This window comes from Gadus macrocephalus, chromosome 4, assembly GCF_031168955.1.
Source record: "Gadus macrocephalus chromosome 4, ASM3116895v1".
Taxonomy (NCBI): domain Eukaryota; kingdom Metazoa; phylum Chordata; class Actinopteri; order Gadiformes; family Gadidae; genus Gadus; species Gadus macrocephalus.
The window spans coordinates 24619294-24756732 of record NC_082385.1 but is presented as its reverse complement, the minus strand read 5'-3'; the positions used below and the strand labels follow the sequence as shown (position 1 = coordinate 24756732).

At 45.7% G+C, this 137439-nt stretch overlaps 3 protein-coding genes and 2 long non-coding RNA genes across 6 annotated transcripts; 3 read left to right on the top strand and 2 right to left on the bottom strand.

The window, feature by feature from the left end:
- Nucleotides 1–29073: 29073 nt before the first annotated feature.
- Nucleotides 29074–69085, bottom strand: LOC132456394 (collagen alpha-2(V) chain-like). The gene is made up of 56 exons (XM_060050745.1): nt 68730–69085; nt 68522–68624; nt 57933–58145; nt 57313–57537; nt 57169–57185; nt 57010–57042; nt 56405–56437; nt 56097–56150; nt 55817–55909; nt 55400–55474; nt 55122–55166; nt 54893–54946; nt 54389–54442; nt 53922–53975; nt 53291–53344; nt 52839–52892; nt 52506–52550; nt 51995–52048; nt 51746–51790; nt 51547–51600; nt 51031–51129; nt 50549–50593; nt 50052–50150; nt 49194–49247; nt 48697–48804; nt 47675–47728; nt 47139–47237; nt 46672–46725; nt 46282–46380; nt 46146–46199; nt 45722–45775; nt 44905–44958; nt 44617–44670; nt 44318–44362; nt 43142–43240; nt 42652–42759; nt 42491–42544; nt 41285–41338; nt 41025–41078; nt 40853–40906; nt 39135–39242; nt 38411–38464; nt 38243–38296; nt 37653–37814; nt 36412–36519; nt 35983–36090; nt 35510–35563; nt 35224–35331; nt 34448–34501; nt 34172–34279; nt 33835–33888; nt 33247–33354; nt 32397–32742; nt 31557–31747; nt 29805–30047; nt 29074–29467 (listed from the first exon to the last, which is right to left on the bottom strand). Exons 2-56 carry the CDS (start codon nt 68607–68609, stop codon nt 29321–29323), a joined length of 4746 nt encoding a protein of 1581 aa, XP_059906728.1. The 5' UTR covers nt 68610–68624; nt 68730–69085; the 3' UTR covers nt 29074–29320.
- Nucleotides 69086–74276: 5191 nt separating this feature from the next.
- On the top strand, nt 74277–79582 carry pjvk (pejvakin). The gene is made up of 6 exons (XM_060050740.1): nt 74277–74701; nt 75405–75600; nt 76622–76763; nt 77085–77202; nt 77780–77923; nt 78282–79582. Exons 1-6 carry the CDS (start codon nt 74491–74493, stop codon nt 78581–78583), a joined length of 1113 nt encoding a protein of 370 aa, XP_059906723.1. The 5' UTR covers nt 74277–74490; the 3' UTR covers nt 78584–79582.
- A 5224-nt stretch (nt 79583–84806) lies between these two features.
- On the top strand, nt 84807–92270 carry LOC132456387 (uncharacterized). Of its 2 annotated transcripts, none has more exons than XR_009525457.1 (3): nt 84807–85346; nt 86424–86556; nt 92161–92270. It is a non-coding gene; the product is annotated as an uncharacterized LOC132456387 (long non-coding RNA). The 2 variants fall into 2 exon arrangements; XR_009525456.1 differs by lacking the exon at nt 92161–92270 and adding an exon at nt 91855–92014 and having other exon boundaries at nt 84808–85346.
- LOC132456388 (uncharacterized) lies at nt 90243–91652 on the top strand. Its single transcript, XR_009525458.1, has 4 exons — nt 90243–91096; nt 91216–91258; nt 91372–91443; nt 91577–91652. It is a non-coding gene; the product is annotated as an uncharacterized LOC132456388 (long non-coding RNA).
- A 21538-nt stretch (nt 92271–113808) lies between the features above and the next one.
- Nucleotides 113809–116029, bottom strand: LOC132455538 (uncharacterized). Its single transcript, XM_060049382.1, has 5 exons — nt 115639–116029; nt 115387–115536; nt 114979–115140; nt 114801–114890; nt 113809–114482 (listed from the first exon to the last, which is right to left on the bottom strand). Exons 1-5 carry the CDS (start codon nt 116014–116016, stop codon nt 114156–114158), a joined length of 1107 nt encoding a protein of 368 aa, XP_059905365.1. The 5' UTR covers nt 116017–116029; the 3' UTR covers nt 113809–114155.
- Nucleotides 116030–137439: the final 21410 nt, after the last annotated feature.

Sequence of the window (137439 nt, the reverse complement as noted above, 5' to 3'; positions counted from 1 at the left end):
CACAACTAAGTAAAAAACCCAAGCAATAAAAACAAAACATGCGACATGCAGTGAGGCGGTAACCATGGTGATGCTGATAAAGGAATGAATGGGTTACAGCCATAAATAACCAAGAGATAATGTTAGTCGACAGAGATGTTAGGGTCAGCGCAAGGGGTTAAAATGTAGGGTTATAATAAACTTCCTGGAACAATCAAAAAACCCAAGCAATAAACAGCACACAAAGAGAAAACAAAACATGCGGCATACAGAAAACCACCACCAAATAAAAGAACTTATACTTACTATATACATACATACATACTCACAACTAAATGATTGGACCTGTCTGGGAAAAAAAATATTCTAATTAAATTTTTTGTAGCGTGACTGCTGGGCTAGACTGCTTGGGAATTTGTTGGAAGGATTTGGCGATGGGGGCAGGTGCACAGGCTGACAAATTCGCGCTAACCTCTTGAAGAGCCTTGGGTGAATCCATTTAGCTCTCCCGAAGGGCCTCGATTAATGACGTTGCATAACCTGCAGACATAATAATGGTCCAACTTTTTGTATACTTTGCTTGGATCGCTCTCCATCTGGATGACCAGCAGATCAGTGAGAGAAAACTGCCCCACAGATTTCAATGGGACCTATGAGAACACCCAGGTCGTCCTTGACTGCACAGAAATGAGATGCCAAGCCCCTACCTCCCTTCTGCTTCAAAGTGAGGTATTCTCCACCTACAAGTCGCACTGTACATTCAAAGCACTTATTGGCATGTCCCCCAATGGAGCATTGACATTTGTGTCAGCACTTTTTGAAGGCTCCATCAGTGACAAGGAGATTTTCCGTCACTCCGGCATCACCTCTCTACTAACACCCGACATGGAGGTTATGGTAGACAAGGGGTTTTTGAAAGATGAGCTAGTTTCTGGGAAAGTGCATCGCCCTGCTTTTATGTGCAAACAGGAGAAAATGTCAGAGGTAGACATCCTTAAAACCCAGTCGATTGCACGCCTGAGAGTCCACGTGGAGAGGCTCATTAGGAGGGTCAAAGAAAACAAACTTTTTGACACGGTCATCCCTCTCTCTATTTGTGGCAATATAAATCAACTGTTCACTGTTGCATGTCTCCTCTCAAATTATCAGTACGGACCCCTGGTCAAGAAATGGATGGTCTGATTTTCTGGTGGCCAGGTATCCTTATCCATGGACTCCCACACCATCCTCTCCTAGCAAAATAAACATGCTATTTAACCATACTCCATACTGTTTTGGAAGTGATTTGTTGTTACTCTTTAAATAAACTGCTTTACTTCATAAATGTAGTCTACAGCTTTGTTCTGTGTGCTTCCTATTGGCTGTGATTGATTTTGTAAAGATGCAAAGGACCATTTATCTGTACTTCAGAAAGGAAAAACACATCATATAGATTTCAAGTGAAATGTATTTGAAAGAGTAAAATTTCATTAATCGTTAGCTTGACGTGTCACTGCCTGTTACGAACCCCTGCTCGTTAAAGAGGTGCAACAAAAAGGAGGGAGACAACTGATAAAATGTTTGAATACGTTATCATTTATTGATAAATCAAGGGATAGGGGGGAATTAAATAAAGAGAGAAAGGAGATTGCCCTTCAATAAACAAAGCATTCAAATGAACATGTACAATTAACTTAATCATTAGTCACATAAGATTTAAAGGAATCATCTGCTAAAATGAAATCAACAATTCATGCCACAGCCAGGTATTTGTCCATGCATACATTGAAGAACATGTCAATCCCACGCTTCATTGTTAGCATCATGCCCTCATCCCTCTGGATTCTCTGGATGAAAACATCATCCTGGGCAGAGACAACAAAATCGCACCAACTCATACCTGTGACCAACAGTTGGCCCTGATCTTTGTCAGACACTGTGGAAAAATAACAACTTTAGCAAGTTAGTAATTAATAGGATAGCATGCAAGTTAGTTGGTAAGAACAATGACTAGCAACTCTAATAGGAAAATATTGTTGTCCATCTAAAGTTTGTTTGTTCATACACAGGCAATCGCAGTTTGCTAACTTGAAAACGAATGAACCAACGTTTGATACTTTTAGGCTACTGCCTATATAACACGCAGGAGTGTCAACAACACATAGCCTCCGAACATAACATCATAAACTAAACAAGGGCTAAGACAAACATCTAACGCACGATTTCGACTTTTATAATGCATAGAGATAACATAACATTTACCAGATAACATAACTTTAGCACGTAGCATGGATATCATGTTGTTGTGACTTACCTTCAAAATTGTGCAAATATTGCGATATATACAGTATAAACCCCTTTTCTCGTTTGCTGTGGGGTGCGGGTGAAAGAATGCTGACCAGTCGATGAACATCGTCAACTGTTATCGCCGGCATATGTCCAAGACATCTTGAGAAATTTGCTTCGGGCTACCGGATTCCAGCCGAGTCGTGTTGATACCGGAAGCTCGACACCCAATAGGAAGTACGCTACCGGAAGTAGCATATGCTAATGTGCACGTAGTGAATATGACCCACTTTTTCGTATTAAATTCCGTTTTGTGACGAACAACATTAAATACAATAGGTAACCATTAAAATGTTTATTACCAACAAGCAAATTGCGCAAATTCGAAAAAAAATAAAACCTGCACCATGGCCTTTAAACTTCAATAATTGTTCATAGTCAACTTATATATTGCATTTATTTAAGCTCTCATCAGCATAACCATACAGCTCCGCCACATCGGCGGGAAAACACAGCACACGCAAAGTACATCCATGGAATCAGCTGTTCAAAACCAGTCTGCATGAATCGTATGACAACTGGATGGCAGGGGATGTGGACAAGGATTACACCGCAGGGGAGAACATGAGAGCCCCAGCTCGCCGCATATAGTAGCCTGGGTGCTTTAAGTGTGGAACAAGCTGGATACGGAGCGGGTGAAAAACTATGTGTGTGTGTGTTTGTGTGTCACTCTGTTCGAGCCTGCATGAGAGTTCAATGTTGTCATTAGCTGTTGCGTCTTTCTGACCAATCGCAGTTCTATGTCGTATAGGCTTCGCCTTTTAAAGGCACCCAGTGCAACTTTATGTAAACATTCAATGAAAAATAAACATTCAATTTCTAGTCTTTTTTACACGTAGTAAGTTTCAATAACTCCATACCATTACATATCAACATTCAAGGAGCAAAGATGAGACGTCGTTGTGTGGTGAGAACTGATAGAAAATCGTAAACAACAACAATCGCCGGTGGGGAGAAGCCATTTTTCCATTGACTGGAAGCCTGCTTTATTTATTGTAGGTTACAAAAAATAAAGAAAATGGCGGCATTGTTGTTGTTATCGATTTTGTATCAGTTCTCACCACACAACGACGTCTCATCTTTGCTGCTTAAATGTCGGTATGTAATGGTATGGAGTTATTGAAACTTACTACGTGTAAAAAAGACTAGAAATTGAATGTTTATTTTTAAGCCTCGAAAGTTGCACTGGGTGCCTTTAAGGCTATCGCTATTGGGTTATCCCTAGGCGTGAATTTGTGAACATTTGTAATCCCCCCCACCAACAGCGTGGGCCTCAATCACGTCCGCGGGTTCTCAATCACGTCCGCAGTTCGCAGATATACGTGGGCGCCGGCGGACGTTCTGCTCCCATTTTCTTCAGGACGATCCTGTAGCATACTGAAGTAAATAAATAGATATTATGGACTCGAAGACGATCCGCATCTGCAAGACAAGTAACGCGGGTTACATCTTGCCGTATGACGGCCATGAGGTGTGCGAGGGCTGCCTTGGGCATGAACATGCCGTCTATGCGCCCTCGCCGCTCTGTCTGTGTCGGCATTGTGCGGCGCTGCCGTCAGACGACAGAGTGCAGAGGCGAGCCGACACTGCCGCCGCCATTGCTGAATGGGCCGACGACTTCACTGTTCCGCTCGACGATCCCCTCTCTCTCCTTGTGAGCTCGGAGTCGGACGACTCCCACTCCGAATGGAGAGGCCCGGGGCAGCAGCATTGCCCGTCTCTGCCGCCACCTCACTTCCAGTGGTTGGAGCTTTGGTGGCATTATCGCCAGGGCATTATTGCCAGGGCAGCCGCAAACCTTGGCCTTGCGGTGCCCATGCCTCAGGCCCCCCAACGCCCGGACCAGCTGCATGGCATCTGGGGGCTCGAGGCCGCGACAAGCCCCGCCCGTCTTGACCCGATCTGGCCGATGTTTCCCGCCATCAGACCGTACTTCAATGGGGCTGCGGTGGAGGCCGGGAAGCTCGGGGCCCCGGTGAAAACATTTATCCAGGTCTCGAAGACGGAGGGTCTGACAGACCGGGGTTACAGGGCGGTACCGCCGCTGGATCCCGCTCTGTGTGCTGTCTTTGGAGTGAAGCCGGGGCTCAGCGACCGCTGCCCCACTCCCAAAGACCAGCTAACGGCCAAGCCTAAAGAGCGCATCAGTGTATGATGCAGCAAGAGGCTGTTATGAATAACATCGCCCTGCTGGCACATAACATGGCGGCTGACCCTCGTCGTCTGGCCGAACAGGCAGTCGACGTGGCGAAAACCACCCAGGCAGCAGCGCTCCGCTCCAGGCTCCCGTCGCCGCCATAGGCCCCCGACAGCCACTGTCACGGCGCCGCCGGCAGCTCCTCCTCCTGGCCCCCAGGCTTACCAGCCCCGCCCGCCTCCATCGCAGGCTACAACGAGCGGCCAGCGAAGGACCTGGGCAGCGGGCTCATGGGGCTATGTCCCGCCCCACAAGCGCCGGCTATTACGGGGCGAGGGATAAGCGTGTGACAGCGGGAAACACCTCTTTACTAAAGACGGCTGTTTTCTCCCCACACCCCAGTTAACGCCAGAGTCTATCGGCCCGGCCATAACTGTTTCACACGCATCTCCCGCCACATATAGGCAGGCCGTCAATAAACCTTGTATTATTGATCGAGCCAGCCCTACATTACTTTCCCCTCACCACATCATGCCTGGCATGACATGTGGCGAGACGGCCGCTAAAACAAGCTCTCTGTCTACGAATGACACGCAGCTCGTTCACAGTGTCAGTAGTCTGCTGCCCAGTCACAGTGTTATTCCTCCTCGCTTCCCAACGCTCAGGAGAGAGGAAGCTACACTCTTGTCACAAGCTGAGCAGGCAGGGCATGCCTCTGCTAATGACACACACACCCAGCCCTTTCGGGCAGAGCTCCCCATGGGCTGCGAGGAGGACTCCTCCCCTCGCAGCGGCGGCAGGGGCTCAAGCGTGGCTAGTTTCCATGACAGCCGCATCAAAACAAGAGGCTGCACAGCCGTTTTCAGAGCATCACTCAGAATGGCTGAACACATGCACCCTGGCCAAATGGGTGGACGGGCTGATCAGCAAGGGTCACACCCTGCAGTTCACCTCCGTTCCGCCACGATTCAACGGGATTGTGGAAACAACGCTGTCATCCAAGGATCAACAACTGTCACTTTTGGCGGAGCTCCAGCAGCTTCTAGCAAAAAAAGGAATTTCCACAGTCCCGAAGGGAGAGGAAATGCAGGGATTCTATTCCTGTTATTTCCTGGTACCCAAGAAAACAGGAGGGCTGAGACCGATTCTCGATCTAGCCCTATTCAACAAATGCATCGCGGAGAGGCCGTTTCACATGTTAACAATCAGACGAGTGTTACAGTGTGTAAAACAGGGCGACTGGTTCACCTCAATAGATTTGAAGGACGCCTACTTCCACGTCAAAGTGATCCCCAAACACAGGAAATTCCTGCGTTTCTCTTTCCAAGGGTCACACTACCAATACAACCGCCTCCCGTTCGGCTATTCTCCAGCCCCACTAACGTTTTCCAAATGCGTGGAGACGGCTCTCCGGCCCCTGCACGCAACAGGAATGAGAGTACTGTTCTACTTGGACGATCTGCTTTTGATGGCTCGCTCGAAGGAGGAAGCAGCTCTTCAAACAAAAAAGCTGGTAATTCACCTGTCGACTTTAGGCTTCGCCATAAATTGGAAGAAAAGCTCCCCGTTCCCCTCACAGAGTGTGATGTATTTGGGGGTAGAGCTGGATTCAGCTGTAATGAGAGCACGGCTCTCACAGCAGAGGATGGAGATGCTGTGGTCTCTCCTCCGCCACTGTTCCCCGGGCAGCGTCGTGACACCCCTCTCTGTCATGAGGCTGCTGGGCATGATGTCAGCCGCTCACAGGGTGGTGCCGCTGGGGCTTCTTCACATGAGGCGGCTGCAGAGATGGTTTTCTCGCCTGCGCATCGACCCGGTCCGCCAACGGCGGCGCAAAGTGACCATTCCCCTATCAGTGGGCCACGATTTGACCCACTGGGGCGATCCCCGAACTCTCGCGAGAGGTGTGCCGTTGGGCAGAGCAATGTCACACATCTCAGTGTTCACGGATGCTTCTCTGTCGGGCTGGGGAGGAACATAGCGAGTTTCTCGTAGTGGGTGGCCGCCCCCCCTTGACCATGCACATAAACGCATTGGAGCTCCTCACTGTGTTGAAAGTGATCCAACACTTTGCCCCAATGTTGACGAATCAACACGTAATGATTCGCACGGACGACAAGGCGACAGCAGCATACAAAAATCGCCAAGGGGGCGTGCGCTCGGCACAGCTGCTGAGCATAGCGAGACAGCTGTTATGCTGGGCGCACACACACTTGCTCTCCATCAGAGCAGCGTACATCCCCCGGTGTCCTGAACAGAGGGGCCGACATAATGTCAAGGGGGGGTCCCCAACCAGGAGACTGGACTCTGCACCAGAATCTGATCAATCAGATATGGAGCGAGTTTGGGAAGGCGAAGGTCGACCTATTCGCCACGCGGGAGAACACACAGTGCGAGCTGTGGTTCTCTCTCAGCGCGAAGGACAATCCCCCACTCGGGGTGGATGTGTTCGCTCACAGACTGTGGCTGAACACACTCCTGTACGCTTTCCCACCCGTCCCTCTGATTCCCCAAGTCTTGGACCGAGTCCAAGAGGAGGGGCTGTATATGATTCTCATAGAACCGCAACGCACGAGTGCACCGTGGTTTCCCTGCCTCCAGCGTCTGCTCTCGCGGCCACCGAAGGGACTCCCTTGGCGGCGAGACGCTCTCTCACAGGCAGGGGGAGCAATCACAGAGATTGGCCAGCGCTTGTGGGCCTGGCCGCTGAACGCGAGCGCCTAGAGCAGGGGTGGGGAACCTTTTTCACATCAAGGGCCATTTCAATTTTTCCAAAGTCCTCAGAGGGCCATACCATTATTTACATGGTTTACATGTTTAAATGTGGTCGATAGTGTTTATATATGGTCGACAGGGTTTACATGTGGTCGATAGGGTTTACATGTGGTCCATAGTGTTTAAATGTGGTCCATAGTGTTTAAATGTGGGCGATAGTGTTTAAATGTGGGCGTTAGTGTTTAAATGTGGTCGATAGGGTTTACGTGTGGTCCATAGTGTTTAAATGTGGGTGATAGTGTTTAAATGTGGGCGATAGTGTTTACATGTGGTCGATAGGGTTTACATGTGGTCCATAGTGTTTAAATATGGTCGATAGTGTTTAAATGTGGTCGATAGTGTTTACATGTGGTCGATATTGTTTAAATGTGATCGATAGTGTTTAAATATGGTCGATAGTGTTTAAATGTTCTATTCCCTCACTCTCCACCTCATCCCTAACTCTCCACCTCAAGCTGGTGTGTAGTGAGCGTTCTGGCACCGATTGGCTGCCGTGCATCACCCAAGTGGGTGCTACATATTGGTGGTGGTTAGTGAGGTCCCCCCTTCACTTTCGGCGTCTTTGAGTGTTATTAATTATTATTATTCTTCATGTTTAACCTCTGTTTTCCTTTTATTCCTAGTCTGTTTTACATAGTTTTGAATGATGACTATATGCTCTGTAAGGTGACCTTGGGTTTCTTGAAAGGCGCCTCTAAATTAAATGTATTATTATTATTATTATTATTATGAACACATAACTAAAGATGAAAAAAAAGACAAAAAAAGTTACTAAGCCTCATGTTTGCTGCATTTCTAGACTCACCTAATGTGATGGCTGGAACTGTTTTTCTCTAGCAAGGCGTCTGATGTCAGCTGGCAGTGATGATGATGCTACTCGAAGCTGGTTTTCCAAGTTTGAGTCAGTCAGTCTTGAGCGGAAGCGAGTCTTTGCTAGAGTCAGTTTTGAAAAGAACTGTTCACAGCGATACGTTGTCCCAAACAGAGATGCAAACTTCAGGGCATGTCTCCTCAGGATGGGAAAATCCTCAGCACGAACATACAGTTTGTAAAAGTCCAGCAGAGAAAGGTTGTGGTACTTGGCTTTGAGCTCGTTGTTGTTTTGCAGATCAATTATTTCCATTTGGAGGTTGTCTGGCACATCAGACGGTTGCACATTAAATGGTGTCGCAAACACGTCGAGTTCCTTTTGTATATTTTTCACATCATGAAACCTCTCATCAAATGCCTGGATGAGTTTTGCACACTCACCAGCATATTCAGTCGTAACATCAGGCTTTTGTTCTTGTAGGGTGGGAAAGTGCACAGTGTTTCCCCTTTCCAGCTGTCCTTGCCAAAGCCTCAACTTCACTTCAAATGATTTCACATTTGAAAGCAGAGAGCTGATGAGCTGGTTGGGACCTTGCAGCTTGATGTTTAGCTCTGACAGGTGCTTGCTGATGTCCACCATGAAGGCCAGATCACGGAGGAACTTGCCATCACTGAGCTCCATGACAGGTTTACCCTTCATCTCCATGAAGCGTCTGACTTCTTCCCGCATTGTATAAAACCGTGCGAGCATATTTGCACGACTCAGCCATCGCACTTCACAATGATAAACCAGATCACCATACTCTGACTCAAGCTCGCTGAGTAACTCCTTGAACTGGCGGTTGTTCAGCCCTCTGCTTTTAAATAAGTTTATGGTGGACACAACTGTTTTCATCACATTGTTAAGCTTCAGGGAATGTGCACACAAACTCTCTTGATGTATGATACAGTGGCATGCAACTAAATCACTTGGATCCAGACTCAGTCGGCTCATTTCTTTTTTGACTTAAGCAGTCAATCCTTTTTGCGCGCCAACCATTGCGGGAGCTCCGTCAGTGGCGATGCCGCTCAACTTCTCAAATGGCAGTTCAAAATTGTTCATGGCCACAATAACTTGATTGAACAAATCCTCACCTTTAGTAGTGCCATGCATGGCTTGCAAAGACAGCAACTCCTCCTTTGTTTCAAACTCAGACGTAATCCCACGCAGAAAAATGGCAAGCTGCGCTGTGTGTGTGATGTCTGTTGTCTCGTCACAGGCCAGAGAAAAATACTCAAAGTCTCTTGCAGTGTTCTTGAGTGTTTTTTCAATATCTTGCGCCATATCAGTAATCCTTTCTGAAACGGTTCTCCGGGACAAACTGACGCTTTGAAATAATTTCACTTTGTCGGGCGCGAGCAGCTCCGCGGCGGCTACGAGGCACTCCTTCACGAACTCTCCTTCAGCGTGAGGTTTCAGCTTCGTGGCTATCAGTTCACTCACCACAAAACTTGCACGCGTAATATTCTCTCTGTCAGTCTGTGGCCGTGTGAAAGCTGCTTGTTGAGCACCCAAACTCCGACGAAGAGCGTTAATTTTATCCAAACGCATTTGTCCTTTCAACTCGTCGAGTTTAGCATGTTTCGAGCTGTAATGGCGCTCGACATTGGCCTTTTTCATCACCGCAAGCGCCTCGTCACAAACTAGGCACACTGGCTTGCCTTTCACTTCAACAAAGAAAAAGTCATTTGTCCATTTTTCCTGAAATACGCGGCATTCTGCGTCCACCTTCCTTTTCTTGACAGTCGCCATGATGCATCACTTGTCTGTGTCGGTACTTGTCATGTGTCAGTCACTCCGACCCAATGCAGTGGTACGTACATCACATGCTGTATTCACTGACCCTGACGTTGACTCGGACATAGGACTCTCTCTCGGAAAACTAATGACGGGCGATATATTTTTTTTCCTGATTTTTTTTTTTATTCATGTATGCGTATATGAAGATATAAAATATAAAAATTGTATTGCATTGCGGGCCAGTTGAAATGGCCTCGCAGGCCGTATACGGCCCGGAGGCCGGACGTTCCCCACCCCTGGCCTAGAGGGTCTCGGACTCTCCCAGGAGGTCGTAAGGACCATCCAGGGTGCCAGAGCTGACTCCACCAGAGCGTGTTACTCGGCTAAATGGGCGGCTTTCCTGAAATGGTGCACGGAGAGGGGTTGTGATCCCATCTCCTGCCCTTTGCCGCGTGTGCTCTTTCCTCCAGACACGGATGGAAAGAGGGCTGGCTTTTAGCACGGTTAAAACGTACACGGCTGCTGTTTCATCATGCCGCGAAGGCTTCGGGGATAGAACTGTTTTTAGTCACCCCTTAATGAAGCGCTTCCTAAAAGGTGTGAGGAGAGAGAGACCCGTGATTCGCTCTCTCACTCCACAATGGGATTTAACACTGGTGCTGCGCGCACTGGTTAAAGCGCCATTTGAGCCACTTGACCGGGTGCCCCTCAAGTTTGTGTCAGCCAAGACAGCTTTGCTGCTGGCCCTGACGTCAGCTAAGAGATTGAGCGACCTGTCTGCACTCTCTGTAGCCCCTTCTTGTCTTAGAATACAAGGAGACGGCAGTTCGGCTATAATACGCCCGAACCCGGCTTTTACACCAAAGAGTATTACTAGCTCGTTCACATCGAGAGTAATAACACTCAATGGTTTCTTTCTCCCTCCTCATCATTCTGAGGAGGCAACAGCCCATCTCTTGTGCCCCGTACGCGTGCTTGCCTGTTATGTGAAGCGCACGGAGGCTCTGCGCAAATCTCAACAGTTATTTGTGCATTACAGAGAACATTCCCAGGGCCTCCCCCTGACGATACAACGGCTATCACATTGGCTGTGTGATACTATCACACAGGCTTATGTGCAGGGGGCAGAGCCGCCTGAGACTATCAGAGCTCACTCGACCAGAGGAATATCGTCCTCTGTCGCTCTGCAAAGAGGGATGCCTATGGAGGATATCTGCATAGCAACCTCCTGGGCTTCCCCATGCTCTTTTATTAGGTTTTACCTCAGAGACATGTCGCGCCTCTCTATGACACACTCAGTTCTAGGTGCTTTGTCAGAGTGAGTGTGATTGCGTGACTATTTCCCTCGCATATTAAACAATGTGAGGTGGAGTCAAATATTCATGCTGAGAGCTCTTGTGTCTTATCAGACACATTAGAGCTGCTCGTTGATGACGTGCCGTTAGACGCATGACATATGTTATGCTACGTCTGACGCATGATACTAGCGCGTAAGTAGCTGTGTTTCTGGTACTGATCGGGACCAATGAGGCATAGACAATATCGTGCTTCGCCCTTTTAACCCAATAGCGATAGCCATAAAAGGCGAAGCCTATACGACATAGAGGTAATAGCAAACGCCATTGAAAAAAAAAAAAAATGCAGTAGGAGTATTTATAGTATTGGATGGGGTTTAAAGTTATTTGAGTAAAATGCAGCCGTTTGTGTAGTTGGGAAATTGTTCTTCATCATGTTTGAACATTGCTTGTGCATGGCGTTCCCCAGGGGTCAGTGTTGAGTCCTAAACGGTTCATCTTGTCTATAAATGATATTTATAATGTTTCCAATGCCTTGAATATTGGGATATTGCTCAATATCCCGAGATAGCGAACCAATCAAATTGCGCCATCTTAGGAGGTTTACTCTAGCATGTACTAAAATGAAAACATTACCTCTAAATATTCAAAAAATATTCAGTGCAAATTCACGCAAATTCATATAAAAAAACAAAAAACAAAGAAGCAGTAGCCTGACTGCTATGTTCAAGGCAGTATGTTTGTATGTTCATCGTTTAATTGTACTATAGGCTTTTTTTTGTATCTTCCTGTTTTGATCAGTATATGCCAATGTTGCCAATAAAAAAACATTTGCACAAGGCAAGCCGATGCACTTCTCCATGTTGATAAGAGCATTACAATTAGAACAATTAATGGGTCAAAGAAATCAAGGGATATTTAGCATAGAAAAAAGATTTGCGATTAATCGTGAGTTAACTATGACAATAATGCGATTAATTGCGATTAAATATTTTAATCGCTTGACAGCCCTTTTTGCTAAGGAATTTTATATTTTTCGATTTTTTTTGACATTTTGCGTAAAAAATAAGTCTAGTCGAAATTTAAAGACTTTACGAAAATAAATGGGTTATACTAGACGATAGTTTCAGCTAGGCCCCACAATGTCCATTGCCATTCTGCTAAACAGTAAATCTACAATGGCTAAAGGGATGAAAGGTGCCCTGTTACCCTTCTTTCCTGGTGCTATCAGCTGACACTGGGGACAATACCTGCATTACTGTATTAGCTGAACATACATGTTTGGCCAATAAAATCTCCCTGCAACCCTGTGCCATGCTTTATCCTTGCCTAGGTGACCTGCCCATGGACTAGAGTTCCTTAACTGTAGCAACATGACCCTGAGATCCCTTGGCACCACCAGCTGCTTACCGTCTTCCCCATGGCAGTACAGTATGCCTTGCCTAAACCTAAACTTTTGCTCTTCCATATAACCGACCCAATTTGGTTGTGGTGGTGCAATTCCCTGATGTTTGCTGGGATTGGGACCTGCTCACCATTCTCCAGTGAAGGTATGGGAACTGTCTCGTGCACTGGGTTACCTTGAAACCTGTCCCTCCTTCTCTGACCCCTAGTCTTTACTGGTTTAGTAGGGGGAGAAAATGGCAACTCATCCCACGTACTGTTTGTGCATTGAACTAGTCCTCTTGAGGTCTTAATCATTTATTTACACGATTATGACTCTCCATGTATACTTGCTGACTGTTTCTAACAAAACACAACTCCTCCTGAGAATACACACGTCCGTGTGTAGACAATAAAGTGACATTGACAATTTACAATTTTACAACATGTATAAACGCACTGTTTACAATTATACCAACGAGATTCTGTTATTTAAATTGAATGGATAGCGGTGGCCTTACAGAATAGTTGAATCAATGATATACTTATCATATCTCCTTTTCCCACGAGATACTGGACTTGTGTATGGATCTATTATGGATATGTATTGTAATGTTAGTGTGTGGGTGTCTGTGTGTATTATAGAACTGCACCCTTTGAGAAGACCTCCACCTCACATTAATGTCATAGTTAACTCGCAATTAATCGCGATCAATCAACTTTTTTTCTATTCTAAATATCCCTTGATTTCCTGCTGCTAGCCTTTTAGTGAGATCAGAGAGTGTTGAGAAGGACAGTAAGAGTGACCCGCAGTGAATTCAACCCAGTCCACTTGACGTCGGGTAGGTGCATGACAGTGGTAGGCCTACCTCAAAACTTGAATAGCCCCTTTTATTTGTTTGAATCACTGAACTTTCGATCAAAACTCTTGCTCAGCAAAGATGGGAAATACTATAACATTTATTATTTAAACCAGTATGAATATTCCTATCGTACTAGGCCTATACACATTACCAGGCTATTGAATAATGCCTGCACACACACACACACACACACACACACACACACACACACACACACACACACACACACACACACACACACACACACACACACACACACACACACACACACACACACACACAGTGGCGGAGTGGTAATCGGGAGAGTCGGGGGAATTCCCGGTGGGCTGTTAACGTTTCGGGGCTGTCGGGCTGATACTGCGGGATAACAATATTGCGTTTGTAAAAGTTCATCGCAACCAAGTTGATTTTGTCTGGAGGGGAGTAACTGAGCTGCCCCTCCCGAAGTGGTACAGCCCAGGCGGGCCTTGAACTGCGATTGGTCAGAAAGACGTAACAGCTAATGACAACATTGAACTCTTGTGCAGGGCCCCGTTTCCCGATATATTGATGGATCTTCGCTCGTAAGATCATTCTCTCGTTGGATCTTTCGAACCATCGATAATTTCTTTGTCGCATTTCCCGAAACTCCTCTTAACGTGAACGCGCATTCGCTGCACTCACGACGTCGTAGGATTGTAACTGTCTACTGACACGGTGCTGAAATGTATGGAAGCACATATGTAGCAAAATTCAAATGGCAATGCAATTTGGAATTACATTATGCATTTGACAATTCATTATGCAATTTTATAATGTAATTTGTAAATACGTTATTCAAAGTGTATTTTAACATGCAAAGTGACAATGCAATCCTCAATTAAATTTGCAAAAGTTATAACAATACAAATAGAATAACATTTTGTCAAATTCTTTGAGTTCCTTTACACAAATTGAAAAGCTATAGCGTCCCCGTGATTGCAATCCACTTCGCCACGCTCCGTGTGTTGCGATATTCAAATGACATTTCAATCCGCAAAACGGAATCCAAAACGGAATCCAAAACGGAATCCAAAGAGGGAATCCAAAGAGGAATCCAAAGAGGAATCCAAAAAGTCAATATGCAAAGTGGCAAACGTATCAGCCAATCAGCGTCTGGGCGGGAACTACGTCACTTGCTCGTAATTTCCTTGTTCACCTTAAAAATGTAGCAAGACTTAGAGGGCTCATGTCCACCGAAGACTTACAAAAACTTGTACATGCCTTTATCACTAGTAAGCTTGATTACTGCAATGGTCTCCTCACAGGTCTCCCAAAACAAACTCTGAGGAAGCTTCAGCTTGTTCAGAATGCTGCTGCTAGAGTTCTAACAAAGACCAAAAAATTTGATCATATTACACCAATTCTGAAATCGTTACATTGGCTTCCTGTAGGTCAGAGAATTGATTTTAAAATCATGTTGCTAACCTATAAATCCTTACATGGTTTAGGCCCAAAATATTTAACTGATATGCTTCCACTACATCAGCCTTCTACACCACTAAGATCCTCTGAGACCAATCTGTTAATTATCCCCAGAGTAAACACAAAACATGGGAAAGCAGGATTTAGTTACTATGCAACAAATAGCTGGAATAAACTCCCAGAGGATTTAAGACTTGCCCCAACTCTGAGCACCTTGAAAACAAGACTGAAGACTTTTATGTTTGCTATAGCTTTCTGCTAAAATCTTAAATACATTGCACTTTCTAAAAAGCTTTTTAACTTTGCCTCTATTTTCTATTTTAATACTAAAATGCATTTTTCTATTTTACCCATTTCTTTGCATATGTTTTTCTTTTACTTATCTATTATTTTATTTTATTGTATGACAATGTTTATATGTGAAGCACTTTGAGTCTGCCTTGTGTATGAAAAGTGCTATATAAATAAAGTTGCCTTGCCTTGCCTTGCCTTGCCTAGTTCGTATGTGTCAGGTCCATGGTCACCAATGAAGATTATTGATACGCTCCGAAGTTTGGCCGATGTTGTGGAGAACAATCGTGTTGAAGACACAGATGCAGTAGATATCTGTGTCTTGTGCGTGTTCTGTATGGAACACGCACAAGAGTGCGTGTTCTGGGAGATAGGATAGACGACTTATCCTCACTGGTACGTTTTGACGCCAGTGTGGTAAACACAAAGATTTCCCAAGTGCTACAGGCACTGGGTGCGAAACATAGGGTCGGGAGACCCACCGTCTCCACCCACTCCTCACCTACAAAGCTCTCCACAACCTAGCCCCCAGTTACCTCTGGGACCTCCTCCAAGAATACACTCCCTCCCGCTCCCTCCGCTCAACCTCTGCTGGACTACTATGTATCCCCACATCACGACTCATTACGAATGGGTGCCCGGTCATTCAGCTGCTCTGGAACTCCCTCCCCCCACACATAAAACAGTCAGACACAATAGAAAGTGACGTAGTTCCCGCCCAGACGCTGATTGGCTGATACGTTTGCCACTTTGCATATTGACTTTTTGGATTCCTCTTTGGATTCCTCTTTGGATTTCCTCTTTAGATTCCGTTTTGGATTCCGTTTTGCGGATTGAAATGTCATTTGAATATCGCAACACACGGAGCGTGGCGAAATGGATTGCAATCACGGGGACGCTATAGCTTTTCAATTTGAATAAAGGAACTCAAAGAATTTGACAAAATGTTATTGTATTTTTATTGTTATAACTTTTGCAAATTGAGGATTGCATTGTCACTTTGCATATTAAAATACACTTTGAATAACGTATTTACAAATTACATTATGAAATTGCATAATGCATTGTCAATTGCATAACGTAATTACTTATTGAATTGCAAATTGCATTGCCATTTGAATTTTGCTACATATATGCTTCCATAGAAATGGGCTCCGTAGGAGGGGGAGACGCAGGAATGTCGCAGGAAAATTGTGTTAAAAAGGGTTAAAATATCTCCCCATCAAGGACAACAGCAGAGTAGCCTACGAAAAAAATAGACTGCAATTATATGAATGCTAAAGACATTAAAACACAATTGATTAGGCTTAAGCCGACATATATCAGTCCTAATCCTGAATGCACTGTGCGTTTCACGGCATTTCCCCCCTGAAATAATTCCATGTGACAAAAAATTTAAAAGAGAGCCGACTTAATCTGATTCCGCATAAAGTTTCCTTGATTGATAATTTGATTGGCTATAAAAGACCCTCCGGAAAAAGGGTAAGGCCTCTAGAAACGCGCAGTCATACAGCGCTACAGGCTGCCGAGGGAGGCCATCAGACAGCTGCTTGGGGCGATCAGGCAAGACCTCAGACGTGCTACAAGGAGGAGCTTTGCAGCTCTTGGCCACCCTCCGATTCTACGCCACAGGGAGCTTCCTGCAGGTGGTAGGAGATGGCCAGGGCCTGTGCAAGGCGTCAGTGTGCAGATCGGTCCAGGTAGTGACATACAGCCTCCTTCGTCTCGTACCGCGACACGTCCGTTTCCACAGCAGAGACGAGATGGGTGCGTGCGACCCAAGGGAACTTTTTTCGGTCGTTCCGCATCCCACAAGTGGCCGGAGTCGTGGATGGAACTTTGATTCCAATTCTCACGCCCCACGTTGATGGCCACGTCTACATCTGTCGGAAGGGATATGCCGCTATCAACTGCCAGGTGGTGTGCGACCATCAGGGCATCATCCTGGATGTCGTAGCGAGATGGCCTGTAAGCACTCACGAGTCACGACTCCTTCGTGTTCCGCGAGTCCTCCATCGGACGGCTGGCTGCAGCCTCCAGGGGAGAGTGGCGGCTCCTCGGAGACAGTGGCTATCCGCTTAAGGTACGGCCACACCAACCGCGTTACTCGCGTAAGACGCGTATAAAATCGGCAATTTTTCCATAGGGAACCATTGGTTTACGCGCGTATGAGCTGCGTAGATGCGTTACATGCGCTAAAGCAACATTTTAGCCGCGTTAGCTGCGTATGAGCTGCGTATATACGCACCTAACGCACCTACGCGCCTACGCCCGGAGTTCAAAAAATTTAACTTTCAACGCTCCAACGCGTGACGCTTAGCCGCGATAGCCAATCAGCGTGGAGCTTGACCCGACGTCACTGGCAGAGAGTAGTGACGCTTGCACAGAAGCATACGGCCGACATCTTTCTTTATTCAGGGTGGAAATAGTAACATAGTTACGCCATTAAATGCGTTTATGTAAACATTTTTAGCGAGAAATGTGTATTTTACTTTCATAATGTTCGCTCGGTGAATGTGAAGGATGTTTGGTTTGATAGTTATGATGAAGAGGGAACGCTCCGTTCACTTGCATGGACAGAGTCTCTGGTTGCTAAGCAACCTCAACGTCTTGGCGGACTATATCTCTGCTGATCAACACTACGAATGCTGGGAACACACCAGACACACCATGTGAAGTTATTTAACCCGATTATTGTTATTTATATCTGAGATTATTTAATCTAACCCGATCCAAGCTCTATCATGCACCCAAACACGGCGGCGTTTGGGTTTCCTTCCTCGGACTCCTAAATCCAGCGCAGCCACAGGCGCGTAGCTGCGTACGTAAGACCATTTTTGACACAAAATGGTCAAGCAACATTTTAGCTGCATTACGCGCGTAAATCTTACGCGGGTTACGCGATTGGTGTGTACGTACCTTTAGGCCTCACCTGTTCAGCCCAGTGGCTAACCCCGGAGACGTCTACAAGGAACGGTACACCGAAGCCCACCGTCTGGCCTGGTGCATTGTCGAGCGCACGATCGGCAGGTGGAAGTTGCGCTTCCGATGCCTCCACAAGTCCGGCGGAGGGCTCCAGTTTGCGCCAGCCAAGTCGTGCGCTGTGATCTGCGTGACAGCAATGTTGCACAACATTGCAGCCAAGGCTGGGGTGGCGTTTGGTGAACCGGACGAGGACGAGGACGAGGAAGATCCGTTTCGGGACGGCCTCCCGGATTACACTGCTGGTGTGGAATCACGCCGAAGAGTGATCGCGTCTTTTTTCGTCGCTTAGCAACCGACAGCGCTTGGGTTGATACATATCCCGCTTATTACATTGACAAGTTACCGGACTACGTGCGGAGTGTTACCAAAGCCAAAAAGTCCTTTTGTTTACCTTGACAGCGGCCATTATTCATCCTTTGCCAATGAATTATCAAAAAATAATTCACCGCGGAACGTTGAAAAGACCTGTGTAATAAATATATATTGTAACAACCTCGCCGGTGACATAATGATGTTGAGTCATTAGTAATTGATCGTAGTTTTTAATCAACCAAAACCAGGTCACTGAAACATAACCAACGGCAGACAACCGACCCAAAACAAACCCCGGTTACCCCGGCAACCCCCAACACGGTCTCACTCACGTGCAGGCCCCCACCCTGATTAACAATAAGAACATTACAATACATGCACATAGAACAACTGGCATAACGGACAACGAAATACAATGCAACACATAACACACAAACTATTTAATTGTCCCAGGGTCGCTACATTGCCTCCCCCCTTCAAAGTTCCTCGTCCTCGAGGGAACAAACAAAGTCCCGGAAGCGACCCGGCGCTCTCCTCTCCCTATGAGGCCGCGTTGGGGCCACGGGGGGCTGGGGAGAAGCGCCTGGGGGCGAGAGGGGCCCACGAGTGTCAGGCCCGGGGGCGGGCAGGGGGAAAGGGAGGGGCGGGGCTGGGGGCCAAGTTGCTGACTGTGGTGATCGACAGGGAGGGGAGACAAGGATAGGGTTAGGTGGGGACCCAGGGCCAGAACACTGAGGTGTGCGTGTCCGGGGCCCATTCGCACCGGTGCGGGGAGCTGCAGGGCTCGCTGGAGCAGGTTGAGGGGTGGCGGTGCCTTGATAAGGGGCCAACCGGTCTCTGTGGAGAGCCACCCTCCTTCCCCGAGGTGGTAGCTGGACCCTGTACACCACGTCCCCCATCCTCTCAAGGACCCTGCATGGCCCGATCCACTCGCTATCGAGCTTTGGGCATCTTCCCTTCTTTCTTTGCGGGCTGTAGGTCAAGACCAGCTCCCCAGCCTCAAAGTGCCTGCCACGAGAACGCACATCATAGTTCCTTTTCTGCCTCACCCCTGCGCTCAGCAGCTGTCCCCTGGCGAAGGAGTGAGCCGTCTCAAGACGGTCCTGGAGTCTCCTGGCATACACTGGGCCGGGAGGAACAGGGGGAGAATCGGGCGGCCGGCCAAACGCCAGGTCAGCTGGGGTGCGAAGCTCCCTGCCCAACATCAGCAGAGCAGGTGTGCAGGACGTCGACTCCTGGACAGCTGACCTGTATGCCATGAGCACCAGAGGCAGATGATTGTCCCAATCCCGCTGATGCTCAGCCGAGACAATGGCCAGCTGCTGCTCCATACAGCAGTGAAATCGCTCCACCAAGCCGTCACTCTGTGGGTGCAGGGGGGTAGTACGGGTCTTCTGCATGTCCAGCCTGCTACATAAAGCCGCAAAGACACGGGATTCAAAATTTCTCCCCTGGTCACTGTGGATGGACTCCGCTGCCCCAAAACGGCTAATCATCCCCCCGACCAAAGCGTCCGCTAAGGTCTCCGCCCCCTGGTCAGGCAGAGCGTACGCCTCCGGCCCCTTGGTAAAATAGTCCATGGCCGTGAGGACATACTTCCCCCTCTCTGTGCAGGGTAGCGGGCCCACCACATCCACCCCAACCCTCTCCATAGGGAACCCCACAGGGAACTGCTGTAGCTGGGCATAGGACCTTTCCGTGGGGCCTTTGCGGGCTGTGCAGCCATCACAGCGGCGACAGAAGTCCTCGACGTCCCTCTTGTGCTGCCCCCAGTAGAAGCCAAGGCGGAGGCGACGCAGGGTCTTTGTCACCCCAAAGTGCCCTGAGCCCACGGCACCATGGACCGCTTGAAGCACTTCCCCACGCAGAGAGTGAGGCACCACCACCTGCCACCTCACCTCTCCGGTGGCGGGTTCCTTCCAGGCCCGCTGAAGCACGCCATCCCACAGTCGCAGGGCCTCGAACCCACAGTCCCTTGGTGACCAGGGAGAGAACGGCCACTTCTTCCCATGGGGGCCGCCGCTGTTGGTCCAACCACTGGAGCACTGGTCGAAGGTCTGCGTCCTCCTCCTGCTGCCGTCTCCATCCTGCGGTGTCGACCTCCCGGAGCTCACAGCAGACTGGAGACGCCACCTCCACCGCAGAACATCCCTACTCCTGGCTGCACAGCTCCTTCTCACGGCTCTCCCTCCTTTCACAGTTGCGGCAGCCATCCTGACTGCAGGGGCGTCGGGAGAGGGCATCTGCATTAGCATGGCTTACCCCTGCCCTGTGCACCACACTGAAGCTGTAGGACTGCAGCTCCTCGATCCACCGTGCGACCTGCCCTTCTGGCTCCTTGAAAGACATGAGCCACTGGAGCGCGGAGTGGTCGGCCCTTACAGTGAAGTGCCGGCCACAGAGGTAATATTTGAAGTGGCGTACAGCTCTAACGATGGCCAGCAGCTGGCGGCGAGTGACGCAGTAGCGGCGTTCAGCTTTGTTAAACGTCCTGCTGTAATACGCCACCACCCGCTCCCCTTCTGGCCCCTCCTGTGCCAGCACGGCACCATTGCCAACGTTACTAGCGTCCGTGTCCAGGATGAAGGGCAGGGCAGGGTCAGGAGGGGAGAGCACCGGGGCTTTGGTGAGAGCTCCCTTGAGTGTCTCGAAAGCAGACTGGCAATCCTCTGCCCACACAAACTCCCTGTCCTTCTGTAGCAGGCGGAACAGGGGAGCGGCCACACAGGAGAAGCCCCTCACAAAGCGTCTGTAGTAAGACGCCAGTCCGAGGAAGTTTTTCAGCTGTCTGGTGTCAGTGGGGGTGGGCCAGTCCTGGACAGCTTGCACTTTGTCCTCCATGGTGCTAATGCCTTCTTCCCCCACCCTGTGCCCAAGGAAAGTTACCTCTCTCCTCAGGAAATGGCACTTATCAGGATGGAGCTTCAAGCCCGCCGCAGCTACTCTCTCCAGAACCTGACGCAGCGAGGCAAGTGCTGTCTCGAAGGAGCCCCCGTGTGCCAGTATATCATCCAGGTAAACAATACACTGCTGCCGGGGGATGCCGGCGAGCACTCTGTCCATCAGCCTCTCGAAGGTCGCAGGTGCATTGCAGAGGCCGAAAGGGAGGACCCGAAACTGCCACAATCCTCTGCTAGTGCAGAATGCAGTCTTGGGTCTGGCGTCAGGGGCGAGAGGGCACTGGAAGTAGCCAGAGCGGAGATCGAGTGAGGAGAACCAGGACGACCCAGCTACGACATCTAAGGCCTCATCAATGCGTGGGATGGGGTAGGAGTCCTTCCTCGTCACTGCGTTAAGTGGCCTGTAGTCGACACAGAATCTCCACTTACCCCCCTTCTTAGGCACCATCACCACGGCTGCTGCCCAGGGACTGGGCAGCAGCCCTGAGGGCTCTATGAGGCCTGCCTGCTGCATCTCCCACAGCGCCTGGTCCGCAGCCTCCTGGCGGGCCAAGGGCAGGCGACGCGGGCGCATTCTGATGGGCCTGGCATCCCCAGTGTCGATCTCATGCTGCACCAGGTGCGTCTGACCCACATCGCTCTCGTTCAAGGCAAAGCTGTCCTTAAACTCTGCCAGTAGTAGCCACAGCTGCTCCTGCTGTTGAGGGTCTAGTCCATCACAGTGCCCCTGCCAAATTGCCCGCACAGTCGACAGCACAGTCTCCTCACCTGTCTGAGGAAGCTGGGCAGGGCAGGGGAAGGGGCCCAGCCTCATGGGGTGGGGTGCTGGGGTGGCAAGGGAGTAGTCTGTAGGAGCCGAAACATTGACACAAGGGGGTGGGAGGGAGGGGGAAGGGTTGCAGGAGGAGGACTGAGACAATGGACAGGGATCGGGAAGACAGGGTGTTTGGAAGGTCTTTGCAAGGGGGTGAAGGGGGCCGGTGACGTGTGACTGTTCCATCTGAGCTGTTGTCGGTGGGGGCCGGATGTAGGAGGTGTTTGGCGGGGCCATATAGACTGTGGGCCCTCCTTGGAAGCCAATCGCCCCCCTCTCAAGGTCCAGCTGGCAGCCAGTGCACCGCAGGAAGTCCAACCCTAGGATACAGGGGTCATGCACAGCTGCTACCCACACTGGGTGGAGGACAGTCTTTCCCCCTACGCAGATGGACAACAACCCCTCCCCTTTCATGGGAGCCCTCTCCCCCGTGACTGTGCGGAGCTGCACGGTTGTAGGTTGGAGTACCGTCCAGGTCGGCAAAATGTCTGGCCTCACCAGGGTCACAGTAGATCCCGTATCGACTAAAGCCAAACAGGCCACCCCCTCAACAGTGACAGGAACATGACAAAAGTCCCCCGCCCATGTCCGCCCCACCACGACAACAGGCTCCAGGATGTTGTCGTCTGCTTCTGGGGGGGGTGGAGCCCCGCCCCCCCGGCTGTGATGATGGGCTCCTCCAGACGACGACGGCGGGGGTAAGGGGGCAGGGCCTCGCGTCTCCCCAATTACGCGGACCCTGACCCGTTTCCCTGGGCTCTCACAGTTGTAGGACACTCTCTGACATGGTGGCCAGGCTGCCCGCAGCCCCAGCAGACCCTCTGCTCTCGACGAGACGGGGGGCGGTGATCCGCCTGCATAGAGACAGCGCGGACGAGTTCAGTGAGCTCGTCCACCCAGGCTGGCTTCTGTGAGTCCTCACTCCTCTCCCTTGCCGATCTCACCATCGGCTGAGGAGCAGGATGACCGTCGATTGCTCCAGCCCACACCAGCTCCCTCTCTATGGCCATCTCCAAGGCCTCTTGCAAAGTCTGCGGGTGGGCTAGCTGGGTCTGCATGCGTAGTTCTGTAGGGGAAAGGGCCTGGAGAAACTGATCCCGAGCGAGTCCGCTCTGCACGGCTGGCGGCATGTGGGCGTATGCTCGCCGAGACAGGCTCTCGATATCGTTGGCCAGGGCCCGCAGCGTCTCCCCAGGCTTCCTGCGCCTATTACAGAGTTCTGAGCGCATTAGCCCCGGCTTAACACATAGTCCAAAACGCCTCCTTAGTGCCCCCACTAGGGCAACATAGTCCCCCCTGTCCTCTGGGCTAAGCAGCAACAAACAAGACAATGCGTCGTCCGCCAGACACATCGCAAGCTGCAGCGCTTTGACCTTCACTGACCATCCGGCAGCATCGGCTAAAAGTTCAAATTGCGCATGGAAAGCTTCCCAGTCAGCCTTACCAGTGTATCTAGGCGTCTTGATGGACACCGGGCTTGATGTAAGAAAGGCGCCGCCATGTCTGTCGCCGTCTTGTGGTGGCCACGGGCAGTCGGCGCTGTGAACTATGCGTGAAAAATCATATTTTTCAACGGCGGCCGGTTCCCGTTGGGTTCTACCCCTCACCAGAGACTCCGAGGCTTCTCCACACGCCCCCTCGCCGTAGTCGTCCATCTCTATCTTCACCCGACAGTCCGCAGGAAGCATTATTGTTGTAGTAGAGAACAAGCCACAACAAAAACAGAGCTAACGGCGATAGCAACTTGAGCCTACTCGCCGAGCACAGCAGGACCGAGAAAAAATTAATAAAAATAAAAATAAAATAGTTTCACTTCTGACACCAATGTAACGACCTCGCCGCCGGTGGCATAATGATGTCGAGTCATTAGTAATTGATCGTAGTTTTTAATCAACCAAAACCAGGTCACTGAAACATAACCAACGGCAGACAACCGACCCAAAACAAACCCAGGTTAACCCGGCAACCCCCAACACGGTCTCACTCACGTGCAGGCCCCCACCCTGATTAACAATAAGAACATTACAATACATGCACATAGAACCACTGGCATAACGGACAACAAAATACAATGCAACACATAACACACAAACTATTTAATTGTCCCAGGGTCGCTACAATATAATATATAATATATATATATATATATCCAATATATAAATTTTACCAAAATATTGATTCTGTAAACCGTACCTTATCTTGTCTGTGGTGAAAATTTGTGCAGCCGTGCGTTGTATGAAAATATAAAATTGCAATAAAGGGAAAGTAATATCAGTTTAATGAAGAGATTTCAGATTTTGGCAAAAAACACAAAGTAATGGTTTAGAATTTAGACAAATCAATCAAATGGTTTCAAAAGGTATTGAGCTTTTTTGTGTGGATGACATGACCTGAATATACAGCGTCTACTATAGTATGTCTGAAACCTTTATGATGGTTCCAAAGGTCTCCGTCAGGGTGGGGTCTCCAACAGAACACAGAGCCATCACAGATTAAGGGATAAGACAGTGCAAAGGTTTGAGGAAGTCCACATCAAGCTATAAAACCAGCAGGTCACAGTGATGACACTCTGTGCAGGAAATGTGCATTAGGTACTTTCTTATTGTCAGTGGAGAAATCATGTGACCTCCGACGTATCAAAATTACCACCGGAAGAAAAGCAAAAACTTTTATTTTGATGACTTTTCCTCGGAAAAGACATCAATGACCAAAATAACAAAACAACAAACCAACAAAAGCTGACATAGTGATGTCAGCTTTTAAAGAATATCCACACTTTCAGAAACTGCCCAGATCAAACCAGGACACAGAACTGGAACTGAGACATAGTCATTAAAATAATCAATTATTACTGTTTCTTGATTACCATTCAGCGTCCGACTCCAGAACCCCCCTCAGACTGTCCACCAAGCTCTGGGCCCTTGGATTAAACAGCTTCCTGTGTGACCGGCTCCTGGTCTTCCTAACTGACAGACGCCCGGTGGTGGATATTGGTAACTGCATCTCCACACCCCTCATCCTCAACACCGGGACCCCCCCCCCGAAGGATGTGTCCTCCTGAGCCCCCTGCTGTACCCCCTTTGCCCTCAGGACTGTGAGGCCCCCAGCAGTTCCAACACCCTGAGGAGGTACGCTGATGGCTCAATAATAACAACGAGTTGGCCCACCTGGACCAGCTGGCACGCCAGGCAAACCGCCTGGTCCTGAATATGGACAAGACCAAGGAGCTGGCGTTGGACTTCAGGAGGAGGTCCCAGCTGAGTGTCACCCCTGATGTAAATTCATGTCCTCTATTACCTCATGAGGCCAAACATTGTTAAAGCTCACATTATTCACTCATTGGTTAGTGCCAACACCAACACATTCATAGTGCCAACACCAGTTTTGACTAGGTTCTGCTGCTGCACATAGAGTGTTCAAGACAACGCCATATAAGGTTTTATGGGTCTGGGATAAATCAGGTCGTAGAACGCCATCCTTCACTTATTTTCTCACCATTTTTTCTCTTACTCCACTTCAGGTTCAGCCAGTACTGTGGTAACGCCTCATTCTGCCAGTAGTCTATTATTTTACATTCATAACATACATGTGTGTTACACATGTAACACACACCTCACGGCAGGTGTGGCAGGGGGTCCAACACATCACAAACTACAAGTCCAGCAACCTCACAGTAACCAACGGTGATGCCTCGCTATCTGAGGAACTAAACTGCTTCTTTGCTCGCTTCGAGGCTGAGACATTGGAGGTGGCTCCATCACATCCACCAGCCCCCAGCAACAACATCTTCACAGTGAAGGCACATGAGGTGAGGCACACACTACGGGCAGTGAATCCTAGGAAAGCTGCTGGACCGGATGGTGTGACGGGGAGAGTGCTGAGAGACTGCGCTGACCAACTGGCTGATGTCTTCACTGATATATTCAACCAGTCCCTGTCCCAGTGCAAGATCCCACCCTGCCTGAAGTCCTCCACATTCATTCCTCTACCAAAAAAGACTACTGTCAGCAGCCTCAACGACTACCGGCCGGTGGCCCTTACGCCAGTCATCATGAAGTGTTTCGAGAAAATAGTCCGGTGCCACATCACAACAAGCCTGCCAACCACTTCTGACCCCCACCAGTTCGCATACAGAGCAAACAGGTCTACAGAGGACGCCATAGCCACCGCGCTCCACACCACGCTGCAACACGTGGAACATCAGGGGAGCTACGCCAGGCTGCTCTTCATAGACTTCAGCTCTGCTTTCAATACCATCATACCAAACAGACTTCTCACCAAACTAATGGACTTGGGTCTTTCACAACCAATCTGTTATTGGATTAAAGACTTTCTGACAGAGCACTCCCAGAGAGTTAGAGTAGGTGCCCATCTTTCCTCTGCACTTAGCATCAGCACCGGCTCCCCACAGGGTGCGTGCTGAGCCCCCTAATCTACACTCTCAACACCAATGACTGCATCCCCAGCCACCCCAGCAATACCATCATTAAGTTTGCGGATGATACAACAGTGGTGGGGCTCATCTCAGGTGGGGATGAGACTGTATATAGAGAGGAGGTCCAAAGACTGTCTACATGGTGTGCGGAGAACAACCTCATCCTCAACATCTCAAAGACCAAAGAGCTGATCATTGATTATAGGAGGAATAAGCCGGACATTCAGCCCATCTATATGAACGGGGAGAGCGTGGAGAGAGTCTCGAACTTCAGGTTCCTGGGCATACACATTCAGCAGGACCTGACCTGGACAATAAACACCAAGGGGCTTATGAAAAAGGCCCAACAGAGACTGTATTTCCTAAGGATCCTCAGGAAGAACAATCTTCAGGAGAAAATGCTGATGACCTTTTATCGCTACACCATTGAGACTGTCCTAAGCTACGGCATCTCGCTGTGGTTTGCCAGTTGCACTGCAGCTGAGAGGAAAGCGCTCCAGAGGGTCATAAAAACGGCACAAAAAGTCATTGGATGTCCTCTTCTCTCTCTTGAGGATGTCTACAATAGACACTGCCTCAGGAGCTCATAGCATCCTAAGAGACTCATCCCACCCAGGCCATAACCTGTTTGAACTGTTGCCCTCTGGGAGGCGCTACAGGGCAATCAGAACAAAAACAAATAGGCTAAAAAACAGTTTCTACCCCAGAGCTGTTATTTCTATAAATAATGCAGAATTATAAATTATTGCATTATCATACCAATCTGACCTTTAAAATTTGCTGACATTTTAAAATATATGTATTAGTTTGAGTTCTTTAACATTCTATATATATTTTTAAAAAATAACCCTTTTCTCATTTAGTTTTTGTTTTAAAAAGCACTTATTTTGAGAGCCTCTACCCCAATTTCGTTGCACTTTGTGCAATGATAATAAAGAGATTCAGATTCTGATACATAATATATAGCAGAGACTGCTGCAGACCTGTGCTGTTATGGTTTTTTTCAAGTGGGGGAACTTGTTTCTTCATGTAATTGCCGGCAATTGGACAATACATTTTGTGCACATCTAGACAGCATATGATTCATTTCTACATCTCCATTGTGTACTTGTTTCCCATGCTCAGACAGGATGAGCTGGGGGTGAGATGTATCAGGATCCAGAGTCACGTCTACGTCATACTGCTGGATCCTCTTCAGTTCCTTCACCTCCATGCTCAGTGTCTCCTCCAGCTGATCCAGGGATATCCCCATGGTTCCTACGTTTAGCAGTACTTTTACAGGTTATTTCATATTTAATGATACTGGTGTTACACAAGACTAGGTTATAAAAGTCTTATCTCTCGGACATAAACCACTTAAACCAGCCCATGTAGCAGCAGACCTACCACCGATATATTAACTGAAGTTTGTCATACAAATACATAGGCGTAATTTGTTTTATAATAGGGAATTTTTAGTTTAAGGTTGGTTACAAAAAAAGTGTCGTAAAAATAAATAAAGCATCCAAAAAAGCTTCCTGCAATCACAGCCAGGGACCGAGATATAAATTTTTTTCAAAACGGCAGAAGAAATTCATTAATTTCTAAGAGAATGATGTCAGTGCGTTGTTCTGCTTTTCAAGTAGTGCATGCAATAGATCATTTTCACTTGATAAAATTCCCTTTCCACATTTCCCTCCGTAATTTTGTGGCCAGCGAAGCATAGCAAATGAAAGTGACGCAAGAGAAGTGACACAATCAGAAATGTGATAGGCTACAGCGTGTGTGCATGTGTGCAAATGGAATAGATAGTCAGCCTCAAGTAAGACACGCGTTTGTTTTATTAATATCAATAGACAGAAACAGCAATTAACATAAAACCACAATGTACAATGTAAATTCCGGAAAAAACAAATAAAGACATTTGTTTAATTTACTAAAGATTTGTTAATAATTTAGGTAGCTAGCCGTTCCAACTCATTGGCTTAAAAATGTACATGAAACATTTAGTATTACACTGTCATATAAACTCTGTTACAACTGATTCACACAAACGCTTTTACTGTGAAACATCCCGCATTCAGAATAGAAAAGCCTGATGCCTGAATGGGCAGGAAGCTCTCCCATGTAAATAAAATTGTGAAAGGTTGAAACTCATCCCTCATCGATCTCTCCAATATCCTGTTTCACTGGGGAACAGGCCGAATCATGGAAGCTCTGCAGTTTGCTCGGCATGTGTCCATAATAGGGCCATTGGCATTAGCCTGTTAGCTGTCAAGTCTCGATTAACCCCTGCCTCAAGATTTACCCCTGATTTACCCCTGCCTCAAGCATTTCAGAATTTACAGACCGAGCGGAGCTTCACATCAGACTGATAGAGAAGAGCACCTTCACCATTCAAAGGCATTATAAATTGTATATATTTTTCTGATACAAGACTTAGAGAAATACAATTAATACAAACTGGAATGGACATTGCAGCATTAATTATAATTAATGCTTTTACTTTCATCCACATCCATGTTGTGAGAGTAGTGTTGTGTTACGATCAGTAAATCCAATTATGGGCCGTCAAACAGAGCTAGAACCATCCGGATTCATCCCCATCCGAGGAGAGTTCATGCTCAACACAAAAGGAAAAAGAAGGCTGTCCTCCTTCCTTCCAGACCACACCAAATGCCTTTTGAACAAAGGTGGTTTCAGAGTCCTTAAGTAAACATCTGGCTTTGTTCCTCAAACCGAGCTACTTCTAATCCTTTGATGAATCGTTGATTTTCAGGGACGGTGATGGTGGGGGAGGGGGGGGGGGTCGCTCTATGAGAAGCACACAGGTCCTATTTCTAAACCGAACTGCTGATCGTCCCTGCCAATGTCCATTGGGGCCACATCCACGATGGGCAGCCTGGCGTTGGTCTGGGTCCGGTACTCAAACACAGTTCTGCCCCACTCACCGTTGGGCGTCTGCAGAGGCAAGGAGAAACAACCATGGGTCAGCACAGTCAGGCTCTCTCTGTCCTAGTTACAAGGCAACGTTAAGATTCAATCATTGGGCGACCAAGACCGGATTTTACACCTGCTTTGTCTGCATTGCACTATTATGTTTATGTTTAGAAACATTGACGAAATAGCTAAACTCACAATGCTTAAGATCATAAAAAACATAGCAACATGTTAAAAATTAATTAAATAAAACACGATTACATTGTACGCTGTTTGCTTGCTTTTTAATATATTTTCAGTAGGCCTATTTGAACAGCCCGGTACGCGGCATGCTCCCTGTCCGGCAGCCGGCTCTTACCGAGCAGCCGTCCTCCAGGACGCTGTAGCGGAGGCGAGCGCTGCCCTGCGCCCGCAGATCCTGTCCGTTGGATCCCCGGAGGAGCAGGGCCTTCTTCAGCCCGCCGGCCGCCGCCTCCCTGTAGGCCACGCTGTTGCGGCAGTGGTAGGTGACGTTCTGGTGGGAGTCCTTGGACAGCAGCCGCAGGAGCTTCATCTGCACCGCCACCGCGTTCGACGGCTCCCCCGCGTTTCCGTATCCAAACTGATATCACCGGAGGTAAAATAGTGGGACGTTTGTTCGGTTTTTGTTTAAAGGACACATATTATATCGTAGGGTGACCAGATTTGAGTTTGTAAAAAATAGGGGGAGGGGGGGGGGGGGGGGGGGGGGGTAGTGGATAGCATGCCGCACCATGACCATGTGAATGCATACAAATGTCACAAATGAAATGACAATATGAACATCTATTTATTGAACTTTAACAAAATTGCAAAGTGCAAATGTAAAACAAATCTTTTTTGTGGCATTTAAATGTGTCAATAATGATAACAAATAAAACATTCTAAATAATAAAATCTTTATATGGCCACATTAAAATAAGAAAATTAGAAACTTTTCAGTCCTCCTCATATATTAAAGCAATAATGATAACAAATACAATATTCTAAATAATAAATTACTTTTTTTTTTTTCTTTAGTTCGTCCGTGAACTTACATTTACGTTTAGGCATGGCTGCAGATGTAATGTGCTGTTGTAAACAGAGTGGAAGCGGCAAGGTGCTCAATGTTGCCAGATTGGAAATGGCAAAGTAACGTACCAAAGGCCCAAAATGGTCGTATTTGGAGGATAATTATCGTGGCTCTGGCAACCCTGAGATCGGTCGCCCAATGACAGACTCTCTCTACAGTCAGCTCGCGCAAGAAGGTGGAACGTAAGGGAGATACCATTTCCAGAACTTGGAAGGCCGTAATAACCATAGACATATACAATGGTAATAACTAGTAGGTTATGTGAAAGACCCAGAAACACAAATATGCGACGAGGGAAAAAAATAAATAACAATAATATTTTTTTTTTTTTTTGCGACGAGGCAAAATACCGGACGTTTTTGGAATCCCTGCCGGACGCATTTTTTAGGTCTCGAAAAGAGGACATGTCCGGGAAAAAGAGGACGTCTGGTCACCCTATATCGCCAAGTGTGAGTGATTAGCCATTATTTTTGGCAAAACGTCTTGTAATGGCTAATCACGCTCACACCTGGTGGTATAATATGGGACCTTTAAAGACTTGTGCCTGAGTCTCCAAGATATCATAGGCTATTCTTCTCTAAGCATTTAACGACGGAAGAATAAATACATTTTACAGTTGAACCACAGATTTTCCAGGGAGGGGAAGACGAAAACTTGTCGGGGGAGGAGCTTGTGGAGTACAAAAAGGGCGATGGGAGGTACTCTAAATGTGAAGACATTTAGCTCTTTTCTTCTTTTAACAATATCTGCTATGTAATCGTGGCGAGTTCTTGATACATCAAAAGTGTAGAGAGCAATTCAGAACTAATTTTAAGTTTAGGATCCTACCTAAGGAGCCAGGTAGGAGGGTAGGAGCCACATCAGACATCTGTCATAAGGTGCAGATAATGCTCACTAGACAACGCTCTAGATACCACAAGATCTGCCCCTCACTGGAAAATCGTGGTTTGTACCGAAGTCTTGGTCATTTCGTCAAAAGTGAACCAAGTGGTTTTCTTGAAACGCATTGAGGTCACTCACCAGTGTGCCACTGCTAATGTCCGCTCCGTACCACACTGGTTTGGTGGCACTGGAAGTGGATTTGGTCCACCAGGTCTTGCGGGGGACACTGGGGGGGTTGGCTGAGATGCAGGTCTCGCCCGTTTCCATGTTGCAGAACACTTGAATGGCATCTCTGCTGTTCCCTTGGTTTGGATCGATCCAGTAGTTTCCTGAATCAAACAAAAAAAATCACTCGGTTGATCCCAACCATTGCACCACATCCACGGATCAGGGAATCAATAGTTGAAGGATTAACAATTTTGATTTCAGATTTCAGACTTACGTCTGTCTGTTTTTAGTAGTACTTTTTTCTTTGTTGTGTTATTATTTCTTTATGTGTCGTTATTTTAGACTGAATGAAAAGAGTTTGAACGGCTCTCTACATGGGTTAACGTTTCCCTTCTATAGCTGAGTTGATTCCCTGTTTGCGACTCATTATGAAGGAATTAAAGTGCAGAAACTAGCGCTGGACGCTAGCTTGGGGATTGTAAATGACATATGTACTGAGATGCTGACATTTCGTTGTACTTCCACATTTGGATGATGAAATGATAATAGCACAAATTTGCTGTGGTTACATCCCAGGGAGGAATCACCAAGCACGATGCCAGAAGCAAGGTAGCATCCCTGGCTAGCAGTACATATACATTTAGGAAATGTCTTGCTCAGGGACACCTTGAGCAGGGAATCGAACTAGCAACCTTCCGGTTACGAGTCAACCCGCTCCAGTTCCTGAGCTAAACATTCCCACCATCGTTAACATTGCCCTCTCTTACGGATCGCTAAAGATCAACAGATACGAACAGAATGGAGGCTCACCGCTCGCTTTCATGGGGTAGCACTGCTTGATGTCCTGGCAGGTTTTGGCCGGGTTGGCCTTGCTGCCGTCGGGACGGCGCAGGTCCTGCAACCTTCCGTCGAGGGTCTTGAGCGTGGCGTGGACCCCCGTGTCGGCGCGCAGCACGTCGGATGCGTTGCTGGCCAGCGCCTCGTCCCTGTTGAACTCTGGGAGGGACTGAGCAGCGGCCTCGCCTTCCGCAAAATCGTCGAGGGAACCGACGTTGGAGTCATAGTCGAAGAGGCTGGACAGGAGGTCCTCCACACCGGCCGTGGAGGGTCCCGGGGGCCCTGGTGGTCCTGTGGGGCCCGCGTCGCCGGGCGGACCCTAACACACAAGGTACAAAGATTTCACTGTCCCGAAAGGTGACACTAGAAACAATCAGAAATATTTACAAAATTTCGACCCAATCAATTGAGTGGCCCTTATTCAAAGGGATCTATAAGTGAGGCTTAATGTAATCAAAGCAAGGAATCGAAATTGGATAGGAACTACAATGTTAAAGTGCTGCGGGACCAGTACAATAGTAATAAAATAGCAAAGTCAAACGTTACCTTGACCCGTTTTATGAGTGGTAGTGATAGATATAATAATAATAATTTGTCCTTGTATCCTTATCCTTATAGCGTTACCTCTCAACCCTCATCCCTTTTTATGTTTACACTTAACCCTCAACCTTAACCATGAGGAATAAAGAACAAAATCCAAGTAAGTAATACAACATCTGATATCATCTTCGAAAGAGGAGTGAAGGAACATTAACGCAATTCAAGACCTCAAATCTGTTTAGTCAAGTGTTTCTCCTTGGGGAGTATCTAGCTGGGGCCTCACCTCCGCCCCGATGTCACCACTGGTGCCGCGGGAACCTGGGGCTCCCATGGGTCCCTGCTGCCCGATGTTTCCCTCCTTTCCTTGGGGTCCCACCACTCCAGGGGGGCCCTGGACATCCAGGGAGGAATCGTGTCAGATTGACTGTACAACACATGCGCCGTCACGCAACAAGACAACAATCCGAGATAACTCTGTGGGTTGTTTTTGTCCTTGACAGAGTCCTCCCAAAGACACCATGCCATGAGCGTTGTTGGATTGTTTTGGATGTGGATGATTTAGACTCTTAAAGGGTCCCTATTTAGATATGATAAGATAAGCCTTTATTGTCTCCCGTAGGAGAAATTTGTCTTGTGAATTTGAAAAAAACACAAGACATTTATTAAATATATGATGTCATTGGCCAGATGTATGATGATTGGATCCACGTCCCGGTCCCCTCCCTGCTGGACTGTTCCAACGGGTTGGGGGAGGGTTGGATCGATCCAGCATACATCTGAGTGGACACTCCCACTTGTGATATCAACAGGGGAAATATGCTGCAATGGCTTGTGACGACCAATCAGCCTCTCTAAAGGTTTTATCTCTTACTCTTTGTCCAGTGGGTCCAACAATTCCCGGAGCTCCGTCGTCTCCAGTGGCTCCCTAAAACAAAACAAAGAAACAGCTTGATTAACAATTTGTGATGTCACAAGTTGATTCCACCTATCGCGGTCCAACAGGGAAAAGTAAAACAAACTGCCAGCTTTAGCTTAAGGTTATAGCACTTAAGGCACATTTACATATTTAACGTTTCTTCTATAAGCTAAATTAAATAGTAAATTGAATGAATACTAGTTCATATTGTTATGTTACCATTATTCAGGTGTCTATTCTGAAAACCGTAAATAATGGTGTTTAAGAGTATGCGTAAAACAGGGTAGCTTACACTGATTCCTGGGGCGCCGCTCAGTCCGGTGAACCCTCTGTGACCCTTCTGACCTCTCTCTCCGGTCTCTCCCAGCAGGCCCTTCTCTCCCAGGGGCCCTTGAGGTCCCTAGAAATGTATTTGAACTGCTTAACCGCTTTTATCGAGAAGAGGGAAGGACACCTTTTGCCCTAGGACACCTTTTGCCCTAGCACGAGACTAGCATGGAACACAAAACACAATATATGATGTAAATTAAATGTTCATACAATGAGGTTTTTCATTTTGTCTACTCACCACTTTCCCTCGAATACCGTCTGAGCCGAGGGGTCCCATTGGGCCTCTCGCCCCCTAAACATCCCATAATAGAGTGAACACATTTAAAAAAAAACGAATCAAACTTAGAACATAAAATTATGTTTAATCGAACCACAGGTGTAGTTGAAAACACAAACCAACACAGGTACTGACTCTGTTTGGCTGAAATCTGAGCCGTAACTGCGATGGCGCCAGTTCCGTGGCTTAATTGCAATATTTAGTTGCTCATTAAATGGGGCAACATCTACTTTGGTTGGTTGGTATGTGGTGTTTCTACCTCAATGTCTTTTTTATTTTCTAATCGTATTCTAGCTCTTTATTTCACTTTTTTGGAGGTTTTGTCGAAAAAAAAAAAGGCCTTTGCTGGCTTTTGAGTCAACGGTGTTAATTTGCTGATCAGCAAAAGGAGGAAAAGATAGCGCCCAAAGAAAAGGCCACCTCAAGCGAGCATAGAGTAGAGACCTGCTAGTCATAGTGTTTATGCGTACAGTAAGATTGCGCTGCACTTTATTTGCCAACCAGGGGTCAGTATGAACACATATGGAGTTAGATTAGCTGCACTCCACAAGGACCGAGGTTTAACAACAATGTCTTTCATGTAATTTCAACACCGCTAGGATTAATGCTCAAAAGGTCCAAAAAGAACATAGTTATGCTGTTTGATTTCACCAGTCTCTCTCTCTCTCTCTCTCTCTCTCTCTCTCTCTCTCTCTCTCTCTCTCTCTCTCTCTCTCTCTCCTCTGTGTGGTTCTCACATCTAGTCCCCGGGGCCCGGGCCCTCCAGTAGTCCCGACGGACCCCTCAGGGCCTGGGGACCCAGCTGCTGCGGCCACACCTTCAGGACCAGCACTACCTCTGTCACCCTGGAAACACATGCACACAATTAAATACCGTCAATACAGACACACACATTACAGGCACAGATACACGCACAACCTTGACAATTGAGAATATCAAGGCACACAAAATAAAACACAAACACAGGTCAAATCTATATTGGTACACACACACACACACACACACACACACACACAGTCTTACCCGGGACCCTACAAGGCCATCCCTTCCAGGTGGCCCCTCGGCTCCGACAATACCCTGAAACCAAAACAAACCGTCAACATCCCCGGGTTGCCATGACAACGCCTTTGACCTTTGTCAATCAAGTCGGATAGTTTTTTGTGTAAATGAAACACGTTCACATTCGAGTCAAGTTTCTACAGTTTCCGGGGGAACGTTCTTTAAATAAGAATCATAAGTAATTGATGTGTCTGTTTGTCCAAAAGTATGTACAATTCTTCTTATGTTAGGACAGCCAACATATAACTAGGGCAATATTCTCCTATTATTATAAATAATCACAGACTTATTCTTTATATTCAACGTCTCGAATTCACATGACATTCAGTAATTTTGTTGTCACGTTTATTTTAGGCGACTAACAAGCGTGGCTGAGAGCCACGGAAAATAACGGGGACGTCTAAAACTATCGTATGAATCAGGTTGTTTGGCCATACCAGCGGTCCGGCGTCTCCTCGGGGCCCAGTGGCCCCTGGTAAACCAGCAACTCCACCGGGTCCTTTACTGCCCTGGGTTCCTTGGCTCCCCGCTTTCCCCGGAGTACCCTGGAAAAATCATACAGACATGCAAGGAAACAAACTAAATAGATTTACTTCTGTATAACAGTGGAGACCAGATTTATACTGGTTGACATGAACCTCTACTGATAACTATTTATGAAGATTAAGTTGAAGTTCTTCTAAGTGACTTTTTCCCCTTTCACCTCTCAATTAATAGGAAATTACGTTTTGGCTGATCGTTCACCAAGCAAGATCAGTTGGGATTCACATTTCGACCAATAGGACCGCAGTCTGGGTATGCTCGTCCACCGGTAGTCTCCATTTAGAAAATAATTTAAAAAACTAAAACCAACTGAACCAACGCACAGCGGGACCAGGTAATCCCAGCATGCCTCTCTCCCCGCGGACACCAGAAGTTCCCACAATCCCCCTCTGCCCAGAGATGCCTGAGGGACCTGGGGGGCCGTCCGGACCCTGGCGATGAAAACACAAAACACACATTGAGACGTTTGTTTGGAGTCGGGGTTAGATATACTTTGAGGTTGAATCCTAGCCATAGCCTTCCAAACCACACTATAACAGTCTGTGATTCTCAGAATGTTATTGTAATGTGTTAGAATGTTATTACCGTGTGTCAGAATGTTATGGGTTTGTGTCACAATGTTATGATTTTTATGATTGTGTTTCAGAATGATATGGTTGTGTATCAGAATGTTATTGTTTTCACACAATCATAACCTCACACTAAGGTTTAGGAATGGTTTTAAGATGATCAGTGTTTCCCCTAGCACTGTATGGTTAAGGCGGCCACCTAAACAACAATAAGGCCCCGCCTTGACTACCAATGTATAAAAAATATATATATCTATATAGATATAGATATATATTTTTAAATAAATGTTTTTTAATTATTATGCATTAACACAGTCCAAAAGTCTCGTAGGGAAAGAAGACATACTTCCATCAGGTACAAAAAATAAAGAAAAATAATGCATCAGTGATACTGTTCAAAACAATAGCTGTGTGAACTGAAACCGCAAACTGGAACCCTTAAGCCGGTTTCACACCGCTGCGAGGCAACTCGCCTCCTCCATTCATTTCAATGAGGGAAGGGCGGCAGAGGGGAGGCGGTTACAAAAGCGGCTGATGACCAGGAAGCGGTTGCCGCCCACGTGAATGTGCACAGATTTGCCCTACCGCTCAGCTTTCCCCGTGTTGAAACTTTCGGCGGTGGCAGAAGCCGCTTTTGAAAACGCCTGGCCCTTCACACCGCCCCGCTGAACCCTCCGGCAGCTATGCGGTTATAAGAGCGGTTGCCGCGCGGCAACCGCTCTTATTACCTAGTATTGACATCCCCTTTAACGAAGACCACAGGGCCAAGAGACAACCCCCCCCGGGGAAAACACATGATATAAGAAGGGGATGTCAATACTAGGTCATATGAAAGGAATGAGATCTATATTAAGACTAGGTTTAATAAAGGGGATGTGAGCTATAGGAATATTAGGTCAATGGAGGGATGCAAGCTATATGAAGGGATGTGAGCTATATAAAGGGATGGGAGCTATATAAAGGGATGTGGGCTATATCTTGAGGGTTTTCTGTACCAGGGGTCCGTCTTCACCAGAGTCTCCCTTCTCCCCGGCGGTCCCTGGGGTGCCAGATGGGCCCTCTTCTCCCTGAAGACCAGGGGCCCCGTTATCCCCGCCGATGCCCCCAGGACCCTTCTTCCCTGGAGGGCCGGGGGGCCCGGCTGGCCCCAAAGCTCCCTGGTAGACAAGAGAAGGAAAGGTTTATCGGACATGAAAATTAATAGCGACCTTAGTCTGATTTAATATCAGGGAATTAAGTTACATACACACACGTATATATATGTGTATACACACGGATACATAGATACATATGTGTAAATACACACACACACATGTACTGTATCTGTATATATACACACAGGCTTATATACACACAAACACACATTTACCTACACACACACACACATACACATAAAATACACACACGCACAAACGTTTACACACAAACCCACATAATACAAACCCACTCATCCATACACACACACTCACACAAACACACACACACACAAACCCACACATCTAGTATAAGAAGTTCAACACACAAACAAACACAATAACACATACCTTAACACACACACACACAGCTATTCTTATGAATACGTTACATTTGATCCAAGTGTCCCGATTCCGCCTGCTAACCCGGGGAATCCAGCAGAGCCCTGGTGGGGAACGAGAAGAGAGGATTAAAGAAATGTGTGAGGTCATGAACGTCATGACGATGACCTCATGATGACGTCATGAGGTGTGTGATGTGGAGGAGGAGGATGACTCACTGCTGCCCCCTGTGTTCCCCTGGCGCCTTTCAACCCAGTCACACCAACGGGCCCCTACACATACATAGACACACAGAGGAGCACACACACACACACACACACACACACACACACACACACACACACACACACAGAAACACTCACACACAAACATAGACATACAGAGAAGCACACACACACACACATAAGCAATTTCCATATAATTAAAACATTGTTTATTCAACATAGTAGTAATACTATACTATACTAGTAACAGCATAGTAAATACATCAGATAGTAGTACTGCTACAGTAAATACATCCAATAGTAGTAATGCCATAGTAAATACATCAGATAGAAGTACTGCCATAGTAAATACAACAGATAGTAATACTGCTGTAGTAAATACATCGGATAGAAGTAATGCTACACCAGACTTGCTATGAAGACCACCAAAAGACCACCAATGCTATACTAGGCTTGTGGCAGTATCACGGTATTGCGGTATACCAGGTAAGTCAAGGTAAAATACAATGTGGCCAGTGGAGCTATGGTGTGGGTGATACGCACATAGACCATATAAAACAGGTTAAACTTTAGTTAATAGTACTAGTAGGACTGCTACACCACAGTAAATACTATTATCACTTCTATGCAATAGTAAATACAACTGTTAGTACTGGTACGCTATGGTAAATACTACTAGCAGTACTTCTGCACCACGGTACGGGGTCTGGGGGTGTACCTGTCCGCCTGTTTTCCCAGCAGTCCCTTGGGGTCCTGGGGCTCCGCCCTCTCCTTTCAGACCCCCCTCACCTGGCTCACCTTTGACCCCCGGTTGACCATCAGGACCCTGGGGATAAAAAAAAAAGAAAACGAAAAGAAAATGTTAGAGAAGTTCACAATTGTTCTTCTTTATGTGTACATCATACATGGTTTTGATGGATGCATGTGAACGTGTAGGGTGTATATGTGTTTGTGTTATCTAGAGCTGCTGTAATTGGAGGATAGTGTTCTAGAGCTGCTGTGATTGGGGGATCATGTTCTAAAGCTGCTGTGATTGGATGACACTGTTCTAGTACTGCTGTGATGGGAGGATAGTGTTCTAGAGCTGCTGTGATGGGAGGATAGTATTCTAGAGCTGATGTGATGGGAGGATAGTATTCTAGAGCTGATGTGATGGGAGGATAGTATTCTAGAGCTGATGTGATGGGAGGAGAGTATTCTAGAGCTGATGTGATGGGAGGATAGTGTTCTAGAGCTGCTGTGATGGGAGGATAGTGTTCTAGAGCTGCTGTGATGGGAGGATAGTATTCTAGAGCTGATGTGATGGGAGGATAGTATTCTAGTACTGCTGTGATGGGAGGATAGTATTCTAGTACTGCTGTGATGGGAGGATAGTGTTCTAGTACTGCTGTGATGGGAGGATAGTATTCTAGTACTGCTGTGATGGGAGGATAGTTTTCGAGATCTGCTATGATTGGATGATAATGTTCTAGAGCTGCTGTGATCGGATGATAATGCTCTAGAGCTGCTCTTATTGGAGGATAATGACCAAGAGCTGCATTGTGCAATTTTGACTTCTTGAGATATCCTGTTTCAAGGACTGCTGGGAACAGACTGAGTACATTTAGGCCCAATCCCATTTCTACCCCTTACCCCTTCCCCTTACCCCTCCCTCTTGTTTTGAAGGGGTAAGGGGAAGGGGTAAGGGGAAGGCGTAAGGGGTAGAAATGGGATTGGGCCTAAGGCCCAATCCCATTTCTACATTGTTGTTGTCGTGTTAGAACAAAATATCATTGTCGGTTGTTCTTGTGTTGTCCACATCCAGCATATGGTCAAACCACACACCCCGGCCTGTCCGCTGGACGCCATGACTACCGAACGACTTGTTCCTCCCTCACTTCGTGAGAACCCCAGGAGCCGCTCAACAAAATGTAGATGCAAAATGTTTGCAGTCCTGGCTCCATAACAAAGGCACAAGCTCACAATGATATCAGGACAGCTGAAACCCTGCCCATCGCCCGCTGCAGGCTGAACACCCATCTGCTCAGACTGCATCTTGCTGAATCATTTCTATATTGTAGCCCTTATTGCTAAATCTTAAATACATTGCACTTTCTACAATGCATTTTTTTTTTACTTTGCCTTTGTTTTCATTTACTTATCTATTTTATTTTATTATTTCATTTTATCGTGGGGCGATGTTTCTAAGGGAAGCACTTTGAGTCTGCCTTGTGAATGAATGGTGCAAGATAAATAAAGGTGCCTTGCCTTAAAAGCAGTTGCTTTGCTTAGTTTATTTTATGAATTTTATGGATTCTTGGACTTTTTGGGTTATATCTTGACCCAAATCCAGTGGAAGATCTTGAATGCACATACTTTTAGTCCCTTTAGACAAAAGGGTCTGCTAACTAGATAATGTAGTGTGATGTGACTGGAGGATAACGTGGCTGAACTTACTGAAGTTCCAGGGAACCCGACGGCCCCGGTCGGTCCAGGCTCACCTGGAGACCCCTGTGGCAGATGAGATGAAGGAAATATTTATTAGTAGTAGTGTTATTTATACACAGTACATACTAGTTCTGGATCATAGCACTGACAATTACACATTTTCAAAATAAAAGTTACTGACCGCCATCGCTCTGGATCCTCTCCTCCCAGGGGGGCCGGCAGGGCCAGTCTCACCCTGAAACAACAAGTGTGTGTGGGTGTGTGTGTGAGAGAGAATGTGCTTGTTAATATCATCCTAGCATTTTATTCTGAAAGCAGGATAAAGCAAATTTGAAATTAAATTGTAATTCGAACTGAGGTCAATGCATAGTATCCTAGTGATGTGTGTTTGAAGGCTGATCAAGGTTATAAAAGAGGAAAGACAAAGTGTGTTGACCTTACCTTCTCACCATGATTACCTGCTGGGCCAACTGGTCCAACACCACCCACTAATCCCTTTAAATGCCAAACAAAATATCAGTAAACATATATATGAATACACTCCATCTGCCATCTAGTATAGTGAGTAACAATGGGCTTGTTCACGCACAATCTAAACTTAAAGGTTGGGTATGGAATTCTCTTTTTTGGCCATTTTTGCAAAATTACTTGAAATCCTTATCATAACCCACTTACAGCCACTGAGTTAGAAGTACTGACATGAAAATTAAACAAGTCAATCATCTGTGGAACGGGCAGGGCTCGAAAAACTCCAGCCAATGATTTCCAGACCCACCGAGTGGCATTGGACAGTAAGTACGTCAATCAAACGGTCGTACTGCACTCCCCCGCTCCCCGCGCGACCCCTTCGTGCACGTACTCAAAGCTCGTGACCCAGAGCAACCTTCTGTTGTTATCCTGCAGTAGCTACTGGAGCTAGCTAACTAGCTAATGGCTCGCTCTCGCGCATCTGTGTTCGCTCGTGCATGATTGCGCGTCCATGACTTGGAATGGAAGGAGTCAGAGTCAGCGTTGAAGGAGAAGGGGTAGGACCATTTGAGTTGTGTATTTTCTAAATCTGCTGGCGTTTCGCAAATCCCATACCCCACCTTTAACTTTACCATAAACTATCTTTTTTCTCCCAAAGTCCTCACAAGAAAAGAGTACTTACCATTGTCTAGCATCTTATCCTAGCTATCTTTGTTATATACAGGGAATAGGTTAACTTGGCGATTGTAAGTCCTTGGCACTTACGATATATTGTTGTTTCTCTTACTTCTGACAAACGTACTTATTGTAAGTCGCTTTGGATTAAAGCATTTCCCCATAATATTTATGTAAATAAATAAAACAGATAGCTGTTCCATTCATTCCATTCCATTATCAATGGAATTTTCCTTCCATATGCCCTGAAACCTTTTTAAATAACAAATCAAATCTTATAAGTGTACAACTCAATAGAGCAGTTACATAAAGGTACCTATGTTTCCACATTGCGCTCTTTCCATATCGGTGAAACTAAATATATAGCTTTTACATATTAAAATCCAAATCCTCTGGGAACTGTACTACAGCATACGATGCGACCAGAAGGGTGCGACCAGAAGGGTGTGTCTGAGTGCGGTTCCCCTAGGGTGAGGGTTAGAACCAAGCGGGCCTGGGACTCACCCTCGCTCCATCAGATCCAGCTTTGCCCTCCAGACCTTTTTCTCCGACCGAACCCTGGAATACAAGTTTAGACTTAAGACTTGAGTTTTCTAAATCGTACTTTCTTCAGCTCTTTTCTGCTCTTTAACCCTCAGATCATACCACCTTTAAGTCTTACTTACTGTGTCTCCCTTGGGGCCAGAGGGGCCCGGTACGCCCCTCTCTCCAGGCATCCCCTGCAGGCCCGGGGGCCCCCCTTCACCAACGCTGCCGGAAGGACCCAAGGCCCCCTGAACAGGTCAAAATATAAAGTTGTAATATGATGTTTAAAGAAAGGTCTGTGTTCATATACAATCAGCATAAAATGCATATGTTAACGATACGCTTATTAATCCCAGTCATACTCCAACTCCTGATGACCAAAAGGCCAAGAAATGCGGGCAATCCATCAAGACATTAATACTGTCAGCCTGCATGATTATTAAATAGATAATTATTCTTAAAAAAATGCTTTTACAACCAAAACACACCAACAGGTGAGACTACTGGGTTTTAGGTAAAACTGCTTGCAAGCGCGGCGTGACGGAAAACCGTCCGGTGTTCGTTTCAACTGTGATTGCCGTTTCAGCCGTGGGTGAGAATACGAGGATGGCTGGTTTGGAGCTGGCCTACCTTGGGCCCATCCAGACCGGGGGATCCTGGGCTTCCCTTAGGTCCTCCGAGGCCATTAGAGCCCATATCTCCTCTCTCCCCTGGGGTGCCTCGCTCGCCCTACAGGGGAATGGAGGAAGAAACACTTCAGCAACCGGAATGAAAGGAGGATCCCACAAATCACAAATTCTGACGTGGAGGGACAAGATCAAGGTTGTTGGTGTGAATTGATTGATTTCATCATTATGATGTAATTTTAATTCTAATTTGTTATCATTGATTGATTTCCCCATTAGAAGGTTATTTTAATTTATATTTATTGATTGATTTCATCATTATTATGTTATATATATTTGTATTTGTATTTAAAGGGGAACTATTATGCTTTTTCGACTTTTATGACCTGTAAACGTTGTTATAATGATTGATAGTCATGTTTAACCATACTAAAGTGTCAAATAATGACGTACATGCATTTCGACGTATTCCCTGCTGACAGTCTGGGGTGGCTGTGCATAGCGCTAAACACTCGGGACAACGTTTGCGATTCACTTGTTCACATTTCCGGGAAATCATCTACGTAGAGGCACTCCTGCCGCGCCCCCATATGCCTGGGCAAATCTGCCCGCGCGCGCGCTTCAAGGAAGGTAACCAATCACAACGGAGTTGGGTTGGCAGGAGGGGGGCGAGGGGGCGGAGAAGGACGAAACCGAGCGTTGACAGAGAAGGCTGAAAGCGAGTTTCCCGGAAATCTACATAGTTTTTTGTGTATGGTTAAACATGACTATAAATCATTATAACAACGTTTATAGGTCATAAAAGTCTAAAAGCATAATAGGTCCCCTTTAATGATTGATTTCATCATTATAATGATATTTCAATATTAATTAGTATTTAATGATTGATTTCATAATTCTAATGTTATTTCAATTTTATTTTGTATTCATTGATTGATTTCATCATTATAATGTTATTTATATATTTACATGTATTAATTGGTTGAATTTATTGATTTTATTTCTATTGAATGAAGGATTTCATTATAATGAATTTATTGATATCGGGGCATCAATGGGTTGAATTGGCTGATTTCTTTCGCATGAATTAGTGATTTTCATTGATTTAATTTGCAGGGAATGTTGGAATTCCTTCATTTGTATTAGTAAACGAGGGATGAACCGTTTGATGTGAACTTACTCTGAGACCTGTTGGGCCATTGGCTCCTCCCTCCCCAGCAAGGCCCTACCGAGAAAAATACACCTAGAGTCAAATGCACTGCAACGCATACACGTTCAGGTCAAGTTACTAAATGGTAGATAGTACAAGACCAATAAAAAACGAATCAATATCCTATTATAATGTGATACAATTATAAATAGAATGAATAATGATATAATGGACGATGTTAATTGTACATGTTACTTCTTCATTATATTTGATTGACCAATTTAAATTATTTGTTAATGTGTTTATATGTGAATGTTGACATTGTTTACCTCTTCTCCTGGTTTCCCTGACTCTCCGGGTGGGCCTGTGAGCCCTGGTAGACCCTGGAAAACAGAGCAACTCGTTTTGCTCTGACGGTTCCGCTGCAAATTTCTCCCAGTATTTCCCAGTACTCCCTAAGCTAACATCAGCATACATTTACCAGTGCTTCCTCTGCTGCTATAAGCTTAACATTTCATAGTGGTCCCCATGCTATATCTGCTGGTGTTCCACAGTGGTTCCTCTACTAACTACTAGTACTTCCTCTGCTAGCGTTTCAAAGAAGATCTGTTTTGTACCTGAAATCCGTGTGGTCCCTGAGATCCTTGTTCTCCTCTCTTTCCAGCAATTCCCTGGAATTCAGACGGACGGAGCAGATATGAAAACACAGGGAAGGAGTAGTATGTCTAGCTGGACTAATCAATATCTACTTGTGCATTGAGTGACTTAGTCAAATTTTGAATTGTTGAGCCGTCTTGAAGTCTGGGTCGACTTAAAGTAAGGGTGGGCTATGTTGAAGTCTGAGTCCACTATGTTGAAGTCAGAGTTGACGTGGAAGTTAAGTCGACTATGATTAAGTCTGGGTTCACTATGTTGAAGTCTGAGTGGACTATGTTGAGGTCTGAGTGGACTATGTTGAAGTCTGAGTGGACTACGTAGAAGTCGAGTGGACTACTGAAGTTTGAGTGGACTGTTGAAGTCTGAGTGGACTGTGTGGAAATCTGAGTGGACTATGCAGAAGTTGAGTGGACTGTTGTAGTCTGAGTGGACTGTTTAAGTCTGAGTGGACTATGTGGGAGTCTGAGTGGACTATGTGGGAGTCTGAGTGGACTATGTTGAAGACGCAGTCCACTATGTTGAAGTCTAAGCTGAATTTAAGTCAGAGTTTACTGTGGAAGTCTAACTCGACTATGATTGAGTCTGCGTGGACTATGTGGAAGTCGAGTGGACTGTTGAAGTCGAGTGGACTGTTGAAGTCTGAGTGGACTGTTGAAGTCTGAGTGGACTATGTGGGAGTCTGAGTGGACTATGTGGGAGTCTGAGTGGATTCTGTAGAAGTCAGAGTGAACTATGTGGGGGTCTGAGTGGACTATATGGGGGCCTGAGTGGACTCACGGCGGGACCGGCTGGGCCAGCGGCGCCCTCCTCTCCATCTTTTCCATTGACTCCCTGAAAAGTACAAATTAGAGGTCATCTGGACAGCAACACATTGACAACAACACTATAACACAACGATAACAAACACAACAACATGACACATCATCACCACAACAACACCATAATGACAACAACAACATAGCACATTATCAACACAACAACACCATACCACAACAACAACATGACGCATCACCACAACAACCTCATAACGACAATAACAACATAACACATCATCAATACAACAACACCATAACACAACGACAACAACAACACAATAACACATCACCACAACAACAACAAAACGACAACAACAACAACGACAACATAACACATTATATCACAACACCATAACACAAAGACAACAACAACAACGACCACATACCCTATGACCTGCAGAGCCCGCGCTTCCCGCCTCTCCGCCCTTACCAGCATCGCCCTGAAAAACCAACAGGAAGTGAGACACGGCGGACAGGTAACAGCTGCCAAGATGTGAGTATCACCGTGCGAGTGTCACTGACAACAAAGCCTTTAGGTCCCAGACCCCCCATGGGTCCGGCTGCTCCCCTGGTGCCGACAGGACCTGCTGGACCCGGCTTCCCATCCTCTCCTGGACCCCCCTGGGGGAGAGCGGGAGGAGGAGGGGGGGGAGAGAGAGAGGGAAGGTAGCAAGAGGGGGGATGGGGGAGAGAGAGAGAGACAGAGAATTTAACTTAAAACACACTGACGAAATTTAGGAATTTATGTGCAAACTAAAATTCAAAAGTTGTAAGTGAAATGACATAAAATGAAATACAATAAAATACAACTAAATTACTCAATTATATTTCAATTGTTTAAGCAATTGCACGTTACATTTAAACAATTTAAAGCAAACAAAGGACCCCAAGTAGCAGCAGGAGACTGGTTACCATGGGTCCTGGCTTCCCTTCAGATCCCTGCATGCCAGCCTCTCCGGTCAGACCCTGCAGGAAGACAACAGGTAAACGTCCTGGGCACTGACCCGCCTCACTTCCTGTGCCACAGGAAGTAAAAGCAGATTCCAATCCAGTCCTTCCACTAGCTCGTTAACAGGGTGCTGGTGTGGACTTTTTCATAGGAAATGTGTGTATAAATGCAGGACTTTTAAACAGTGAAACTAGGTTACTGCAGGATCCTTACTTCATGGACCTGAATCACTTTAACTTTTTTGAACCTTGATTACAGGAATGAGTGGTGACGAGGACTTTTACGTTGTAGAGCAGCAGTAGTGGTTTGCATGTGACCTCTTGGTGTACTCTCGTAAATAAAAGCACAGCATTATGAGGGTGTTGTAGCAGCAATATCCCATAATGATCTGAAAATATAAGAACAATGCATGGTGGGAGGGGGTACTGACCCTAGCGCCAGGTATACCAGGCTCTCCGGCCCGTCCCTCGTCTCCATCTGAGCCTTTGGTCCCGGTGGAGCCAGGGCCTCCTCTCTCTCCCACGGCACCCTGCGTCCAGCCACACATCCAAACTGTTAACGGTCGCATAGTCACGGCAACCTCGGTGGTACGACAATCGGACTATCGCGGCAGATATGGTGACGTTGGTGATATTGAAACATTCTACGGTCATGGTAGTCATGATGACAGCGGTAACGCAAAACCGTTGTGGTAGTCATGACGACAAAAGTGGTAACATTCTAATGTTTAGACATCGTGGTAGTCATGGGGATGATGGTAACATTGATACGGTCTAGGTGGTCATGATGATGACATTGTGAACATTTCAACTGCCCCGGTAGTCAATGGGAGGACGGCGATACTGTCTTGATACGCTGTACATTAAATACAATACAATGCAGTACAAGAACTGATTTATTTTTATATATATAAAAATATCATGATCCAGATTCAACATTGATTCAGGAGGTCATGAATCACCCTACCTTTTGTCCAGGTAAACCGTCTACACCTGGGAATCCTCGGTTTCCTGGAGCTCCCTGTGCAACACCAAACATAACATTTCAAACATACAAAAGACATACAACAACAAATTTAAACCCCAAACATCACTCAGTCACATATTAGATCACAGAAAGATATCTAATTAACGTATTCAATATCCAGTTTGCTAAAATATGTTGAATAGAAAATAAAACATACAAATAGTTTATATGTATACACCGAAGGTGTATACACCGAAGGTGGAGAGAAAAGGCTCAATGTTCTGCAAGCCAAGGGTGTATTTCCATTCCAGCCGCTAGGGGATGCTGAACACATGCAAGCACCCACTGGTCACCAAACCACCAGCTCATTGGGGGCAGGGAGGGGTGTAGGCAAGGTGTGGACAATCAAGGGGAATCGCACTTGGACCCAGGCTTGGCTATTTACTAATATAAGACATACCTGTTGTGAACCAAATTGCATTGGGCATAACATTGAAATCCCAAAACACTTGGACCATGGACGTCATTGGTCCAAGATTGACATTCTCCATCGGTATGAATCAGAGAAATATACATTTTCTCTGATTTTTTTCATGACAATATGTGTATGAAGCAGTACTCATAGATACACAGAAAATAAATATATGAAACACTAGCAGGGTGGGATGGTTCCCATTTAAGGTTCAGGCGAACAGAAAATGGAACCAGCAACCTTGCAGCTACTCCTGCTGTCCTAAAGGGCAGCCTTTCTCACATGTATGAAAGAGCCAGGAGCCTGGGAACTTTAATTGCTAAATGAACATTACTGTCAGAACAAAGTGGGTGTGTAACGTGATTCAACATGTGAAATGTTAACCGCAAATTCTGTGGTGTGAGCAGATATCACGTATCAACAAACATGCAGAATGGTTTTAAAGGGTCCATGATCTGCTATAACTAGGGTCAGGGCTCCTGTCTCTGGGCCCTGACACATGGTTCGAGAAGTGCTGTTTTAGGTGGTAATGTGGCCCTGTGAGACCCACCGCCTCTCCTTGAGGTCCAGACGCGCCCTGCGAGCCACCGTCACCCCGGGGTCCTCTCTTTCCCTCCTCACCCATCGGCCCCAGACCCCCATGGGCCCCTGTATCACCCTGTGGGGACATCACAACACAATCGATGTATTAATGAACACTCAACTCATCAGTTAACACATCGACACAGAAACCATAGACGTCTTGCTAACCCTGTTAGATGCTTGTTAATGACTGAGTATGAGGAATCTTAGTTTCAACTATTAGGGAAGGCAAGGCAAGGCAACTTTATTTGTATAGCCCTTTTCAAACACGAGGCAGACTCGTGAAGTACTTCACATCGCCATATAGTAAAATGAAGTAATAAAATAGATAAGTCAAAGAAAACAAAGGCAAAGTTAAAAAATGCATTATAGAAAGTGCGATGTATTTGAGATTTAGCATAAGCATGAAGCTGCATGGCTAAGGTTGACCCATGACCATCTGGATTCAGATCCTTAATATCTCACCAGTTCCCCCTTCAGTCCAGGTTCCCCTTTGAACCCTGCAAGTCCGCCATCACCCTGTGAGGAAGGAAGGGGAGATCACATGACCGTTACCTTCTTCATTATCAGCATCATCATCATCTTTATCACCATCAAGTCAACAATATTATTTTGTAAACATAAAGACATACTGTGTGGAGTGTGTGTGTATTATGGCTGGTTTAGGCAGCCTCACCTGGTCCGAGTCTGATTGGACTTTGAGGCTGGGTGAGGTTCTTTAAACCAGACCACACAAGCTCCCACGCGTACCTTACTGTGTATCAAAGGAAAAATCGTTTCCTCTATGTTTTAAACCTGGACTAACCAGGATTTGATTATACTTGATGGTCATTATGGAATAATTGACAGTGATCAATGATCAAATACATTGATTTACTTTGGAATCAGGGGGTCGCAATGTTGGGTTTGATTCCCAATGCCCGCAGCCTCACCTTTAATCATCCCATAGAGCTAGATGCCTCCTAACCCTCCCTGCTGCCTAATCACATGTATATGAATGCAGTGTGATTGGCTATGGAAAAACATGGAATGCATACATAGCATCACCATTGGTTATCATTATGACTCGACTTGATAGTTTTTTGCTCTCTTATATTTTATTGTGTATTTTTAGATTTGTAAATGTCTTTATCGGTTGTGCACTTTATCTTTATCTGTTGTGCCGGTGCACTTTATCTCTTTCACCGTGGGATAGGGAGAAACATTGTTTCGATTTCTTTGTATGTTTGATGTGAAGAAATTTATAATACAGCTGAATTAAACTTTGACTTTTATTGTTTACTGCTATGGTGGGCAGTGTTCGGCGTAAATCAGGAACAGTACCAGCTGGCCATTGGGTCCAGGTACTCCTGTGGTCCCTTGGGGGCCGGGGGGCCCCACAGGTCCTGGCAGACCAACGGGCCCCTGAATGCCAGCAAGACCCTAGGAAGGAAGACCACATGTTCTTAGTATCAACAACAACAACATAACATTAGTGGATGTGTAAAAATGCTAATCAATTAAATGTATTTTAGAGTCTCAAAGAGCTTAACAGCAGACAATTTTATGATAAAAATGCCTCATGAGATGATGAGAATTATCCAGCGACACGCTTACTTATATCTACTCTGCACTCTGTCCAGTTTGTAGTTTCTAGACTAGGTTGTGCAGGAGTTTAAACATTTTTTAACGCTATGATAGTTCTAAGCAATTGCTTAACATAAACATCTGCTCAGCAACCAAATATAAGCATTCTATTATGAAATGTATTCTATTGTAATCTTGAATATGTTGTAACATAAATAATGTAGATTGTCATTGCGCTGAGAGAATGTACTTACTGTGCTGCCTCTGGAGCCGGGAGCTCCATCTTGGCCTGCGGCTCCCTGAGAACAAACAAACAAATAAGATTGCTGTCAGGTCCTGGATTCCCTACGGTCTTTACTAATGATCGGGATTGTGATTATTGTAATGATGAACGCGATAGCATGATGATTATGATCCTGATCGGAATGATCTTAAAAATTATCGGGATCTTAATAATGATCGTGATCGTAATAATCGCAATAATGAGTGTGATCGTAATAATGATGGTAATAATGATTGTGGTCCTTATGATTTAAAAAATTATAATTATTGTTATAAATAACGTGGTCTTAACAATCGTGATAATAATCATGATCGTAATGATCGTAAAAATGATCGTGTTCGTCATGATCTACATAATACTGGTGATCGTAATGAACCATAAAAGACTATTGTGATAGTAATGATTGTAATATTACTATAATGTGTTAACTATGATAGAGCGCAAACAACCCACTTGATTCCCACTCAGACCGGGTGGCCCAGCGCGACCCCCGTCTCCCCGCGGCCCCTGGGGGCCCTCACTGCCTCTTGAGCCGGTCGGCCCTTGTTGACCCTGCACCACAGGGGAGGAAGCAGACAGCAGACACAATTTAGGATCCGTTTATAAATCCTGGATAGTTTGCCAATAGTTAACGCTGAAGAACTCTATGTCTTATTGTTAAAATAATTATAGTATATAGTTCTTATAATACTAACATTATTAGTATAGTATAAGTATAGTATATTAGTATAATACTATATTATAGTGTAATATAGTATTCACAAACTGTAAAGATTGATTGGTTCCAGCACTGTTTGTACAATTGAAATTTGGAAATATTCCACAAAATGTAGTTAGTTTTACGAAGAGAGGTAAAAGTTAAGTCAAACCACTTCATAAAATTGAGACACGTTGACTGTATCTGGTGAATATATCCATGGATGCTTTGTGTGTACGCGTTGTGAGATGAGTTAGATGATATGACGTCACCTTCATTCCAGGGTTGCCGGGGAAACCTGGCATGCCAGTGATTCCAATAGGACCCTGTAGAAATGAATATATAGCGTTTTTAGAATATATTACATAATATACACAACTTTAAACATCAGATAACCATATAGAATATATGCAATGTAATGGACACATTACATTATTTTACTGAATGTGATTAGTTGTTTTTATTTCTTACCAGGGGACCTGGTTTACCAAGTTCACCGGATGGGCCACGTTTCCCCTAGAGAGCGAGAGAGAGAGAGAGAGAGAGAGAGAGAGAGAGAGAGAGAGAGAGAGAGAGAGAGAGAGAGAGAGAGAGAGAGAGTAATACAGATTTTATTAGATATTGTTGTTATGGATAAGTCAGTAGTACATGTTTTATTAGATATAAAAATACAGGTTTTATTAGACATTATAATATATACATTAAGTGAGTAATCCTTACCACAGGTCCTGTTGGTCCAATCCTGCCTCTCTCTCCTTGAAGGCCTGCGGCACCCTGGAAGTGACATTAATTTGCTTTGTAATCAATCGATAAATGGACTGAGACCATTATTAATCCAGGTTCAGGAAGGTGTTGATTGGTTAGGACATGTATTAATTTGTTCAGGTCACTATTGATTGGCTAGGACAGATATTAATTGGTTCAGTTCACTATTGATTGGCTAGGACAGGTATTAATTGGTTCAGGTCACTATTGATTGGCTAGGACAGGTATTCATTTCTTCAGGTCAATATTGATTGGTTAGGACAGGTATTAATTGGTTCAGGAAGGTATTAATTGGTTAGAACAGGTATTAATTGGTCCAGGCAGGGGTTGATTGGTTAAGACAGGTAATAATTAATATAGGAAGGTGTGAACTGGTTCGGAGGGGTATTAATTATTTCAGCTGGGTAATAATTGGTTCAAGCAGGTATTAAGAATTTAAATTGGTAAAGTTGATAATTGCACCTACCGGAGGACCTTGAGGACCCATTCCTCCAGCTGCGCCAGACGATCCCTGTATCACACACACACACACACACACACACACACACACACACACACACACACACACACACACACACACACACACACACACACACACACACACACACACACACACACACAAAAGGTTGGATTCTTGATGCGATTATCAATATAAAAGAAATTGAACAACAATTTGAACTCAATTTAGCGAACAAATTAATCTAATACGAATAGTATCTAACAACTATATCTCCATTCAGCCATCTTTCTAGCTCTCTCTCTCTATCGATCCATTATTGCTAGCGAGACTTGTTCTGACCTTTGACCCCAAGGATCCAAGTTCTCCTCTCGGGCCCACGAGACCAGCGCCACCCTGTGGAGAGGTGACGTGTACAGGTCATGTGCACAGCAATACACACACTCACGTACACACACACAAACACACACACACACACACACTTAAAGGCAGTTCACATATGTACACACAAACATGATTACACACACAAGCATACACACATACAAACACACACACCCACATAAACACTAATTTGCACACAAACCAACACACACAAACACATACACACACACTCTCACACACACACACACAAATACAGACACAAACACACACGCTCCATGTCCCCCACATACGCACGCACACAAAGACACACACACACTCCACCCCCCCTCCCCCCCCCCCCCCCACAAACACACACACACCCACATACACCCTAACACACACACAAACACACGCACACACACACACACGCATACCTTGTGGCCTTTCAAACCAGGGTGCCCAGGGAGTCCGGGGAATCCTCTTGCGCCCTAATGAGACACACAAACATTTGTCACTTCTTCCCGCCAAAACACCTTGAGGCTCATCTTGTGTAAATGTGTCTGAGCTTTCAGGGCCTTTATGCAAAAAGGCTGTGAACACACACAGGACAGAAGTATGACACAGTTGTACAGCACACCTGATTGGAATCCTGGGTCAATACAAGGTATATTAGGGCATTTAGCAGACGCTTTTATCCAAAGCGACTTACATCGGTTAATACACACATTGACACACCGACGGCAGAGTCAACCATGCAAGGCGACAGCCAGCTCGTCAGGAGCAGTTAGGGTTAGGGTAAGTGTCGTACTCAAGGACCCATCAACACTCAGCTGTGGACCGAACTAGCAACCTTTTGGACACAAGACTACTGCTCTACTTCCTGAGTTAAACCGACCCAACATTATTTCCCCCATAATTCCCTTATTCATGGGGCCTGGTGGTGGGGTCCCTGACCCACAGGTTGGGAAACACTGCTGGGACCCATTGCAGCCAACTGACTTATTCCCACATCAGGGACATGGGTGGAAGTGTTTCAGCTAACATTAGTAACATAGTTCATGTTACCATAGAGCCAGGGTTTCCCGCTAATCCCGTCATCCCAGCCGGACCAGACTCTCCCTGTAGGGAAGGAAAATATAAGGAATGTTCATCTTTAGAGGAAAGGGAATTATTTCAATCGAATCATAATCGCAATCAGCTTCATTGGCAGAGTACGCTTTACAATTGACTTGGAAGTAGTTTGAATCTGGTTAAAGATGGCTTTAGACTTGCAAGTGACCGGTTTCAAGCAGGTTTTACATTTGCGAGGAGGCAGACTCCAGTTTCAAGGTGGCTAAATACTCCAGTTCAAAGCAGGCTTGACACTTGTAAGCAGTCTGACTCTGGTTTACAGGCACGCTGAATGCCCAGACAAGCATTTTTCTGTTTGAGTGAGTCCAAAATAACGTATTGTTTAATTAACCGTCACAGTAATGGACCTTAGATGTGTATATGTGCGTTTGTGTGTAGGGGTGGGTGCCTATTGGACTTACATCTGCTCCAGGTTTCCCTTGGGGTCCATCGGGTCCTCTATGTCCACTGAGACCCTGCAGGGGGATACGGTTCACTGTCAGTTGCTAGCAAGTCCCGGGTAACGAAGTCCCTTCATTCAGTCATCAGTTGCCCGTCCTGGATCTTAGCTAGGTTTATACACTTGTGTTTGCTTGTTCCTTTGGATTGTTTGGTTTAATGGAGCTTGTTTAAATTAATATGAGGACCAAATAAGCATTTAGTTTGTTTGTTGTCTTGGATGGAGCTGTATGATGGACGTGAGCATGTTAAGCGAGTTTGTCTGGATTTTAACTGCTTTATCGATTTGAGCATTTTAGCTCGGTAGTTTGGATGATGTTAAATGGATATTAGCAGCTAACTGTGAATTCATTCTTTTTCTCTTTTTTTTTTAGAATACAAAGCAAGTCGAGGTCAAGGGGGTAGAGTTGGATTCAATATTGTGTGATTTAAAATGTGTTTAGTGCTATATTCAGATGTCGGTTTACCATGGAGCCTGGTTCTCCAGCCTCTCCTGGAATACCCTGCGCTCCGCTGGGGCCCTGGACATCAATACACCAAAAGACAATGTTCAATATGCTCAAGTATATGCTCAAGAATATAATACAATTCATTCGTCATTTATTTATGCCAAGGCCTTCCTAAAATTGTAAAAATTAAATAAAGAAGCTAAATATATGTGAGTTTCTTTTTCCTTAGAAAGACCTCAGAACCCACCTGTGGCCCAGGCGTCCCGGGAGGTCCCCTTGATCCTGGCTCACCCTGTATAAAAGATTTAAAAATAATGTGGCGGTGAACTGTGGTAGAAAGCGCTAGAAATGTAATTAATTCTGTAAAGAAACATACTATATATATATATATATATATATATATATATATATATATATATATATATGACAATGGATGATTGTGACAAAGACTATAAATCGATATTATTATATAATAGATAATAAACATTACAGATCATAAGAATTATGTTAATGTCAATCTCCTACCCTTGTTGCGGTTACCATGCCAGCCAGACTGGACTTCTCATTGAAACCTGCAGCCATCTGGGAAACCAACTGGCCCTTTAGAGAAAGATTTTAGATACAATAAGGGGATGAAAATAGTTTACCTCTTGATGCTTGCTATAATACTGAAGTACAGCATTATCTTTTTTTCTTAAACCAGAAAATAATGAGATTGAAATTATGAGAAATGTACGGATCAGAAAAATCGCACATTTCTCCCTAAGCAAAAACCTCCACCACCACATCACATCGCCATCTGGATCAGTTCTAGCGGCCCTTTTCTAATTAAAATATGTGGCTCTAGTGGTTTAATATTAATGACTTCTGATCCTGTGGTTGCAGGTTCGAGCTGCGTAGGAGGAGGTGCCAAGGACTGTTGAACCCATGTGTATGACTTACGCCGGGGTGAGTAGGCTGGCCAGGGGGTCCTGCTTGTCCAGGGTTCCCCGGGACACCTGGCTCTCCATCGAAACCTTGAGGTCCCTCTGTGCCCTGTCACACAATGAAACAAAGAACAAAACATAAGAAGTTTACACGCACACCAATAAACTGATCTTAACCGGGTTTATGGTCATCATTCAAATAATAAGGGCATGTGAAAATCTTGGTTTGTTTAAGCAATTTTTGCCCATGGATATACTATAAGAATATAAAGGTTTTCGTGTGAAATCAAACATACCCGTCTGCCCTTGAAGCCGCTGCGACCTTTGAGCCCTTGTGCTCCTTGTGGGCCCTGAATCACAAAACACAAAAGAGATCAAATCAAATGTATGTGCTTACCAACTTCTTCCGGGGTCTTAATCACAAACTTATAACTAGTTAATTTCCAGCAGTGGAAATGTTGGTTGGTTACCATCTTAAAAAATGCTATGGTTTCATGCTATGAGGCTACACTATGGTATGTTCCACACATTCATCTGATCCGTTAGCAAAGAATGGATCAAGCTAGCAATTTGCTTTTTGTTGCAGAGAGTTTTTGAGGTCTACCATGGGTCCAGGACGCCCGGGCATCCCCACCACCTGTAGATATTAACAGAGATGAGACAAGGCAAACCAAACCCACTTGGACATTAACAAACACCGAGCACACCACATTTATATCCCCACATCATCGGGGAAAATCAGCCATGGTAGGCAGTCTGATGTTTAGTGGTGTTCCTCTGCCAACCAAAAGATATATTTGGAGAAAGGCATCTACTAAATGACAACTCTGATATGGTCTAATCATTAAAGGCCCTCTATTCAACCACCAACTGTGATGTCGATAAGCCATTGAAATCCACTCTATAATGAAGTCACACGTGATGTATGAGGTCTCATACCCAGATGTATGATGGGTTAGATCAGCCAACCAGTTGGTACGGTCCACTGGGTAGGCAGGATGCATGAATTATCACATCACACATATGTGGGTGGATACCCCCACATGTGATGTCACTAAGGGGGAGATTTTGAACGGGAATGTTCTTTCTACACAATGTCACACCTGGCGGTAAAGTAGTGGACCTTTAATAACTAAATGGAAAGGGAAGGGTCTTTTATAGATTGTTCTAAAAGGTTTGCTGAATGTTTTCAAGAGTAACTTTACTTACGTAGGGGATGTCTCCTGGCTCGCCCTTCTGTCCCTGAAATCAAATTCAATAGTTATTCATCAAATAAGAAATTTTGTAACACATTTTTAAGCTTCACACAGAAACAAATAACAATAAAGGAAATTCTCATCGCCTTGAATTATTTTTATTTTATCTTACCTTGACGGTCATCATTTCTAAAATGAAGAAAAACAAGAAAGATTATTTTTGTATCACGGCAAAAAATGTATATTATGAAATACATTCCAATATTACTCTCGTCTATTCGTTGTCATTGTCAACAATAACAGCGACCCCCATTACCAACGGTGCGACGCGCGCTGGCGAAGCCTTCGCACACCGGACAGCACTCTCCGTCGGGGGTGACCACCTTGGGGCAGTGGCCCACCGGCTCGCATTGCAAGTCTTCGCACAGAGCCACGCCGCTCTCGCACACGCACACCCGGCAGGGCTCGGGCTTCCAGACGTCGTGGTGGCTGTGGACCGCGCCGTCCACCGTGCAGTTTGCAGCCAGGCTCCCCGTGTCGACTGTCGCCGGGGGAGGGAGGTGTCAACAGCTTTAATCCGCCATTTTGTTTTGTGATTTTTTGTTTTTTTGTTTTATTTTATTTTGGCTTATTAACAAAGTTATTGTTTCTTTCCTCTATGTTTATTACTAACCCCATAAAAGTAAAAAACTCACAACAATCTTTTTTTTAAGAAACAAAACATTACATTAGCTCTAAAAATATTACAAAATAATCAGTATGATAGAAGTCTATTGATTCTTCCGCAGAATTATTGTGGCATGGACGGATAAATATTTTTCTACCATAATCATGATTCATATCATAATAAGAAATATGCATTATACAATTCAATCTTAATTTCACTGCAGAATAAAAGAAAAGGCATTCAACATGATGAGGAGGAATCATGCTCACCTGTATTGTCCTCTGCACTTGGGGTTGTTGCTGCGTCTGAACACACAGGGCAGCACTGCCCCACCGGGATCTCGACAGACCTGCATTGGCTTGTGTCCTCACAGAGCACGTCCTCACAAAACACGCTCCCCGTCTCACACACACACGTCCGGCAAGGCTCCGGGTTCCACCTTTCATTGTTGGCATACAACTTGCCATTTTCCGTACACGTATCTTTGAGATACAGAATGAAAATAAACCAGGGTTAACCTCAGAAATTGTTTAGATCCAAACTTCTTTACATCCTAAACCGAATGGTTATTTATAAAGTACCCTACACATTCATAAAATACAAAAAATGAAGATTTCCATGCGTATTGTCTGTTAAGTCACTATCTATCGTTGAATGAAACAAAGGTGATTGAGCCTATAGCACGCTGAAGAAGCCCTTCCATTGCAGTATTGTGAAAGTTAGGAACTGGGTTTTTGACACTGTATTGTATTGTATATCTGGGGTTTGATTCTTTAAAATGAAACTATTGCACACTTTAGGCCAAATTTCAATGAATCATTAAATCAATCACAGTTGCAAGAAACCGCAACAGTAGCTAATGATAATATGAAGCTAAAACAGATCTTGGTAACATTCTAACACATTGACGTACAACAATAGGTTGATTGACAGGTTAGAATCAATAGGAAATGATTCTAACACACACACACCCACACACACATTAATTATCATCTCTCCCAGTTGCATCTTCGGCAACTCATATCAGCGAAAGAGATGAGTTTGTCTGAGCGATCATCCATTATTGACGGCCAAAGTTGTGGGATATCTGGTGTCTACACCACAACATGCTACAGGGCCCTGGCAACATGCCATACATAGATAAAACATCTAGAGCAGTGTCCAAAAGAGAATACCTGCCACCTGTCATTGGCGAACTGCCCCTCTCGCAGGAAAGTTTATGAAAAAATTAATTCAACACTTATATGAAAACATTAATTAACCCTGTCAAATAAAGTATACCCTTATGCTACAATGATGGTTATTCCTGTATCAACTAATGTAAATTAATTAAACAGTTGTGGTGCTGTGTGTTCTCCCCCTGTGTCGGCCACATCCCCTGTTTGTATCTGTGCTTTGCCTGCCACTCTCAACTGCTCACACCTGGCCTGCATCAGCTCATCAACTCCCCTTCAAATATACCTGGTTTCCCTGCAGTGGTCGCCAGGGGTCTCATTTATAACCGTTGCGTACGCACAAAACGGGGCTGAAATTGGCGTACGTGACTTTCCACGCCAAGGTTGTGATCTATAAAAAACCAACTTGACGGGAAAATGTGCGCAGCCCTAAGCAAACTCTGACCCATGTGTACGCATAGTTTAGAGGAAAAGGAGAATTGGCGACACAGATGGTGTGGTGGTGAACTGAAGTCAGACCAAAGAATTGTAGAGTGAGAAGAACGATTATGTTTCATCATCGCCCTTCATTAATTTAATTTCAACCCGTATCATGCGTTATATCTATGTAATCAGAATAATTTAAGTCAACTGCGTTATTTCTCAGTTATAACTCCAGAAACATCTCCTTAATTCAAAAATTCTCTATATTTAATCCCGTCACTCCATACTGTCCACTGACGGCGCGACTGTATGGAATAAAGCATCTGAGTGTCCAACATGTGTCAATAACATAATATTTTTATGTGACACTGTAAACACGTAATCAAATGTCAATTAAATCCCAAGTGTGGAAAACCAAGCCACACTCCTCATCACAATCGTTGTCCGTTACTCTTGATGCTTTTCATGACAAATCAGGCATTAAAAAGGGGTTATGTTCAAGAACATTTTTCGTGGGTGATTACAAACTGATTATCCAAGGTGTTCTCGGTCAGTCTTATTACCGTAACCCTATAAATACAGAGGTGAGCGCCGTGGTAATGCTGCACCATATGGCACTTCTGGCGGACCATGCAAATGGCAGGATTCGGAGGGAGAGGGTCTTTAGGGACCATAACGATTTGTTGGTAGGCTACATAAAAATATGTAACTTCATGTCAGACCACTTCTTTTTTAATTCTGGGACTGTGCGCTCCGTGCTACTGACAGAGTTCACTGCTGCAGCAACATGTTGCCACTCACTCTGCTTTTTGTTGTTGGCGATCCCAATCCCGTGACCGCCGAACAAAACTACTTTTCGGGCCTCCATCTCACCCACAAGTGTCTCCACTTCAACCTCCTTGAAATTTCGCTTTTTTGCTTTTCTCAGTAGGCCTACTTCTGCCGTTGTTTCCGACAAGACATAATACTTGCATCTGAGTCTGTTTTATATGCAGATCGAATTCATGAGGTCATTTGCATTGACCATTTATGGTTAAAAAGGGGCGTGTACAGGGCGGAACGTGAAGCTGATTCAGCTGCGCACACTTGTAGGCAGTCTGTGATTTATAAAGAAAAGAATGCGTACGGTGTGCGTACGCAGGGTTTTATAAATCTGAATATTTTTTGGCGCACGCAAAACTTGGCTTTTGGGCGTACGTAGGCCTACACTTTTAGTTTTAGTAGCGATCCCACGCACAGTTTTATAAATGTGACCCCAGATCATACTCGGATACATCGTGGTAGTTATTCGTACCTTGCTCCAGTATATACAATTTCCAGTAGTTCTCCTGTTGAAATCTTTGTTCTCTTTGCTTATAGTTTGTGGATCTACACCTCCAGCCTGCCTGCTTCACTCCCTCCAGCCAGATGCGCCCCACTCTCCTACCTGCCTCCTGCCTCACTCCTGGTTACACCAAATAAACCTGTTCACCTTCACTCCAACTCCTGTACTGTCTCTGTGTTCTGCTCTTCGGTCCAGCAGCTATCGCTCCCCTAACAGTTAATTAATGAAACCTTTTTCTGTTTTTGTCTTATTGTACCTTTAGTGTTTACAAATACATTTTTTACCCTAATCTAGTATCTAATGGAAATGTTCCCAAACCAGATGGCATAGATGAACACAAATTTAAACACACAAAAACGATTTTGTGTTCACCCCACCATTAAGCATTTCAACTTCTGGAGTAAATGTATCAATTTCTCCTGCCCCACAAAAAAAATGTACTCTTTAATATCCTACACTATGGTCTGTTCAGCCACAAATCACTTCTACCTGAATAACCACAGACAGACAGTTAGCTTAGGCAGCGCCCTGGGGGGAGCCTAAAGTGCCCCAATGTGCCCCAAGATACAAATGTGTACCAGAGATAATCACATTCAGATCATGCAAGTTGATGATGTGTAGTTGAGCGTATGTGGAGAGCAAGAAAATGCAAAGCCAAAAGCCTTATATAGAGCAGATAACATATGATATGCAAGATATGCATATGATATGCAACAGTCATTCGTGTGATTATGGTTCTCATGAAATTGGAATTTCAAACAACATTTGAATCGTTTTGGTGTAGTGTAGCGATATTTAGCAAGTGTCATATAAGGTTAGCATTAGCTCAGCTCAGCTAGTAATGCTACTTTACCACTACCTCACACTAACCCTTTCAGAAGGTAGGTGGATCAGGGGACGCTTGCCTACGGCCCTAAATGTGCTAAATCAAGATTAGCCGTGAGCAACTAAGAGTACTTCTCATTACCACCTCTTATTCGCAATTCCCTCCATGGGGGGCCCATTCATGGACAGTAAATATAAGTGTTATCCGACTGTATTTATGAAAATAACCTCATTAATACTGCACCACGTACTGCACTACAGACAGCTTGGGTCATCCCCTTTTGTTCGGCATGCCTTTGGTTTCACCCTAAAAAATTTGCATGTATGAGCAACTTTCTGTGAAGCAGTCGTGAAGCGTTGAATTGTTCAGATTGCTCTTAAGGGATTGAATGCTTCAGACTGATTTAGGGGTCTTAATTCAAATTCCCCCTGAGTGGCTTGTGGATTTTAATGGCTAAGGGAATATAAAGTGCCATGTCAACAACCATCTGTTGTTGAGGGAGTCCATTCGGCTTGAGTCATGCTAAGCAAGCTTGTATTAGTGCAGCAGGGCTTATAATAATAAAATGTGTTTATTGCCAGGCATGATCTGCAGAACCCACAATAATATGTTGGTGGTATCTGATGCAGACATGGTATTCACCTGTTATTTCTGTGTGTCCTTCATGCTTGGTTTTCAGATATCTTTGCGCTGTTTACTATTTTGTTCTAGTTGTATATCTACAACCTGGGTTCAACCTTTGTCCACCCATGACACTAGATTAACTCTTCACAAAAAAAGGAGGAAATAATTAAATGAATGAATATGCTGTGAAAATATGTGTGGTGTTTGTTTGAGTGCGTGATTGAGTGAGTGAGTCAGCGAGTCAGTGTGTCAGTGAGTCAAGGGCTGACATGGGTGTGAACCTGTTTCGGTTCTGCGTAGGGTTTTAGTGAGCTGACCAATAATAACAATAACAATAATCAGCCATTTAGTGTGGGCGATAAACATAACATAAAGTTCTAAAGACTTACTGAAGCATTGCCGTGAGATTAAACAATCTCTGTACATCTTAACTATACCTTTTTATCTTATTACTTAAATATGTGTGGGTTGCTCAGGCATGCATTTAACACCCTGCTACGTTTATTTCACAGCACCTGAACCTAAACTATACTTTACACGCCAGACTAATTCACATGGGCAGGCGTCTTACCCTAAGAACTCAAATATACACCTCGGCTGTCTTTATACTGCTTACTGTCATGTTATTATAGATGGTTTTCTATAATTTACTTTATATAGCATGTGTCTATAGGAACCCCCCCCTGTCTGAGATCAAATCCATCGTAATGGCCCAATTAAAACGTGAGGGGGGCTGTATGGTAAAGGTTTAAGTAGGTTAAAGGTTAACGTGACTACATAAATCCAAATGCATTGAAATTAGTTTATGTAAATTCCTGTATGAACAGTAAACAATCATATCCGTTTACATATACATTGATGAAACTGATGTTTCTCTTCAATTTAATCAAAACAATGAAGTCAGACAGAATAAAAAGAAGAGAGAGAAATATGAGAAATGTCCAGACAGACAGACAGACAGACAGACAGACAGACAGACAGACAGACAGACAGACAGACAGACAGAACAAGAAGAGAGGGAGAGAGACAGACAGACAGACATGAAGACAGACAGAGAGACTGGAGGGTGGACAGACACCAAGGGGGCAAGAAAGAAAGACAGACAGACAGGCCGACCGTCGGAGAAAGACAGACACAACAATAAAGACAAAAAAAGGGAAAGCAAAGAGGGCGACCGACCGACATGTGCCCACCTGCTGTGAGGCATTCAGACGGGGGTTAAATGTGTGTCGTTTCTCTAGGTACTCATCATGTGGCGAGGGCCTCTCCCCGGGGCCTGGATCACAGCCCTGTGAGTTATTTCAGGGGAACCACAAGCACTGGATTATAGCTGGGGAGTCTCCTAGTGCCTGTGGCTTCCTCGGCCTTCATGGCAGTGAGCACAGGAAAGCCACACCCAGCCGCCACACAAACGCAGGCACACGTAGACGCACGCGGACATGCACGCGAGCACACTCTTTCTCTCTTTCATGCACACACATTCTATGTATTTATTTTTTATATATCTTTCTCTTTCTCTCTTGCACGCACACACTGACACATAAACACACAGCTGGGTGGCTGGGTGTATATCAATACTATACCATGCTATACTATTATGGTATGGTACACTTCTGGGTGTATATCTATACTATGCTATACTATTATGTATGGTACACCCCTGGGTGTATATCCATACTACACTATGCTATACTATTATGGTATGGTACACACCTTGGTGAATATCTATACTATGTTATACTATTATGGTATGGTACACTCCTGGGTGTATATCTATACTATTCTAGAATATAGTATGGTAAACTCCTGGGTGTATATCTATAGTATGCCATACTATTAGGGTATGGTACACTCCTGGGTGTATATCTATACTATCCTATAATATAGTATGGTACACTCCAGGGTGGGTGATATGCTATACTTTACTATACTATTATCGTATAGTCCCGTATTGTCCCGGTGCGCTCATGGTACTTTCCAACCTAGTCGACCATTTCGTTACCATCATAGCCTAAATGCCCGAGTCCTTTTTTGGCAAAAACATTGGCTATTTCCTATTCCAATCAGAGTGCTTCCATAATCCCTGTCTGCCTAAGTCATCTATCAGTTTTTTTGCCTAAATACAAGTTGAACCGTAAAATATGACTAAGAGGGCGTTCATGCCGCGCCATTCCTCAATTCGCGCCGCAGGTTTTTCTGGCGACAAATTCGCCTACAAACGCGTCTTTGCATTGACTTTGTATGGAGTCGCGCCACCCCCTCTATTTTGGTGTGAACATACTGTAAGGCATCTATGCTAGGAGGCTAATAATTTGTTCTATGCTTTACTCCTGGTTCTAGGCTGTGGCTACGGCACACTTCCAGGTGTATGCTATATGCTGCTCCTGTTGACATGCTAAGGTGCACTTGTGGTTCTATGCTTTATGCTACACTATGGTACACTAGGCTCCTAGCGGATGCTGGGCTCCATGTTCCAGGGGGGCTGTGTGATACTGTCTGAGACTAAGTATCACCCATTACAATCATTACTAGTCTAAAGTCTATAGTATATAGACTATAATGGGATACATTGCAAGACTACACATATATACCAATCTCACTGTCTAATTTTTTATTTTTATGATTTTATTGCTTTCAGGTTTAGGAATGTTTTGGGAACGTTTACAAGCTAATGTCAAAAAGAAAGACTGATATAAAGAAGTGATCACAGGGTGACTTATCCATAACAACAATTGGATAAGTTATGGATGGTGACTTATCCATAACAACAAGACTTATCCATAACAACAATATCTAATAAAATCTGTATTACTCTCTCTCTCTCTCTCTCTCTCTCTCTCTCTCTCTCTCTCTCTCTCTCTCTCTCTCTCTCTCTCTCTCTCTCTCTCTCTCTCTCTCTCTCTCTCTCTCTCTCTCTCTCTCTCTCTCTCTCTCTCTCTCTCTCTCTCTCTCTCTCAGGGGTTAATACTAACTTTTTTCACCACCGTCCCAGAAACGTCCCGAAAAACATTTTGAACCGTCACGAATCGTCCCGAATTTTCCCAAGAATCTTTATTACATTTTGAGTTTTTAGGCTACTTACTGATAATATAATAAAAACACAATACATTATGTTGGTAAATTGCCTGCTTGAGCTAGCACCCCAATTTACCCTCCCGGAGCTTACACACATTGGCAGTTTATTGGGTTTCATTCTGATGTAAATGTGATGGCTCCGCGGTTCCGGGGGGGGGGGGGGGGGGCATGCAGGTGTCTTCATTCATAAAAAAATAAAAACAAATTATTCTAAAGAGGTCTAGACTAGAGATGCGCGGTTGGCGGCCATACCCGCGGACACCGTGGATAATCCACGCCACGGGTTGGGTAGATTGCGTACAAAAAGTAATAGCCTACTTGGAGTAATTGCGGGCGGGTAAATAAATAAATATTAAGTGGGTTAACATATTAACTAGACAAATGGCAAACTGACATATATATATGAAATATATCTTTTTTTATAATCTCCTTGCGTCTGAAATGTGCAAACCTCTCCGCCCAGCGCTCGTCCGCTGGTTTTCCATAAGCATTCCACCGGGCGATCATCCCTGCTGCGTATAACCTCACACACATTGTTGAAATATGCTGGATGCTTTATTCTTTCTATGTGGCTTTTAGTTAATGATCGGGCTATAATAAGACCACGTTGGCTATGTAATCGCTGACAAAAGGGGACATTGGGACGCGGAACACGCAACTCAACAGTGGGACGTCTGGTCACCCGATGATCGGGCGGTAGGGGCATCAATTGTTGAAAAAACATTGCTTCAGCTGGATATTGATATTAGGCAGCGGGTACGGATGACAATACAGCTCATCCGCGCGTCTCTAGTCTAGACTCCGTGCACAGCCCCAATTTATCTAGTGAACCAAGAAAGCCCGCGCCATGACGAACACGGGATTTTAGAGTTCGCAGAAAGTGTTGAAAACTTAAACCGAAAAATGAAGTCAGTGCCCACAAAATTCTCGTCCCGAGGTAGAATATTGATCCTCCCGATGACAATTAATTACATCCCCGGGACGACGTCATGTCGTTAATTTTAATCCCTGTTCTCTCTCTCTCTCTCTCTCTCTCTCTCTCTCTCTCTCTCTCTCTCTCTCTCTCTCTCTCTCTCTCATTAAGCGTTCATGCAAAACCGCTTACAGAATGTAAATTGAAGCACTGTTTACAGGTTAACCGGCAGCCCTGCCCCATATGAAGAATACTTGAAAGAACCCGCCTTTATATATCAAGTGCAGGAAGGAAACCACAAACATGGGTGTGGATGGTGGTTGGTCTAAGCAGCCTCACCTGGCCTGAGTCTGACTGATGGGACTCTGGGGCTTGGTAAGGCTGCACACCTGCACCAGCACAGGTTAAACCAGCCATAATCACACCCATTAAGAGAGATCTCCTGCATTGCTATATGTAGCACCAGGTCATGTATCATGGTCTACAAACGTTTACAATAAGCCGGTTTTCCAAGATCACCATTCTGTGTCCTTGTCTGGAAAGGCTGCACATTCGGCGCCAGTGCAACAAGACAATGTTACAATGCACCTAGGTGGCGTGTAACAGGGTGGTGGTGGTGTTAAAATCTGGTTTATTGTACAGCTGCGGATAATTATACGTGATGCTGATGTTGCAGGAGACCTCGCTGAGTGTGTGTGGTGATGGCTGGTTGAACCTGTGCAAACTGATAACTCAATGTGCAACAGGTGTGCAGCCTCACCAAGCACCAAGGTCAAATTAGACTCAGCCAGGTAAGGCTGCTTAGATTGGCTTATTTCATCCACACAGACCAGCTGACAACAATTAACAAGAGAGGAACCCTCACTTCTCTTCTCCACGGGACTCTATTGATAACCCATTCTTCCAAGACTTTCTGTACCAACACATGTAACGGACATGGAGAAATACAAACTAGTTATCCATAGAGTCACTGTCCTGCTCAATGACACATGGACCAGGATGAGATGAGGATGGAACCCGCAACCCGACTCAACCGCCTGAGCTTCTGTAGCGATTGTTTTTTGATTAAGTGGATACAAAACAGCTTTTAGACAAGGATAAAGGCTTTTAACTACATGTTCTGCCACACTGCTCAGCAGAAGGAAATCAGGTATAGCCAATGGAGTATAGATGGATACAATAGTTTGTCACTTTAGCAGTGCTCCACTGTAAGTCCAAATTGACATACAGTGGATTCATTAGTCAATTACAAGCTGGTATAGTTACAGGGGGTATCTAGCTCAAGGATGCCTACAGGTGGACAAGATATCGACCCTAGTACCTTTCCGCATACTAGTGGCCTTTCAGTAGTGGTTAAGGTGTACGACTCCCTGGCAATGGTACCGGGACTGGGGGGGGGGGGGGCTAGACATCTCACTCAAGGAGGCCTACATGTAGATTGCAGACGTTGGGGATCAAACCCAGTGCCTTTTAGCTGGGAGTTGGCACACCACTACTCTGCCCCTCAACACATCCATATATACTGAGTATACCTCTATATATGTTATCCAGGGGAATCTGGCTAGGGCGTGCCCGTTCTGCCGCTGGCCTGCAAGCTGACCAAAATTACAGGGTTGTTTTTAGCCTCTGCTCTCCTCTGTGCACCCACATCATTACAGCTCTGGCCTTCAGAAACCGGTGCTGAAATACACCAGCTGGCCGCGAGTGCATGCCCACGCATATACAACACGCTGGCACAGCGTTGGCGATGGCGATGGGGAGGTGGGAGAACATTGTGGGCCGTGGCTTTTGGGTTGGTTCCCCCCCTACGAGGGAACTGCAGAGTTTTAGTGACATCATTCACTTCTGAATGTTCCTATTAGTTACTATTCAAAGGTAATATATTCTCTATTCTAAGGTGCTACATTGACCTTTAACTAGTGAAATAAATAATCCTTCTATTATAATATTAATGCTGACAATATAAATGGACTCAGGCGCCCCACCTTTACAGACAAGATAAGATTCTTGTCAACCCGAGTCTTTGGAATCAAAGCGTCCCCGGAGTGCAGAGGGTTTCCAAACCACATGACCAAAAATCCTCCATTGTTGGGTAGCTGACCAGCGGAGCGTAACTTATGAACTGCCAGAAAATAACATGGGTAGGCATGGCAGGAAGGAAACGATGGATGAACATAACAGCAACAGTGGGCTCCGACCAACCAGCCAATCATCATCATCTTCTGAAGGGGCTCGTGCCTCTGAACATGTTTAAAGCATTGGTCAAATCCCACATTGATGAGGAGGTTTTTCGCTGCATAGTTCTCACCTGTTTTAAACCCAGTTCATTGTAAATGTCATTGTACTATGTGTATGTGTATGCCTGTATTGTTCTTATTGTTTTGCGTTGTTTATAAATGTGTGAGGCTGTAATCAAGTCTTGGAAAGAAGTGCTTATCCTCCTCACTGAGACAGACCTGTGTGTGGCTCAAATAAAGTACAAATGACCACTCTCCTACCTGTCTTGGTGTCTTGGCCGGTGACCACCTGGGCAAAGGTGAGCGCCACCAGATAACAGGTAATCCTAGCGCACGGAGGGGGCCCCATGTCCGACTCGGGGGGCTGACAGCAGAATGTAGAGAGGAGAGAGAGATGATGGACCAAGTCACAGCATCCGGATCTAAAACAGTTTCCCACAGAGGAACGGACGTCTGGGCGATTGATTACCAGACACAGTGCAGCAGGTCCTGTCTCTCTCCCTCGCTCCGGACTCTCTGTGGTCTCTTCCCCTTCAGCTTCCTTCACTCTCACCTCTCTCTCTTTTTCTCCCTCCCTCTCTCTCGCTCAAGTCGCCCTTCACTCTCCCACTCTTCTCTCTCTCTCTCTCTCTCTCGCTGGCCTATGCTTTACCAACTCTCTCTTGCTCTCCCTACGCTCTCTCTCCCCTTGATCTTTCACCCCAGACTCTCCCACTTTTCTCTCTCTCTCTCTCTTGCGCTGGCCTTTGCTTTACCACCTCTCTCTCTTTCTCTCTCTCTGTCTCCTCTCCCTCTCTCGTCCACACACCCTCAACTCTCACTCTTTTCCTTACTCTATTTCTCATTTTTTTCACTGTCTCCTCTCTCATCATGTCAGTTGTTTTTAGACCTTCCTGCTCCTCCTCCTCCTTCTCCTCCTCTTTGGGCCCACTGCTGCCTAGAGAGACGTTTCTAATTACAGGCCGAGGAGAGAACATTAGCAAATGGGCCCAAAGTTTCATCTTCAAAACCGTCACATGGCATTTATGGCCTTAAAATGATTATGTCCTTCAACGTCGTAAAAGTCTAAAAGTGTGTTCCAGCAGTAGAATTTAGTACAGCTCTCATTCAACCTCACTAAATGTAACCATTGCATGCAATAAAGTGCCTTATCACACCACAAAACATAAAGATGTCATGTCGTTAATTTTAATCCCTGTTCTCTCTCTCTCTCTCTCTCTCTCTCTCTCTCTCTCTCTCTCTCTCTCTCTCTCTCTCTCTCTCTCTCTCATTAAGCGTTCATGCAACACCGCTTACAGAATGTGAATTGAAGCACTGTTTACAGGTTAACCGGCAGCCCTGCCCCATATGAAGAATACTTGAAAGACCCCGCCTTTATATATCAAGTGCAGGAAGGAAACCACAAACATGGGTGTTGATGGTGGTTGGTCTAAGCAGCCTCACCTGGCCTGAGTCTGACTGATGGGACTCTGGGGCTTGGTAAGGCTGCACACCTGCACCAGCACAGGTTAAACCAGCCATAATCACACACATTAAGAGAGATCTCCTGCATTGCAACATGTAGCACCAGGTAATGTATCATGGTCTACAAACGTTTACAATAAGCCGGTTTTCCAAGATCACCATTCTGTGTCCTTGTCTGGAAAGGCTGCACATTCGGCGCCAGTGCAACAAGACAATGTTACAATACACCTAATTGGCGAGTAACAGGGTGGTGGTGGTGTTAAAATCTGGTTTATTGTACAGCTGTGGATAATTATATGTGATGCTGATGTTGCAGGAGACCTCGCTGAGTGTGTGTGGTGATGGCTTGTTGAACCTGTGCAAACTGATAACTCAATGTGCAACAGGTGTGCAGCCTCACCAAGCACCAAGGGCCAATTAGACTCAGCCAGGTAAGGCTGCTTAGATTGGCTTATTTCATCCACATAAAGGCTTTTAACTACATGTTCTGCCACACTGCTCAGCAGAAGGAAAACAAAAACATAAAGATAAGCGATGGGATCGGCTTAATTGACCTGAAAGAAAAATAATTGTATGGCAGGCTAGAAATAGATAAATCCATCCAAAACAAACACACATCTGCCATTTGTCACCCCCGCAATGTCAAGAGTTACCTCATCGAAAATTCTTTCTTCAGATTTTGACGAAGTCAAAAGAAGAACCATATATCTTCTTTCTTTCCTCTCATTATATATTACAGACTTGATGAGCAGGAGAGCGACATAAGACAGGATGAAAGCGTTGAGAAGGAGAGTGGGAGAAGGACATTTAGCACAGGAGTACAGGTGGGAATCAAACCTGCGGTTGCTAACTGGGTTGAAATATCGCCAAACACAACACTTTGTGTTTGGCTTACAGTCACTAGAAAGTGACTGTAACCAGTCATCTTGGCCAGCCAAATTTTTCCTCCTTCCGCCTGCAGGTCAGAGAAGATGCTGAGGTGATCGCTAATCGACAGCACCTCCCGCTAACTCACCTGTCTTCTAATAGGGTCCCGAGATCCACGCCCCCTACAGACATAGCCACGCCCCCTCCTATCTCTCCACGCACACATCAGCACACTCCCTCATATCCTTCCTACACACAGAGCCACGCCCCCTATATACATAGCCACGCCCCCTCCTATATCTCCCTACAGACATAGCCACATCCATCTATATAGCTCCTACATACAGAGCCAGGAAGACATAGCCACTCCCCCTTTATCTCTCCTATAAACATGACCACGCCACCTACAGGCATAACCACGCCCCCTAGAATTTCTCACACCTCCACATAGCCTCGCCCCTGGCATTGTTGTCTGAGGACGGAATGGCTGCAGCAAGATGGTTCCAGGGGTGGATGCGTGCTGCCGAGACAGGGCGGGACTTCCGGTCTACATCATCCTGGTCTTGCAGTAAACTCAGGAAACCACGGTTAACTTCAGGAATGGGGAAAGCAACTGCAGGGGCAACTTCGGTGTATTAAATATCATGGACTTCACAGGTTCACGATATTGTTTGGGTGTAGTTTCCATACTTCTACTTGGAGTCACATCAGTTCGTCTTGCTCTGGGGAGCAGGGAAATAAGGTAGAACGGATGCATTGGATAGAATCCTTCTCAGCCTACCTCCATACTCTGATTGGTTTACAGCCTGCGTGTAACAAGGAGCTCAGATGATGAATGGTTTTGCAGAACCAACAGTACCTTAAAACATTTCCATGAGGAAGGCAACTTTACCTTCTAACACGACAATGCAAAGAGACTTTACTTAGGGTCCATGTCGTATTCAATGAAGATCCAAGTTTAGACATACATGTATGGAGTTTGTTTTCCTTGTGTGTGTGTCAGTATATGCATGTATGAGTGTACATGAATACATGTGTGCTTACATGTGCTTGCGTGTGTGTATGTGTGTGTGTGTGTGTGTGTGTGTGTGTGTGTGTGTGTGTGCTTGCTCAAGTGTGTGTGTGTGTGTGTGCGTGCCTGGGCGTGTGTGTTTGTGTGTGTGCTTGCATGTGTGCTTGCGTGTTTGTGTGTGCGTGCTTGCGTGCATATGTTTGTGTGCTTGCAAGTGTGTTTGCTTGCGAGCGTGTGTGTGTGTGTGCTTGCTTGTGTGTGTGCGTGTGTGTGTGTGCTTCCGCGTGTGTGTGTGTGTGTGTGTTTGCTTGCTCATGTTCATGTGGTGTGTGTGTGTGTGTGGGTGCTGGTGTGTGTGTGTGTGTGTGTGTGTGTGTGTGTGTGTGTGTGTGTGTGTGTGTGTGTGTGTGTGTGTGTGTGTGTGTGTGTGTGTGCGCGCGTGTGTGTGTGTTCCTCTGTGCCAAATAGGACAACAGAAGGGTTTCTCGTTGATCCATCAGAGAACGTACAGCCTTTCCCAGGAGACCCCAGAGTTCCTGTAGCAGTGGAGGGCTACAACTGCCTTCAGAAACACATAAACATACAGAAATGTGCTTGAATGAAACACACTTTTGGGGCCAGTAATAAACCTTGTTTTTGGTGTGCTTGCATTGAATAACAATCTCTCTCGGATATCCGTGGATAATCGTGGTTTGAACAGCAACAAGATTGTCAGGGGGATACTGACAGGGAGCCCCTGGTGATAGAAAAGTAATGAATGGATATGCAGGGGCCAATGTCAGGGTCCCTAGATTTTACATCTACATTTACGGTACATTTAGCGCATTTAGCAGACCTTGTATCAAAAACGACCCACAATAAATACATTTGTCAGAAAAAGGAGAAACAATACATCGCAGTAGGTACAGTAAGGATGTTCATAGAACCAAGTGCCAAGCACGAACAATCGCTAGGTTAACCTATTCCCCGTATACAACAAAGATAGCTAGGATAAGATGTTACACAACTAAGTACTTTTTTACTTTCTAGTACCTTTTAATTATTATTATATATTCGATAAGAAGATATATATATATACTTATCGAAAAAGAAATTAAGATGGATGCCTGTGGTCAAAACACATGTGTTAATAAAATAAAAGGCTTTGAAATTGAATGATCAAAACATAAACCACAGTCCCCCTAAAGGCCGATTTAGGGTCGTTTTAGACGCAGAGACGTAAGCACGTAATTTACACAAGGGACTTGTTTTAGACAAGTTTTGATTTACGGTTCCTTTAAGGTTCCTTAAGGATTGCGCGTGTTGCAAGGGGATTCTCCGCCAGAACAGTAGGGGGAGCAACGAACGAATCTGTGGGCGTGGAAGTGGAAATCGTGAGACTCCTGAAAGGATGTGGTTAGCTGGCCAATCACAGTCTTTGCGAGCTGCGTAGGGCCGTAGTGTTTTAGTCGCATAGTCAGGAATTTTGGGCGACGCACGTAAGGGGGGATATTTTACCGCACAAGGGGGGGTTATGTATCTTACGTGCTTACGCGTTACGTCTAAAACAGAGCATATATCGGCCTTAAGTGGCAACTGGAGCCCTCAACGCAGTCGGTGTCTATCTGAATTCGCAAACAACATGGCCGCCAGCACGTGAAGGCCTCAGAGACCAAGAAAATGGATGTGGAGGTATTTCAAAAATGTAACTGCATGGAATGTTATATAATGTAATATGTAATGTAAAGACTCGAAAAGTTTTGCCTTAATTCTCAGCAATGTATAAAACAGTGATATATGATTTATAATAAGATTTATGAGATTTATAATGAATGAATGCCTGTACACAATAATGTGTGGTACAATTACAAATGAAAATACCATTTTATATTTATACACTGTAGGCCTACATTTTCAACCATGCTGCAAATAGCTACACAGCAATTTCCAAGGACTAAAGCAGAACGGACCGGGCCTGGAATCCATGGAAACATAAGATGTGGTTTCATTCCAGCGGGGCGACACACAGCAGTGATTACAGAGCGAGGAGGCCGCTATACTGGTCGGCCAGTCCCTTTTATTTGTACTTTCTCTTTTGCTGCTGCTACGCCGAGCCGGACATTAACCAAAACTAAAATAAACGCAGAGATCTAAATGCAAAAGCACAGTATGGACTAAAACCAAAAGGGTGTTCTTTAAAAAGAGACGTTCCTCTGAAATGTGTAGAGGAACCGTGTATTACCTCTTGATTATGGGGGATTTGAGTAAGGCTGTTCCACTCCCCGCCAAAAGGGGCTGTGTTCGATCCCCGGTGTCCACCGTCTAACCTGTAGGCAACCTATTGAGCAAGATACCCCCTAACTAACCCCTACCTGTACCCTAATCACATGCACTGTAAGTCTCTTTCAATCAGAGTGACTTCGTAAGAAACACACACACACACACCCACACACACACACACACACACACACACACACACACACACACACACACACACACACACACACACACACACACACAGCGTCATAAGCTTTTCTTTTGCATAGCTAATTAATTCTAGGCCTATATTATATTTAGGTTATAATAATAAGTGTGAATTATGTTTACATTGGCTTATACCAAATGGTTTTGGGGACATCAGTCAAGATGCTGGGTTCAAACTCTGTGTGTCACGTGATTGCAAGGCCCGGGACATATCAGGTTCACTCGTGCCAAGTTTTCCTGTATTACCTTACAGAGTACCTGCATAATTGAACGTGTTTAAGTCCTAAAAGCCCAACTAGAGGTGAGGTAGGAAGCCACCGGTCGCCGTGCGCCTCGTCTCGAGGCTCAGCGTATCGACGGGGGGACTGCCGCTCTCGCATGACGGCCCACTCCACACGGTGACAGCTCTCCGTCCGCGCTGAACATGTTCGCCGCGGCCACCAAGAACTTTGTGAAGCAGGTGGGGGACACCGGGAGGCTGATCCCGGTGCCCAGCCTTAGCGAGGCGGACCGCTACCAGCCGCTCGGCCTTGTCGCCAAGCGGAAGAAAAGACACTTCTGGAAGAAGACCAAGTTCGCCTCCACGGCGTTCTCCCTGAAGGACATCCTGGTCGGGGAGAAGGAGATCACGGCAGGTAGCGAGCAGGGTGCTCCTGTGATTCCCTTAATCCCTACCGTCTGAATTAAGAATCAGTGAACTCATTTAAAAGCAGACTAAAAAACCTATTTGTTTGCCTCAGCTTTGTTACATGTAAGGCCTTTCCAAATTGGTGTGTTGGCTTTTTTCTAACTAACTATCATTTTAACTTCAACGCATACATTCTTTCAATTGTATTGACTCTTAATGTCTATTTAACCACCCTAAGGTTGTTCGTGCTTTTCTATGTTTCTCCTTAAAGTGCATCAAGTCTGTGTATACCATATGAAATGTGCTATATAAACTTGACTTGACTCCTGCAAATACCGGAAGTCTCCGTTTTGGAACCCCTATCTATGTAGTTATTTTTTGGAATTATGTTTGGTTTGGTCGGTAGTTTTGACTTCATTTTGACAGAATGGCAGATCATATCATCTTTAATTGACTGGAGTGATAGCCTTTATTTTATTCAACAGGAGGTTGCCTATGTTATATGCATTTATTTATTTGTATATGTATTAATTTAGGACAATTTATGTTTTCGTTTAGCCTATTGATTTACGTTTTCAAACCTATACCACGTTACTCTTATACTGCAGCTTTAAAACATAACAACTTTCCCAAGATACAAATGTGCCCGTCCCCTGAGGCAACCCACCTAGGGACATCCTGCCCTTTAAATCATCCATCTCCCTCCGCAGGTGTCTCGTCTTACCAGCTACTCAACTACGAGGACAAGTCGGACGTGGCTCTGACCGGCAAGCTAGGGAACCACCTGATCAACGACGTGGGTTTCAACATCCGCGGCTCCGACTCAGTGGCGGTCAAGGCGTCCTTCGGGATCGTGACCAAACACGAGGTGGAGGTGCCCACACTACTGCGGGAGCTCAACTCCAGGTAGCTAAACATCCCAACTGAGGCCTGCGAGACCTTCCCTATTCACTTAGCAGGTCTGCTGCATATTATCGCACCGTATTTATCTTATTTGACTAGTTAAGTTCCGTCTTTGATGGTGCTTACACATCATGTTAAATGCTGTACTTTTAATTTTTTTACCTTAGTAATTAATTTGAATGGGGTTTTGATTCCGGATTGGTCCAAATCCAACTTGATTTAGCCCTAAATAGGGCCGTTATTTGACCAGACCGTAATTTGGACATTGATTGTGCTGACACACTAAAACATGGGATTTGCGATGGGATCACAAACACAAGGATTGTGTTTGTGTTTTCTATGGTAATTTGTGAACCGTAACGCTCAACAATTTTCCAGCATAAGAGAGCACTGCTTTGTACCTCTCTTTCCGGGAAAAATCCAGAAAACATTTGTAATAGTTGAACTGCTGAGTGCATTGGTCCAACCTTTTTCATGAAAATGTAGTGGCCAATTGGGATAGGAATATACAAAAATGTATTGGACATTGTAAAACTAAAACTTCTGGTGAATTTCCATTATTGTTATTGTCATGAATCGAGATAATCGTGAATATCTTCACATGGTGGATGACTTTTAACAGCTGCTCGTTACCTTACAGTCTTCTGAGGCACTGATTGACTCAGTAAAGGATTCTTCGTAAAAAAATTCAAGGCTAATTGCTTTTATAATATGTCAAGTGCCCTTTTAATAGTTTTAACCAAATGTTGATGATTTCATGATTTCTGGGAATCCCAGTTGGACAGTATGAAAGTCACCTGAAATGTTTTCATCATGCCATGATACATATTGGGCATTTAGCAGACGCTTTTAGCCAAAGCGACTTACAATGAGTACATTTGTCAGAAGAAGATGAAACAGCAATTCGTCAGTTCAGGACGTACACCATACGATAAGTAGAGGGGTGGGGTGGATCCCATGAGTGGTGGCTACGTTGAGTTGCCAAGCAGCCTTAGCAGGTGAGCTGACTTGCTGTTGGTTCCAGGAAGGTGGACCTGGACCACTGTCTGGTCCGCCAGTCCAGGGACAGTGGGCGCAGCGTGCTTTGTGTCGTCATGGAGAGCATCCGCACCACGCGCCAGTGCTCCCTGACTGTCCACGCTGGGATGCGAGGGACCACCATGAGGGTACACACACACACACACACACACACACACACACACACACACACACACACACACACACACACACACACACACACACACACACACACACACACCAAGGGACACACACACACACACACACACACACACACACACACACACACACACACACACACACACACACACACACCAAGGAGGGGACACACAGACAGTCATTTCTCTCTCTCTCTCTCTCTCTCTGTCTCTCTCTCTGTCTCTCTCTCTCTCTCTCTCTCTCTCTCTCTCTCCCCCCCTCCCTCCATAATGCCCATGTCTCTTGGCCTGGTCTGCCATTGTTCGGTCCAGTTCCAGATTGACGACGGTCGTAACCCAAAGGGTCGGGACAAGGCAATCGTCATCCCCGCCCACACCACCATCGCCTTCAGCATTTGCGAGCTCTACGTCCGACTGGACGGACGCCTCGGTACGGACTGGAATTACTGATTGAATAATTCAAAACACTAATATCAATGGACTCTTGCAATCTGAACCCAGAAACAATTGTGCTGCTATGATCCGTCATTACTTCTACCAGAGCGGTGTCAATTTCTGAGCTGGTTTAAAAACAGGCGACCAATAGGAAAGGCCTACAGATCACCAAGTGACCCTGCTGTAGCTGACATAGCTGATGAGATCATTATTTGGCTCTACTATACTTGCTTTGACGTTCTTTCTGATCAGCTGGAAAGTGGGTATAAGCAGGTTGCTTAGGTCTTGTGATTTTGTAAAGCCAGGTATTTATGTCAGTGTTTAGACCGGACACCAATAGCCGGGGACTTTTAACCCTGCGCTTTTGTCCTGTACTGCGTATGAGTCAGATCAGAGGGTATCCGATCCCATTTATCGCTCTGAATAAATCCAATCTGGTGTGCAGAGACCTTAACCCTTCACCAACGAGTTCCCTTTTTGACTTTCTACTTCTTTGTTCGGTGGATCAGTGGATCCCTCTTCAAAGAACAGGACACTACACTACGGCCCTTTACATAGTCCAGTGTTTACAGATATCTGCGTGGCGACGGAGTCTCCGGGGGGCTTTGAGCGCGAGCAGATGCGAGAGCAGCTCGGGGGATTCCTGGGTCGCTTCTCCATGGGCCGCCTGCGCCGCTTTCTGTCCGGCATCGTCTACGGAAACCCCTTCAGGGCAGGTGAGCAACCAATAGCAAACGGTGGAGGACCCCTCGAAACCAATCGACTCGCTTAGGATCTATTTTAACACATTTGTTTGCTAACAGTTGCTGTGGAGACGTGCATCTGCCGCCTGACCGTAAGATGTGACTTAAATGCATTTCTCGGTGGTACAGGCAAAGTTGATGGAGTGTCCTCCCCCCACCCACCCCACATTATCAACTCCAGGCAATTATCAGCTCAACTCGTGAACCTCATTAACTTTGTACCACGTTAACCTTGCACCTTGTTAACTTTGCACCTCGTTCGCCTTGAACCTTGTTAACCCTGCACATCGTTAACCCCCCCTCGTGCCGTCTTTTCGCACGTGTGGGTCAGACGACAGGGCGTTCGAGGGGCTGACATACCCGGAGCCGTACATGGACGACGGGGCGCCCGTCGACTATGAAAAGGCCGCCAGCATGACGGACCTCTCCTCTGCGTACCTGCGCGAGGGCTCGCACACGCGCATCAACCTCCTCAACCACAACATCGCCAAGGGGCCCTGCTCCCTGTGTGGCATGGGCAGCCAGCGGCGGGAGACGGTGTACGGTTGCCTGGAGTGCTCCTCAGGCGGGCAGAAGTACGTACGGCTCCACGTGGTTCCCTGCTTTGACCTCTGGCACAAGACGCTGCGCTAGCAGGAGGTCAAAGGTCGTGGGTGGGCCGAGCCGGGCGGAGCACCGCCAGGGCCCCGAGGGATCGGGTTCAGGAGCCGCTGGCCGAAGCGAACCACGTCTCCTTTTCTGGGAAGCTACTTTGGAAAGTAGTTTCTCTCTGAAACGGGGGAATATGGCCTATGTGTTCTGCTTAACACAGTGCCTGCATTTTTTAACAGGTTTGAGTCCAAACAGGAAGTGCACCAGGAATTGGGTCACCTGCGCTGTGGGGGCGGTCTCCTTGGTTGCCATGGGAGCCGCGGGGGGACATCGCTGCTAATTCAGACCCTGCCACAATGAATGAAATACTTGATATTCACTTGTCTATGATGTTATTGTAATTATGTGTTGCAGAGGAAACGGCGCACTACAAAGTTTGTACACTACTATGAGTCTGCATCCATAGGTGTATAGCTATCTCATTGTTTTTAACAGTTTCTCCTTGTTTGGTGTACTTATTGATTTGAGTGGAGTGAGGTGAACTGTGAAGCTTTATGGCATTAAATCAGACAGGCCGTGAATCATTGTCATATGTCAGTCGAACAACGCTTCTCCACCTATCTATTTCTTTCCTATTCTGTCCTTGTCTTACCAAATCACTGAACCTTGTAACAGAGGATAATGAATCCTTTACCAAAGTAAAAGTATACATTCCTTCCGAGCCCTTTTAGAAAACAGTGCTATGATTTAAGTAGAAAGTAAAAGTGAACTTTGCACTCAAGTGAAGGTGTTCCTTCATAATAAAGGCATCCATCGTTTAATGACCACTAAATACTAATGCTACTAAAGTAAATTAAACAATACGAGTCAACGACCACATCAACATTATATTCTTTATTCAAAAATCTTTTAATAAGTAAATAAACACAACGTGTCTTAAGTATTTTGTGTGTAATCCTTAATTTGGGTCGGTATAGTTGCTCTTTTTGCACATGCTTAGTCTGGCCAACTGCCAAGGGTGCACAAGCATGATCATGGAAGTTCCTGAATAATTTAGCAGGACTATTAAATATGTATAAGAGGTGTCATGTGTTCAGGGCACAGATGAAGACCACTTTGTTCTGGTGCTTTCCAACTGTGTCACAAAATTAAAGGAAAAATTTGTGTTTGTGCGTGCACGTGATCAAACACGCATTTTATGATTTTATGAAACTATATTAAATTATATCAATCAAATTTCCACACATTTTCATATGACTTACATATAAGTGATGGTAACAACTACTACCATCGTCCACCTTTTTCACCGAAAAGAGAGATTTGATGTCTCCCCAGGACCCAAACTTACAAAAATGTGTCATGAATTGCGATGACATCGACATTTAGCTAAGACGTTATGTTTTTAAACATAATGGCTCCGCCATCGAGACACATACAGGTAACAACACACACGCACGTGCACACACCGCAGCGACACTCGCCCAGGTGACATTATGTTTTAAACTGTGGCAACCCGGTTCCTATAGGGACTGTTCGTCACAGCAGGTACCACACTCGGAATGCTGGTCTAAGCCGTAGTCTGCGTTTATTCTGAATAATAGGCAAAAGCACACGGTATATATCACTGGGCTAGGGTCTCCGAGAGCCTCGTAGCCGGGGTCGTGTCGATGGCCTCCTCCTCATAGGTCTGACTGTCTCTGCCCTGGAATGAGTCCTCGGCTCCCCTTTAAGATGTCCGCCCGCTCCTTTCCCTCCTCCTGCCAGGTGTTCCCTATCTGGCTGATGAGGGTGAGGAATGAAGTGCTCTCTGCCTCCGGCTAGTGGATGACGGCGGTACATGCCCACCACTCGCCCCCGGATCCCCCTGGTGGGGAGTGGGTTGTCACACTCCTTCACCGCTTGATGAAGCCTCTGGTCGCCTGGGTTCCAACCCAGGCACGCATCCCGGCGTGACAGGGCATCGGCGTTGGCGTGCTCCTTTCCCGGTCGGTGGTCCACCTTGAAGTGGAAGTCCTGGAGGGCCAGGAACCACCTCGTCACCCGGGCATTGGTGTCCTTGGCGCCTGCCATCCACTTCAGTGGAGCATGGTCGGTGACCAGGGTAAACTCCCAAACTATAAGATAGTACGTAGTTTATCAAAGGTCCATTTGATGGCCAGGGCCTCCTCCACTGTGGAGTAGTTTCTCTCGTTAGGCAGGAGTTTTCGGCTAATGTAAGTGATTGGGTGCTACTCTCCAGCCTGGATCTGGGACGGTACCCCTCCCAGCCCCACTTCCGAGGCGTCTGTGTGGACTATGAGGGGAGAAACAAAGTCAGGGGTTACGAGCACCGGTTCTGAGCATAAGGCTCCCCGCAGCGACCCGAAGGCCTTCTCGGCTGCCTCGGACTACCTGATCCGATCAGGCAGGGCCTTCCGGGTCAGGTCATTAAGAGGGCTGGCCAGCGTGGCAAAGCCGGGTATAAATCGCTGATAGTACCCACCCACCCGAGGAACGATTTCACCTGTTTCTTGGATGTGGGGCGGGGCTAGTCTCGGATGGCAGCCACCTTGCTCTCCTGCGGCCGGATGTTCCCCCGTCCTACCTGGTACTCCAGGTAGGCCGTCTCCTCCAGGCCGAGGCGGGGTTGGCGGTGAGGCCCGCCTTCCGTAACTCCCCCAGTACGGCCCGCAGCTGTGGATGATGATGTCATGGATATAGGCCGCGGCGTAGGCCTGGTGAGGCCGTAGGAGCTGGGCCATCATCCTCTGGAAGGTGGCCGGGGCTCCATGGACGCCGAAGGGAAGGACGGTGTACTGGTACAGGCCCCCCGGTGTCGCGCACGCCGTCTTCTCCCGGGCGGTCCGGGTCAATGGCACCTGCCAATACCCCTTGGTCAGGTCCAGGGTGGTGAGGTACCGGGCTGCTCCGAGTCGCTCAATCAACTCGTCGACCTTGGGCATGGGGTAGGCGTCGAACTCGGACACCTCGTTCAGCCTCCGGAAGTCATTGCAAAACCTGAACGTCCCGTCAGGTTTGGGCACGAGGATGACCGGGGTGGACCAGGCGCTGCGTGATTCCTCGATGACCCGGAGCCTGAGCATTCGGCCTACCTCCTCCTTGATGGCGTTCCGCCGAGCTTCCGGTACCCTGTATGGGGGGACTCTCACCGTTACCCCTGGCGCCGTCCGGATATCATGGTGGGCGGCCGACGTTCGCCCGGGGTACTCCAAGAATACGTCCCGGTGTTGCATCACGATGTCGTCGAGATCCTGCTTCTGGGCCGGGCTGAGGTCCTCCCCCACCAGGACCACGGGGATTCCGCTTCGGGCCGCCAACGCCAGGGGTGCCGGGTCCGGAGGGTCCCCCCGTCTTGCTTTTGGGTTATGTGAAATGGCTACAACCTCTCAAAGTCATAGTTTAATTTGTATTATTTTCTTAATGTACTGTATTGCCTTTTCTATCTCTCTAACGTCATGGCCTGTGGGCATGTGTTTATGTCTGTTCCTACCCTGGGTGTTGACCTAATTGGACCATTTAAAGCCTCAAAGAAGGGGAACCGCTTCTGTCTGACAGCAACTGACTTCTTCACCAAGTGGGTGGAGGCCAGGACCATCAAGGACAAGACTGCAACTGCCACATCACAGGTGTGTAAATCATAGCAACATTTGCAGTGTAGCCACATATTGTGAAAGCAGAATGTTGTTGCATTTTTTTGGGGGGGGGGGGATGGAGAATGATTTCAGCTTCTTCTGATGTTCCACAGGCTATGATGGACATTTTCTACACCCATGGTGCTCCTGAGGTCATCTTGACAGACTAGGGTCGTGAATTCTGGAACAAAGTGAAGTATTTACACATATAGATGTGTCCAATCAATCGGAGTCAGCAGACTCAGAGTTGGAGGAGGACCCACTAGAGGTAAATATTTCAGTCAGTCTTAATTTCACTTAATAAATACTTTGGTTGCTCTATTACATGCTCACATTGTTGCTAAATGAGTGAAATGTTAGTTTTTTTGGTTTCAGGACTGTGATGTTGTCATCACTAGTGTCCAGCCAGGCCAGGCTTATCCAGCTTCACTGAGCAAAAGGGTGGAGGACTTCAGGGCCATGCTCAGCAACCCAAGTACTTTGTTGGATGACCATGCTATGGACCATGCTCAGGCCCTGCTTAAGGCTAAGTACCCCAACGTCAACGGGCTCTACGCCACCACCTCCCTAGCCTTGCTGTCCACTTTGACAGAGCCAGCACAAGGGTTTGTACAGATACTCAATGTTTCTGCAAATCACTGGGTTACGGTAAGTGACATTGGCTGCCAGGGAGGTTCAGTACAGTAAACGTTTTTGACTCCCTAGGACACACCAGGACAGAGGTCTTCATTGAACAGGTCACAGGTCTGCTTGCTTTTCCAGGGAAGAGTGTCCGACTGCAGTGGCCTGACATACAGCAGCAGGCAGGTGGATCAGATTGTGGACTGTTTGCTATTGCCAACAGTTTTGCTCTCTGCAGCGGTGAGGGTCCCACCACAGTCCAATACTATCAAGGACAAATGCGCAGTCACCTCTTTTCCTGTTTTCAGGCTGGAGAAGTGCAACTCTTCCCTAGAGCCATGAGGTCCCCCACTGCCGAGCCATTCGCCATTGATGTGGATGTGCACTGCCTCTGCAGATGGACCATCGGGCAGGGAAAAGCACCTCTGCACTGTAAAAACGAAAACTTAAAATTGTTGTTCTCATTATGATTTCTGAGTAAAATGAATATGAAACATTTAGTATTCATGTCAACTGTGCAATGCAATTTAGTCCAACCAACAATGTTGAGTTTTGGGTCAAGAGTTGGCTTCACTGTAGTATCTTTGTTAGCAAGACACACGAGTTTAAGTCAGACTTTGTCTGAGGCTGGGCCAACTACGGTGCACATGCGCATTTCGACATTTTGGAAAATACAGGGTTTGCTAACGGAATTTTCAGGGGTTTCACCTACATTCCTGCACGTCGTTGGTCTTCGCTACGTATCACAAGTTCAACACAGTTCCATTTTGGAACTGTGTTGTGAGCCACACAGGTGCTTTTACAGGTTATGTGTATTTTTATTTGACACGGCCACTTCAGATATGTCAGCAATGTTGTTGCTGCTGTTACAATTGTTATGCACTGCACAATGACATGTTTACAAGATGGTAAATATTGTGGCGACTCCTACCCCCCGGGGAGTCGGGGTATTCGTGATGCCGGTTGGGAAAAAGGGGTATATTGCCTTTTGTAAATTTGTTTCTGTTAGGTTAAGTGGGGTTAACGGGTTTAGGGTCTTTATTGTTTGTGTGTTGTTTATTGTGTGTAGTGTTGCCGCCACCATTACCTAGACTTGCATGACCGTTGGTTGGGTGTGCGGTGCGCTGTGTGTTGTGGGTGTGTGTTAAATAAAGGCAGCTCTCGGGTTCGTGCGGTGTATGAGGCACGAGAGTTGCGTCACCGTTTAACCTGGGCTCCCGTCTCGTGCAGAACAAGTTTGACCATCATGTCAAACTTGTTCTGCACTTTGGTTTGCTGCATTTAGACAGCGATTTTCTGCTGCAGAACTAGCTACATGTTGCTTGTTCTATTTCTGTCTGGTATTCAGAAATGTAAAATGGAAGTTTCCAATTATTACTTTTATTAAAGTGAACTTAAAACTTGTTTTGCATTCTTTGAAATGTTTTTTTTTTTAAATGTTATTAACCTTAATTTGAAATATTAAGTTAACAACCCTGACTTACTTTTTTGAGTTTTGTAAAATATAAAAATCTTAGTTGGTATAACTCTAACTTTCAAGTTTGTCTGAAAAAAAAAAATGTAATTATAATTATTATGTAATCACTCAGCCACTAGGTCCCTTAGATCCTCTAATAAGACATCCCACACATCCCCGATCCAGACTGAAACAAAAAGGTGACCGGGCCTTCCCTGTAACTGCTCCGCGCTTGTGGAACCAACTGCCACCCGACATACGTGATGCCCCCTCCATTTATGCCTTTAAATCAAGGCTCCTACACACCGAGTGGCAGGGCTGGACTGGCAATCTGGCATACCGGGCATTTTCCCGGTGGGCCGAGTTCCCTCGAGGGCCGATGGCCTCCCCCGTTTTTTTTTTTTTTTTTTTCACAAAAAATAAAAAAAATAAAATAACTGACCGGCGGCCCACGATGTCATGTTGACGGCCCTCGGCCCATGCATGTGGGGGGGGGGGCGACGGTTCCGTCATCGAATCAGATCGCGTATGCAAATGTAAGCACTGTGACGCGACTTGGGCTCTGACGATACTGGAAAGCGGGAAAGCGGGTCATCTTGCCTCGCAACAAGCAGGAAGAAGCGGGAAGAACCCGGCGAACCGATTTGATTGGCTGACGCCTTCCCACGTCCGTTGACTTACGGTGCAGTGGGCACGAGGCGTGAGGCAGCCGCAGAACCAATTATTACGGCCCACCTCTTCCCTGTATTTAGCTATGAAAAACGTAAGTTTGCGAGAGTGGAAGACGGCAATGGACAAACCAAAGCGTAAACTTAAAGGTGGAGCTGAAAAGCTCAGGGCCAAAAGGCTCAAAAATCTAGCCGCAGACGCCGGAAAATGTGCTAAAATAACTGACATGTTCAGTGGAGGTGCTTCGGGAGCCCCCTCCACCTCAGGTGAATCAAGCACCACCAGCACCAGTGGACAGGGCGAGGGGGCTAGCTGTAGCGATCCACCCATGGAGACAGCACAGATGGTGGAAGATGAACAGGGAGGAGGAGATGATGAGTCCGAACCCGAGGGTCATGGACTGAGTGAGCCGCTGCCGGTGCACCAGGTAAGCAGCTATTAACATAAGGATAATACGTTTAGATGATGGATTTGAATTTAGCCAGCCGCAGCGATATGAAAATGATGCGTAGTTGTGACAAACGGCTATGCTAATATGCTAATGAAAATGCTAGATGAATAGTCATGCTACACGCTATCATGCCTGACGGATAAGCAAGCACACAGCATAGCCCCACGATACACGCCGTTCACAGGTGGAATGCTGTAATAATAGTCGTTGGAACGTTTTTATTACCACGTAGTATTACACTACTATGGCATTACACAGTGTATTTAGCGATGCAACTTGGGCCATTATGGTAATAGCCGAGCCAATTTATTACAGGGGGTTGGTGGTTATTATTGAAGTGGTTGTCGTCGTCTTTTTTCCCAAACGAGGCTCTTATTTGTTTGCGCAGCTTAAACCTTTTATTTTCGTTGAAATGTGTCTCGATGACAAACGATTAGTGTTCTATGGTGGGACGGGTTATAATGAAACTGAGAAAGTGGGGAATTCTGGCCAACGTTCGGTTCTTCTGTGTTGAAAATAAGCCGCTTCCCCCCCCCAAGACCCTGCCAGCTAACTGGGGTAGTTTGTCTGATGCTCTCGGCTAACGTACTCTCACACTCCAAATATAATCTGTCAATATAAAGTTCTAATGATTCGAGTCTAAATGTTCAAGCCGACATGGTTGCCGTTGTCTTTTTCCAAACGAGGCTCTTGTTTGCACAGCTGGAAAGCCTTTTCTTTTTCGTTGATATGTGTCTCGAGGAGATGTGTCACGAAAGAAGCACAGAAAATAAAAGCGAGAGCAACAAAAAAGCAAAATGGGGAGTAGTCTATAAAATTGCATTTTTAAAACTTGGCATATTTTGGAGATATCCTACAGTGTTCTTAATATGGGTAATTTAAAGATATTAAAATGACTTAATGGAGATGAATACAGTATAACTTATTTGGATATTTCCAAATAAAATATAACATTTAAGCATTAATGTTACTACAAATAAATATACATTTGGATATTTAGTTTAAGTATTGTATTATTTGTAATTAATAATTGATCCCTCTGTTCTTTTCTAGTCAAGCCAGACTGTTGAGGCAGATGTTGACTACTTTTGCCGTCCAGACCGTGCTACACTGCAAACTTTTTTGAACCACCATCCAAAGCAAGATGCTCCAAACCCAATAGGAAAGGTCTTCACAAACAAAGAAGGTACAAGCAGGAAGTGGCTGACATACTGTGATCAACGTCCTGCTTTATTTTGTTTTGTATGCTTGGCCTTTAGCAAGCCCTCTGATAACAGTGTATTCATGACTGGAATGTCTGACGGGAGACATGCTCACCAGAGAGCAGAAGAGCATGAAAAAAGCATGGCACATAGAGCTTGTGCTGAAGCTTATTTTTTAAACTGCTCAAAATCTGACATAAACAGCCTGCTTAGAGGAAGACAGCTAACTGCTCATAGAGAGCAGATCAAGAAGAGACGGCAGGTGTTAGACCGTGTGGTGGAAGTGGTCAGAGTGATTGGAAAGAGGGGCCTAAGCTACAGGCACGAAGACAATGAGGCTGCTTATACTCTAGAGGACAGCAGCCTTGATCATGGCAACTTTTTGGAGATGATACTTTTGCTGGGGAAATATGATGTGGCATTGAAAGAACATCTCAGTGACATAATTCATAAAAGCAAAAAGCTCCATGAATCTGCATCAGGCTCAAGAGGCAGGGGTTCCCTTGTCACTCTGCTGTCTAAATCGACTGTCAACTCAGTGATTGACACAATCCTTAAGATGATCAAAGACAACATCGGCACGGAAATTCAAAAAGCCGGCATGTTTACTGTACAACTGGACACAACACAGGATATCACAGCACAAGACCAGTGCTCAGTTGTGCTTCGGTACGTCACTGATACTGTACACGAGAGGCTTGTTGCTGTGGTAAGGTGCAGTTCATCCACAGGAGAGGCCTCTGTTCAGTTGTTGAGTGATGTGCTTGATGGTCTGAACTTAGACAAAAGCCTCTGCATTGGAAATGCCACAGATGGAGCTGCCAACATGCAGGGAAGATACAGAGGCTTCTCTTCACTCTTGTCATCACAATCTCCTCACCATGTCCATGTGTGGTGCTACTCTCATGTGCTCATTCTCGTTCTTTCTGACACCACTGAAATTGTGATAGAGAGCAGATCTCTTTTTCATCTCCTGAATGACATCGCTGTGTTCATCCGAGAATCTCATCAGAGAATGAACGTATGGGAGAAGGAAAGCCACAGCAGCAGGCACAAGCGCATAGGACCCATTGGAGAGACACGCTGGTGGGCAAAGCATGATGCCTTAAAGAAAGTGTTTGGCTCATTTGGGAAACCGCAGGACTGTCTCTACATTGATGTTCTGTGCACCCTTTCAGCCATTCAAGACCAGACGACAGTGAAGTCAAATGTAAGATCCAAAGCAAGGGGATACAAAGATGGCCTTCTCAGACACGAGACCATCCTGACCACGCAATTATTCTTGCGGATATTTGAGAAGACCACCCCACTATCCAAATACCTCCAAACAGGCGGGATGGACATCCTCTCTGCCCACAGGATGGTGATGTCCACACACGAGGCCCTTAAAGTGTAATTCCGGCGCAAATTGAACCCAGGATCTTTGTTTTGGCATTAAAACCCATCAAATAAGCCTCCCAGATACCTTTTTCATTGAAAATCGAGTATTATAGTTTGCCGGGCGCAATGTTTGGCGTCCATGTTGTTGACTTGGGGCATAGTGTTTCGCTTCTAAATCCGCATTTTTGAACCACTAAATAGCACCAAACCTCTGCAGTAGCATGACTAGGGTCCCTACACATAAAACGAAGCACTAACAACTTAGTTTGCAAACCCGGAGTTTATTTAAAAAGACAGTTTAACAAGCATTACCGGGAGGTCCGTGTTTACAGGAAGTCCACACAAGTCGATTGCCGAATGCGCCGGAGTTCAGTTCAAGGAGGAAAGTTTTGGAATTTATAATTTATATAATATATATTTATAAATAATATATAGCAAGTGTTGACACGTAAATTAAAGGAATTGCATATGTAAGTTACAGTTACAAAATAATTGTTCGCTACAATCAAGCATGGCACGTTGTTGACGGAAGACGCACTGCACACGTGATTGACGCATAGAGTGAAGGACAGCTCAAGCACCGGAGAAGACGACCCATCCACAGCTTGAAGTCAAGAGAGAGATGGTTCGTGTTTGCGTCAAGAAACAAAGTTATAAGCCCTTACTTCATTCGAGGAAGTGAAAGATGATCTTGTGAGTTGTCCAGGTAGGTTAACCTCGATTTATTGTGTATAAGGATTTGTGGTGGGAATTTACGGACCACGTCAATCGTTTTCTGCGTCAACCGGGTAGAATAAAGTCATCAGAACGTTTAACAATTGCGGTCATATTTGTGTAAAAACGGTACAAGACCATACAACAAACAATAAAACAAACGTTGCAAGGAGAAGTCCATTATCAGCTTCCACTGATAGATTACCATTTTATTAACCAAATGGTAAGGTAGTATTGGGGGGCAATGCTGTCTTGGCAATGTGCATTCCTGGCTTTAGCCAATGCAATGGAGTTCTCCTTGCAACGTTTGTTTAATTGTTTGTTGTATGGTCTTGTACCTTTTTTACACAAATATGACCGCAATTGTTAAACGTTCTGATGACTTTATTCTACCCGGTTGACGCAGAAAACGATTGACGTGGTCCGTAAATTCCCACCACAAATCCTTATACACAATAAATCGAGGTTAACCTACCTGGACAACTCACAAGATCATCTTTCACTCCCTCGAATGAAGTTAGGGCTTATAACTTTGTTTCTTGACGCAAACACGAACCATCTCTCTCTTGACTTCAAGCTGTGGATGGGTCGTCTTCTCCGGTGCTTGAGCTGTCCTTCACTCTATGCGTTACGCCCCGTGCCCACTACCTCCGTCAGTTGTCCGTTGCCCATTGACTTTGAATGGGGACGGACGCGCAATGCATTGTGGATCCGTCCGTTCGTTTGGAGCGTTCGCCACCGTCAGAAAGTTGAAAAATGTTCAACTTTTTCGGCAGCGACGGTTCCGTCATCCAATCAGATCGCGTATGCAAATTTAAGCACTGTGACGCGACTCGGGCTCTGACGATACTGGAAAGCGGGAAAGCGGGTCATCTTGCCTCGCAACAAGCAGGAAGAAGCGGGAAGAACCCGGCGAAGCGATTTGATTGGCTGACGGATGCCTCTGCAAAGACTACTCCCCCATCCGTCAGCCACGCCTTCCCACGTCCGTTGACTGACGGTGCAGTGGGCACGAGGCGTCAATCACGTGTGCAGTGCGTCTTCCGTCAACAACGTGCCATGCTTGATTGTAGCGAACAATTATTTTGTAACTGTAACTTACATATGCAATTCCTTTAATTTACGTGTCAACACTTGCTATATATTATTTATACATATATATTATATAAATTATAAATTCCAAAACTTTCCTCCTTGAACTGAACTCCGGCGCATTCGGCAATCGACTTGTGTGGACTTCCTGTAAACACGGACCTCCCGGTAATGCTTGTTAAACTGTCTTTTTAAATAAACTCCGGGTTTGCAAACTAAGTTGTTTGTGCTTCGTTTTATGTGTAGGGACCCTAGTCATGCTACTGCAGAGGTTTGGTGCTATTTAGTGGTTCAAAAATGCGGATTTAGAAGCGAAACACTATGCCCCAAGTCAACAACATGGACGCCAAACATTGCGCCCGGCAAACTATAATACTCGATTTTCAATGAAAAAGGTATCTGGGAGGCTTATTTGATGGGTTTTAATGCCAAAACAAAGATCCTGGGTTCAATTTGCGCCGGAATTACACTTTAAGGAGATGGGAAGAGATTTCCAGACAGTCAAGGATGCAACAGAGAGTTTTGTGAAGTGGGCAAATGACAAGCTGGAGGAGCAGGATGAGGAGATGGGCATGGAGGTGGAGGTTTCACTACCGCAGAGGAGGCCAAAGAAGAAGAAGTCCATGCCAGGAGAGATGGCCTAGGATGAAACTTCCAATGACCCAAGCAAGACGTATGAGGTTAAAGTCCATAACCAAATTATGGACACCGTTATTGAGGCCATGCAAAGACGATTCCTCGATAACAGCAATCTGTATGCGGACCTCTCAATTCTTGACCCCCGAAACTTCCCAGATATCAAAACCAGTGGTCTTCCTGAGTCTGCACTAAAAGACCTAAGCAGAAGTCTCATCAAATTTAACAATTCGGCAACCATATCAAATTTACAATCTGAACTTGAAAGCTTGGCAAGCCAGTGGGACATGCTGAAGCGTCCACCACTAGATGAGTACACATCCCGTACTGTGGAGGAAGGACCTGGTGGAGACCCAGAGATGGAAATTGTCAGCAAAGCCTGTGCCTCATGTAAAAACTGCCCCCTGTGTTGCTACCAGATTCTCCTCAGATTCAACCTGCTCACAGACGCATACCCTCTTCTTTCTCTGTCCTACAAATATCTGCTGACACTCTCAGTGACACAGGTAGCCTGCGAAAGATCATTTTCAACTTTGAAATTCATCAAGAGCAGGCTGAGGAGCAGCTTATCTGCTGGTAAATTGGAGGCCTTCATGCTGATGTCCACAGAAAAGGACATCCTCATGGGATTGGACACAGACAGTGTCATAGACAGAGTGGCCGAAAAAAGTGAACTTCTTCGGAAGCTCCTACTCTACTAAAGTAAGACAATATTTTTAATATTAGTTTAGTTTTGTTTCTCTTCAAAATTACCTAAACTTGATAGTAAGGAATAAAAGACATAACACTTTCATTGTTGATTGTCTTCTTTTTCCTTTTAGGAAGCCTCTGTCTCAGGTTGTGGCGACGACTTGCTTTCACAAAGTAAGTATTATAGTTATGGAAATGAATGTAATTGTTTGGCTTGAAATTAAAACTTTTTCCCTTTCCCCCCTTTAACATGCATTACATCCTTTTCTGTTATTTACTGTTTTTAGGGTTCCATTTCAGGATTGTGAGATTGGATTGTGAGGATTGTTTTTGGAGATAGACAGACGTTTGGTTTCTGGGTAAGTGAGAAGAAATCAATCTGATTCAAACACAAACGCACACAAGCACACACACACACACACACACACACATGTAATGTATTCAAGTCTCACTTCTCTGTGCCTTCCTCTTTATGAAATCCTGTCCCTCTAGGGCTTCACATGTACATAGTTCTTACTGGATTGACGGGGTTTGTGAGCGTTGGTTCCGGTGAAGTCAGCTATTCACCAACTGAGTAAACATTTACACCTCACCAGAACATAATAAACGTGTTGCAAACCAGATTTTTTATGAGCTTGTATGTGCTTAACATCAAAGTGTGCATGCAACCCCCTCCTCTTCTCTATCTGTGTGTGTGTGTGTGTGTGTGTGTGTGTGTGTGTGTGTGTGTGTGTGTGTGTGTGTGTGTGTGTGTGTGTGTGTATCTGTAGGTTTCATGAGTGTTTGATGGACTGTAGTCGGTGTAGACAGACAAGGCTATGCACCAAGTGAGTAAACATATAAACATATACACATTACCACAACATAAAAGTGTTACAAATCTGATGTTGTATGTGCCTAACATCAGAGTGGGTATGTGCCCCCCCCCCCCCCCCCTCTGTGTGTGTGTGTGTGTGTGTGTGTGTGTGTGTGTGTGTGTGTGTGTGTGTGTGTGTGTGTGTGTGTGTGTGTGTGTGTGTGTGTGTGTGTGTGTGTGTGTGGCTATCTGTAGGTTTCATGAGTGTTTGATTGACTAGTGTGTGTGCCCAAAGAGCTGATTGGAACTGAAGAGCGCAGACAAGGCTATGCACCAAGTGAGTAAACATATCCATATTACCACGACATAAAAGCGTTAAAAATCTGATGTTGTATGTGCCTAACATCAGAGTGGGTATGTGCCCCCCCCCTCTCTCTCTGTCCAAGGAGCTGATTGGACTGAAGAGAGCAGATAACACCAGTTCATCGGCAGCTGCCAGGGGCTCTCTTCTCTCAACGTCCAGGTTTTCTGCCAGCTATCATGACAAATTTATAGATTAATTTTAAATAAACAATTGAGTGTGAAGTCACTGCACATTTCCTGGTGTTTTTTTGGTACCTGAAAGAGAGTTTTTTTAGTTATATTGTGCACCTTTTCCACTAGGCCAGAACGTTTGTACATTTAGAAGACATAAGTTACGTCAATTTAATGGCAGATGTGCTCCGCTAATTATGTGGGCCGGTCTGAGCCAAAAAATGCCCGGGCCGTTTTGTTCTCCCAGTCCAGCCCTGCCGAGTGGGATGTTTTTAAACACCAGGACCTGGCTGTCCACACAGAATCTGTACTTTCCTACATCAAGTACTGGGTTGGAAACGTCACAGTGGACAAACGCATTTGTGTGTTTCCCAACCAGAAGCCCTGGATGACCAGCCAGGTCCGGACGCTCCTCAAGGTCCGCAACGCCGCCTTCAGGTCTGGAGACAGAGAGCAGTACAGCGCTGCAAGAGCCGACCTGAGGAGGGGAATTAAGAAGGCAAAGGCGGACTACAGGAGGAAAATAGAAGATCACCTCTCTGAAAACAACCCACGGCAGGTGTGGCAAGGCATCCAACAGTTAACAAACTACAGGGGACGCAACACCACAACTGTGAACTCGAGTATCTTGCTAGCAGAAGAACTGAACAGCTTCTTTGCCCGCTTCGAGACATCAAGGACATCACAGACCTCAGCTTCATCACCACCCCAGCCCCCACCAGCTCACAGCACCCACTCACTGACTGTACAGGTGCAGGATGTGAGACGTGTGCTTAGTGGAGTCAACCCCAGGAAAGCTGCCGGACCAGACGGACTTCCTGGGAAGGTACTCAAGGCCTGTGCTGACCAGCTCTCACAGGTCTTCACAACAATTTTCAACCTCTCCCTGACACAGGCCATCATCCCAGCCTGTCTGAAGTCCTCCACCATCATCCCCGTACCCAAGAAATCAGCACCGGACACTCTGAATGATTACCGCCCAGTAGCACTCACACCCATCATCATGAAGTGCTTCGAGCGGCTGGTCCTACACCACATAAAAGCCTACGTCCCCCCCACCTTAGATCCTCACCAGTTCGCTTACAGAGCGAACAGATCCACCGAGGACGCCATTGACATAGCCCTTCATGCTGCGAGTCACCTGGAACACCGGGAGAGCTACGTCAGGATGCTCTTCATTGACTACAGCTCAGCCTTCAACACCATCATCCCGGCTATCCTGGTCTGCAAACTGTCTGCCCTGTGTCTCGACCCGCTCACCTGTTCCTGGATTAGTGACTTCCTCACAAATCGACCCCAGAAGGTGAAACTCGGTCCCCACTTCTCCTCCATCCGCACCCTCAGCACAGGCTCTCCACAGGGGTGTGTGCTGAGCCCACTCCTCTACTCTCTGTACACCTTCGACTGCAATCCCACCCACCCCAGCAACACCTAGTGAAGTTTGCGGACGACACAACGGTGTTGGGACTGATCTCAGAGGGAGACGAGTCTGCCTACAGGGATGAGATCCTGAAGTTAACATCGTGGTGTTCAGACAACAACCTGGCATTGAACATCACAAAAACTAAGGAGATCATACTGGACTTCAGGAAAAGCAGAGCAGACCCGGCTTCCCTCTACATCGACGGTGACTGTGTAGAGAGAGTCCACACCTCCCACTTCCTGGGCACCATGATCTCTGCTGGCCTCTCCTGGACTGCCAACATGGCGGCGGTCGTCAAGAAGGCTCAGCAGCGGCTTCACACACCTCAGGGTGCTCAGGAGGAACAACGTGGGAGAGAAGCTGCTGGTGACCTTCTACCGCTCCACCATCGAGAGTGTTCTGACGTTCTGTATCTCAGTGTGGTTTTCACAGTGCACTGAGGCAGAGCGGAAGAAACTCCAGGGAGTGATAAACACCGCACAGATGATCACTGGCTACCCCCTCCCCTCCCTGAAGGACATATACATCTCCCGCTGCCTAAGCAGAGCGGAGAGAATCACAAAGGACAGCTCACACCTTGGCTTTCACCTGTTCGACCTGATGCCCTCTGGCAGGCGCTATAGGTCCATCAGAACCAGGTCTTCACGGTTCAGAGACAGCTTCTTCCCAAAAGCTGTATCCACCCTGAACACACACATGCACTGACCCCCGACTGACTGACCCCCCCCTAACCTCCCACTTCTGTATTGTACTTTACTTTATTTTACTTTATTATTTATTTTACATTATTTACATTTCTATTTGGTATACTGTTGTTCTTGTTCTATTTATATATTTATTTATTTTCTCGAATGCACCAATTGGGAAAGCTTACTAAAAATGTCGTTGTACTTGACTCGTGCAATGACAAAAAAAGGCTTTCTATTCTATTCTATTTCTAACTATAGATCATATCTATGTATTTATCTATGTATCTGTATAATCTGCTGAACACTCTCTTGTCTCTACTCTCAAGGGTCTCAAAGCGGCTTTGGTCCGTGTCTCAACAACGTGACGTCATGCAATGCATTCAGAATCAGAACCAGAATGGATTTAATTGCTAAGAAGGGTTTTACACCAACCAGGAATTTGGCTTGGTGAATAAGGTGCATACATTAAGACAATAACAATGAACAAACAGTGATACATATATAACACAATATAAACAAGCAGGGACATAAGTGATCAATTAAAAATAGGATAAAATAGAATAAAATATGATAAATTAAAAACTAAAGTAAAAGATACTTAAAAATGTACAAGAATTTACAAATTGGTGATGGGTATGAGTGCCAGAGTTAGTGCCAGTTAGTGGGGGTGGTGGTCCTGGGACCTGTAAAGGAACCCAACTGAAGAGGGGAAGAAACTGTTCAAGTGGCGGGAGGTTTTGGTCCTGATGGACCGCAGCCTCCTGCCAGATGCGAGAGTTCCAAATAGACTATGACCAGGATGGGAGGGGTCGGCCATAATCCTGCCTGCCCGCCTCAGAGCCCTAGAGCTGTGCAGGTCCTGGAGGAATGGAAGGTTGCAGCCAATCACCTGCTCCGCAGAGCGTATGATACGCTGCAGTCTGCTCTTGTCCTTAGCCGTAGCAACAGTGTACCAGACAGTGATGGATGAGGTGAGGATAGACTCAATGATGGCAGTGTAGAAGTGCACCAACATAATCTTTGGCAGGTTGAACTTCTTCAGCTGGCGCACAAAGAACATCCTCTGCTGGCCTTTTTTGGTGAGGGACCTGATGTTGAGCTCCCATTTTAGGTCCTGGGTGATGATGGTGCCCAGGAAGCGGCAGGACTCCACAGAGTCGACTGGGGAGCCACACAGGATGATGGGGGTGGATGGGGCTGGGTTCTTCCTGTAATCCACAATGATCTCCACTGTTTTTAAAGCGTGAAGCTCCAGGTTGATCTGGCTGCACCAGGTCACCAGATGGTCAATCTCCCACCTGTAGGCCAGAGATGAGCCCGATGAGCGTGTTGTCGTCTGCGAACTTCAGGAGCTTGACAGACTTGTGACTGGAGGTGCAGCTGTTTGTGTACAGGGAGAAGAGCAGAGGGGAAAGAACACAGCCTTGGGGGGATCCGGTGCTGATGGTCTGGGATTCAGATAAATGTTTCCCCAGCTTCACACGGGGGCATCCGTGGCATACTGGTGAAGGAGTTGGACTGGTAACTGGAGGGTGGCCAGTTCGAATCCTGAAAAAATCCACGGATGAGGTGCCCTTGAGCAAGGCATCTGAAACCCCCACCTGCTCCCCGGGCGCTGCACCGCGGCAGCCCACTGCTCCGGTAGTGCCGGTGTGCCCCCATGTGTGTGGACCTCTGTGTGTGTATGTGTTCACCGTCAAAAGCAGAGAAAGAATTTCCCCCTAAAAAGGGATGAATAAAGGACTTAACTTAACTTAACACGCTGCTTCCTGTCAGACAGGAAGTCTGTGATCCACCTGCAGGTGGAATCGGGCACGTGGAGCTGGGAGAGCCTGTCCTGAAGCAGAGCTGGGAGGATAGTATTAAAGGCAGAGCTGAAGTCCACAAACAGGATTCTGGCATATGTTCCTGGGGAGTCGAGATGCTGGAGGGTGTAGTGCAGAGCCATGTTTACTGCATCGTCTACAGACCTGTTGGCTCTGTAGACGAACTGCAGGGGGTCCAGGAGTGGGACGGTTATGGCTTTCAGGTGGGGCAGCACAAGGCGCTCAAATGACATCATGACCACAGAGGTCAGGGCGATGGGTCCGTAGTCATTGAGTCCTGTGGTCCTTGGTTTTTTGGGGACAGGGATGATGGTGGAGGCTTTGAAGCAGGCTGGCACGTGACATGTCCTTGAACACTTGAGACAGCTGGTCGGCGCAGGGCTTCAGGGTGGATGGAGAGACAGAGTCTGGGCAGGCTGCTTTGCAGGGGTTCTGACTCTTAAAGAGCCTGTGGACGTCCCCCTCCTGCAGGCAGAGAGTCGTCACTGTGGTGGGGACACAGAGGTATGAAGGTGTGGAGGTCCTATAGAGCTGGTGGTGGGGGAGTCAGTGGGATGAGGCTGGAAGGTGTCGTGGGGGATGGTGTCAGGTCTGTCCCGTTGTCTATCAAAGCGACAGTAGAACACATTAAGCCTATTTGCAAGGCGCAGGTTGTTGAAGAAGCGAGGGGGGGTTGGTTTGTAGTTGGTGATCTGCTTGAGCCCCTTCCAAACAGATCTCGAGTCTTTGGTTGAGAACTGATGTTGGAGCTTCTCAGAGTACTGACGTTTAGCTTCACGCACCGCCTTGCTAAACGTGTACCTCAACTCTATAAACCTTTCTCTGTCCCCCTCCTAAAGCCTCCTCCTTTTGCAGCCGTAGCTTCCTGAGTTTGGCTGTGAACCAGGGTTTGTCGTTGTTATAACTCACCCTGGTGCGTGATGGAATACAACAATCTTCACAGAAGCTGATGTATGACGTCACAGCCTGTGTGTACTCGTCCAGACAGTTGGTGGCAGACCTGAACACATCCCAGTCGGTGCAGTCCAAACACGCCTGAAGGTTCTCCACCGCTTCACTGGTCCACTGCTTGGATGTCCTCACAACAGTTTTACAAAGCTTGAGTTTCTGCCTGTATGTGGGGATCAGGTGGACCATGACGTGGTCAGAGAGGCCCAGTGCAGCGCGGGGGACGGCGTGATATGCACTGCTTATTGTGGTGTAGCAGTGATCCAGAATATTCTCCTCTCTGGTCGGGCATTTAATAAACTGTTTATATTTGGGGAGTTTGTGGCTGAGGTTGCCTTTGTTAAAGTCCCCAAGAACATTAACTAAGGAGTCCGGGTTTGTCTGCTCCACACTCAGGATCTGGTCGGCTAACAGGCACTGTGCCTCCTGCACGTTTACCTGCGGTGGGATGTAAACACCGACCAGAATGAATGAAGCAAACTCACGGGGCGAGTAGAAGGGTTTGCAGTTTATGATAAAAGTTTCCAGATGAGGAGAACAGTGCTGCAGAATCACTGTCACGTCATTGCACCAGCCACTAGCTGCGTTTCCATCTTAAAGGTGATGCGAATCTTCGCGAAAGTTCGCAAAAAAATAATTCGAATTATGTGCGTTTCCATCAAGTGGTTGGAGCGGGTAACTACCCTAGTTCTGCCTGGAGGTGGCGCTGTAGGCAAAAAATGTATGCCGATACGTGGCTGTCATAATGTAGTAGAAGTAGAAAAGTAGAAAAGCTGTATCGTTGTTTGAGAGCTTTCCACTTACTCCTCAACACATTCCAGGGCTTGTCGTATCCTTTTAGTAACATCATCTCTCTTAGGACCTGATAAATAGTGGAATTACGTTGTTGTTTTCCATCTAAAATAGCTGTTAGGTTATTTTCTTGGATGAGAGCAAGGAATAGTTTAATCTCTTCGTCAGTCCACGCGTGTCTAGTATTTACATTGGCCATGATCCATCTGTACGTAATTAAAGGATATATTTAAAGGATATACAAACGGTTAAAAATAGATACGTAGTTTCTCGAACACGTATCGTTGTTTGAGAGCACAATAGGGTGATGTTCTTACACGTTGATGTCGGCAGGGTTGCTATGGCCGGTCGTTATGCGGAAATCGGAAAACCTGTCAGTCCTGTGTGCACAAAGTTTGCTACGTCACAGCTGTTTCGAAAAGTGTGTTTCCATCTCCCATTTTGCAAATTTGCTCCCTTTCGCATTTCTCAAAAACCACCTCAAGCGTGCGGATAAACTTTTTTGAGAATTTTTGTGTATCCATCACCGTTTACTGATTCGATACTTCAAAGTTTGCATAAAATCAGGGGGATGGAAACGCACCTAGTGTTAGTGAAGAAACAGATACCTCCACCCTTTGATTTGCCGGAAAGTTGTGCGTCTCGGTCCGCTCTCAGCAGATGGAATCCTGCCAGCTGCAGCGCAGAGTCCGGTATCGATCCACACAGACACGTCTCCGTGAAACACAAAACAGAAGATGAAGAAAAGTCTCTGTTTTTCTCCATCAGTAGCTGCAGTTCATCCACACAGTGGATGAACACAGTGTGCGCACGTTGGAAAGAAATAATCCGGGTAACGGCGTACGATGTCCGCGCTGACAGAGACGCACTAGCGCTCCAGCTCGTTTCCCTCTCCTCCTGCGCTTCACTGCGTGGACAAGAATGTCCAATAATCCAATGTAAGGGAGCAGAAAAGTTGGGAATAAGTCATCTGGAGTTGTTCCTCTAATGTCCAAAAGCACTTGACTGGTGTAAGAGCACCGGGTGTTAAGAGCCGTCCGTGGCGCCATGGTTACCGTAACCGTTAACCGTTAAGCAAGTGCTGCGGACAAGAATGACCAATAATCCAACGTAAGCATAGGCGTCGATTACACCGGGGACGCTGGGGACACGTCCCAACCAGATTTCGTCAAGATTCATTTTGTACCCACCACTTGTAAAAAATAAATAATAATAATAATAATCGAGTTGAATAATTATGGATTATTACAGACGGGTCTTCTCAATGCCGTGGAACGCTCCGTTCACTTGCATGGGCTCTTCACAACTTCCGGCGGTGAATCCGTGGCCAAGTATAATTGACCTCTGTCAAGGAAAACAAAGGACTTTTTGCCTCTAATGACGTCTTTGGTATCACTCCTCAAGTAGTCCGGTAACTTTTCAACCCGAGCGTCTTTGATTGCTAAGCGACGTCTTTGGCAGACTATTTCTCTGCTGATCAGCAATGCGAATGTTGGATAACAAATAAATTGTAAAAAGACACACTATGTGAAGTTATTTTTTCGTTTTGACAGTTTCAGAGTTAACTCAATTTAATTCAATGGTTATCTTATTTTTAAATAAGAGTTCCTTTATATCATTATCAACAAGATTTTCTTTAAATCCTATATGTAATTAGTTGGGATGGGCGTGAGGAATCGATTACTCGAGAACTATTTTTTTGCCTAATTTCTTAATCAGTGAGGCCAACCCGGTATCACGCAATTTTGTGCACTGCGTGAACCACTGCTCATCAGGCTGTGATCCATGTCGAGGAACCTAGCCAGCACTTCAAGGTGGAACAAAGTTGAAGGTTGAGCAAGTTATCTGCTGTAACTTTTAACTGACGACAAAATGCCACCGAAGAAAACGGCAAGCCAGCCTGACGAGGCGGAGGAGATTAGAAGATCGCTTGATTTCTTGTCAGCTGAGGTGGCAAAAATCTCTGCGCAACAAACAAAAATCATGGATCTGATGGGTGAAATCCACACACTGAAGATAAAAAACATGGAAAAGGACACAAAAATCATGCTACTGGAAAACCGAGTGGACGATCTCGAGCAATACTCCCGCATGAATGATTTAATCATCAGCGGTCTGAGGACCAAACACCGGAGCTATGCCAGGGCTGCTGCGGCCTCCGAAGACACCGCCGCCGGGAGGCAAGGGACCGACGCTTCTGAGGACGACCGCGAGTCGCTGGAGCAACAGGTCCTTTGCTTTTTGGAAAGCAAGGGCATCTCTGTTGACAGCGGAGACATCGAGGCCTGTCACACCCTGCATAGTAAAAACAAAACTATCGCGCCTGCAATAATAATCCGGTTTACCAACAGAAAGAACAAACAAGCAATCATCAGACAAGGAAGGAAATTAAAAGGAACCGACGTCTACATCAACGAAAACCTCACAAAGAAGAACGCGGACATCGCAAGGAAAGCACGCATCCTAAGAAAACAAAACAAGATTCAAGCAACATGGACTTCAAACTGCAAAGTATTTATTAAACTGAATGGAACCACTCCTGAGTCAGCGAAAGTGCTCCTCGTCAGAGACGTTACCGACCTGGATAAATTCGAGGTATGAAAGAAAAAACACAAGGTAACTGAATACACACTGAAGTGAACACACCTAGAACACCCATGACAAGTTCGGACTATAATCTATCAACAGAATATGAAAAACTGGATTTGAAATGTTTTGAATACACAGAACATAAACTGCAAGACATTGAAAATTATATAGATCCTGAAAATTTTTTTTATAATAACACACACAGCCATTGTGAATATTATACAGAAGAACAATTCAGAAAAAGTGTAATAATGGACGGGTCAATATCCATCATACATTTTAATAGCAGGAGCCTTAATTCAAACTTATCAAAAATCAAACATTGTTTAAGGCAACTGGACAAAAAATTCACTATAATTGCAATAACTGAAACATGGCTTAGTGAAGAGACAAGTAACATGGTGGATATTGAGGGATATGAAATGTTTTTTCTTAACAGGACTCAATCGAAGGGTGGTGGTGTTGCACTATATATTGATACCAGCTGCAAAAGTAAATATGCCAGTAAAATGACATTTGCATTGGACAACATCATGGAATGCATTACTGTTGAAATTGAGATGGAAAAATCTAAAAATATTCTGATAAGCTGTGTGTACAGAAAACCTGGTTCTTGTGTTGACACATTTAAGGAAAAGTTAGCTGAACTATATCACAACATAAATAACAAGAAAATTGTGTTTGTCTGTGGAGACTTTAACATTGATTTATTAAACCCGCAAGAACACAATTCAACAGCAGAATTTATTGATTAAATGTATAGCAACAGCTTATATCCAACAATCACACATCCAACCAGAATTACAACACACAGTGCTACACTAATTGACAACATATTCACAAATGTCTGGGATAGGAAAGTTCACAGTGGTTTAGTAATAAATGACACAAGCGATCACCTGTCTTCGCAACCATACAGAGCTGTACGAGGATAAAAAAAGACACCACAACGGTCAAAATAACCAGACATAAAACACAAAACGCTATTAATTCCTTTAAAGAAGACCTACTGAGACAAGACTGGAACAAGGTATACGTTAAAGGTGCAAATGAAGCCTATGAATCATTTCTGGAAATTGTAGCAGAACTGTATGAAAAAAATTGTCCTCTAGTAAAGAAAATAGTGAAACCAAAATATGCTGAGAAACCATGGATAACTAAAGGAATATCAAAAGCATGTAAGAAGAAAAATTCATTATATAAAGAATTTTTAAGGAAAAGAACAACAGAAGCAGAACAAAAATATAAGACATATAAGAATAAACTAACGAAAATTATGAGACACAGCAAAATGGATCACTATAGCAATTTACTGGAGGACAACAAAAACAATATTAAAAATACATGGAATGTATTAAATGCCATTATCAAAAAAAGAAGTGGAAAGGCAGAATATCCAAACTCTTTCATGTCTCCAAATAACAAAACAATCACTGATATGGCTCCAGCTGCAGAGGAATTTAATACATTCTTTGTCGGGTTGGTCCTGGTTTGGCCGGGGAAATTCCAAATACTGGTATTAGTGATGGTGTAGAAAGTACAGACATATATGTTGATGAAACAATGTTTCTAAGAGGGACTGAGGAAAAAGAAATTATTGACACTGTTAAAAAACTTAAGAGCAAAAAGTCCACAGACTGTCATGATATTGATATGTGCACTGTCAAAAATTTAATTGAATGTATAGCAAGGCCTCTAACCCACATTTGCAATCAGTCTCTTCAAACCGGTGTATTTCCAAACAATGAAAACAGCTAAAGTCATACCAATACATAAAAATGGAGACAAACATGTACTCTCAAACTACAGACCAATTTCATTGCTTCCCCAGTTCTCCAAAATACTGGAAAAAATGTTCTATACAAGAATTAATGAATTCATTACCAAACATAACATACTGTATGAACAACAATTTGGTTTTAGAGCAAAGAGAACTACTTCATTTGCAATCATAGAATTTGTAGACAAAATCACTAAGGCAATAGAAAATAAAGAATATGCAGTGGAATATGCATAAAACTGTCAACACTGTTCTTTTTGCTGATGACACAAATTTACTCTGCTTTGGAGATAACTTGGAAAAGCTTCTGGATACTGTGGAAAAGGAATTGAACAGAATGAAGATCTGGTTTGATGAAAATAAACTCACATTGAATCTAAGTAAAACTAAATGTATAATTTTTGGGAATAGACCAACCAACACAGAAAAGAAACTCATGATAAATGGCATAGAACTAGAAAGAGTATCTGAAATAAAGTTTCTGGGAGTATTAATTGACAACAAATTAAGTTGGAAACCTCACATAAATTATATTAAAGCTAAAATATCGAAATCAATAGCAATACTCAATAAAACCAAATGCCTACTGAATAAAACCTCCCTGTATACATTGTACTGCTCCTTCATACTTCCTTACATGACCTACTGTGTGGAGATATGGGGGAACACATACAAAACAAATATACACCCGATCTTTATCCTTCAAAAAAGAGCTATACGAATTATACATAAAACCGCTTACAGAGAACCAACTAATCCATTATTTGTTCAACTAAAAACACTTAAATTTCTAGATTTGATTGACTATAAAACTATTCAAATAATGTTTAAAGCAAATAATCACCAATTGCCTCATGGCATCCAGGAGTTGTTCCAACTGAGAGAGAGCAAATACAATTTAAGAGGAACATGTATATTCAACAAACCATCTATAAGAACCAATACAAAACTGCACTGTATAACGACAAAGGCTGTAAGTCTGTGGAACAACTGCAATGATGAGCTGAAAAAATGCACAACTATATCAAAATTAAAAAAACTCTTCAGAAGAAAAACATTGAATTGTTATGAGCTGGAGCAGTGAATTTCTGTTATGCTGTTTTCAATTTGATGGTTTTCGTTCATCTGTTCCATTATTTTATTTTGATATTGTCTTGCCGAAAAGTTTTGATTTGTTTAACCCACGAGCTAAACATCATAGACACTGACTGATTCATATTGAAGATTTATTTTTTGGAAAATAATTATAAAAAATAAGAGGGGGTAGGACCAGAAAAGTTTTTTTTTAACTTCTTCCTATCCCTTTTGAACATGAACTATGTTATTTGAGCTATGTAATTGTTGCTTAGGATCCTGAGGATCCCATTTGTTTGTTTTTAATTTATTTATTTCCTTTTTTACCGCTCAATTGTTTGTATTATTTTATTGATTTATTTTAACCATGTTCAATAAAAGACTTAAAAAAAAAAAAAAAAAAAAAAAAAAACTCGGTTGGTGGACAGGCAAACTCGAGTTTGCATATACAAACACAAACAAAGTTTTCTGAAGCAAATGTATCAATTTTCTGTGCGGCGCCACTAACGCATGCCGTGGGCACAAAGCAAATGAAATTTCTGTGTGGCGCATGCCGTGCCGTGTGCAGGCACAGCAGAATTCAAAAAGTTAAGAGATGGCGGTTAAAGCAAAGCGCAGCGAAGAATTGAAATACTTTAAAGAAATAGGAGATCATAAGGTGAAATGTAAAATATGCCAAGCGAAATCGAGCTACCAGAGTACTACAAGTACTATGCGGCAACATATGCTCCTGAAACACAACGGTTAGTTCGGGAAAGCAGACCCGCAGCAACCAAGTGTGTCGGTATTTTCACCGCCGCAAGACGCAGCTGTCATCCCGGCCGTGTAGAGAAGATCACAACGCTGAGTATTTCCATAGTCCATTTGCTGCCGTTTTACTTGCAGCTTTAAATTATTTGCAATGGTTAGGCTACTTGTTTTGTTTTTGTTTTTTTTAAACCGTTACAGGCCTTGGTTCGACGTGATTTAAATTGTGAGACGCATATTTATTTTTGTAAGGAAAATGTGTTTTGAACGTTTTCAAAAATAAATAATGAATACTCTGATAACTCTGACTGTTTTGATGGAGAATAAGCATTACATGTTTGGTTGTTAATATTGCCGTTCATCATTAGGCCTATTCCTGCTGCAGATGCGTTGCATTCTAAAAATAGATTTGATTAAACGAGTACTCGATTGATCCTCGAGGAATTCCTTCCATCACTCGAGTTTGGAATTTACTACTCGTGCCCATCCCAAGTAATTAAAAGCATTAAATGTATTTTTAATTCCTATGTCAATATCATTATGCTCTAATTTGTAATTAATTAGTTTCAATAATTTCAATGGGTCCGGTTTCAATAGCTGCAATAGCTGCAATAGGCCTATTTAGAATCAAGTAATCAGATATTTGGTTTTCTAGTTATATGCTAACGGAACCAGTGAGCTTCGGTTTAGTTATATCATATAATTAGCTGCAATCACATTACCAGTAAACATAACAATGAAACAAAAATAAGAAAGATAACGTTCACGGATAATGTTCACAGTTCAACAATTCAATAAAACATGCAACCGTAGTAAGCATTCAAGCTTGACATTACACTGCCGTCCGTGCAATCAATGGATGCTAACAAAACTGACCACGATGTGTAGTCCGTGTGTGGGGTGAATGAGTCCACCCTTACCGCGTGCGCGTTGTTAATGTCGCAAAAATATAATCCACTCACAGGCGTCGATTTCGCCGGGGACGCGCCCCCACCAGATTTCGTCAAGATTCATTTTGTACCCACCACTTTTTAAAACAATAAAAAAATACATAAATAAAATCAAGTTGAATTATGTAAGGAATAATCACGAGAGGCAGGGCAATAAACAGTTTGATATGCCCGGCTCGTGGACGGTAACCTTCCACCTGCCCTGCCTTGAGGTGATTATTCCGTTTTTTCTACTTCGCGCCGGCTAACATAATAACACAATTCAAATACATTAATAATTAGCCTTTTCCTTATTCGTATTGCATGCTTATTAAATGTATAATCTGTTTAAATTCATCTCCCTCGAAAAGTAGTTTCCTTTAGAACTACGGTGAATAACGTTAGCTCAGCTGTAGGTAACTCGTTTCTATAGCAACCACACAAGGCTGCATCTGATCACTAGTTTGATAGTCTCGCAAAGCCAGACCAAACTACAGCAAGTAGAATGGTCTGGAGCCACGCTACCTCGAGCCGTCTATCCGTGGGGAAACTGGGCGGGCCTGTTTTTTAATTCTTTAAACCAATCACAATCGTCTAGGGCGGGGCTAAGCCCGGGAAGCAGCAGCGGTGTCCATGCAAAATAGAACATCTTTCTTCCTCAGCAAATGCTGTAAGCAAATCTTTTGCAGTTCTTTGCAATTTTCGACGGAAAGAGCCAAACATGCCAACTTTACAGCGCCGTCAAAGTCCTCTTCAAAACTCGCCATACTGCCTAGTTTCCGAGTTTGAGGGGGAGCACAATACGGGAACGCCAGCAACCGGAAGGGGAGGAGTCGCGGCCAAATCCGACGCTAGGCAATAGACGCTGTCCACTTCCGTTCAGCCAGACTACTAGTTTGATAACGTAGTTGCTACATTCGTATCAAGTCAGCTTTAATGACGATCGATCAAACACGCACTCCTTGGTTTATTTTTACAACGGACCTCATGTTTGAAATGTATGTGATAGAAAACGATACAAGCGGCGTATTGATCTACTGTGCTCAGTCAGCAGCAAGTAGAACCGACAAGTCAGCGGGCAATATGCCTGATTAATGCACCCCTCCCAGCCTATCAGAATCGAGCATTCTTAAATAAAATAGAATAATATGGATTATTACACGGGTCTTCTCAATGCCGTGGAACGCTCCGTTCACTTGCATGGGCTCCTCACAACTTCCGGCGGTAAATGCTAGCTACTGTATAAATTGACCGCTGTCAAGGAAAACAAAGGTCCTTTTGCCTATAATGACGTATTTGGTATCACTCCTCAAGTAGTCCGGTAACTTTTCAACCCCAGCGTCTTCGGTTGCTAAGTGACGTCAACGTCTTTGGAGGACTATTTCTCTGCTGATCAACACTACGAATGCTGGGAACAAATAAATTGTAACAAGCCAAACCATGTGAAGTCATTTTTCGTTTTGGCACATAGCCGTGTAATAAGCGGGATAATGTATAGAACGTCGCCGGTCAAAATTAAGCCCCTTCAGTGGGAAGTAAGACACCCTCGCTGCGCGTCGGTGTCCTGTTCGCCCTGTCTGGGCTTATTTTCCCGATAATGACCTGCAATCTATACATTATCCCTTACTTATTACACGGCTCTTCTCAATGCTGTAGACTACATTTGTATTCGGTTGCTAAGCGACGTCAACGACTTTGGCAAATTATTTCTCTTCTGATCAACGCTACGAATGATAACAAATACATTGGAAAAATACCCACTGTGTGAAGTTATTTTTTCGATTTGGCAAGTAGACATTACTAATAATACCAATACTCTTTGGCTGGGATGATGAGGCATCAGACAATCAAGTCATTTTTAGCCTGAATACATAGGTAAGAAGCACCAGAGCAGGTTGCTAGTACCACGGACAAGTATCAGAACGATAACCTGTTGAACTAAATGGATGTGGTAGGCTACACCACGGGATGCATCTGCAGACCACTGCCACATAAATAAAGGTAAGACGCGATATTTATTGCTTAAGATTTGCTGGTGCTGTGGCGAGGTCTTTTGTGTTTTTTGCACTCAAGTGGTTGGCTGTTTTAACTTGCAATTGATAGTTGGTGGAGTCAGTCTCTTGTTGACACAAAGTAGGGTTGCCACCTTTCAGAAAAGAAAAAATAACAGACACCCACCACGGGCCCGACTCCTGTGGGGCGGGGCGCTGTCACACTAAATTTGTACCGGCTGCCAAATTTGTACCGGGCGCGTCATCAATACGTAATCCATTCCAAACCTGCCCGGCAACAGATGATCGCGTCTGCGTCGAATGACGTGAAAGGTTCACGAACATTCGCGAACCTTCTATCTAGCGATCCGTTATCTGCAGTGCCGCTGCTAGCTATTTTGGGGCCCTAAGCATAACTCCTTTATGCCGAATTGGTTTCTGCCAGTTTAGCATTTTATTAAAACGCAAAAGTTAAATCTACTTTGTAAACACAGTTCACAGAACAGCCAAAACATACATTGTGGTGACCCGGTCCTCGGTTGGACCGGGTTCCACGGACAGAACTTGCTTGGCTGTGGGGTTTTAGCCATTTCAGGCATTTATTCAACATCAACGTAACAACAACGAAACAATCAAACGAAAGAAGGAGTCGCGGTCTCTAGGGCCTCCGTGGGCCTCTAGGCTCTCTCCTTGCCACGAGCCCTTCCTTCCTGCTCCCGACCCGTGCTGTGCCGTGCTGTGCCTCCTTTTAAAATGGCTCCTCCGCTTTCGGCCAGGTGTCCCCCAATCACCCTGATTGGGGAGCCGAAAGGGCTGCTCTTCGTCGCCGGCTGGTGGGTGGGGGTGGTACACCCCGTCCTCCACGGTACCCCGGGCCCGTCCAGGCCGAGGACCACGTGGCGGGATGCCACACTCCTCCACCCTTTGTCCAAGCCCCAGGTAGCCGAGGGACCCGCCCAGGATGGTGTCTCGCCGGGGCCGGGTGTCTCCTGCGGCGCCGGCTGCGTCGTCTCCGGCCGCGTCGTCTCCGGCCGCGTCGTCTCCGGCAGCTTCGTCTCCGGCAGCTTCGTCTCCGGCAGCGTCGTCTCCGGCCGCCTCGTCTCCCGCCGCCTCGTCTCCCGCCGCCTCGTCTCCCGCCGCCTCGTCTCCCGCCGCCTCGTCTCCCGCCGCCTCGTCTCCCGCCGCTTCGTCTCCCGCCGCTTTGTCTCCCGTTGCGCCGGCGGCAGCTGCTTCTCCTGCCGCGGCGGCGACCGCATCTCTCCTGCCCCGGGACTCTAGTACCGGGTCCCACCACCGGCGGAAAGTCGGACAGTCCCTCCCGATTACCACGGGGACCGGTAGGTGGGGGACAATCCCCGCCCGGATCGTAAACACACCGTGTGTGGTGCGGACAACCACGTGACACGTGGGGTAGGTCCGGGTGTCCCCGTGGACGCAGGCCACCTCCATCGGCTCCCCTGCCTTCCCACCCGCCAGGTCGGGGCGAAGGAGGGTAACCGCACTGCCGGTGTCCAGGAGGGCCTGCGTGTCCTGGTTCATCACCCGCACCGGGATGGTCGGACTACCCGATGTTCCCTGCGCCCAGCAGGTCGCCAGCATACAGGGCCGTCCCGTCCCCACGTCCGCGCCGGCCGGCGGCGCAGCCCCGTCCCGGCCTCGCGCTGCGGCCTTCTCTCCCGCTGCGGCGGCGGCGTCCCTTGCGGCGGCGGCGGCGTCCCTTGCGGCGGCGGCGACGTCCCTTGCGGCGGCGGCGACGTCCCTTGCGGCGGCGGCGACGTCCCTTGCGGCGGCGGCGACGTCCCTTGCGGCGGCGGCGGCGTCCCTTGCGGCGGCGGCGGCGTCTCTTGCTGCGGCAGCAGCGTCTCTTGCGGCGGCAGCAGCGTCTCTTGCGGGGGGTCGTAGTGGGATCTTCGTGCCTGCATTCTCCACCAAGTGTGGTGACCCGGTCCTCGGTTGGACCGGGTTCCACGGACAGAACTTGCTTGGCTGTGGGGTTTTAGCCATTTCAGGCATTTATTCAACATCAACGTAACAACAACGAAACAATCAAACGAAAGAAGGAGTCGCGGTCTCTAGGGCCTCCGTGGGCCTCTAGGCTCTCTCCTTGCCACGAGCCCTTCCTTCCTGCTCCCGACCCGTGCTGTGCCGTGCTGTGCCTCCTTTTAAAATGGCTCCTCCGCTTTCGGCCAGGTGTCCCCCAATCACCCTGATTGGGGAGCCGAAAGGGCTGCTCTTCGTCGCCGGCTGGTGGGTGGGGGTGGTACACCCCGTCCTCCACGGTACCCCGGGCCCGTCCAGGCCGAGGACCACGTGGCGGGATGCCACAACATACAGTACACCCAAGTATTGGAATGTCCAAAATCTTTTAAATTAAATAGTTATCCATAAATACAAACTTAAAACCAGAAGTATACAAGTAAGAATTTTTATTTTATTTTTATTGGGGGCCCCCTCAGGACTTGAGGCCCTACGCGCAGCGCGTAGTGCGCGTTATGGGAGCGGCGGCACTGGTTATCTGTATTGTGCTATTTCGTCCTTGACCTGCTTTAAACACTCAGTTTACTTGCTAAATTTGATTAAACAATGAAATACAATACAAATATAAAGTAAAAACAAGTGTTATCTAGCGATACGTTAACTGTATTATGTTATTTCGTCTTTGGCAACATTGGCGCAAATGTTTTTTGAAACCTGCCCGGCAACGGACGACGCGATCATCTGTTGCAGGCAGGTTTGGTATGGAGGTAGATTTGTGTCTTTATTATGCAATCAAAAATAATAGGTTTGAGAGCAAAACATTCCACACTGCAATCAAAAAATAGGTTTGAGAGCAAAACTTTCCACACTGCAATCAAAAAATAGATTTGAGAGCAAAACTATCGACACTGCAATCAAAAAATGTTTTATTGCAAGATTAATTAATGTGATAAAAAAAATATTAATGGGAATCCAAAAGTTTGCAAACCCAAAAGTTTTGTTTGCAAATCCAAAAGTTTTGTTTGCAAATCCAAAAGTTTTGTTTGCGAATCAAAAAGCTTTGTTTGCGAATCCTAAAGTTTTGCTTGCGAATCCAAAAGCTTTGCTTGCTGTTGAGCTGAATCTCGTGGGCGGGACCTACGCCGAAAGATGTAAGACACGTCTCTATTGGCCAGTCTCGATCGGAGTGACAGCTTGGCAACATCCGAAAAGCCGCTGCCCCCCGACCGCCTCCAGAAGCAGATTGTCAGCCTGACGGACAGGGTGTTCGTTTGTGCCTCTCAATCCGCAGCGGCGGTCAACAACATCGCCCTGCTCTCCTCTGCCATGGTCTCCTTGTCGGCTGACAGGGAGGCCTACGGAATTTTCATGGCGCGCAAGCGCGCGCACGGGACAAGCCCATAAGGCGAAGCCTAGACGGCGTAGCCTACATGAAATAGAACTCCCTCTCTCGTTACTAACTGTGGAGGTTGCCAAGCTGTCACTCCGATCGAGACTGGCCAAAAATCCATTTCCAAAAATCCATTTGTTGGCCATTCTGGAGAAGATCCTTTCCACATATCCAGTGGATGCTGGGATGCTCAGGATGTGGCTGATGATACAGCATGTTAGGCAGGTCAGCTACTTGAAAGAGGGCCACCCACCTGGCAGCCACACCTTTGGACTTCCATTCATCTTCAGCATCTTCTTTGAGCCTCTTCAGAATGGGTTTTGCTGTGGAGCATTCATCATAAAGTTCATCCATGTTGACTTTATGGATGAGGTTGAGCTTGGTGGTCACCCTCTCAATGTCACTAAAGGTCATGGTGCAGAGAGAGAGGTTGCAGTGAGAACAACCAGTTGTCTGCGGAAAAGTGGAACCATTTCTCAACTTATGAGTGCTGTGTTGAGAATGCAGAGATGCAGTAAAATCTGCCCTTGCCATGTCTGCATCATGTGGACGGAGACGCTGCAGCTTCAATTTAGTTAAGTAGCCATAGAATTGGTCATTTCGTCTCTGTGTGAGCTTTTGCTTGAAGTTATCCATGATGGAATATAACTCAACACAGGTGGTTTCATCACTCTCCAGCTTCTTTACAACTTCCTCAAAGAGAGAGAGGATATTATTGCAGAAAAGAAGGTAAACCTCCACAATGTCTCCATGCTCCTCAGTTGAGTCCTCACCGAGCTTTAACAATGCTCGAAGTTGTTTGAGACAATCCTCCCCCAGGCTGATGAAGTACGATTTCAGTGTAATCCAGGTTTGCATTTGCCGGGTGATGGCTGGATTAAGGGAGAGCCACCTGGTTGTGACATGTCGCAGAATTTCCTGGAACTCAACATCAGAAAACCTACAAAACTCTTTGAGTGATTCTCTTCGTTTGGCAGATGTGGAAAAGAAGGCATAGACCTTCAGCACAACATTTTCCACATCTACAGTGAGCTGGTCAAGAGCATGCTTCACTGTGTGGTGCACAATATGGAGATGGCAGTTTCCTTGCAGCAGATCTTTTTGTTTCTTCTTGAAGTTGGTGAAGACAGAGTTGTGAATTCAATAATTCACATTTGTATTGTCTGCACTAAATGCTGTCACTTGATCAAACGATAAGCCACATTTGTCAAGCGACTGCTCTATGAGAGCTACAATCCCAGCAGCGGACTCATCTGCATTTTCAATGAAATCCAGCATTTGGTTTTGTGACCCCGCATTCTGGACTGAAGTATTGAAGGAAGCAAGGGGGAATATCTTCCTGTTGCCTTTATTTGATGCATCCGTCTGAATGGAAATTGGGAGGGGTTTATCTGATGTTAGGGCCTTGAGAACATCAGCCACTGCCTTTGGAGCAAGGACACCTTAAAGGACAATTCCGGTATTTTGAACATTGAGCCCCCTTTCTGGTTTGTTTAGGATGAAATAGAGTGGGTGACACCGAAATTTGAACTATTAGTCCTTTCTCGGGTATTTGGCTCATTTTGAATCGCTCCTGCCTGCTTCACAATGGTTGTCTGTGTGCATACACAAACCTGTCAACCCAGCAACCCTAAACGTTCGTTTTCAAAAATGTGCAAGTAACCGAGTGGTTAGTGGCATTCGTGAAGTTTAAAAAAAAAATATCGGCGCAATATATGTTTTCCATCCGTGTTAGTTGCTCAATTGAACTATTTTTTCAGATACCTCACAACCGCATATAAACTTCCGCACAAGGTCCCACTCCGTGCAGCACCTACTTTCGACTTCCGTCGGCATCTGCCTGCACTTCCCACAGGCACACCACCCGCCCGTGATCCTGGGGGGACCGCTTCAGCCGGAACTTCAGGCTCCTCCGTAGCCCTAGCCTCCATCTCACGTAGCTCCTCTTGGGTGAATTCTGGTTCAAAACTATATCCTCTGCCGTCAAAATCGAGTGCGTCCTCCAGAAGCCACCTTTCATAATCCATTTTCAGTGATTTTCTATGTGATTTTCCCTAATCCGAAGTGCTCACGGTACAAGACTTCAAACCAACGTAAACAGCCCACCTTTCCGGTTCGGCGGAGTAATATCATCGTGCAGTAATGAGTCTTCCAACTGAAATCAACTGGCGATAAATGTGCAATAAAACACGACAGAAACCATATATTGCGCCGATATTTTTTTTTTAAACTTCACGAATGCCACTAACCACTCGGTTACTTGCAAATTTTTGAAAACGAACGTTTAGGGTTGCTGGGTTGACAGGTTTGTGTATGCACACAGACAACCATTGTGAAGCAGGCAGGAGCGATTCAAAATGAGCCAAATACCCGAGAAAGGACTAATAGTTCAAATTTCGGTGTCACCCACTCTATTTCATCCTAAACAAACCAGAAAGGGGGCTCAATGTTCAAAATACCGGAATTGTCCTTTAATCACTGCCTCTGCCTTTGTTCTCCCTATAGTCATTATTTTTAAAAATGTTGAATCCGGGAGAATCTTTTGATTCAGTTTATGTGCACAGTCAGCACTGTTGTAGCTGAGGTTGTGTCTGACTTTGTGGTACACCTGTGTCACCTCAGCTGCGGTAACCTAGAGGGGAGGAGTGGTGGGATGACATATTGTTGATTAAATTGAACATTTGTCTGCTGCCTGTCTTATGACTTGAAAAGAAGTCAGGTCATCCAAACAGTTAAACCACACTAATAATATAATTGATGTAATGATCACTGAACACTGCATTCCTTAAAAATATAAACATTTTGACACAGAATACACAGAAAGGTCTACACTGTAAAAAATATCTACTTGGTTCTACTTAAAATTATAAGTTTCCCAGCTGCCTTAAAATTTCAAGTAAAAACAACTCATTATTTTGAGTCTAGTTAAGCTTTGAATTACCTTCTGTGAGTCAACATGACTGAACAGTTATTGTTGTTTCAACTTTGCTATGCAAGTTCAAAATAAAGTGAACTAACTTATGTGTATTCTGTTTACTTAATCCCATTAGTGGCTTCAACTTGTAATTTAAATTTAAGAATGTGTTTTATCCATCAATATGCATTCCATACACTTATCCTATTTAGTGGGTTCAACCTTGTAATTTCAATTGAGTAATTTCTTTGAATCAGCATATCAAGTTAAGATTATCTAAAATAATGTCTTGTTTTCACTTAACAATTAGCTACAAAAACACAAATTTGAGTACAAAAACTTTTTTTTTTATTGAAACCAATGTTAAGCCAATAAAAGCTACACAAGCTTGTGAATGTACAGTACAACAGTAGTTTCCCACTCTGGGCATTTGCGTGCATGAACGTACACTACAACAGTAGTTTCCCACTCTGGGTGTTGGCGTGCATGAACGTACACTATAACAGTAGTTTCCCACTCTGGGTGTTGGCGTGCATGAATGTACAGTACAACAGTAGTTTCCCACTCTGGGTGTTGGCGTGCATGAACGTACACTACAACAGTAAAACAACAAAAACACAAAATCACGTCATTTTTTTTGCATTATCATTCCATTCCCGAGTGAGGCATGCTTTACAGTTTATACCTCAGGAGCTTGTTTCGGACACCGTGGACTCTGGCAGAGGCCTCATCTGGTTTGATCTTCATCAGTACCCTCTGCAGGAACTCAAAGGAATACTTCATGGCTCGTGGATACTCAAGGTTAACGCAGTAGATGATCCCCAGAAGCATGGTGAAGCTGGATGGCACATCCTTGAAGTTGTGTAGCACAATGTTTTCTTCAACCACAACTGCCACATCGAAGACCTCTGGAAAGGCATCCTGGTTGTCACCTTCATAGCCTATCAGTAGGCCAAGTTGCATCCCCTTCATGGCTGCAGCCAGACTCTCACCATGGGCCTTGAAAAACAGAAAAAAATTGTGGTAATGTTTGGGTCTAGAAGTCTGTTATCATAAACCTTGACATGCTTTCGGACTAATAAGAGTCTCCTTGGGATTTCCGTTGTGAGTGTGCAAGTGCATTCTATGTGCAATGCTGAGAGGTTACTGATAATCACCACTATTCTACCCATCCCTCCTCCTCCCCCTCACTCTTCCCCACATCACCACTATTCGGCTGCCACAGGACTTTATCACCCCACATGAGTGGATCTAATACAATCTGTGTTAAAGATTGTGTGTATGTGTGCTATTATGCATGACAGAAAAAGATCTTACATCACACATCCTAATGATGTCGGATGGGTCTTCGGATAGGTAGTGTGGCAGACCCAGTAGAGCAGCAGTCCTTCTCCTTTCGTTTGTGTTCTAGAAGACAAATATAAGCAGTGATGAGATTTTATTGCAAACATAACACCTGGTGCCCAATTTTAGAATTCTCAGCTCGTCTACTCACATCTTTCTTCACACAGTCTAAAATGGCTTTCAGTGCAGGCTTCTTCCCCGACTTGGTCACAGCTTCGTACACTTCAAGCAGTCTTGGTACCAGGTCATCAAGTCCGTTGAGGAATGACTCAAGAAGGTCTGTGTTTACGATTCTTTTGAACTCCGCCCGAACCTGAGGAGACAAAAAAAAGACAAAAAGGTTAAGAGCTTCGAGAACAGATATACAAAGCATAGAATCACCATTTGGTAAGCTAAGGTTGTCTTGTCAAAGGCTTTCATCCACTCAGTTATACTAACTGCAAGACTCAATGCAAAAATGTAATCCAGCTCTTCCTGGAGGGAAGCTCACACATTGATTTCCGGTCAAACATATTTGGATTAAGTGACTAATCTCAGGCTGAGTTGTTTATTGTGATACCTGTCTCTCACAGAACATGGCCGGCCATCTGGTCATGACATCCCCGATGAGAGGTTGATCCCCTACGATTTCCTTTCTGCGCTTGGAGAATGTGGCAGACATCAGCTCCTCTATCCGTTGATGATCCAGGTCCTTTTTCAGCATTTCCACCTGGATTTGATTGCACAAGCACACATACTAAGACAAAATAGTAGGCTTCACAAACACAAAACCAAAGGGTAGGTATGATGTGTATGCGTGTATATGATGTACCTCAATCATCCTCCGCTTCCCTTCCATGTCTTCAGCACTCAGTCCTTCAGGGGGATCTGGACAGTAGTGGACCTCGCCCTTCTTTGACTTCTTCACACGTGATCCCTTGGCATCTTCTCCTATTCTTTTGTTGACTCTCACCTCTGGGCATCCAGCTGCACTTAACTTCTGCCGATAGTTTCCGAGCTTAAACTTCAGGCTGTGGAACCAGCCGTACCAACCCTTTCCAGAACCTGGCTCTTTGAGACTGGGATGCTTCTCCACAAGCGCTTTTGCAACATTCTCGTAGTGTTGCCTCTCAGGATAAGGACTAATCTTTGACATGCTGTCTGCAAGTGTGTCCAGGATATCGGTTTTCATACCTTTAGGAATCACCATCACAGATCCATCTTTTGCATACTTTTTATTTGCTTCTTGCAGCGTGAGTTCAACGTCATGTGAGAACTGTGGAATCGGGAAGGGCTCAGGCCATTGCTGGGAGTCAGATTCCCCACTACTGAGAGATGGAAGGCTGGCTGTATCCAATGTGGAAACTGAGAGAGCTGTATCAGCTGTGAACAACACTTTCAATGTTGCTCGTTCCTCAGGAAGGTCTCGGATGTCGGTCAGGTTGGTCAGCTGATCCTTGAACGCAGGGTCCTCAAATTGTAAAATAAATCCACCTCTCAGGTAAAGGTTTGCACGCAACACCTCGCACAGTTCCTCAACACTCTGGGGGGTGTTTTCGATGGAAAGGCGTCTGATATCCGTTTCACAGAGGACAACTCGCAGCAGCATCGTGGATCACTTCAACCTGAAATTGGAGAAGGAAAAAGGTTTCATCCCCTGTATACATACAAAAATAATGGTTACTCCTAGAAAGATTTGTAAAACACAAGAGGGTTAATTATTTTGGATCAGGCTGTTAGATGTTATTTTGCAGGACATCCAACACCTGGATTGCTGCTAGAGAGATTTGGAAACATTGCAAGAGGGTTAATTATGCAGGATAACAGTGACGACTTGTCGGACAACAGATACAACTGACTTTAACTGACTTCTGTGTAGGCTGAGAGTCAGGTTCAGTCACTGAAACATCTGGTGACTCTAAATCAAAGTTATCCTCTTCATCATTGACAGAATCTTGACTGAGACAATGAAGAATAAGTTCAGGTTTGAAATGATTGAATGTAGAAGCCTGATGATGCCGGCTTCTGTGAGCAGTAAAAGTTGAGGCTACTCTAGATTTAAAAGAGCACCCCACAAACGGGCAATTCACAGTCTCTCTATTTATCAAATGTCTCTTTAAATGAAGAAAATAATGTTTGATGTTGCTTGGCGCTGAAAAACGACAAAGTTCACATCGAAGTTTAGCAATGGGACTCGTTCCTTGTTTGTGGCACTTCAAATGTTGTACAAGTTCCACATGGGATTGAAAGACAGTAAAACAATTAGGGTAAATACAACTAAAACCAGTTATTCCACGTCCGTGCTTGTCCTTGTAATGATTTACTATAGCCTTTTGCTTGTATGAGGCAAAATTGCAAAACTTACAAGTCCACTTCATCTAACGTGTAGCTAAGCCTGGTAATTCACAAAGCACCTGAAACACACAAAACAGAAGAAACACTTTATGTGATGTGAATTGCAAAAGTGAACAAGAGCACATTTCTAGTTAAGTCTAACTAACAAATTGGATTTATGAATTGCTTCACTTCATTATTTTGAATAATTAAGCTTTGGATTGTTCTTTGTAATGTAGTGTCACCATGACATGATTCATTGCTATGCAAGTTAAAAATACAGTGAACTTATTAACATGTGTTCTGTTCACTAGTGCTGCCGCGATTAGTTGACAGCAATTTTTTTGTCAACGAGTCGTTTTTACTATTGACCGCCTATTTATTTTTGTTCTCCCGTCTCAAACGGCTCACTGTAATTCACCTCCACACAAATATGTGCCTCTGCGCACCCTTCTGGTTAATCGGCTATCCTCTTTCTTCCCCCTCCCCCCGCCTTCACTGCTTTGATATGACGCACGTGCGTGTGTGGCGAGCGTATGCGATTTCAAAGTAACAAACCAACTCAAAGCCGATGCATGCATCCAAAACTATTCGTTCAAAACCAAATGAACAAATTAAAAACCGCATCGCTTATTCGCTTAAAATACTTATTTTCAAAACTTGGGAATTAATACGGCACGGTACCGAGCGGTTGAAAACAATGTTGGCGTCTCATGTGGCTGCCTTGCGCACCTGCGTTATATTACGTATTACAAAATATACTATATATACGTATATATACACTATAATTAGGCGTTTAGATTAGTCGATAGTGGCCGCAGTACTATTCACCAGTCCTTGTTAGTGGTTTCTTTCATCAAAGAATGTCTTTAAAGTAGTTTATCTTGTTTAGACAATCTAAAATATTTCAGTTCTCATTTAATTCATTCATTTTAAAACAATCACACACGACAAGTGGGTCTATCTGGCTATCCGTGTAATTAATGCGATCGATGTTCAGTAAAACCTAGCGGCCACGCCGCCAGCTAACGTTAGCTAGCGGCCACGCCGCCATGATCGACAGGCAGCTAACATTACTCAGGGCCGAAGGGCAAGTGCATAGACAGTAGAAGGGCAAGTGCACATGTCTGCCTTGCTAGCGTTAGCTATGTTCGCTAACAAGGTAACGTTAGCCAGCCAACTCGGAATGTGCCTCGCTAAAATGATATCACAAGTATTGCACATATCGAACGATAGCTAACGTTAATCAAGTTATTTGCTTCATCGACGCACATTCTAAATATCAAAAAAAAAAACACGAACACTTACCAAAAGCCGTCTCGACTGCTTGCAGGTGGCTGGCGCCAACCTCAAATTCAATCTCAACGTCTCAAGGCTGGACTCGCACATGCGCAAAGAGCTGTCCTACGCACACGCCAGTTGCACGCACCCCACTCAATTTAAAATGGCAAGTTCATTCAAGCACCAGGAATTTGTGATTCATTGAAGTAACTTATGAACCTAAATTGGAAGATTGAAAACTCATACATTTGAATTGAAATGTCATAAAACATTATTTTAAGTTAGAGTTGTTGAAATAAATAAGTTATCATAACTTATTGATCAGATCATTTTTTACAGTGTACTAACATTTTTAATCTAGAAAATGTATATATATTATTAAAGAATAAACGTTTTCTTTTAACAAATGTATTTATTTATTTATCAACTGTTAATCCATTAGTATGATTTGTTCTTGAAATGGCCATATGTAATATTTATATTGGCTAATACTACTGTATATTAAATAAATGGTCGTTCATTCAACTTTTAAAACTCAACATCTTAAACAATCAATCAAACCACAACAGTTTACTAAAATAGGCTCTGGCATGCATTGCGATGTTCTGGCAAAAGCAAAACCAGATAGGAAATCAATCACAACATAATAACCCATACCGTATCAATCTCAGGAGATGATTGGGGTATGAAGAACTGTGACACTGATGCTTGATCTTTCGTGCCTGCAGTGTTGCCCTTCTGTTGCATGCTGTCTGATGTCAGACAGCCCACCGTGCACCACTGAAAACACTCGCCGACATATTTTACAATTTGCCTTGTAAACATCTCCAGCCAAGGATGTGCCTCTTCCCACTCACGTCTGTATTTCTGCAAGCGTTTATGCTTTTGAGGACGTGGTGGAGTATCGGGTGTAGTGGACATTTTTAAAAGGCGCGGGTTTTGTGAGCAGCGTCGGTGTGTGGTGTCTGTCGCTAGGCAACCGTGACCACCACACGCATGCGCAGACACACAGAGGACCGGTGAGGGTCCTGCGTAGATCCCGCCGCGAACATTTTGCTGGTATTTTGGTATTCCCTGTGTTTTGTTTTGATCATTATTGTTCGATTTAGTATTTGTGTGTGTGACAGACATGTGTATTGGAAATTTATGGAAATACGGAACAAATCGAGTCCCGTATTGGTTCAATACAGGACGCAACATTTAATTGCCAAATAAGGGACGATTCCGTATTTTACGGGACGGGTGGCAACCGGGTCTGTCTGCGTCCTGCAAGACGGAGGCGTAAAGGCCGATTTAGGGTCGTTTTAGACGCAGAGACGTAAGCACGTAATTTACACAAGGGACTTGTTTTAGACAAGTTTTGATTTACGGTTCCTTTAAGGTTCCTGAAGGATTGTGCGTGTTGCAAGGGGATTCCCCGCCAGAACAGTAGGGGGAGCAACGAACGAATCTGTGGGCGTGGAAGTGGAAATCGCTGGCTTGTTTATATTTATGCACTTCCAGTATTTTCGAGGAGAGTAGCAGTAGCTAAGTTTAGGTTAGCGGTCTTTTTCCACACTCTGAACGATGTTAAGGTTGAGTCGAAGACAGTTGAGGGAGCTGGAGCTGATAAGCATTGAAAGGATGTGGTTAGCTGGCCAATCACAGTCTTTGCGAGCTGCGTAGGGCCGTAGTGTTTTAGTCGCATAGTCAGGAATTTTGGGCGACGCACTTAAGCACGTAAGGGGGGATATTTTACCGCGCAAGGGGGGGTTATGTATCTTACGTGCTTACGCGTTACGTCTAAAACAGAGCATATATCGGCCTTAACTTGTAGTAGGAGGCGTAACTTGTAGTCGGAGGAGGCGTAACTTGCACTAGGAGGCGTAACATGTAGTCGGAGGCGTAACTTGTAGTCGGAGGCGTGTCTAGTACTTTTCTAAATCGCGGAAGTGATCTGTATGTAGCAGTGGTACATAAATGACCGCAACTCGGACCTCAAATATTAGGCCTTATATAAAAATAATGCACCCGAACCGCTCATTTAAAAATATGCTCTTGATTAGTATGCTCTTGATTAGATTAATCATAGCCTTACGTGAAACTGACATCCCTGAGTCATATGCATTTAAGAAAAGAAGCCTATTACAATTTTACAATGACATATAATGCATATAGCAGTTTAACGTGGGGAACCTGCTTAAGTTTAGCCTACTTTATCCCTTTATACCTTTAACAAAAAGACAGCAGATAAATAATTAAAGAATTAAAGACAGCAGTTTAATAATTCAAATAATTGTATTGAATACATATTGAAATTGATCGCTTGCTGCATGTTTTCAAGGTCCTGCATGAGATAGAAAACAATGAATTAAACTAAATATTACTGATAGAAACAAGACAAGAACAATGCCACTAACAGGAGGATAGTTATGAGAAAGCCTTCATATTATAGCGTTCACATTACAAGCCTTCATTTTATATATATTTGCCGGTCTTCAATACATGGATTTCTCAGGTACGTCATCACTGTTGCACTGTGCAAACTCGGGGCAGAAAGAAGCAAGCAACATCTACTAGCCTGAGTATTAAGTGCTGTTCAGTGTGCATCTCAAACGTGTGCATCTCCAATGTGGCAGTTCGTAAAGTAATGTAAGCATAGCTAGCACCTTAGAAAGCAGCTTTCATCTTAAAGTCAAATAATTAGATAGACAAAGCCTCAAATATCTAAAAGGTATGTTTGGGAATATGTTGAGGGTGTGTCTGCAAGCCTTCCTGGCTATAGGGTATTAGTAGGCTAACCACAACTAATAAACAATACATTTAAACTGGGCTTTCTGATTCTATAATGGTAGATGACTTTCTGCCCCGGATTGGCGTGCCCAGGCGCAAAACCTGCTCAAAGCCTGAAACAGACAACACAAACTTGTTTGCATTTTCAGAATCTTTTGGACTAGAAACCTTATTTGATGATAACAAAGAAAACTGACCTTGGGGTCTGGCTCTTCCACGCTCATGGCCTGATACAATACAAAGGCATAGTTACAAAGGCAGAGTTACAACAGATATGTTCATGTTTAAGACCCGACTTCAATGAAGATCTTGTGTGAACCGTGATTTACAACGCTTTTTGTTTACCGCGAAAAGAGAAAGATCTCGCGTGGACCGCGATTTAGAAAAGAACAAGTTACGCCACCTAGTACAAGTTACGCCTCCTACTACAAGTTACGCCTCCGTCTTGCAGGACGCAGACAGATACTATTGACCCTAACCCTACATGCCCACTGCACCGTCAGTCAACGGACGTGGGAAGCAGTGGCGTAGCTTAGTTGTGCTAGGCCTCGGGGCAAGATCGTGCTGGCCCCCCCCCCCAACCCCCGACCCCCCCCCCCCCCCCACACACACACACACACACACACACACACACACACACACACACACACGCGAATGCATCCACTCCCCCATAGGGCCTAAGCCAACAGCCGCCACAACGAGAGAACGCAAAATCATCATCAGAACCATGGACAGAGACTTAGCATCCCTAGATCACACGTCAAAATCACGGAAACATTATTAGGACCACGTACACTGTATTTGCAACACACTGCCTACTATCAAAAACAAAACATAAATACTCCATTCAGCTGACCACACAACTACATTTCCCAAACAGCACAACTATGGCCTAATCAAAATGGCCAATGGTAACATACTCCTACATGGCACAGCGGCCATAACCAATAATAAAATAACAACTGCTCTTACCCGTTCAGAAGTTAACTCTGCGTGCCTTCTGTTCAGCAAACTTGTTGATAATAGAGGTGAAATCCAATTTCCTTGCTCTTTCATTCTCGATTGAGAGTATGGCCAATACACTCAATCGCTACTGTGCCATGGCGCTCCTTATCAATTTGAGCTTGGAAAATGACCGCTCTGCCGTGGCTACTGTCACTGGTATGGTGAGGTACAGGAAAAACGCTGTGCAAACATTTCGAATTGCACGGCAGGTCTTTCTTCTCTTTACGTTTTTTAGTACCACTTTTTAGCTTGCAAAACATTGCAATGGTATGGCTTAGCTTTTAACAATATGTTAGAGTTGGAGATACTAGCTGTGTTCGAAGTCGTTCACAATACACTCACTCACTATTCCCTATATAGTGTTCATGATATAGTGCACTATATAGGGAACGAACAAACGAGGATTCGGACACTACGCTGAACATTTGTAAACGTCATGTGCGTCAGTAAATGCGCCGGGTATTTGTGTGACGCAGACAGATGGGCCCACATCATGTAAACAATGCGGGCACTCACGAGGAAAGCTGGAGGTTGGATTGATGTTGAATGTTACATTTCCTTGTTCAAGTTTTTTTTAATTAATTTTGAATGTTACATTTTCTATGTTAGATTCCAAATAAATTGTTGACGTTTCTAAACGAAGACAGAGACTCCATCATTAAATGTATTAGTTTTCGCGATTAATCAGCTTCTTTTTCTCGACCGCATTGCATTGTGGTATACGGGAGTATCATGTAGGGACGTCGTATGTACACTCAAAACGACCGCGACCGTCGGGTGGCCGCGCGGGGGCCCGACGGGCGCTAGGCGGGGCCCACGCGGCCGGGCCCCGGGGCCCCGCCCCGGAAGCCCCGACCCAAGCTACGCCCCTGGTGGGAAGGCGTGGCTGACGGATGGGGGAGTAGTCTTTGCAGAGGCATCCGTCAGCCAATCAAATCACTTCGCCGGGTTCTTCCCGCTACTTCCTGCTTGTTGCGATGCAAGATGACCCGCTTTCCCGCTTTCCAGTATCGTCAGAGCCCGAGTCGCGTCACAGTGCTTCAATTTGCATACGCGATCTGATTGGATGACGGATCCGTCGCTGCCGAAAAAGTTGAAAAATTTTCAACTTTTTGACGGAGCCGAAGGCTCCAACGGAACGGACGGATCCACAATGCATTGCACGTCCGTCCCCATTCAAAGTCAATGGGGATCAGTTAACGGACGGAGGTAGTGGGCACGGGGCCTAATGGTACGGCCACACCACCGCGTTAAGGCCCATTCACACCCTACGGTAAATACGGATACGGGCCGTTTCGTCCGGTCCCGGAGGTGTTTCGTCCCTAAATGGGTCCGTCGCCTCTGAGCTTACGAATCCGGAGTGCTCCGGGAGAACCGGAGCAATACCACCGGAAATCGAGGCGGCAGTATAGAGTCAAAAGTCAGACCATTCGCGAAAACAGATAGAGTAGTATAATATCTGATATGTATATATTGTATTTAACGTTTTATGAGTTGTAACTGGTCATTAAACAACATTTTGAGGAGATAATCTGCGGGTTGGTGAGGGGTGTCACATGCCACCACACACTTTTTGCACTTTTTTTTGCCGATTTCGGATGACGCAAAGCAAAATCATCTCTACAGATGTCATGTTTGCGATTGTCGATGCCGTTAATTTGTGAAACGACAGTCACTGCCCTCTAGAGGATTTGTTGCGTGACATCCATAACAACGCTGAAACCAGACGGCGGTATGAAGGGTAGTTCCGGGGGCAACGTCTGGGGCAACGGACTATTTTCGTCCGGATCCGGAGGTATGGATCGGCCTTTACTCGCGTTGGATAACGCGAGTAACGCCCCTAACCTGACCCTACATGCCCACTGCACCGTCAGTCAGAGGACGTGGGAAGGCGTTGCTGACTGATGGGGGAGTAGTCTTTGCAGAGGCATCCGTCAACAAATCACACGCGGGGAAAAACACATGATCATTAGCATGAGTATCGACAAACTGAGGATTTTACCCATGAGGGCGGGGCGTCAATCCGCAACCGTACAGCGATCTGATTGGATGACGGATCCGTCGCTGCCGAAAAGTTGAACATTTTTCAACTTTCTGACGGAGCCGAAGGCTCCAATGGAACGGACGGATCCACAATGCATTGCGCGTCCGTCCCCATTCAAAGTCAATGGGGATCAGTCAACGGACGGAGGTAGTGGGCACGGGGCCTTACGCCCCCAACGCAACGCTTCAACGCTTCAACGCTTCAACGCTTGTAACGCGCCTAGACCAATGGTTCCCTATGCAAAAATGACGATTTTCAACGCCCCTGACCCTACATGCCCACTGCATCGTCAGTCAACGGACGTGGGAAGGCGTGGCTGACGGATGGGGGAGTAGTCTTTGCAGAGGCATCCGTCAGCCAATCAAATCGCTTCTCCGGGTTCTTCCCGCTTCTTCCTGCTTGTTGCGATGCAAGATGACCCGCTTTCCCGCTTTCCAGTATCGTCAGAGCCCGAGTCGCGTCACAGTGCTTAAATTTGCATACGCGATTGTTACGTCCCCCGCTAGGGGAAGGGGTAGCAACATAAAACCAGATGTCTTTGGTTAACTGGAAGTTGTTTATTTAGCCCAGAGCATGAGATAATCAATTTAACACAAACAGAGGAGGCAAAACTACAAAAGGAAAAGGACCATTGGGTGCTGTCCAAACCATAGAAATGAATATAACCAAGAAGAAGCTCCCAAAATACATGAGTGGAACAGCACCCCTGCGTCTAGTGTTTTTAACAAAAGTATAGCTGCGAGTCGGTGTTTGATAACCTCTAACAAAACTCTGGCCCAGTTCCCGTGTAGCAATTAACAAGAACCTCGATCAACCAACAAATAACCATTCGAAGACCCAATATGGCAAGCTGCATATCCAAGGCCAGCTGCCGTGGATGTTGAGCTCGCCCGTGCTTTATCCTCCCGGATCCTCGGCCCTCCGATGCAGCAGCCAATCACGTCCGGGGACAGGCACATCAAAATTAACATAATGGTCAACAAATCACACGCGGGGAAAAACACATGATCATTAGCATGAGTATCGACAAACTGAGGATTTTACCCATGAGGGCGCGGCGTCAATCCGCAACCGTACAGCGATCTGATTGGATGACGGATCCGTCGCTGCCGAAAAGTTGAACATTTTTCAACTTTCTGATGGAGCCGAAGGCTCCAACGGAACGGACGGATCCACAATGCATTGCGCGTCCGTCCCCATTCAAAGTCAATGGGGATCAGTCAACGGACGGAGGTAGTGGGCACGGGGCCTAACGCGAGTAACGCGGTTGGTGTGGCCGTACCTTTACGCAATGCTTCAACGCTTCAACGCTTCAACGCGTGTAACGCGGCTAGACCAATGGTTCCCTATGCAAAAATGACGATTTTCGACGCCCCTAACGCGAGTAACGCGGTTGGTGTGGCCGTACCTTAACACAAAGTGACTTTGGTCATTCTTGCTTTGCTTGAATTCTGGAATAATTGTGGGTTCATGAGTTTTGGTCAGAATGCCTGATGTAGGCTATTTTTGATGGAATGCTTGTTGTGAATTGAGAACAGACAGCGTTCAGCTGAGTGTAACCAATACCTGGTGTCAATGCGCCAGATCGTCAGAAGATTCTAGTGTTCGTAAGGAGAGATATGGTACTGTCTGCACAAGAATGACACACGGAAGCAATGGATATATTTCAAATATATATATATATATATATATATATATTTGGTTTATTGTTTATGGCCACTTTGCAATCGAGGAAGCCTCTAATTATTCAGGAAAAATAAAGAAAAAGACTCTGGAAAAGAGTCTTCCCTTACAAAACAAAAACAAAACAAAACAAAGACACAAAACAACAGGATTTAAAACACCTCTGACCAAATTAAAACATCCCTGAATCACACGTCTCAACAACAGTACACAGCAAAACTGAGAACAGCTTACTCCAAAGATCTAGCTTCACTCAGTCCATGTGGAAAACCACTCCGGTTTGGTCCGTGCGATTAAAAAATAAAAAAATAAATAAAAGTCTCTTGCCCCTACCACACTGCAGAAACAACAACACCTGCTCCTTCCGTTCAGGGTTCAAAAGGATCGCTCCGATGGGGGGTAGCTCGCCAGTCTGTACACCGCTGCAGACCTCCAGGGAGGTCTGCATTAGATTCAATAATTTAAATGCATTCATTTGCAATATTTTCCCAATATATATCTTTATCTCATTCTGTGGCACTATTTAGAACGACAATACACAAGCCATGTATTTTTTACTGATTAGTAACAAACTTTTAAAAGGGGTTGTGATTTAAATCGAATTAAATGAAACGGTGCACATGTAACCTGGGTTACATGTGCAACAAATATTTTTTTCTTTTTCAATCTTGACGACTTTTGTAGTGCTGTGTGTAGCCACACCTTTGGCCCTGAACTTAAACACGCAGTTAAATTCCTTTCCTAGCTCCTCTTGTTTATGGTGTTAGCTTAGCCATATCATGTCACGTTGTCAACATTGGATACATGGAGCAGAACATAGTTTCCTTTTTGGAAACGTTTTCTTCATAAAACGTGTCAGACAGATGACATTTTATTCCTTAGTAATTAGCTACATGGGTATGCCGTCTTTCAGAACCTTTCATTACCGGCACTCAAGAGAGAAAAAAAGAGAGCGTCCTCATTGTACCCAGCACTTCTGAAAATGCACTTCCGAATGCGTCTCTGTCCCCAGCACATTTCAAACCAGACGCCCGGGAGCAGAAAAGTTGGAAATAAATCCGTTTTGTGATACCTAAGAACCTTAAATACAATAAATAACAGTTTTAATCTTAAATACCAACAAGCAAATTGCACAAATTCATTGGAAAATAAACCCTGCAACACGGCCTTTAAGGCAATACATCCCTTATGTCAGCTGGACTGGGGCTCAAGAACACAGAAAGACAGAAGTGAAATCACAGCAGTAATCGAATTGCTAGCACATGCTAGAAGGTGCGATATATTGCAGCAACATACCAGTTTAAAATGGTATCAAAAATGCCTTATCATTATAATTTTTGCAATAACGATGGCCAGCCATGAACATCCCAACATCAAAACTGAAAGTGAAATGTATAGCAGCACAGCGCTATACATTATGCTGCATTTCTTTGCAATTCATAGTTATTTTGAAAGTGGGTAGGCCTATGCTCCGCAGACTGCATCTGGGCTGATCAGAAAAAGCAAAACTTTTAATCGGGAAAATTAATTCACAAGAAAGGGATACTTTACCGGTAGAGATATGGAGGTTATATGAAGTAAATAATTCTATCTATTATAAATGTTCAAATTATTTTTAAATCGGTTCATCCTGGCCTGAAAAAAGGCTAAAAAGTAAGAAATCCTCCAACTACCACAGTGCATTGCGCTTGCACCGCCCGCCTGTTTCCGTTTGGAGGAGGAGAATGGGCACTCGCTGGTTAGTTCCGGTTTTCTGAACTGGTTGCAGTAATAATCTCTGTCCACGCGGGGCGCTACCAGGCGAGTCCAGAATGAATGGGAGCCTATGGGGTTTTACCCTCAGAATCCACTTTTCTCACGATGTAATTTTTTGTCAAGTAATTTGAAAGTTGCGTTCAAAAGGTGGGGCTAAGATAATAAACTCAGCTGAATATCGCATTTCTTAAGGTCACGAATCTGTTCTAAAAAGGCGTTAAAAAATGTGATGACGTCACACATTGTCATACTGTCAGAGGTACAGCTTTACGGCAGTTTCTGAATCACTTAGGCACTTGCGCATCATTCCCTTTTCTCACGATAACACCAGCTGTTGGAGGTAAGGCTTTTTTTTGCTTAATACACGAGTTACAGAGAGTATTAGAAAAAGTATTAGAAAAAAAAAAAATACGCGAATGTTTTACATATGTATGTTACTTACAGAGAGTGTTTTTTTTTTTAATCCTCATTAGCGCCGATGATAAAGCTTTTTTTTTTAGTAACGACATTGCTATTGATTTCTATCTAGTGCTAGCTGCTATCAGCTAGCTGGCTGTCGGCTGATTATCTATCTTTCTCCTGAAATAGAAACCTGGATTTGAATCATAATTGTAAGACTGCATAAACTTAGTTTACATCAGTAAACAATCTCCTAGAGAGCACAGTGTTCTGTTGTACTCCTCCTCATGCCTCTTCCTTTCTTGATCTCTAGTTGGACCTTGATGCTGTGACAACGGACAAGTCTTCTTCCTGTCTTTTTTCCCTGCCTCTGTTCAGTATGTTCAGTGTTGTTAAATAATTTCTCATTTTTTTGTTTATTTACTATTAGTTACTGTTCTTATTGTGTTCTTGTTAGTGTGATGTTTTAATAAACTTGCCTGTTGCTATGTTGGTATAATGTTTGTATAATTACTGTTTCAATGTGACCTAGACCATATTTCTCATTTAACAAACATGTGTTAACTAGACTGTGTTGCAGGGCAGAGACATTTATTTTCGAAAAATAGACAATGACAGATGAAATGATATTGAGTGGGACATTGACTGTATTATTTAAGGTTGTCATATCGTACCGTAACACATTGAACATTGAACACAAGAAATGAAGAAATTCCATTTATACCCATGCCATGTACTTTCTTTCACCATACATAACTATAAAAAAAAAAGTGCCTGCAGGAAAATATAAATACAGTACGCAAAATTAACTTCGACGGAAAGTCCTCCGATTGTGCTTCAGCTTCAGATGCCATCAAGAGGGGTCTCTGGCAGGGACGCTGGAAGTAATTCACAGTTGGGGGGGCTGAGAAACGTTCCGATGACGGGGGGGGGTGGGGGGTGGGAAATAGACCAATTTCCAAATTGGTCTATTTGCAGCCGGAGCCACTTGCCAAACACGCCCATTGCTCTGCCAGACACGCCCATTACTTTGCCAAACACGCCCATTGCTCTGCCAGAAACGCCCGTTGCTCTGCCAAACAGGTCTATTTTCGGAAATGTAGGGGGATATATGAGTGGCCCCACGTTGAATGGCATGACCCAAGATACGTCAGACAGAGAAAGCGCGCAAGTTCGAGCAAAATATGTTTGACAGTGGAAGGATTTACATGGTTGCTTGGGTTATAGACTTCAAGACCCCCCCCCCCCCCCCTATTTCTCCTTTAAGTTTGGCGCTGAACAACTCGGCCCATACCAAGTGTGACGGGATATTGTTGGTCAATGAAATGATTGAATAAATGTTCAACATGCATGCATGTAGCCTACTACTTTGACTTTCTAATGTTCTGGCGAAATTACCCAGTTTAAGTGTAAATATTAAGCATATATAAAGCACATGTGCCTTTTTTTTCATAAATATTGTCGAGTGCACCGCACTCGCGGTGATTTATGGGAACGATCGCGTACGACACACACACACCGCTCCGCAGGGGTGTGTTTTGTGTTTCGTGTGTGTGAGTCTGGGTGTCGCACGCACGCTCCCCGGGACCAACCTAGGTCGAGCCCGCTTGTTTCCGTGAATCGTCGGTTTCACGGAGGCGCTCGGTCCGGCTCGGCTCAGTCTTTATCCGGTCCGACCCAGGTCACTCTGTTAAGTCCCTGCACAACAGTTACTCTAATACGAATTCAGACCCGTCCGTTTAGCGGGACCAAAGTCTCTCGAAATAATAATAGTTAATACGAAATGATGATGTATCTTTTTGCCTTGTCACCCCCCTATACACGTCAGTCACAATCAACCATTGCCTGTACAATGCGCCACTCACCGTGAGGGGATCAGCTGGGAGAGCGCGTCGTTCGGCTTTGCCTGTGTCGAGGAGTCGACAGGGAAAAGGACTCGAACGATTGAGTTTACCTACTACAAATGTAGTCAGGTAGATTTATTCTTAGGTCCAATAAACACAATCACTTTTACAACTGAGTATAGATTTGAAAAGAAAAGACAGTAAAAGAAGAAGAATATAGATGAAAAATGGCCTATTAAAAGTAGGTAGGCCTACCAACGTTTCTCTTGGGTGGAGCCAAGGTTGGGTTTCTAAGTCTAGGTACCAACGTTTATCTCGGGTGGAGCCAAGGTTGGGTTTCTAGAACTAAGGTTTTTAACAACGTTTCCCAAGTGGAGCCCAGGTTTTAACGTTGACACAACTCTCGTGCCCCAGTACACCGCACGACCCCGAGAGTTGCCTTTGTTGAGTTAATCACGCTTGAGACTAAGCTAGTGCTAAAGAGGATTCCTATCAAAAGTACCAACGTTCTCTCAAGAGGCTCTTGAGGCTGGAGTTCTAAGTACCTACGTCCTCTCGGGTGGAGCCCAAGGCTGGATTTCTAAAACTGAGTTACCAACGTACTCTCAGGTGAAGTCCGAGGTGGGATTTCTAAATCTAAACTAAAAAGAAAATAGAGTCTGAACCGAGCGCTACGGTGTCAGAGTCCCTAAGATGAAAATCTATTGCTATGAAGGCCACAGTTTTTTGGAAGCAGAAGAGCAGGGCAGAGCAGAGGCCTATTTCAGGTAGCTGGTTTTTGCAGAGTTTACCTCCGGCCACTAGGGGATAGTGTTGTATTGCAGACTGCTGACCGGCTGAGTTGGCGGTCTACCTTGTTGTGTTCGCTAGCATTGCAGACGTTCCCGTTGCATAGCATGTTGAGCTGCTGGCATGATTCATGTGAGTCTTTCCTGATTAATACAATTGTTATTGTTAGATACTTGAGATGCTTATGTGTGTATGCATTTATGTGCATGTAGGAATTACTGTTGTTATTACGTTTGTAGCTTACATTGTTATTGTGTGTGATTGCTGCAGGACTTCTTCATCTTTGTCATTAAATCCAAACTCTGACATCGAGGAGTGTATTTCTTCATGAAGAAGTCATGGTTGTCGTTGGATGTACTGTTCCTGGCTGCGCTTTCGAGACCGGAGATGTGTCTGAAGCACTCGCCATTGCGCTGTTGACGAATCACGGACTTGTCCATCGGAACCCGCCGGCCCAGATCCCGACTACGCATGGTCCGAAGCTTGATCGGCCTAAGGTCGATGTTGGCGTGACGATAGAGGAATGGAACGTTTTCATCCGTCGCTGGGACGTCTTTCGCACCGGTTCAGGCGTCGGGGCTGCCCACGCCCCATTCCAGTTATTTCAGTGCGCTGGGCCTGAACTTGGAGATAGCATGTTGAAGGCCAATCCCAACATCACCTCCGGACCCCTGGTGGATCTGATCGCTGCCATGCGTTCACTAGCCGTCATTCCGGTTGCCACATGTGTCCTGCGCACCGAGCTGCTTCAGTTGCACCAGGAGCGTGATGAAGCATTCCGTGCCTTCGCCGCCAGGGTGCGAGGGAAGGCGGAGACATGCGCCTACGTTGCGGTATGCGAGTGTGGCAAGGATGTGGACTATACCGACCACATCATCCGTGATGTTCTGATCAACGGGATTTACGACTCAGACATACGCCGCGAGACACTGGGGATACCTGACATTCTGACAAAACCAGTGAACGATGTAATTGCAGTCGTTGAAAACAAGGAAATGGCCCGCAATGCTCTCCCGTCGTCCACTCTATCAGCCATGTCGTCATTCCAGCGCCTACAGAGAGATCAACAGACGGGCCCCGTCCCGACCCCAGCCCCAACAGACAGGGCTAGGCAAGCCTCGTGCCTGGGCTGTAAAAGCACCTTTAAGGTCTTCACGGAGGGACCTCGCGGTTGGAATACCAAGCCTCACCAGATTTGTGTCGGTTGCTATAGGGCCCGCCGACAGAAGAGGCGTCAACAGCCATCAAACGACGGTCAGCAGGCTGCCATGGAATCGGTGCCGATCTCCCAGATTTCATCGGTTCAACTCAAAGCACGCCCTGGCCGACGCTGCGGGGGCCGTCGCCGCACTCGGATGACACACAGCACTATCGGTGGTCCCACACCCATCAGGCTCGGGCACCACATTTTCTCCAGGGGGGAATGGAGGCGGGCCAAGCTAAGAGAACACCCCCGAGTCTTAATCACCATCTCGGTCGACAGGTCAGTCGGGCCGCGGGGCAGCATCAACCACCGAGGCTCGGACAATGAGGTGAGCATATCCGCGATCGCAGACACTGGCGCACAATCTGATCTGTGGTCTCTTGAGGAGTTCCTCGCCTGCGGATTCTCGCGTGATGACCTGCGTCCTGTTAATCTTAGCCTGTCAGCTGCCAACCGCTCCCCCATAGCCATTGAGGGAGCATTCTTCGCTAGGCTCTCAACAGACCCCAGCGACAGTGGTGTTACGTCCTGCCGCTCGATGGTGTACGTGAGCAGCTCAGTTCGAGCGATGTACCTCTCCTACGAGTCACTGCTTAACCTCGGCCTCTTCCCTGCGGACTTCCCATCAGGTAGCAGTGGAGGACCCAGAGACGAGCATGGCCCTGGCGCACGTGACATACCAATCAAGCCCTTGTTTGTGAATGCTACGAGGTCTGCCGACAGTGGCTGCACAGACCAGGGTAATCCCCAGGACGCTCAGTGCTCATGCCCCAAGCGTACAGCCCCTCCACCACGGCCTCAGGCGTTACCGTTCCCCTGCTCACCGGAGAGCAATGGTCGGATGAAAGATTGGCTACTAGAGAGATACGCCTCATCCACATTCAACACTTGCCCTCATCAGGCTTTGCCTTGCATGGAGGGGCCCCCTATCGAAATGCACGTGGACCCAGCAGCCACGCCGAAGGCCTGCCACACCGCGGCTAATGTGCCTTTGCACTGGCAGCAGAAAGTCTACGACGACCTCCTTCGGGACGAAGCCCTTGGAGTCATTGAACGTGTGCCATACGGTGAGCCAGTGGCATGGTGCCATCGTATGGTAGTCACAAGGAAGCATGACGGCTCCCCCCGCAGGACCGTGGACCTTTCACCTCTTAACAAGTTCTGCCAACGTGAAACCTTCGCCACTGAATCCCCATTCCACCTTGCACGTCGCATCCCGGGGGACACCTGGAAAACCGTCACGGATGCCTGGAACGGCTACCATAGTGTGCCCCTGCGTGTGTCGGACCATCATCTGACCACCTTTATCACGCCCTTCGGCCGCTGGCGCTACATCAGGGCGCCGCAAGGTTTCCTGTCATCTGGGGACGGCTACAACCGTCGTTTTGACGCCATCCTCTCGGACTTCGAGCGCAAGGAACGTTGTGTGGATGACACTATCCACTATGACACTGACCTGGAGCATCACTGGTGGAGGACCATCGACTTCCTGACACGTGTCGGCCGGTCGGGCATTGTGTTGAACCCAGATAAGTTTCAATTTGCGGAGAGGTGCGTAGACTTTGCTGGGTTCAGGGTGTCAGAAGCCACCATAGAGCCGCTTCCGAAGTACTTGGACGCCATCCGGGACTTCCCCACCCCGGACTCCACGACGGATATCAGAAGCTGGTTTGGCCTGGTCAACCAGGTGGCGAACTACGCCCAGTTGCGCGACACTATGGCACTATTCAAGCCATTCCTCAGCCCACGCTGCAAATTCTCATGGTCCCCTGAATTGGAGGAAGCCTTCCAGACATCCAAACAGGCAATAATTGGGGCCATCCGTGAGGGCGTGGAGATCTACGACATGCGGAGGCGCACCTGCCTCCGCCCTGACTGGTCCAGGCGTGGCATTGGCTACTTCCTGCTCCAACAACATTGTAGCTGCACTTCGGGCATACCTGACTGTTGCCCAGGAGGATGGAGGATCACCCTCGCCGGTTCGCGGTTCCTATCCTCGGCGGAGCAACGCTATGCGGCCATCGAAGGAGAGGCCCTGGCCGTGGCCTGGGGCCTGGAGCAGACGCGATACTTCACGCAAGGATGTGACAACCTCGTCGTGGTCACCGACCACAAGCCCCTTGTGAAGATCTTCGGCGACCGCACACTAGATGAGATAACAAACTCACGCCTGTTCAGACTCAAGCAGCGTACCCTCCCATGGCGCTTTGACATTGTGTACCTACCTGGCAAGAGCAACCATGCTGCGGACGCAACTTCGAGGCATCCTTCCCTCTCGGGCTCTGCGAACGGCCTCTCATTGGGATCGCCTAGCGTACCTGACGCCGTAGAATCCGCACTTATGGCTTCCATCCGCGACGATGCCCAGGAGCCTAGGAGCCATCTCATGGTCCCTTCTCGCACGAGAGACGGCAGCTGATGCGTGCCTCGGCCACCTTCTGTCCCTGATCGAGCATGAGGGTAGGGTTGATGTTAATGACCCTGCCCTAGCGAGTCTGTCACCAGTCTGTGAGTCAATCTACGCACAGGATGGCGTCCTCCTATATCACGACCGTGTCGTGGTTCCACCGTCCCTCCGTGAAGGGGTCCTTCGGCACCTCCATGCCGCCCACCAAGGAGCTTCTGCGATGGAGCAGCACGCCCGTGCCATAGTCTTCTGGCCCGGGATGTCGAGGGACATCCGAGCCACCAAGTATGGATGTACAGACTGTAACCGCAATGCTCCGTCACAGGCATCCACGCCCCCCCTACCATCCTCACCGCCATCCACCCCGTTTGAGGCGGTGTTTGCTGACTTCTTTGATTATGGAGGCCGCCACTACCTGGTTGTCGGTGATCGACTCTCGGGCTGGGTGGAGGTCCTCTGCTCCACAGCGGGCACTGATCTGGGAGGCTCGGCTGGCTTGGTTCGCCACCTACGCACGTTCTTTGCCACATTTGGCGTGCCGGAGGAACTTTCGAGCGATGGTGGTCCAGAGTTCAAGGCTAGCCATACAGAGGACTTCCTCCGATTATGGCACGTCAGACATCGCGTGTCCTCGGTTGGTTTTCCACAGTCGAATGGGAGGGCGGAAGTTGCGGTGAAGACTGCTAAGCGTCTTCTGGTGTCCAACACTGGCCCAACTGGCGGTCTTGATCATGATCGTTTTTTGCGTGCCATGTTGCAGTTGCGCAACACACCTGACCCCGACTGCAACCTTTCACCGGCGCAGATTATATTTGGTCGTCCCCTTCGAGACTCTTTTTCTTTCGTCAACAGGCTAGAAAAGTTTTCGAACCCTCATATCCGACCGCTCTGGCGCCAGGCATGGGCCGCGAAGGAGGAAGCCCTTCGGACCCGGATATCCCGCACCACTGAGTCTTTGAGGGCTCACTCGAGACCACTCCGCCCATTGGTACTTGGTGAGACGGTATTCCTCCAGAATCAGCAGGGCCCGAGTCCACACAAGTGGGATCGGTCAGGGGTCGTGGTGGAGTCACTGGGTCACGATCAGTATCGGGTTAGGGTTGACGGGTCAGGGCGCCTGACTTTGCGCAACCGGCGATTCCTTCGCAGCTACACTCCAGCCACCCCCTACGTCCGGCAGCAGCCAGCTGCCCTGTTGACGCCACCCGCGACCTTGGACCGCCAGCCCCTGCCTGTCCACCCTGGGCTAGTGACGCCCCGGGGTGTCGTTCCTCAGGCAGCAGATGGACCCCGTGACGCGGCTTTGGACACCTCCCCGCCGGAGCCCCCTGGTGAGGCATCCTCTGGTCTCGGGGCCCAGGAGGCCCCCGTTCCTACGGGTGTCGACCCAGATGCGTCGCTTCCGGCGTCGCAGTCGCCCCATCTTGGACAGCTGTGCCGCGTGAGGAGGCCACCCAGACGCTACGAGCCCGAGACGGGCCGTTGGATACAGGACTGAGTCCGTTAACCTATTCCCGTTCATAGCTTTCCGGACTGGGGGGGATGCAGAGTTTACCTCCGGCCACTAGGGGATAGTGTTGTATTGCAGACTGCTGACCGGTTAGATACTTGAGATGCTTATGTATGTATGCATTTATGTGCATGTAGGAATTACTGTTGTTATTACGTTTGTAGCTTACATTGTTATTGTGTGTGATTGCTGCAGGACTTCTTCATCTTTGTCATTAAATCCAAACTCTGACATCGAGGAGTGTATTTCTTCAGTTTTGAGGCAACCCCGAGTTTGTTCGCTCTGAGTTAATGGAAACTCTGGGTTTTCCGTTTCAGGTAGCAGGTTCAGCGCAACCGAGAGTTAGTTGCTGCGGCAACATACGCCGTGGGTCTAACCTGCTCGGGAGGTGGTTAGACCTACTCTGAGTTTGTTGTCTATAAGGCTGAAGGCAGCTCTCCGACAGAAGGAAGTGTTAGAAATGGCATGTCCTTTTCTACGAGAGCCTGCGGACGTAGAGGCTGCGATCCTCAGAGGGAATCTCCGTGAGGAACGATTATTAAGACGCCGGCTGGATATACTTTATTTTCCTGATAATATTCTTCACGAGCGCTATCGTTTTTCAGCGCAATCTATCATTTATTTAGACCACCTTCTCAGCCCCCATGTTAACTCTCAAACGCAGCGGGGGCATGCTTTAAGTTTATGCTTTACGTTTTTTTTTTAACGCAATTAACGCATTTGCAGAATGATCCGCCCCGTGCATCCCACCCGCGCTGTACTACAGTCACTTTTAAGGCACCCAGTGCAACTTTCAAGGCTTAAAAATAAACATTCAATTTCTAGTCTTTTTTACACGTAGTAAGTTTCAATAACTCCATACCATTACATACCGACATTTAAGCAGCAAAGATGAGACGTCGTTGTGTGGTGAGAACTGAGCTTCCAGTCAATGGAAAAATGGCTTCTCCCCACCGGCGATTGTTGTTGTTTACGATTTTCTATCAGTTCTCACCACACAACGACGTCTCATCTTTGCTCCTTGAATGTCGATATGTAATGGTATGGAGTTATTGAAACTTACTACGTGTAAAAAAGACTAGAAATTGAATGTTTATTTTTCATTGAATGTTTACATAAAGTTGCACTGGGTGCCTTTAACGTTGTGGCTTTCCAATGATCAGAGTAGCTGACTAACCACGGACCTATAACTGCTGCAAGTCAAGAAACGCATATTAAGAATGCAGGGCAGAAAATACCCTGGTAGCCTACTGCTTTTAACCAGATGCTTCTTCTCTACATGCACATGCTCAGCATAATCGTCTGCATTGTTCACTGGAGTAAAACCCTTTGAGTAAACTGTTCAACTAAATAACTTGTCCAACCACAGCCCGTGTTCTAATAAAGACAATCTACTTTTTATGAGGATTTCTTTATTTCCTGAAAGCACAAAAAAAGTCATTCATATTGGGTATGTTTTTAGAGCAGGGAACAGTATCCCAGTTTGCACCTCACCCACCTTGAACTTATGTTCCAAAATGTGGATCTCCAAAGCATCCTTTTGCATCTTTTGCCTAAGGTGGTCCATTTCCAAGTCTGCTTTGTGTATATGCTTTTCTAGATAGAT

Coding starts and splice junctions, on each gene's coding strand:
- LOC132456394 (XM_060050745.1), bottom strand. CDS start 68,609: ATGGGGCCCCCTCCGTGCGCTAGGATTACCTGTTATCTGGTGGCGCTC. Junction 53,976..54,388: donor AAGGGAAACCTGGAGCAGAT/GTAAGTCCAATA, acceptor CCTTCCCTACAG/GGAGAGTCTGGTCCGGCTGG. Junction 36,091..36,411: donor TGGGATTACCTGGTCCCGCT/GTGCGTTGGTTC, acceptor TGATTTTTCCAG/GGTACTCCGGGGAAAGCGGG.
- pjvk (XM_060050740.1), top strand. CDS start 74,491: ATGTTCGCCGCGGCCACCAAGAACTTTGTGAAGCAGGTGGGGGACACC. Junction 75,601..76,621: donor CTGCGGGAGCTCAACTCCAG/GTAGCTAAACAT, acceptor TGTTGGTTCCAG/GAAGGTGGACCTGGACCACT. Junction 77,203..77,779: donor CCGACTGGACGGACGCCTCG/GTACGGACTGGA, acceptor CAGTGTTTACAG/ATATCTGCGTGGCGACGGAG.
- LOC132455538 (XM_060049382.1), bottom strand. CDS start 116,016: ATGGTGATTCCTAAAGGTATGAAAACCGATATCCTGGACACACTTGCA. Junction 115,141..115,386: donor CCATGTTCTGTGAGAGACAG/GTATCACAATAA, acceptor TTGTCTCCTCAG/GTTCGGGCGGAGTTCAAAAG. Junction 114,891..114,978: donor TAGACTGTGTGAAGAAAGAT/GTGAGTAGACGA, acceptor TTTGTCTTCTAG/AACACAAACGAAAGGAGAAG.